The following is a 144179-nucleotide window of genomic DNA, read 5'->3' as shown; positions in this document are numbered from 1 at the left end:
TAACAAGTCAGAAATAGTCACCAAAAGACAGTTGCAGCAGTTTAAGGACAAGAGTCATTCCTCCAGCCCTGCCGTGTCCCTAGCGCCCAGCCTGGAGCCAGCATGGTGTGGATGTCAGTTAAAAATGTGTTGAATGAAGCTGAGCACAGTGGTGCCTACCTGTCATCCCAGGGACTTGGGCAGCTGAGGCAGGAGGATTACAAGTTCAAAGCCAGCCTGAACAACTTAGTGAGACCCTCAGCAATTTAGTAAGACCCCCCGTCTCAAAATAATATAAAAGGGTTCAGGATGTCGCTCAGTGGTAAAGTGCCCCTGGGTTCAATCACCAAAAGGAAAAAAGAAAAATCTGTTGAATGGACAAATGGTTAAAATGGAGAAAGTGATGGGAGAGAAATCCCCAAGAGAAAACTCAGTAGGAGGCTAAGAACGGAGTATGTCTCAATCAGCCTCCAGACCAGGGGTGTCCCAGATGTTGGGATGACCTGGAGAACTAAAGATAACACTTGGAAAAACCAGACCTAAGAGAGGGTCATCCTGTGAGTCACCTGTCCTCCAAAGCCGGGACGTGTCTGAGGAGGGAGCTGGGGAATCCAACAGTGAGTCAGCGGGTTATCTGTGCCACCACCCTCTGAGTCACCTGCCGACCCCCCGTGGGCCTGCCCTGTGAGTGAGGGGGGTGTGTTTACAGCTAACCCACATTCTCAGCAGACGCTGCCAGTCTGACTCAACTCACGTTTTATTCACTGGCACTGCACTGCCCTGTGCAGGCCTCACTTCTCACCTGCCTCCCCCAGAGGAAATGACTCCCCCAGCAGAGGCCGGGCCTGCCACCTGGGGATCAGGAGCCAGGAGACTGCCAGGCCAGGTGCTGTCAGGCATGAACAGCTGTCTTGGCCTCTCACTGAGGGATGGATGAGCTGAGATCAGTGACAATGGGAGCACAGTGCCCACCCCATCCCTGCCAGGACCTCCCTTCCCCAGAAGCCATCCAGCCACCACCACACTCCACGGTTGTGACAACCTCCAGGGACAAGTGCCCGAAAAGGCAGCCCCACCCCCACCCCCGGCTACTGCCATCTATTACTAGAAAATTCTTGAAGGGCCTAAAGGCTTCCCTATTCCCCTCCATCCTCCTAAAGAAACTTCTAGTAAACCATCCTTTGCCCCTAAAATCGTTTCTTATGTTATTACCAGATTAGCTTTCGTCAGATGTAGCTCCCTGCTCTGAATTTCCCATCGCATTCCAAATTCAGTTCCTGTAGCGGTCTTCCGTCCCCCAGAAAACGTCTGGTCTCTCACAGCGTTCAGTTTATTGCCAGCCACACAGAGCATGGGACGGACAAACCCCAGAGGCTTTCTCTGTAAAATGTGGCCCTGGCCACAGCCGAGTGGTCCCCAACCTCACCTGGTCCAGTCTAACTCTCTTTCTGGAAAATTCTGAAGGGAGACAGAAAATTCCAGTCTCAGCTGAAGCTGAAGCCAAAGGCTTCAACAAATCAGATGAAAAAAAAAAAAAAAAAAACAAGGCCTGGTGGGAGCCATTTTCCCCAAAATGTGATCAGGAAGCAGGCTCCACAGTGAGGAAAGAATGAAGCTGACATGAGACACAGAGACCAGGGAAAAATTACCCCCGGTCACTAACTGAACCCAGCTGCGAGGGCCCAGTACCACCCAAAAGTGCTTTCCCTGATTTTGACATAGGGGACCAAACATGTAGGGCAGTAGATGAAATGGTTAAATGTCCACTTGTAATAGAAAACTTAATTGGAAAAACATTTAAAATCATAGAGTATATGAAATGATATTTTAGAATTTTTTTTTTCTGTACTCACAGTTCATAAAAATTTTTTTCCAACCTCCTCCTGTTTATGTTTAATATCAGTGTCTTGGCCCCCCTGGAGCCATCTTTTGAGTTGTTGGACATTGTTTTCCAGAGCATTTCAATCTTTTTCCCCATCTAGGTTATTTGAGATTATTCATAAGCCAGTCACTAGAAATTCTATTGCAAGCCACAGAGAGGAAAGAAGGAAGGAAGGAAGGAAGGAAGGAAGGAAGGAAGGAAGGAAGGAAGGAAGAGAGGGAGGGAGGGAGGGAGGGAGGGAGGGAAGGAACAATTCATAACATCAGAAATGTCATTCTTCTTATAGGTGATTGTGTTAGTCTGCTTTTCATTACTATGACCAAAATATCCAACAAGAACAAGTTGGAGGAGGGAATTTATATGTGGGCTCACAGTATCAGAGGTCCAGTCCATGGTCAGCTGGTCCGTTGCCCTGGGCTGAGGTGAGGCAGAAAGCGTCATGGCAGAAGGGCACCATGGAGGACAGCTGCCCAGCTCACGGCAGCCAGGAAGCAGATAGGGCAAGTGAGGCGTCGAGGATGAAATATAAACTCGGAAGGCATGCCCCTCGGTGGCCTACTTCCTCCAGCTCACAGTTCCCACCCAGCGGTCTGTTCAAATTCCTGCTCCATCAATAACCACTGAGCAGGTTGCAGCTCTCCACCTGATCACCCGCCTCTGAGCATTCCTGCATTCACACCCGAGTTTTGGGGGGACACCTCATATCCAAACCATACCAGTAATTATTTGTGATCTAAAATTAATCCTCAAAGGGCTTATTTACATCTTTTTACTTGCAAATGGAAAACCTTTTTCCAATAATAATTATTACCTCCCTCTACAACTCTCCTATAGATCTCTAAGCCCCTCAAAAGGGGCACTGGTTTAGGGCATTTCAGGCTGGGCCTTAACCAAACATTTCCCTGTTATTCAGAACAAACTAAGAGAGAATTCCCTATAACAAACACAAGAGCTCTTGTATGGGCTCAAATATAAGGCTGCCTTCTTGGAATCATTTGGATAAATCCTCCCTTAAACCAAGGTGTATACGTTACTGTATCTCATTTAAACTTTACAAGAATCATTTGAGGTATGTGGTATTATCTCCATTCTATAGACGGGGTGAGTGAGCTTCTCAGGAGACAAGTCTGCCCCTCTTGGCCCACAGAGCAGCCAGTTTGGGAAGTCAGAGTATTGATTCCACCATGCATACAACGTCTTCATTGGCCACAAGGGAAGGAGAAGCCTCTTTTAGAGAGAGGCCTTTGCTAGACCTCTAAATCACATCACCTGGACAATGGCACAGGAACGTTATAACCGGTACTGAGCACATTTCTTCTTACATGAAGGAAAACAGTTATCTCTCACGAGCAACCAAAGCACACAGATTGCCTTTGAGGCAAGCTGAGTAACTCAACCTAATTTTACTGAGCACCTACAATGGGCCAGGATTTCTGTTTTTTTTTTTTATTATAATCAGTATTTCCAAAATCAGGTAGGCTTGGCCCACATACAAAGAACATGCTTGAAATATCAGAAAACCTGGAAACCTGGGCCTTGGGAAGGAAATGGAGGAAGATGAGGTGAAGAGGAAGGAGAAGGCACCTAGTTGCAAAGGTCTTCGACATGGCTGTGTGGAGGAAAGGTGAGAATTAGTGGGCGAGTTAGCCCACTAATGGGAACCTTAACTGTGGTTTATTAGTTTTTGCTTTAGTTGGAATTCAGTGTTTGCTTTGTTTTTTGTTTTTGTTTTTGTTTTTTAATAATTGCCTTGTCTGTTTTACTATAGACAAGATCCAAGCTGGGAGAATCCATGTTCTAGCTCCTTGTCCTCCTCTCTCACTTTCTCATTTTCTCTTTCTCTCTCACTTTCTCCAGGATGTGGATGTGGAATTCTAAAAATAAACCTAAGAGTCAGGGGAGACCAGAGAAGGAAAACGGGGAAGAGTGAAGAGTATAATAGCAATAAAAATAGCTGGCATTTATTGAGCATCTGCTATTGGCCAGCCTCTGAGTAGTGCTTTACAGATTATCTCACACAGTCCTCACAATCGGTTTTAAAGGTGGGCACTATCATCACATTTCCACAGATGAAGAACCGAGATCCCAGTTCTCACTGCTAGCAAGTGTCCAAAGGCAGCCTGAGCTGAACTCGGGGCTGTCAATCAGGATAGAGGCTCTCAGCTGAGCTCTGATGGCATCAGAGTGGCCTGCACCCTTTAGCCAATCTAAACCTCGGGCCAGTTGCTGGGAGGTGGCAGAAGTTACTGAGATTTGAGAAACCATCAGCCTAGACAAAAAGCCCATGGGGCCGGGCATGGTGGTGCACGCTTGTAATCCCAGCAGCTCAAGAGGCTGAGGCAGGAGGATCATGAGTTCCCAGACAGCCTCAGTAAAAGCGAGGCACTAAGCAACTCAGTGAGACCCTGTCTCTAAATAAAATGCAAAATAGGGCTGGGGATGTGGCCCAGTGGTCAAGTGCCCCTAAGTTCAATCCCTGGTACCAAAAAAAAAAGCCTTTGGGTTCAGACCCAGGCAACCATCTTCAGGCTCACTCTGGTCAGCCTCCTCTGACTAAGAACCTAGAACCTTGAAGCTCTTGGGAAGAACCCAGAGGAAAAGAAACTGTAAACCAGGTGGATGTTCCAAGACTTGGCCCCAATATGTGAATGGTTAAGCTACTCTCAAAAGTCCATAAACCAGGGGCTGGGGTTATAGCTCAGCAGAAGAGTGCATGTGAGGCCTTGGGTTCAATTCTCAGCACCACATAAAAATAAATAAAGGCATTGTGTCCATATACAATGAAAAAACTATACTAAAAAAAAAAAAAAAGTCCAGAAACCAAAGGGACCAGGTTCCCCCTTTCTCCTATTCCCAGAGGCCCTCAAGCATCCCCAGAAAAGCAGAAAGGAGCCAGAGTACTGAAGCATCTTGTTTTGATTGCACTGAAAATACCCCTGTCACAGCTCAGACCCTGTGAAGACTAAAAGGAGCATTCTCCACGCAGTAGGCAGAACACAGAGTGCCGTGCGGAGAGCCCGCTCCCTGCACTCGAGGGTATGACAGCCAAGAATGCTTTCATAGTTGTGCTTTGCTGCCTGATTCTGTCTGGAATGCGCAGCCTCTGTCGCTTTGATCTTTAATATGGCTGCTCCGAGGGGCCAGGATCCCACATTTGCAGCTACTTCTGTCCTCATTCTCCACAGACTGCGCCTCCACCCCAAGTTCCTGGACACAACTTTGAACGCTATGTTCAGATCTGCCCCCACCCCGCCCCTCTCATCTGGCCCCCTCCTCAATGCCAGCTCACCAACAGTGGGCTAGCTTCAGCACCAGGACCTTCCCCAGTCATCCAGGAGAAGAGAACCCTGCCCCTCCTGTACTCAGGGCTGCCTTGCAGTGTTGCCTGCACTCCCCGCCCCCACCAAAAAAAAAAAAAAAACAAGGACCAAACATCTAATGTTTCTAAGCCAGCATCTGGTAAGTTGGCTGGGGTTTTTTCTGTTTGTTTGGTTTTTTGTTTTTGTTTTTCATCCAGATGTTAGTATCATGTAGACCTTGCCTGGAAGTCTCACAATCACAGCTAGAGGTTGTGTTTTCTATTACAATTTGGAATAAGTCACAGCCCAGAAGAAGTGAGAGGCTTCTTATCCTTTACAAGCAAGGCACTTGCCAACACCGTGCCCAAGAACAAGACTGGAAGCTCAGCTTGTGGACATACATGCTACACTCTTTTTAAAAGGGAATCTCTACCAAAAAAAAAAAAAAAGTGACAACAAGATTCTAGAATCTGCTTTTGTGGTGTCTGTGACGGTCCCAAAGACATCAGGTCCTAATTCCTACAATCTATAAATGTTACCTTATTTGGAAAAAAGTCTTTGCAGATGTGACTGAGGTAAAGATCCTAAATGTCATCTCATGTGTCCAGAACCAAAGGGAGAAAGAGGAAAATTTTACACACAGAGAGGAGGAAAAGGCCACGTGAAGACAGAGACAGAGACTGCGGTGAGGTGAACACGAGCCACGTGTGGTTAGCAGCCACCAGAATCTGGAAGAGGCCTGGATCTGCCTGCCACCGTCTCCAGAGGGAGTGCACCCCTGCCAATACCTTGATTTGAGACTTCTGGATTCCAGAACCGTGAGAGAAAAACCCATCAATTGTTATTGTTGTTGTTTGTTTGTTAGTTTTAATAAAATGGTATATTTTATTATTTGATTTTTTCTTTTTCTTCTTTAATTTATATATGACAGCAGAATGCATTACAATTCTTATTACACATATAGAGCACAATTTTTCATATCTCTGGTTGTATACAAAGTATATTCACACCAATTCGTGTCTTCATACATGTACTTTGGATAATGATGACCATCACATTCCACCATCATTTCTAACCCCCTGCCCCCTCCCTTACCCTTCCACCCCTCTGCCCTATCTAGAGTTTGTCTATTCCTCCCTTGTTCCCCCTCCCTACCCCACTATGAATCAGCCTCCTTATATCAGAGAGAACATTCAGCAGTTGGTTTTTGGGGGAATGGCTAACTTCACTTAGCATTATCTTCTCCAACTCCATCCATTTACCTGCAAATGCCATGATTTTATTCTCTTTTTTGTTTTTTAAGCCTCCAAAATTATGGTAATTTGCTGCAGGAGCCACAGTAAACTAATATACTGCGTATTTCTAGGAAATATTGCAGACAAATCTGGAGACAAAGGAAGAAACTGTAAGATCTCAACACATGGAGGTGTTCATTGGTGACTGATGTTTGCATCTCCTCAGTGTCCAGACTGAAGAGCTATTTCAGAGCAGAAGGAGAGTAGGAGAGTAGAACTTCCAACAGAACCATTAGGAACCTGGATGAGGTTGGGGACCCTTAGTTTTGGGGGAGCTCTTGGGTCCTGCTTTGGCTTAGCCGCTCCTTCTCCCTGTGAGTTCTCTGGAGAGATACAAACATGATGAAATCTGGCAGCCAGGAAACCAACATCCTCTACAAAACCCTCTAACTGAGTTTGGGCCTGAGGACTCCACTGCAGAGCCTCACGGGAGGCTGGGCTCACACACATGACCACATCAATAGCCTAAGGGTCTCACCACCTTCTGGCAAGTCATAGAAAACCAAAGAGATGAGCCCCACAGGCTGAGTGTGTTTGCATACACCCCAACTTGTTGTCCTTCAAATCCTGTCCACCGGTAAATGTGGCTCTGTGTCCAGGATTATGCCTAATCTAAGTAACAACTCCTCTTACATGTCAGACATGAGAAGGGAAGTAGGAGCAGAGCTAAGTCCATCCATCTCCTCAAACAGGAACAGTTGGGAACCACAACCTTCCCAAGACTGTTGGCTGAAACCTCTATTCAAGGATATGGGCCATGAGAGGGAATCACACCTTCTACCCATTTCAGCTTCCTGCTCTCACCTCCTCAAAGCAAGAGAGAGAGACTGAGCCCACACTCCCAGGTATCTACTTGATGCCAGGCACTGTTCTGGGCTCTGGGGATAGAGTATTAATAGGGCTGGTCCCTGCAGTTAGCCTCTACCACTTTGAAACACAGTCCAAGGGAGCCCAGCCCATGCTTAGTCCTTGCCACCATCTGAACGTGACAGCCACACTTCCCACCCAATGCCATGCTGGTCTGAAAACTAGGATTCCTGCAAGAACCACGCCTTTCAGAGTCAAAATGAAAATCAGACAAAATTCTTAAAGAGCAAAAAGTACTATAAAAACGCAAAGCATTTTAACGTGATCCATATCCAAATTTTTTTTTTTTTTCTGATCAGAGGATCAGAAAATTGTACTGCTAAGGTCAAAAACCCTGTGGTCTTATTAACCGTATTTGTTGTCGTGCTGCATCCTGGGCTTAAGACCTGAACTGCTGATGAAGACCAATAGAAACCAGCTGACGCCCATCTGGTCTTTGGAGACACTATTTGTACCTCTCCAGGGAACTCACAGGAAGAAGGGGCAGCTAAGGCAAAGCAGGACCCAAAGCAGGAAAGTGACAGAGATATCCTTCAATAGGACTAGTTTCCTTTACAGAGGATGGTATCTTGTGTGTGTGTGTGTGTGTGTGTGTGTGTGTGTGTGTGTGTGTGTGTGTTTGACAGCATAAGGAAAGAAATAGAAAGGGAACCCTTAGCAAGGTCCAGGAAAACCCAAGTCCATGAATAAGCAAGTCATGTGTCTGGAGGTTACGAAGGAAGAGGGGAAGAGGAGAAGGGGAAATATACCCAACCAAGCAAATAGCTCTAAATATGCAAATGTTTCGTATTGTGTAGGGATGGTGCTCTGTCCTCTCTGTTTGACAATGCTATCCATGAGCAAACACTAAAACTACAGCTAATGGAAAGAAAAACAATTATTCCAAAATGACGAAATTTGGGGATTAGGTCTAATTGTTTCATGCTAGTAAAAACAAGTTGATTCTGACTAGCTCCATGGGAAGTGGCCCTGAGCCTTCCTGTCCAGCGTCTGTGGTTACCTAGGTGGCCCACTTCCAGAACCACACGACTTTGTTCTCCTCCTGCTTCAGTGTCCCCGCTCATTGCTGGCACCCAAGGAGCCCTCTGCAGACCACAACCCATCAGGAAAGACATCCTTGTTTGGGAGGAAATGTGGGGGAAAGTGCACCACAGTAAGAGAAACAATAATAGAAAGAAAAACGAGAAAAGAAAGCAGAGAAAGTGACAGAGATCAAAAACAGAGCAAAGGGACATGTAATTTGAAGAAGAAAGTGGAAACAGGCCACTTGAGAGGTTTAGTTGAACTGAATGAACTGAAGACAAAGGCCAAGAAAATGTCCCCATTGCCATTGGCTTCAACCGGGTTAATTACGTCCTTAAGGACAGCCTGTCCGAGAATTCACTTCAGTGACTTCCATTCTTCATTCATTCATGCATTCTCAAACATTCACTTGTCCAGTAAGCACTTGAGAACCACGCAAGGCTCTGGGCTTAGTTCTAAGGTGTTAAAAAGATGAACACCATCCTGAAGGTGGAATCTTGTAGCGATGGGAGGCATAGAAGCGATACCCACAATACCAATGTGAGGCCTGGATGTGGCTCAGTGGTCTAATGCTCACCTGGCATGCAGAGAGCCCTGGGTTCAATTCCAAGTACTGCAAGTAAATACTAGTGCTTTACAGTAGAAGAGCAGAACTTGACAGGGTGTGTCTTTTAAGTAAACTTTTTTTTATTTTATAACATCTTTAGATTATGAAGAGTTCTTATATATCTCACACCTAAGGTCCCCTATTTTTAACATCTTACAGGAGTATGATACATTTTCCATTAATGAATCAGAAGTGATTATTATTGGGAAATTGCATGGAAATGGAAGGCGATCCTCAGGGTTATACAAAATGTCATATAAGAGGAAAGGAGGGGCAAGACAAGATAATACAAATGGAAGAAATGATTTACAGTAGAAGGGGTAGAGAGAGAAAAGGGGAGGGGAGGGGAGGGGAGGGGGGATAGTAGAGAATAGGACAGACAGCAGAATACATCAGACACTAGAAAGGCAATATGTCAATCAATGGAGGGTAACTGATGTGATACAGCAATCTGTATATGGGGTAAAAGCGGGAGTTCATAATCCACGAGAATCAACCGAGTAATATGATGTATTAAGAACTATGTAATGTTATGAACGACCAATAAAAAAAAAAAAAAGAAGTGATTATTATTAACTAGCATTCGTATTTTCTTCAAATTCTTTAGATTTTTTGTCTCATGTCCTAATTTCTGTCCCAAGATCACACCCAAGATACCCCATTGCATTTAGTTAGTTATCATGTCTGCTTAGGCTCCTCTTAGCTCTGATAGGTGAGAATGTGTAATTTTAAGCAATTTTGATTTTTCCTGGACTTCCTTCCCAAATGGACTAGTGAACTGAATGATCTTTGTCGCTGAATGAAATCGTAAGCTGGTCCCCAAACATTTTGAGTTTCCCTCAGATAATATATTATATTCAAATACAAAATCAGTATGTCTGATGAAGGTAGTGTAAGAACTGGCCAAAATGGGGGAACCCGAATTAACAGAGGGACTGAGCAAAGGAACTTGAGCACTGAGGAAAGTATTGTGGAAGCCAAATGGAGAGAATTTTAAGAAAGAAAAGATAATCAAGTGCCGGGAAGAGGCCCAGATAGAGAGGGAGAGAAAAGGCCTTGACAATCAGAAGTTCACTTGTGACCTTTGAGAAAATAATGATGCAGAGTCGGGAGAGTGGAAGCCACCAACGAAGCCGGTTAAAGAGTGACTATGTGGTCAGAAAGCCAAGGTCCCTTGCTTCTGTTCCTCTCTTGAGAAGCTGAGTGTTAATACAAGGAGAAAAGTAGCTCGGCACATTAAATGGGTAACATTTCAAGAAAAGGGTTGGAGCATTTCATGGGGTTGGAGCCTATGGTCGTCAGCCTGCTAAAGGATCCCCAAAACCTGCCTTCTGTATCCACACCCTTTGTAATCCCTCTCTTGTGTGTGAGCTGAACCTTGTGATTTAGTTTTAACAAAGTGTGACAAGAGCAATGAGATCTCTTTCTGAAATCAAGTCATAAAAGAGTATGATTTTCTCTTCCTCACTCTCTCCATGCCCACTCCAAGGGAGCAAGGTGCCATGGTATGAGACCACAGTGACCTCCAACCAAGCACCTCCAAGAAACAAAGTCCCTCCGACTAAGAGACAACAGCCCACAGGGAACCAAGTGCAGCCAAAAGGCTTGTGATTGGGCTTTGAAGCAGACCCTCCCCAGATGAAGCCTTGATACGGACAGCCACCTCTGCCAGTGCTTTTATCACAGGCTGTGAGGAGCCCTGAAGCAGAGGGCTCAGGCCACGTCCTGACACCTGGCCTTCAGCAAACTGAGCATTTGTTACGCAGCAATACCTAGCTAGTACAGGAAGACTGTTTTCGATAAGAAAGGTCTGCACATGATTCTAGGCTCAACATGCTTTGCAGCTAAGATTTCCTTGCAACCTGTCAAAATACGGATTCTGGACACCACATCCAAAGATTTCTATTTAGTCAGTGTGAATACAGCACTAATTGGAAAAGACTGAGGGTCTTCCATTCTGAAGGAGGTTAGAGGATTCTAACACATGGGGAAATGAAGTTCCCACCTTCCGAGAAGAAAATACCAAGAGATGCAGTTCAGAGGTGGGTTCTTGATATACTAGAGATGGCTGAAGGGGCAAGAATCCGGCAACCCTGGGGAGGACGGTCTTGGAATTTTGATTTCTTTCTCTGAAATAGAAGGAGAAAAAAACTAAAATAGAAGGAAAGACACATAGATATTTTGGACTAAAAGGGAAAGCCTCAGTGTTCTCTGAAAGAAAGCTATAAGGCCATCTATAAAGCCTGAAGGGATGGAACGGTTGTTCAAGGTTTGAAGAGAGAGGGAAAGATTTGGAACAAGTCGACTCCTTGAGAAAGCTTTGATGAGTCGGTAATAAATGTTTAAATGATAGGAAAAGCCCTGAAAGGGCTTGAGGAAGACCAATGAGCACCATCTGGAGGAAAATGAAGGAGTCCCTTCTCCTCACCTTCCTCATTCTGTGAGCCACTGGGATTGGGAGAAGGAGAGTTTCTGTTGGAGAATTTTGCAGGACAAACTCCAGAGAAAAAGGTGCTTGAAGAGTCTGAGTGAGGGGCCAGAGATAGGGCTTTACAGAAAGGCTAAGGGAAGTTTGTTTCCAATAGAACATGGGTTCTGCTGGGCTCAGGGGAAAGTGTCACAGAAGGGAAGCAGGGGTCTCCCGGGAGGGGTGTTAAAGGTCTTTAAGATGTTAAAGGTCCTTCATTTGCCCTTTAGAACTTCTTCATGCATCTTGTAGAGCAGTTTGCCTTGTGTCTAAATTGGCGCAGAGGACAGACACCTGGACTAACAGTGAGGAGGCCCAGGGTCTCTTCATCCCGGCTCCAGCCCTGTAGAGCTCTGTGACCTTCAAACAACCTCTCTGTCGCCATCTGTATAGCACGGGATGGAACAAGATGTTCCCTCAAGTCCCTTCAGCTCCAACATTCTAAGAGCCTGTGGACACAAAATGCTAAGCCAGATCTTCAGATCATATGGTTTCGCTCTTGGGAATTTTATTTTTTTTAAAAAAAAGGAGGCAATCATTCCAGCCCTTATCTGTAATCTTCTGGAGACTTCCTATCTCCATGGATAGCATTCCCCATAAGAAATGTTTTGAAATAGTGGACATTACCATGGAATGATATTCTGGGGATGAATCTGCAAAAAGGACTGAAATTTTTGAGTGATTTTTTTTCCCCAAATGTGTGAGAAATCTTTATCCAATTGGGTATGGAGCATAATTCCTTTCTTAAGCATCCTGTTTGCATTCTTTAAGCAGGGTTTGGTAGGAAAAAGAGCCTAGGCCAGATATCTTACCAATTACTCATCAAGTTGTTAGAGAAGATGCACTGACAGCAACCAGTGAATCATGTCTAGGTCATGTCGTGTCTAAGTTTTCAAATTGTCTCCAAGGATTGCCACACACACACACACATCCTACCTCACCACCCTCACCATGAGACTGATTGTGAAAGAACTTCAGTCACATCCTAGTAGTGAAAGTGGGACTTTCTCCCGACCTCAAATCCCTGAGGGACTCTCTCACCACTGTCTCCTTTTCTGATGGGAACTCCTGAGGTCATTTAGTCCCATCTTCGACTTTGTAAAAATCAGGATAACCCAATAAAAAAAAATGTCTCAACCCATTTCTCTTACACAAACTTTGGGTAAGAGAAAGAGGATGAAAAACAAATATGCTGCAATTTTGATTACCCTGGCAAGGTACTTGGAGACTCTTGAATATTCTTATTTTTTTTCACAGTATCATTGCTAATAAAAATAAGAACACATCTCACCATGGTGCACTGGATTGGATGGTTTAAGTATTTTATGTATTTTTTTCAGTAATTCAGCCAAGATATATTTGGTACTACACTGGGTTCCAAGAGGGAATTCAGCATCTAAACTACAAATCAACTTTAAAGCAATGAAATGAATTCTGTAATTATGGTATGTTAAAAGGAGAATGTCATTAATTCGGCCTCAGGGTAAGGAAATTGAGGAAGGTGAGTCTTAAATGATGAGTAAGAGTTTGGAGATGAGTTAGAGCTAACCAGATGATGAATGAAATAAAGAGCTTTGATTCAAGGCAAAAAGAACAAGAGGGAAAGACACAGAAAAATGGGACTACATGAGGAGGATTTGGAGGTCTACCAATATCATCATGTGGCTAAAACTTAGGATTCAAAGGTAGAGGACAGAAGGATGGAGAGGTGGAAAGGTAGATTGTAAAGGCCTTGAAAGACGTACTGAGGTCTGTGACTTTACTTCAGAAAGGGGATTCTGATAGCAATGAAGATGTATACATCAAGAGAGTGGGAGAAGACAGAGAGGGACCAAGGTCTTCTCTAGTAGCTTGAGAGAGACGTGATACATGTAAAACATACCAAATTTTTCTTTGTTTTGCGTCTCTCTCTCTATCCACCCCCACTTGTAAGTTCCTTATGTAAAGGTACCATGTCTCATTCACCTTTGGATCTCAGCACAGGACAGATTGCATGACATCCTGTAGGTATGCAATAAGTGCCATTCATGGGTAACTGAATGCACAGGAGTAGTAGGGATGTCCAAAAAAAAAAAAAAAAAAAAAAAAAAAAGCACAGTCAAGAAATATTTTCTGAAATAGATTTTAAAGAAATTAAGGAAAAGAGAAAAATCCCAAGTTTCCATATCAGATGATTTGGAATATCTTTAAGATTTTTAAAATGTTTTTATTAGTTCATGAGAGTTATACATCCTAGTGGGGTTCACGTTGACATAATCATACATGCATGGAACATCATTGGCCCGACACAAGTCCCCAGTACTGCCTCCTTCCCTTACCTCTTCTGCCCCCCTCTTCCTTTTCCTCTCTTTTTATGGTCTTCCTTCTGTTCCTTTGTTGGTTTGAATTGATTTCTTTTTAAATACAGGAAGATGAGCAGGTTGAGAGAGAAAGGTAATGAGGTGAGCTAGGAACACATGGAGCTACCAGTACCTGTAGTCCAGGGTCCTGAAGTCCAGGGGACAGCTGGTAATAACACGTCATGAGCTCATGAGACTATCTTGGATGATTTTTATTGATGTCTCTCTATAAAGGCAGGTGAACCAAGTGAATCAAACTCCAGGGTTTGAGCATGTGCTGAAGAATTGATTTCTAAAGAAAAGAATAACCACCCCCCAACATAAATAAATCCTGTCTTCAAAGATTCCTGCTTTATCATTCTTGAAACAAAAGCAAAAAATACAAGAGCAGGACTGGACATAATCTTCTGCTCTTTGATCTCTAAAGATGTCACAGTGGATTTCTTAGATCTTCAGAGACCCAGGGGAAAGATCCCCTTGAGCAGCCTTAGTTGTCCAAGCATGACTTAGCTTACTGAAGAGTAACAACAGTGAATATTCTAGCAGAAATCCCAACATTCTGCCCTGTGTTTTCTTCCCACACATTGCCACCAGGAGTTCTCAGGTAGAAGATGCTTTGTTCTCACTCCAGTAAGAATGGCAGCCATTATGAAGTCAAACAATAACAAGTACTGGCGAGGATGCAGGGGAAAAAGGTACATTCGTACATTGTTGGTGGGACTGCAAATTGGTGCAGCCAATTTGGAAAGCAGTATGGAGATTCCTTGTAAAGCTGGGAATGGAACCACCATTTGACCCAGCTATTCCCAAAAGACCTAAAAAGAGCATACTACAGGGACACAGCCACATCAATGTTTATAGCAGCACAATTCACAATAGCTAGAATGTGGAACCAACCTAGATGCCCTTCAATAGAAGAATGGATTAAAAAATGTGGCATTTATACACAATGGAATATCACCCAGCACTAAAAAATAACAAGATCATAGCATTTGCAGGGAAATGGATGGCATTAGAGCGGATTGTGCTAAGTGAAGTTAGCCAATCCCTAAAAAACAAATGCCAAATGTCTTCTCTGATATAAGGGGGGTGACTCAAAATAGGGTAGGGAGAAAGAGCATGATAAGAAGATTACCACTAAATAGGGAAGAGAGGTGGGAGGGAATTGGAGGGAAATGGGGAATTGCACGGAAGATGGAAGGAGACCCTCATCGTTACACAAAATACATGTATGATGATGTGAGGGGGAAGGAAAAAAAGAGAGAGAAATGTATCACATTAGATTGGGTAGAGAAAGGTGATGGGAGGGGAGGGAAGGGGATAGGGGGATAGGAAGGGCAGCAGAATAAATTAGACACTAGTATTGCTGTATGTATATATATGTGGTTGTATAACAAATGTGATTCTGCAACCTGTACAATTGGAAAAATGAGAAATTATACCCCATTTGATTCAAATTTATGATATGTCAAGATCATTGTATTGTCATGAGCAACTAATAAAAAAAAAGAAGACGCTTTGTTGCAGGTGTAGAACATGATGGGCACCTGAATCCACATGGTACCTAGACAGAGCACTGGATAAAGTGTTGAAAGAACTTTAGGGGTTTAGTCCCTTCTCCACTACTTATTGGCCATGGGACTATGGGAAAATCACTTTACCCTTCTGAATCACAGATTTCCTTATCTATAAAATGTGATCAATCTAAGATATAAGCTCTGTGTGTGTGTGTCTTCATTTTCTTATACACTTAGCTCTGACCTAAATCTTTTCACATGTGTTCATTACTAACCCCTCCCAAGCCCCTCCCAAGGCCTCTAGAGCTTTCCAGGTCTGGTTCCCACTAACTCAGGGACTCACAAATGGAGTCAGATGGTCCCTACACTGAAAGAAGCAGCGTGTGCTAAGGCGCTTCTTTATTTCCTGTCTCTTTGATCCACCATTTAAAGACCTAAAAATGTATATCTTCTACTAAATCTACTGATACAAGTTTGGGAGCCTGGAAATAGGGTGCTACCATCATAAAAACCTAAAATACAGGAGTGGAACTGGAATCAAGCATTGGGCAGAAAAATGGAATAGCTGAAGGAGAATATTAATAAATGCCTACACTGCCTGGGATGGGCATTAGTAAAATCAGATTTAGGGGAGGTTGCTGGAAAGGTCTTCACACAAAAAATGAGGAAAATCTTGTGGGAAATTTGAAAAGAGAAGATCTTAGTTATGTCATGGCAGAAAATTTAGCAACACTGTCTCCTGTAGTCATAGGAAAGATGGAAAATGTGCCTTACGTATTGGGTAATTCAGCTAAGAAGATTTGCAGCCAGAGTCTTGAAGGTGCCACCTGGTTTCTTGTTTCAGCCTGTATTAAAATGTGAGAGGAGGAAGATAAGCTAAAGAAAGCATTGTTAAACGCAAAGACAGGGCTTGACTGGTTTTGAAGATGCTGAGGCTCTCCAGATGGCAGACAACACCAAGAGTAAGAAATTGCTTCCAAGCGAAGGTCAAATCCAAGTACCCTCAGGAAACAATAGTCTAAAGGGGGAGCCAAGGGTGTTGCTATGAAATCCTTTTTTAAGACCTCAGAAAGTTAAAACGGGGCTCTTCAGAGTAGGTTCAGTCAGACAAAAGGCCCCATACAGAATTTAAAGCATAGCATCTATAAATAAAATAATAAAAGTTTCCAAAAAGCTTAAGGGCATGGTCCCTCAGCCATCTCAGCAGAAGCCCCACACAGAATTCATCTCAAAGAGATTTGTAGATGTGGATTTTCTGATGTAGCAAAAACCCCAGTGAAATTCACGGGAGGATTAAAAAGGTTTTGAGAGAATTATATCACAAGAATACTGCTACCATGGACCTTAAGTGACAGAGACAGTCTCAAAGGAACAAACAGCATCACACTTCCAAACTCCTACAAGCAGACACAGGTTGAGAAAACCCTTCACCTGCAAACACCTGATACCTTTCATGAAAAAGAGATGATGATCCCGAAGGTGGACCAAAAGGCGTAGAGAACAGAATAAAAACTATAGTCCTTTCCAGGCAGGAGTGGCGCTGAGTCCCGACCAAGGAACTCACAACGTTGATCTGGATAATTTCAGAATTGCTGCGAACCAGTGATTTGCTGTTCCTTGGTTTCCCCATTTTTAAAAAAGAGTGTCTCTACTGTTGTCTTCTTCTTCTGTCCCCCTTGTACCCTGGGTGTGCAGAGGACAGATAACTTGGTTCCTTGCTTCAGTGGTCTTCAAGTTGAGAGAAATGGTACTTTTGGAGCTGTGCTAAAGGAGCTATGCCTACCCCTGGGCCTGATTTTGAAGATGGGATTCTGAGCTCTGAGCTGATGCTGTGTAACGGGATGGAATTTTTGTGGACCGTGGAATGGGATGAGTGTGTTTTGCATGGGTGGAGAATATGGATTATTGGGAGTTAGAGGGCAGTCTGTAACAGCCACACTCCAAGATGTTCCCACAGGATCCCCACTTCCTGGTATTCACTGCCTGTTCAGTCCCTTCCCTACTGTATCGAGATCTGTACGTGTGACCAAAAGCACATAACAGCTTATCACTTCTGAGATTAGGTTACACTGCAACTTCTGTTGTGGGTACACTCTCGGATCATTCACTCAGGGGACATTCTGCTGCCATGTCGTGTTCATGTGTATACTCAGGCATACATAATTAGGAACTGAAGCCTCCTGCCAGCAGCCACATGGATAACCTTGAGAAAAACCTGCTGTAGAACCTGTGAATGACTGCAACTTTGGTTAAGTCATTCCTAGATTTTTTAATATATTTTTTTTAGGTGTAGATGGACACAACACAATGCCTTTATTTTATGTGGTGCTGAGGATCGAACCAGGGTCCCACCCGTGCTAGGCGAGTGCTCTACCCCTGAGCCACAATCCCAGCCCCCATTCCTAGATTTTTGACCCTCAGAAACTGTGAAATTATAAATGCTGCGTCTTTTTGATTTGCAAACTTGGGGTTAATTTTTGGCACAAGGACGGATAACAAATCTATAAATAATGTCAATATATTTAAAAAATCAGTTGTGTTTCTATATCATAGCAATACAAAAGGAAAATGAAATTTTTAAATATAATTTACAATGTCATCAAATCATAACATGTTCAGGGATAAATCTGAGGGCATATGTGAAAGGGCTCCAAATGGAAAACTATTATATATTGTGGAAAGAGAGTAACAAAGATCTAAATAGAGAGATATACCATGTTCATGGTTTGAAAGACTCAATATTTTGTCAACTTTTTCAAATTGATCTACATATATATAATGCCATCTCAATGTGCTCGAGTTATTTGAGAACTTTACAAGCTTCTAAAATCTATATGGAAACATTTTTAGTCAAAGAAATCTTAAACAAGAACAAACATGGAGAACTTATTCTACCTGATTTTAAGAGTTACCATAAAGGTACTATGATCAAGGAAAATCTTTTTAAGATTTCTTTATATTCTTTAGTTTTTAGATACTGGGAGAACTGCCTACTATATCCGCAGGGGAACAAAAAGATAAAAACCTCAACCTGCACATTAAAACTAATTGTAGATGGATTTTATATCTAAATATAAAAGACAAATCTATAAAGTTTTTGGAAGACAACATAGAAAAATATCTTTGCCATCTTGGGTATAAACAGTTTATTAGAACTCAGAAAGCAATAACCACAAAAGATGAAAATTAATAAATTAATTTTAGCAAATTTTAAAATGTCTGCTCATCAAAGATACTGTGAAGAAAACACACAATATCTGGAAGAAAATATTCACAATATCTGACAAAGGACATACAAAGGATATATTTTCAAGCAGGGCATGGTGGCGCATGCCTGTAATCCCAGAGGCTCAGGAGGCTGAGGCAGGAGGATTTTGAGTTCAAAGCCAGCCTCAGCAATTTAGCAAGGTGCTAAGCAACTCAGTGAGACCCTGTCTCTAAATAAAATACAAAATAGGGCTGGAGATGTGGCTCAGTGGTCAAGTGCACATGAGTTCAACCCCTGGTACTCCTCCAAAAAAAGAATATATTTTCAATACACTTACAACTCAATAAAAAAATGATTCACTTTTCTTTAAATGGCAAAAGAGTTGAACACGTACTTGACAAATGATAGCCTATAAATAACCAGTAAATACATAAAGAGGTGCTCAAGATGATTCATCATCAGAGAAACAAAATAAAAACCACAAGAAGACAGCATAAGCCCGCTGGAATGGCTAAAATTAAAAAGAATGACAATACCATTGCCACTGTGAGGATGTGTAACAATTCAAACATCACTGGTATCAAATTGTGTACCCACTTTGGAACTGAGACTGGTAGTTTCTGATAAATATACACCTACCTTATGACCCAGGCATTCCATTTTTAGATATTTCCCCAAGAGAAATGAAAACATATGTCCACACAAAGACTTGTAGCAGAATGTTAAGAGCAGCTTTATTCATAATAGCCCCAAACTAGAAACCACACAAAGTTTCATCAACAAGAAAATGGAAAAACAAATGTGGTATATCCATACAATTAAATATGATTCAGCAATATAAAAGAGAAAACTACTGGTACACACAACAGTACAGGTGAATTCAAAGTGAGTTTAAGCATCCAGACACAACAGAGCCCTGTACTGCATGATTCCATTTAGATGATGTTTTGAGTAGGCAAAACTAGTCTATGGGGAAAGAAATCAGAACTACAAAACAATGATTACCTTGGAGGAGAATTGACCGAGAAAGATAAATGAGGTCTTCTCAGATGTGATGGAAATGTTCTGTATCTTGCATTATACTACGATCAAAATCTACTGAGTGTACATTTAAAGACCTATTCATAAATGTTTATAAATTAAACCTTTAAACTTAAAAAGGGAAGAACCATTTGTAAAGCCACTAACAATATCAGATAGCTAGATATTATTCTAATGAAAAATATACAAGACTTTCAAAGGTAAATCATCTTTGACATAAATTGAAGAAGATCTAAATAAATGGGAGAAGGATATTGAGCATTCCCTTACTCATAATAATTTGGAAAAACAAATGTTGTAAAGCTATCAATTCTCCGCAAGTGATCCATAAATTCAATTCTGTTGCAATAAAAATCTCAGTAGGATTTTTTGATAGAACTTAATAATTACAAAATATGTATGGAAACACAAAAGCCAAGGATAGCAAAAAAACACATGACAAAGCCAAAGAGGCAAATTTTTTTCCAAATACCAAATGTATCAGAAAACCACAAAAATTGAGTGGCCTTCAATGTGCAAGGATAAACAAAGAGACCAGTGGAATCTAGTAGCACTTCCAGAAATCCACGCATTCAGAGGCTCTTGATTTGACACAAAAGTGTGACTGCAGTGGAAAAGTATGTTTTTAATAACTGATACAGAGTTGGTTAGATATCTACATGGAAAAAAAAATAACTTCTCTCACACCATACACAAAGATCAATTCCAAGAAGAATGTAGCTTTAAATCTGCAAAACAAAATAAAAATTCTAGACATTAAGAATATTTTTGTGACTAGGAGGGAAGATATATATTTTTTTAAACAGAAGCCAAAATGCATCACTCATAATGAAAAAGACCAAAGAAACAGAATGCATCCAAATGTAGAACTTCCGATTATCAAAAAACACAAAAGAGTTCAAAGTCAAGTTGTAAAGTGAAAGAAGATGTTGGCGATTTATGCAAGTGACAAAGAGTTTACACAATAAGAAAAATACCAACAGCCCAATAGAAAAGACTGAAAGTGATGTGAACAGGCACTTTATAGAGCACTGTGGTTCGGATATATGTGTCCCCCTACAATTCATATGTTAGAACCTGAGATTCAAGTGACAATATGAAGAGGTAAGACCTAAGAAGGTGATTAAGTCATGAAGGCTCAGCCCTCAGGAATGGGATTAGTACCTTATAAAAGGGCTCAAGGGAAAGATCTAGGCCCTCTTGACTTTCCATCTTTTCTATCTCATGAGGACACAGCATTTTCCCTTCCAAAGAACACAGCAGTAAGGCGCCATCTTGGAAGAAGACAGTGAGCCTTGACAAGACATGGAATCATTCAATACCCTTACCTTAGACTTCCCAACCTCCAGATGTGAGAAATAAATTTCTATTATTCATAAATTACAATCTATAGTATTTCTGTTATAGCAGCAGGAGTAGACTAAGACATAAAAGATAATGCCCAAATGGCCAAATAGGTTTCAAACTACATTGCACCTCATCAATCATCAAGGAAATGCAAAATAAAACTGCAAGTCAGCTAGCTCCACATTTCTACCACCATGGCAAAACTAAAAAAATCTAAAAATATTTAGTATTGGCAAGCATTTAGAGCAATGGGATTTCTCATCTACTGCCGGTGATTGCATAAATTGGAACAACCACTTTGGAAAGTGGCTTGGCATTAAGCATTAAAGATGATGGCATGTGCCTAACAGAAATGCATGCACATGTGCACAAAGGATGCTCATAGCGACTTTGGTTCATATATACATGATGGAATACTATACAGAAATGAAAATATCTGAACTACATTTAACAACATGAATAAGTGAGATAAATAAGGCATAAAAGAAAAAATACCATATAGTTCTAGTTACTTTAAATAAAGTTCAAAACACAGGCTAAACAAAACTATAACATTAGAAGTCAAATAATGGTTGACTCTGAAGAAGTTTCTACTTTGGAATTAGAGGAGTGGACCTAAGAGAGGTTTCCAGAATGATGACTATTCTCATTCTTACCTGGATGGAGGTTACTTGGGCATTTGCTTTGTTTTAATTCATGAAGCACATTTATTTTTGTGATAAATATTTTTTTTCTGTGTGTGTATAATAATTCTTAACAAAAATTGAAATAAGCAAATTAATAAATAACAGTGTCTGGCACGTTGTAAGCACTGAAAGTAAATAAAAGTTCCCACAGTTATTCTCTCAGTACCCTTCTCACCCCTGAGCACGTGGAATAGACGTTATTCTCCCAAAGGGCTCTCCAAGAAAAATTGCAGGCTGTCACAAGCAAATGCTGACCTTCCTCTCCCTCTCCCTCTGGGACCAAGTTCATAGATAAGGAAAGGGACCCGGCACAGTTCTTCATTGCATCATCAGACCCAGACTAAGGAAGAACTCTCGTGGCCATCCTTAACTTTCTCAAGAGCTAGAGACTGGGTGCTGTTGAAGAGCCCAAGCTCCACCATGTGAACTTAAGGAAAATAAATATTGAAATTGTCCAAGCATTGGCAACCTCACCTACAAAATGAGAATAACTGTACTGTCTCACAGTATTCAGCAAGGAAACTACCTGAGATGATTTTATGAATATGCTCAGCCCAGTGTGGCTTCTTAATAAATTTAGCATCCTCTGACCATCTTCGGTGTTCTCCAAGGAAGGTCAACCATCCCAAAATGATTTCCTGGCACTAGAATTCTGGAAAGTTGGAATTTTGAATATTTTGTTTCTTTGTTCCTGACTTCTGGTTTAGAAAATATGGCCTTCTCTAACTCAAAGGTGTGTCTTTCCTAGAGGCTGACCCTTTGGGACATGACCTAGCTATGTCCCCCTAGCTGAGGATTTCCACAAAGGTCCTTTCCTTTTCCTTTCCCTTCCTGGGACCCACAAAGATGTTTTTTGATCTGGGTTTCTTTCCCCAGGGTGGAGGGGAGGTCCTTGCTCCCTCTGACACTTTAAATAAAAGGTTGCATGTACATGCACAGGTACCCATATCTTCAGCACAAATATGTAGTTTTTCAAGACGGCCTATGTAGCACAGGAAACCATGAACCCACGGACAGACACCAAAATGGTGTACTGCTCCAGCCCCTTCTTGATTTTATTCTCTCAGATTCAAAGCACAAGAGAGAGCAGGTCCTTCTGCTCCTATATTTTCCTCCTGACGTTTAGTACACCATTGGCCTGTTCTTCTACACTAGTGGTTCTATAAATACTTACTAGTTCTATCCCGTAGCAGAGCCAACAAGCGGATTCCACAGGTTATAGCCAACAGCCAACTTCCCTCCATCTTTCCTCTTTCACAGATGTTGCCTCTTTTTTTTTTTCTCTCTCTCTCTCTCCTTATCACTTACACAAACTCTCGGCCAGGTTTTCCAACACCCTCCCATCTCTCTTTCGGGAACATGCGCACTCACACCAACACACATATGCATGCAGGCGTGCACTCACACACCAACACACGCATGCACACAGGCATGCACTCACGTAGGCGTGCCCTCCCAAGGTGTCGCCTGCTGGACTTGAGCAGACCTGAGGCATCTCTCCCAGCAAGATTGTTCTCCACCTTCACCCCAACTCTTCACCACCTGGGCTCGCTGCATCCAGCCCTTTGCAGACTTAGGCAACACCCTCATGGACACCCCTTCCCTTCCTGCCCCTCACAGCATCACCAAAAGCAGAAGTCGTTTTGCAAACACCCTGATTTAGTATTTGCAATTTTGTATTTGTTCTTTAAAAGTACTCTCTAAACTGTATAATCTTTAGGCTTTTAACCCTGAATCTTCCTCCATTTAACAGTAAAACAAACTGGAGGGTTTATACACACTGAGAAAATATGCAGAATGTCACACATAACCAGCTGCCGCTGAGATTTTGCCTTTTTTCAGAGCTCAGAGACCATACGGTGGCCTCTCTCACTGTGTTTACTGTTGGCAAGAAGCTATGCAATCCTCACTGATTTTTGCAAAGACTATTTTTATTTAAAAGAGTTCTAAGGATGCTCCATTTACATCAATCACTGCTGCCTCTTGTCCCAGGAACTGGGTCCAGCTCCGCCCTGCCCAGCCCCTTGGCACACACAGTCGGGCTGCCTCGGGCTCTGCCTCAGCTCTGCAGGGAGCCATGTTGGGGAGCAGCCTGTAGCCCCAGACTTAGCATAAACACAGTGATCCAACAGGGAACAAGGATATCACAGCCTGGAAAAGAAAGTAGCTCATTATATGTGAAAAGAAAACAAAACAAAACAAAAAACTTGGAAAGCCCACATCCGGCTGGACCATGGATGGTTTTATTTTTCTAAGGTCAAAGGACCAACCACCTGTCACCCTGCCTAAGTTCCTTCCCCACCCATTAAGCACACACCAGCTGGAGCTGTTCAGCAGTAGGGGTAACATGGGACAGGAATCCTCAGCAGCCTGGTAGCCTCCACTGTAGCTGTCCCAAAGTCTCTAGAAACAATGCATTTGGGGAATTCCATCCTTTGGGACAAACACAAAAAGTACCTCGTGTGCTCCTGCCTTGTAATCCATGACTCTGTAAATTGAAGTGATCAATTTGGAGGATAGCAGCACTACCTGTAAAATAGAAGGTGGACATTCCCTGGGAGCCAGCAGTTCCACTTCTAGATATATATCTCAGAAGTGCTCTTGCACAGTACACAGGCACAAAGGTGCTTAATGCAGTAGTATCCATAGGAGTGGAAAGAGGCAGGAGAGAAAGAGAAGCTGAAAGGAAGGGGAGAAGAGAGAAGGCAAGGGGAGGGGAGGGGAGGGATGTGGAGCAACCTAAATATCCGTCATTATAGGCATGCATAAATAAATTACGGTACAGTCATATGATGAGCCACTGTTACAATGAGCAAACTAGATCTGACTTATTAACATGGAAAAATCTCCATCAAAATACAATTTAGCAAAAAGAAAACCAGATTGGGAAAGGATGTACAACAGGATGCCATTTATATGCATGTAAGCATCGGAGACCATGTGTACTGTTTCTGAATGTGTAACAAAATTATGGAAAGGTAACAGAATACAAAAGAAAACACTCACCTCTGAAAAGGGAGGGTGATGGGATTTACAGGGGATGGCTATGGCTGAGTCCCTAATATTTCGTTTCTTTAAATAACTACCTGAAACAAATCAGATAAAACATTAGCAATTTTTTTAAATCTAGTGGTGGGAACACTGGATGTCTATTAAAGTTGGCAGTTAGGTCGCTCACTGTCTTCAGCAGGTTCCGGTTCCTGACACTGAAACCTCTCTTACCTTCAGCACAGCCCCCACCCCCCCACCCCGGCCATCCTGCCAATCCTGGAAGCTGACCTGTAAGGCTAACAAGCTCGCTGCCTTCCTGCTCCAGGCTGGGATTGGCAAAATGGGAGGCAGAGGCATAGATGGCAGGACAAGAAGAGAAAAAGGACAGGGTATCTGTCCCTGGCTGTCTCCCCTGCTAGCCTGACGGTTGGAATGGCTGCATTTCTCTACTAGAAATGGGTCTCCTAAGTGTGGCCCTCTTGGGTTCTCCTCTGGTCCTTCTGGGTTGTGGTAATCCCTCCTTCCTCTGGCTTCCTTCGATGTGGGGTGTGCATTGACTCCTGGTCATTGCCCGCTGGGTGCATCCACATGCCTTGTGAGTTTCCCCTCTTTCTGATCACATCTTTATGAATGGCACCCCCATTCAAGGTCCTCTAATTTCTCTCACTTCTGCCATCTATTTCCTACTGGTGCCCTGGCTTAGTATGACCCAAAAGAAGTACGGGAAGTCCAGCCAGGGTCCAAGAGTTCAGAAGAGGCTGCAGAGATAAACTTTGTATCTAAGCAAAAATCTGGAAAGATGAGTTGAAGTGTGGCAGTTGGTCCACAGATATGGGGGGTGGCGGGAAGGATGGGAAGATTGTCAAGTCTGAGGGAACAGCTTCAACAGTCTTTTGTACTATGCTGATTCTATGAAATTGCCAACATTAGATCTTTTGATCTACAAAAAAGACCATTGCATATATGTTATAGTTTGGATGTCAGGTGTCCCCCAAAGGCTCACATATGAGACAATGCAAGAAGGTTTAGAGGAGAAATATTGGGTTATGAGAGTCTTAGCCCAATCAGTGAATTAATTACCCAGAGGAATTAACTGGGTGATAACGGAAGGGAGGTAGGGTGTGGCTGGAGGAGGTAGGCATTGGGGACCTGCCTTTGGGGTTGATTTTGTATCTGGTGAGTGGAGTCTCTCCCTCTCTGCTTCCTGATCATCATGTGAGCTGCTTCCCTCTGCCACATTCTTCCGCCGTGATGTTCAATCTCACCTCTAGCCCCAAGGAATGGAACCGGCTGTCTGTGGACTAAGATCTCCGAAATCATGAGCTCCCAAATAAACGTTTCCTCCTCACAATTGTCCTGGTCAGGTCTTTTAGTCACAGCAGTGAAATAGCTGACAAAATCAATGTAATTGGACCTAATAATGGGATTCAGTCCATGAAGGCCTGAATTAGGGAGAAGAAATAATCTAATGACTTTGTCCCACCAGGACAGACATCAGGAAGGATTAGAGATAGCATTTATCTCAGGCTGAGGATAATCCATTTTGCAGAGAGGGAGGAAAACAACTCTTCCACATTTTATTTCTATTCAGAGCCAGAGGTCTCTTTCTGGTCCCCTTATATCTGAATCTGCCATCTAGTTCTTCAAAAGAAAATGCATACAAATTCCCACAACTTGAACCACAGCACTTAGAGCTAGACAGGTCCTTAATATTCTGCCCCCTCATTTCAAAGATTAAACATATAATGAGACACCAAGGTTAAGATTTTTGCTCACTATTGCACAACGGTATGATCTTCCAATTGGCTGTCTTGACCATGGAAAACCGCCAAAGGGAGTGAGACTGGAAGGACATTTCTATGGTGTGAGGGTGAAGTTCAATCCTGATAGAGGTGAACTCCAATAGAGGTGAAGGGAAAAGAAAGTTGCAGAGAGAGAGAGAGGATGCTGAGAGCAAATTAACTTGTCTGGAAGAGCAAAGAATGCATAAGAGGAAGGATTTCCTTTTATTAATCTTGTGCTGGGACCAAAATTAATCTTCCCCTGGACTTGTTAGGATGACCAAATTTATTATCCTCGATGACAATAAGTCTTCCCAGGTTTAGGAATAATTTTAAGATGTATGATTTATTTTTCCTGAGCTGATTCCCAGACCCGTAGTGTTGCTCCTCAAAACTAATATTTTGGCATTTAATAAGCCAGAGAAATTAGGACATGTACTCAACATTAGCCAACTTAAAAAAAAAAAACTTCAAGTAATATTTAAAGTTGAAGTTGCTTTGACCTCATAATTTCTCTTGTGACACTTGAGTTAATGCATATCCTGGAACCAGATTGCCAAAAGCCTGTGTTCAGGGTGAGAACAGCTTCTTTCCATCCCGTAGTTTGGTGACCTTAACGATCTAGATCCCAGGTTTTATCGAATGAGCTAAAATGGTGCATGCCTGGGCCTCTAGAGAAGTCCTGCTCAGAGCATTATAAATAAGGGCTATAGTGGGACTTTGGAATTTGAGAGTAAAGTGACTCTTACAGGAGCAGCAGATGGTGGCTAAGTGGCCCTCCAGGTTGGGGACCTTAATGACACACCCATCCTGGTGACCAGTCATGATCATCAACATCATTCCCAAGAATGGCAGTGCAGATGACAGTCCTGCTGGAGCGTATGAGTCACGCGCTGGTCTGTGGGTACCAAAATAAATAGATAAATAAACAAATAAATAAATTGGCCTATCTATTGGCGTGTGGTGTTTACTATTTCAAGGACTCAGATTTCCAAGCAAGTTACTCAGTTGCTTATTTTCAGAACTAAATCATCAATCATGACTCCAACTTCAGCCCTTGGGCAGAGCTAGCAAATGGGCCAACAGTCAGCAAAATGATTAATCCAATTGTCCCCCAGGAGGAACCCTGGCAGGGTTCTAGTTCTTAATTCTCACCCTACAAATGAGAAACCTCAGGCTCAGCAATAGTGGATGAAACCAAGCTCCCTGAACCAGTGTGTACAGGCTCACACTTGACTAAGTCCATTACTGACCAACAGTGACGCCTGGATCCCCCCTTCAGCACATAGTCCACTATCCCCCATGCCTAGAATGGTTTTCTCCATCTTCTTTGCCTATAAAAATCTTTTTCTTCCCTTTGTTTGGTGATTTCTGTTTTAGGACTTTGTCTTCCTAAAAGAGAGAATATGCATCTTAAAAAGTAGCTGACTTTGGTGTACCTAGAGCATGTATATTGAGAGCCTATAAAGTGAGCATCTACTAAACAGGACTATACACAGAAAGCTATTCTAACTTCAGACCTGGGAGAAGAAGGATCCTGAGGCTGGGGCAATGGGAAATATGGTCCTGGTAGCATGCTAGTTATGATGTAATTGGGTCCCAAAGGAGGATTGTGGTGGTAGTGACAGGAATGAAAATTATGGGAAGAATGTGAAATGCATTTCAAAGTAAAACTGGATGTTGACGGAGGAGAAAAGAGGGAAGGGGTAAGAACATTCTGTTTTGTACATTTCAACTGTACAGTACCAACTGGACCTTCACATGGAGAAGCCCAAACGACTCAGGCAGAGGTGGAGGTCAGAAGAGAGTAGCCAAGCATCGGCGTGAGCTGAGCAGATGGAACTTGCCTTGCCGGAGGTGGGAACCACTCTCCACTAAGACTCACCTACTGCCTTGGAATGACCTCAAGGACTAGAGCAGATAGTGAAAACAGGAAAAAAAAATGCAGAGGATCAAAAACTGCAGCCAGGCACGGTGGTGCAGGCCTGTAATCCAAGCAGCCGAGCAGCTCGGGAGGCTGAGACAGGAAGATCACGAGATCAAAGCCAGCCTCAGCAACTTAGTGAGGCTCTAAGCAACTCACCAAGACCCTGTATCTAAATAAAATATTTAAAAAGGACAGAGCATGTTGCTTAGTGGTTAAGCACCCCTGGGGGTTCAATCCCCAGTACAAAAAAAAAGAAGCTGCAGTTCACAGAGCAGGAAGGTCGGGCACTTGCCCTCTGGCTCAGCCATCATTTTCCCACCACCATTTCAAATGCCTCTCCTCCAGGAAACCCTCAAGTTTTGATGAAACAAGAAACACTAGCTTACCTGCCTCTTGTCCTAGATTTGGGCATTCCAGACATCCCCATGTTTCCATTAGTGGCACGCATGAGCACTTAAGGATAATAATTTGCTCATGATAATGGCGGTTATGACATCATTCCTCTGAATAACCCCCTCCTTTAGCTATTCATTTTCCCACCTCCCCTCCGGTCTCCTTGAGGTTTTCAGATCTACCCAGGCATCTCATGATTCTTTAAACTTGAGTTTTTTAAAAAAAAAAAAAACAATAACAACAACAAAATTCATGTCACAAAGGAGAAACCTGCTTAAAACAGACTTTGACTTTGTAAATATTCTGCATACGTTAGGACTACTCTCTTTAAATGTGGCCAGACATCTCTATTTGATAAAAACCTAACTCAATTTCATTTTTAAAATATCTGCAGAATTTTCCACTGCACCCTACAACAATGATTGGTGGCAATGATGATTAAAATAGAAGCAAGGAAATTGGATAAAAACAGCAGCCCACTAAGGCCACCCAAGTGGGGAAACCAAACCACAGAGAAGCAGGAAACCCCAGGGACAGAGCCCTCTGGTAAGACTTTCAGCTTCCTCTATTCCATAGCAAAAATGTAGTCACAAGGCAGTTTCCCTTATCATCAAAGGGAGGCCCAACCCAAATACTAGAAGGGAAGAGGCTTTGTTAGGCAGTGTCCTGCACCCAAAGAGCGCCATGGTTTACCACAACCAACTCTCGGTATGTGGAACTCATCATACATTGTCTTCTGGATTCCCCAGACCTGCAATAACTTCACCAAAGTCCACATTCGGTTACTGGCGGTAAAAATAGCAAGGACCCTTCTGGAGATGAATTGAAACCCCAAATTCTCACGGCCTATAACTTGAGTAGGTCTCCTCCTGAATTGGCCCGGCATTCCCTGTTGCCTCCATGACATCTTCCATGGAAGACTTAAATGAACAACGTTAAGCCATGTTCTTAACCCCTCCTTGGCTCGGAGTGTACATGAAGATAGGAACCGTCCCCTGCAGAGCATTCCCCACCACCACAGCTAACAATGGCATCTCGTCTTCTAAGGCAGCCCCTCCAGTAAGAGCCCAAGCCAGAACCCCACCACACCCAGTAATGGGAACTCTGCTGACAAATGTTTCTCATCTGAACCCAATCAGTTTATAAGGCATTATACAGAGTTACGAATGTATTCCATATGTGCTCCATCTCTGAAATTGGGAGGCCTCTGCCCCAAACCAAAATCAGATTACTATTATTGTTGTTATTTATCACTTGTCCTTTCTTACAAGTGCAAAGTCTGGCAGAATCATTTCACTAGTCCCTTATCATTTGGAGCCCAGCCCCTGCGTGCTGAAGACACTTTAAAATAGAAAAGATTTTGAAAGAATACGTGGGCATTGTTGTAGCTTCCTAAACCACCCCTTAACCTTCCAAAGGGAGGGAAGCAGCCAGAGATCCATATGAGATTTGGGGGAATAGAACCGGCCTCTTACAAAATGATATCAGTGACTGCGGTAAATGCAGACAGAGCCCTGATCCTTCCCAGTGCTTTGGGAGCGGGTAGTGCTCATACCTTCCAAGCCATGGTGAGAAGTGATGTCAGGAAGAGTCACCAGAGTGCTCTGTTCCCTCTCAGAGAGAGTGTTTGCAATTTAGGGAAAATGATGGTCCGTGAGTCTGTGCCGACTGGAGAACTTTCCAAGAAGAGGATAATCCAGAAGGTGATGTCTGAGAAGGCAGTGGTCCACTTGGGGCATTTTTCCCAATCATTCTTCCAACATTCCAGGCAAACAGCACATTCCCACCTCCCCTCCTACTCTAGCACGCTTGGGCCAAGTTCATAGGCCCCTCAGTATACTTGAACATTTTTCATATCATTTTGATGGTAACCAGAAAGGACCCAGAAAATTATTGTCTACCTGTAAAATGGCATGTGACATCTTTCAGAGCTCAGAAGGAAGATCTGTACTTTGGGACAAGCCTCTCCTACACATACCTGCTTTCCCCACCCCTGCTCCTCATGGTCCAGAATCAATGATTCAGCCAAGGCTGATGCTAAGAAAGCATGCCTGGGGCCACACTGCTCAAATCATATATCAGCAGCTTTAAAAAAAAGAAGAAGAAGAAGAAGAAGAAGAAGAAGAAGAAGAAGAAGAAGAAGAAGAAGAAGAAGAAGAAGAAGAAGAAGAAGAAGAAGAAGAAGAAGGAAAGAAAGAAAAAAGTGATCATATAGATTTTTCTCAGTTGTAAGACTCCATAAATTTTTGTTCCATCCTTGGTGCTTGTTACCACTTGCCTGTTAGCCAGAACCAGCAGAAGACAAAATAAATGAATGAGGAGAAACTATTAATGAGAACATTCAGAAACCAGCATGCGTGCGTCCCTCAACAGCTTGCTTTTCCGTGGTTCGGGCTGCTAGTGTTTGTGGTTTAATAATGCGTACATAGCATACAATCATTTGTTTGCCAGAGGAAATTGTTCCTTGCTCATTTGAGAAAACTCAATAGATCATATTTTATGGCATTCTGGGAAACCCTCAGGACTGTCAAGCCCCCTGCCTGGGTAGACATAGTAAAAGGGCACAGAATTTTGAGGTTAGTCTGGTTCCCATCCCTTGGCAAGATCTGAAACTTAACTCAACTGCTCCTCTCCAAGCCTCAATTTCCACATTTGCAAAAATGGAAATGATAGTAAGTACTCCAAGAGGGACATTGTGAGGACAAGATGTGATCATGCATGTGTTGCGCCTGGTTTAAGTGAAGGGCTCAATAAATGTCGACGATCATCATGATGAAGCCTCAGCTTCCCAAATGGCTGTTCTTCCACTGCTCCTCAGTCCTCAGACCCGCTGACCTCCAAAGAGATGCCTAACATCCCTCTCTAACATCACTTGGCTTCAATGCTACGTATCAGCTCTTGTCCTGAGCCCCCAGCTGCCAAGAGCTGCAAAGAGATTCCGTATGTTCCCAGGAAACTGAGGCTGCAGCCAAAATGAAGCCAGAGAGAAAAGAAGCTGTCTGCACACCAAAGGGGGTTGCTACTGCTGTTCCCTGCGAGAGAGCCCAGAAGCTTCTCCCATGCCATCCACCCAGGCCCCTCTTGCAGTGTTGCCTGGACCAGGCCCAGGAGTTTTTAATCAAATGCAAAAAAAAAAAAAAAAGGAAATAGTCCTCCTTGCACAAAGAACAAGTCATCTCCATCCAGAAAGAGCTAACTAGCCCCTGGAGAGGCACAGCCTAGGTGCTTCATCACAGGGTGTTAATCACCTGGCAGAAGAGCAGGGACCGGAGAAGCTGTGCTGGAAGAGAAAAGAAAAGTGTCTGGGCTGGCCCCCAGCCCCCTCCCCAAGGTGGCTCCAAGTTTGACTTCCTTAATGTGAATTTAATTGTTTCAACAAGATTAAACAAGAATGGAATTTGACAGGGAGAAGGAAGAAACTTTTTTTTTAAGTAAGGGAATTTTGCTTCCCAAAAACCCTAAACAAATCTAAACTGAAAAAAAAAAAAAAAAGTTTAACTTAGTAACTAAAAACATTGTTTTTTAATCGCCCAGGCTTAAAGTGAAGAAAGACTCCCATAGAAAGTAATTTCTTATAGACAATATGATTGGTGTATGTACATTCCATGTATGTATTATATGTCAAAATACATTCTGCTGTCATGTATGACTAAAAAAAATTAAAAAATTAAAAAATAAAAGAAAAGAAAGTAATTTCTTGAGGTCAACATGATATCAAGTAGCAATGAACCCAGAGTCACCATCTTCACTATGCTTTAGAGGAAAAAAGAAAAAAAAAAAAGCACAGAAAGCTTTGGGGTCCTGATGCATTTCTGCTCCAGACACCAGCACCATCTCCATAAAATTAGAAAATCATGCACTCGGAGCTCCAAGGGCCTCACAAGAGTTCCACTCGGAGGGAGGGAGTCTGACTTTTGATTCACCCATTCATCAGTTTAGTCATTCAGCAAACATTTTGTACACACCTATCTATGCCAGGTACCAAGCTAGCACTAAAGCTACAAGCAGGAGGCAGAGAGGAACGAAGCCTTCCTTCAGAGGCTGCAGAATCATGGAGCGTGAGGCTCTAAACCTGCCCTATTGGGTGCTGTGCAAACAGGAAGGAAACATGATCTATTCTACCCAGAGAAGTCATGCAGCTAAGGGACTGCCTCAGATGAGAGGTGACATTACAGACAGAGTGGGAGTTCTTTAGGAAGAGAGTGGAACCAGGAGCTTTTGAGTGAGGCATATAGATGTTCCCAGGCACACCCTGTGCTGAGGATCTAATGGGGGATAAAAGACCATTGTGCCCAGAGTGCTAAAACTTCACTGACTATTTTCCAGAGCCCCACTCTGTCATGTGGATATCAGAGCATCTCAGAAAGCAGAAAGACAAGAGCACTGGATGAAAAGCCAAGGAACCAAGGGATTTGTTGGTCCCTTGCTGTGCAAACTTGGGCAAGGGACCATCCCTCTCTGGACCTCAGTTTCCTTCTCTAATAAGAGAATCTTTAGGAAATGATTTCTTCATGCCACAGGAAGCACAGAAGCTTGGTTAAGAAACAGATTATAAGGATGTCTATTTGGAAGGCTCCCCACACCCTTTCAATTAACCTCATTTGGACCATGCACATCTGTATATGTGCATTCAAACGTACACACTCAACCATACCCCTTCCATCCATCCTCCACTTGCTCAGTTTGGGGCAATAGGATTTAAGGGCTCCAGAAATCCCAGGTCTCTAGAGGTTGAACTTAAAGTTCCTTAGCACGAAAGACAAAGGGCTTCACAACTCTGCCATCTCCTATAGCACAACTCTGCAGCTAGACCTACTTCAGTCTCCAGTCACGTCGCCGACCCCAACTCCCCGGATGCACTGTTCAGCCTCACGTATCTGCTCCTTGGCCCACAGTGCTTCATCTGCCTGAAATGCCCTTTCACTTGGTAAACCCCTACTGACGCTTTTTTAAATGGGCTCTAGACTGGTCTTCTCAGCAAATCTTTTCTCCATCTGTCTTCACTCCATCCTGGGAGTATTTCTATCCACGACGGGGCCCTGAATTGCACTTCTTGGCTCACACAGATCTCCCCCAGATGATGAATGCCTCAAGTCTCTATGCCTCAGTGTTACCTGCATCCCCAGCTCCTGGACTGAACCTGGACTCACAAAGCCCTCAGCAAGCCTTTGTTGAGCCGAACACTTGCATTATTTTATTTAATTGTTCTGACTGTGTGCACAAGGAGACAGGAGGTTGGGGAGGGAGGTGGAGACCAAAGGTCTTCTAGGGCTAAGTTAGCTGCCAGAAAAGAGGCTGGAGGCCCATCATCTCCCCCTGCACTCCCAACTTTTCACAAACTCTACATCTGTCCATAGGAGGGGCAGGTCAGAAGGTAGGCCATTCAAACTTGTCCATCAATTTGTCATTTTAATTATGTCACAGAACCTTAGAAGTGAGGGATCCTGGAAGCCACCACAAACTTCCCGGGACAGACATCTCGACATCCCTGATAGATGCTCACCCAAACCCAGTGGGTCTCACCACATCATAAGGGAGCCCGTCCCCTTCTTGACTGGGTATTAGAAAACATGTCCTCATTTAACCCATACAGTCCCAGAGTCCCTTGTTCTCCTGTCTCAAAGTCTTGTTCTAATAAAAGAGTCTAAGAGCCAAGAATAGGAGAAAATGCAATTCAAAGATGTCCTGGAATTTCTCAAAGATTATTACAAGCCACAGACAACTTCTTAGAATCTTCTTCCCTCAGAGTTTTCCTTTGATCAGTGCAGAGCCCCCCCCCCCAAAGCCCCTCTCATTTGACCAGTGCCAGCCAAGCCTACAAGCAGGCTGTAGCCTCTGTCCTCAGTGCCCCACACCCTGCCTTCAGGGCACAACTACTGCACATGCCACAGGCTCTCTAGTTTTTAAATTTTCTGTTGGTTCCTCTCTCACCCTACTCCCCCAACTACGTCTATATAAGAAGACTCAGGAGCTTCCTCCGTGTTGGAAACGTGTTCTTTCATTCTGTATTACCTATTGGTGGAGACAGAAGCATCTGCATGCCGGGAAGCCATCCTGAAACCCTACATCTTCCCTCTGCAGTCTTCCCAGCCCCTTGCTTCAAGTTACCCGGCCATGCCAGGGCTCCCAGGTCCTCCACCATTTTTTGGTCACCCTCCTTGGATATGATCCTGAGATAATTTCCGCTGTCTTTAAAAAAGAGATGCACAGAACACAGGAATTCCCATGTAGGTTCACGACACAAAGCACCGTGGGATGCCACGAAGGAGAAACTTTATGAATAAAGCTGAAGAATGTATTCCTTTTACAAGTAAAGGTTCTGAAAACTAGTAACATGGTCAATTCAAAAGAGGACACTAGTTTACAAAGGGACCACTACGCTCCGCCCATAGGTGTGCTGTGACTGGTACGCTGTTGGATGTGAGCTCTTACAAGGACAGTCAGGTGGGGCACTCACAGGCAGGGCACTGTGGGTGTGATGTGAGGAGCTCTTGGGGCAACCCCACCCCTTCCACCAAAAAACATAACCACCACCAAAGCACATCCCTGTCCATGTTTACTCAAAGGCATGAAAAGCCAATGTTATGTTGCAACTCTGTCAACAGAAGAATGGAGCCTCCAGAATCACTGACAATTAGCATCTTACAGCAAGTTATTTCAGATTTTGTTGGCTACCACTAAAAGAAGTCAGGAAAGGTCTGAATTCCCCATCGTTGAAAGTGTACACATCCAGGGGAAGCCTGAGGTGAGGGAAGAGTAATGAGAAAAAATGAAGGAGACGTCTGAAGATAAAGACAGGAGCCCGGATAAGGGGACTGACCCGTCAGAGAGCAAGTACCCTTGGGCAGCTGCGCTCACAGGAGTCCCCGGGCTCTGCCAGACACCTGGAGTGCAGCTCAGGAGGAGCAGAGGGCCACCTCAGCAAAGCACACAGCCAGAGTGCCCTCTAGTGGGAGGAACAGGTACTCACCAGCCCAGGGACAGCAGACCAGTGTGGGTTTAAAATTTCCATTAAATTTCCAGTCCCTGGGTTGGCAGACGTTGGTCCAATCCCCACTATGTGCTTCACATGGTGAAGATATGTGACTGTCACATGCACACCACTCTCAAGAGAGTTTCAGCTGGCTAAGGGAGTCAGACAACTCACAGCAGGTGTGTGTATATCAAGGACAGTAGTATGCAAAGGCCCAGGTCGTGAGTCGGGAAGCTTCTTTCCGACAGAGGGGACCCGCAAGCTGTGGGTATGTTGGCCAGATAGAAAGTAGGGGGCAGGCATGACGGGTAGAACAGCACAGTGGGAGAGAGAAGGTGGGAGTCATGGAAGCTGGAGAGAGGAAGATAGGGTGAGCCCGTGGAGGCTGGCCTTCATTCTAAAGCCACAGAGGCAGAAAGGAATTTTACTGAATTATTACAGAATCAATCTGGTAAAGGGAACAGAAGTTGAACCTCAGAGAAACAGAACTGAAGGCGAGCAGAAAACCACAGCCTTAACTTAGGGTCAGAATGAAGAGGTGTGAGGGAGAGCAGGACAACAGGACTTGGTCACCGTCTGGGTGCACGGGGTGAAGGAAAGAGAGCAGTCAGTCTCTAGCAGTTCCCAGCTTCAGGCTCAGGAGGTCCGCCCGATGGTGACATCATCCATCAATCCAGGAATCACAGAGAAGGAGCAGGTGTGGAAGGGAGATAGTGGGCTCCATGTTTGAACCCCCAGATTTGGATGTGACTGAGAGAGAATTCCAGAAGGAAATTGGTAATGGCCACATAGTGTGAAGCTCTGGGAACTGATGTGGAGTTGGACTAATCAATGGCACAGGAAGGGGAGAGCTCTCCCAAGGTAGCAGCCGACTTGAAGAGAGAAAGAACTGAGGACAGATGTTATGGCTTAGATATGAGGTATCCCCCAAAAGCTCGTGTGTGAGAAAATGGGAGAAGGTTTAGAGGTCAAATGCTGAGGTTAGGGGAGCCTGACCCCAGTTAGTGGTTTAATAGCCTGGTAGGGATTAACTGAGTGGTAACCGGAGGCAAGTAGGGTGTGGCTGGAGGAGGTGGGTTACTGCAGGGAGAGGGCATACCTTTGGGGTATATATTTTGTGAGCCAGTTTAGCCTGCCTCTGTTACCTTGTGCCATGTCTTGAGCTGCTGTCCTCCACCACATCTTTCCACCATGATATTCTGCCTCACCTTGGGCCCAGAGCTATGGAGTTGGCCATGTATGCACTGAGACCTCGGAAACTGTGAGCCCCCAAATAAACTTTTCCTCCATAAAATTGTTCTCGTCAGGTCCTTGGGTCACAGCAGTGAAAAAGCTGACTAAAACGATCCTTAGGGAAAGTTCATTTTTAAAAGGCAATCCAAGGAAGAGCAGCTCTGCCTGGAAACCAAGAAGAAAGACTGAGGTGGAAAGAGAGCCAGAAAAGAACTGTAGACGGCAAAGAGAGAGGTTCAAGAAGGGTGTGATCCACCTCCTCACATGGCTACCAGGAAAGTCTCGCAGCGAGTTGAAGCGAGAATGGAGACAGAGTGTGGGCACTCAGCTTTCTGGTTCCTTCACTTTGGATTTTTAAGGAATGGGTCTGGTTTCCTTCTCTCACTCAACATCCAGGACAACCCAGGTAAACAACTTTTTAAGGCTTCATAACCCCTCACAGTACTATGATGAGTAGAATGAGGATTCCGAAAAATCATATAGAGTGTGTAACTTCCCAGCACATAGCAGGCACTCCGAGATAGCAGCCTCCTCCACTATAACAACATAATTCGGAAATAAACAAAGCAGGACACAGACCCACATGAGATCAGCCGTGGTCTCCACTGAGCAGGTCTGTACATAATCACCAAGAGGGCACTGTGGCCTCAGTGGCCCGTGTGTGTGTGTGCTGAGCATCAGCAATTGGATCCCAACATGTAGACATTGCTGACTCCGATTGGTCACAACAATACTCTAAGGTAGGTGTTATTATTATTCTCCATATATGGATAAAGATGCTAGACATAAAAGGATTGTGTAATGTGCCCAATGTTAGGTAATGGGTCCCTTTTTAAATTGTGTTATCTTCAGGGTGTCCCCTTTTGAAGATTGAGGATTAGAGAGGAACAGACACGCACACGCGCACACACACGCACACACACGCACACACACCTACACGCACTAACTGGCCACCCTAAATCAGTTTGCTCTCACCTCTAAAGTAGCTAATTCTCTCCTCCTTACCAAGCTCCTCCCCCTGCTTAAGGCCTCAGTTTCTCCACTTGGAAAATGGGACACAGTGGTCCTGTACCTCTGCCTCTTCCCTCTAGGGAGTCACCCTGGTTAGATCATGTGGGAAGCTCCAGGATCTGTAGAAAGCTAGAAAATGGCAGTGGACCATCCGCTTGGACAGAAGGAAGGCCCAGTCCCTCCTCACTCCAAGCGGATGTGCACATTTGGAAGTACCAACCAATGGGTTTTTGTTTGTTTGTTTTGCTTTGCCACATTTTTATTGGGGCATTCTAGTTGTGCCTGATGATGGGATTCGTTGTTACGTATTCATGCATGCACTCAATGTAACAATGAAATTTGGCCAATATCAATCCCCAGCATTTCCCCCTCCCTCCCTGACTTCCACCCCCTGATCCCTCTCCTCTACCGATCTCCCTTTATTTTCATGAGATCCCCTACGTCCACCTTTCTTTTTTTTTCCCCTCTCTAGCTTCCACATATAAGAGAAAATATATGACCCTTGACCTTCTGAGTTTAGCTTTTTAATTTAATAGGATGGTCTCTAATTTGAAAATAATTTCATTTCTCTTTATGGCTGAATAAAACTCCATTGTGTGTATAGACACCACATTTTCTTTCTCCATTCATCTGTTGATGGACACCTAGGCCACACTTTGCCTATTGTGAATTGTGCTGCTATAAACATGGGAATGCATACATCACTGGAGTATGCTAACTTTCATTCTTTAGGATAAATACTGAGGAGTGGTATAGCTGGGTCCTGTGGTGGTTCTAGGCCTAGTCCGTTGAGGACCCTCCATACAGATTACCATAGACCAACCAATGTTTTGATATCTAATGGCCACATTACTCACTTCGGAAGCCCAGAACAAGTGGGAGCTCAGGAATTTTGACAGTTCTCCGCAATGAGCAGGAAGTACATAAAAGCTCAGTTTCACAGTGATAAACCTTCAAACAAAGAGGTGGTCAAATTTTAGATCCCAAATTATCGTATGGATCTTGGGTCCCCGTTTATCTATTCTGCCCTTGCCCCCTAACCCTTCCTCTGATTTCAACCTAGCCACATTCCAAGTTTCAAATCCAAAGATGCGAGGGACATCTTTATTGACTGCAATGTAAAGAAATGTCTTTACGGGGTTCCTCTGAAACATCTCACCCCCTAAGATTATCCAGCTCATTTTTTTCATCACCTGCACCAAGTATCTACTATATTTCCTTCCACCCTCACCATCTGTCACTTCCCCTCAACCCCCCAACCAGCCCCACCCCCCCTTCTCTCTCCCCCCCTCCGCCCCCCGTCCCCACACACACTGAATCCATTCCAAACTTTCAAGAGAAATAAACCATCCTGAAGGCACCTTGCCACCTCAGCCTGCAGTAGTGACCAACGTTCAGGTGCCTGGAATGTCCTCTGACCCCTTCTTCTCCAAGCCCCATCCCACCCCATAGTCTGCCTGTTCCTACAAGCCTGCTTCCTCCAGAAGGTCTTCCTGGATTCATTACATAAAAGCAGTTTCCCTGCCCATCCTGACTCAACCTGTATCTTCGGGCTATTCCCACAGGCTACTTCCCTTCCTCGATTATTCACTTATGGCTTCTTCTAGCCTCCAAAATGCACTTTTTATGTGTAACTTACTGGAAAGTGGCGTAGCTCTGATGCCGTCCCAAGGTCCTCAGTGCCCCCCCACCCTCCACACCCTCCCACACCCCCACACGCCCTCCCCCCAAAACACACACACACACACGCCTTCTCTGTCAGCAGCAGGAGGGTGAGTCCTCTGGCACAACAGATAGGCATTAAGGAGGAATTTGTGAAGATGAGAATCACGATGATCACATTCAACAATTATTTATCGAGCTCCTCCTATCTGCTCAAAAGTGTGCTTATCTTGTCAGAGTCGGAGCTATGAGACAGTCATAAAAACGAAAAGAACAGTCCTTACAAAAAGAAAATACTGTCGATTCCTCACTTGACCCCACAATGCAGTTAGAAAGCATTCTCAGACATTAACAATTGGTCCCTGTTCCAGGAACCCTATCCCTGGAAGACAGGCCAGTCATAGTTGCTGGTTATCCGATGTCTTACTCCCACGTTACACATGAGGAAATAGAGGCTTGGAGATGTCCGTGACTTACCAAAGGTCACACAGCACAGAGTTTCAGAGGAGGGACTCCTGACTTCCGGGTCCAATGTCCAGGGAAGCAAGACGCTCCCAGACACAAAAGACCTTTAAAGGCTGTAACCAAAATTGTAGGTGGTGGGTGCCAAGAGGCTCTGTACAGATGACACACAGTAGAGGTATTCAAAGAATCACAATGAAGAAGAATCAGCCACAGTGGGGAGGCTCAGGGCAGAGAAAGATAAAGGCTGCCCAGAAATAGCCTTTGAGGGATCACAGAGTTGCTGACCTTGGGCCACCATCTTCTACTCCTGGACAGCATTACACTACCCAAATTAGACACAGAGAGCAGCGTGAGTATTCGCCAATTAATCATTTTTTAGGCACTACTGTCGGGAAGTGACTCTGCATCTACCTCCTAGAGGATGTCTCTTCTGTATTGCAATTGAGTCTGCAAACACATTATTTACATGGAGATACATGGACGTGAGCCTGGGGAGGTTCCATGGACCCTCAGTCTCCAAGCCTCTAAGGGATTATTAGCCTAACAGATATTCTGTTTGCATGAGACAGACGAAGCAATGTGTCCTCTTGTCATGGGGGTTTCAATTTTTTATTTGTTCTTTTTAATTATCTGTGACAGCAAATACATTTTGACATGTTATACATACATGAAGTATAACTTCCCATTCTTGTGGACAGACACTAGTGAGGTACAGACAATAATCAGAAACTATTTTGAAAATTTATACTCTAATAAAATAAAAATCTTGAAGACATCATGGGGGTTTCTTAGAGTATGCCTGGACCCAAGAACCTAGAGAAAGCCAAACAGCCTGGCACTGGGGAATGGACGGCACATAGAGGTGGTTCTGAATCTGCAGCAGACCTTGGGGCCTTGGTAGTGGGAGTCTGTGTGTCCTCCGTCTGACGCTTCACCCTCAATGTGATCTGGCCTCCTTCTGCATCTTTCCCGTATCGCTCACTCCTGGGCGCCCTCCTAGGTCCACTCTGTGGCTTCTCCCCACCTTACTGGATCACTTTCTATGCTGGCGTTTATGGGCCCATGCAGGCCCCCTCCCTCACACACCATCATGACCTGGCAGCTTCCTCTCCCACCGCTACCCTCTTCTCTCTTCTCTCGACTTTTCTGGTTCAGAAACATTAGAGGGAAATCCAACCTACTAGGCTTATCTTTTCTAACAGGCCAAGTCACCAGCTGGCTCATGGGTTAGTTGCACTTAGATCAGATGCCCCGTCTCATCAGGGGGACAGCCTTGTACAAAAATAACCCCTTGGGCTGTTTTCCAGAGCCAGGGGCTGGGAGCAGACTGGGCAGACAGCACAAGGACAGCCCCCTGCTGTGCATGCGGAATCTCCTTTCTTTTTTTCTTTTTTTTTTAAAGAGAGAGAATTTTTTAATATTTGGTTTTTAGTTCTCGGCGGACACAACATCTTTGTTGGTATGTGGTGCTGAGGATCGAACCCTGGCCGCACGCATGCGAGGCGAGCGCGCTACCGCTTGAGCCACATCCCCAGCCCCAAGAATCTCCTTTCTTTTCCACAGATGACCCTAGGCCAGGCCCTTTCCACTCCACACCTGGAATTCCACAATAGCTCCTCAGTGAATCCTGCTATCCCACACTGAGCCAAGATTTAAATCCTATTTTTGCCATGAGTTTCCTTCCTCTCTCTCTCTCTCTCTCTCTCTCTCTCTCTCTCTCTCTCTCTCTCTCTCTCCTCTCTCTCATTCTCCGATGCATCCATTTGTCTACTTCCGTTGTGTACTTGACTCATCAATGAGACCACAAAACCCTCAAGGCCAGGGAGGAGCTCACCTTTCTTATCTGTCACAGAACACGAAGGGTAATGTGCCTCGCAGGCCAGAAGCACAGAAGAAAGAACACGTTCATTAGCTTAGCGAGGAAAGGACGCTCTTTAAAGCAAGGTAGCTCTGCAGTTCCCTGGACACACGCTGCCTGTCCCCATGGCCAGGCTCCTCTGCCCTGCTCTTCCCTCGGGGGTGGAGAAGCCCTAGCAGGACTCAAAATTCTTCCTCCCCAGGGCATCACACATGGGTGGCTCCCCCCAGACACCAAACACCCAGACGTGGAGGCTCCTGAGGAAAAAGCTTTTCCTGTCTTCTACGTCGTGCTACTTATAGCCCATGTGGAAACTTAGCCGTCTAATTTGGTTACTGGAACTCAAGCCAAGTCCAGAAAAGCAGAGTCTCAGGAACACGTTTTGACAGAACGTCTACAAAGGAGTAGGGGTGGGGATGGGGGAGGGGGCAAGAGCGGCCCATTTGGGAAAAAGTTCTCAGGCACAAGCTGCCATGTTCAAGATCTGGTCTTGTCCCCACAGCCAGCTGTGTGTCCCTGGGCAGTTTCTCATCAGCTGTGGCCAATCACCTCACTCGTCCTTCCTACCTCCCCCCAGGTACTGTGAAAGTCACAGGCAAGTGTCATGGTAAAATGGATCTTGCTATCATCACCATCACGATTACAAGGTCAATAATCATACCTGGTGCAGCTCAGAATCCCCCAGAGCTGCCACCTGGGACAGGCACACCCAGACCTCCAGGTTGGGAACACAGCAGGAGGGAATGAAAACAAGCCACAAGCGCTCCTCTGGTGTATATATCACATAGCAAACAAAGCTAAGTGGTTGTTTATTCTAGAACACAGGGTCGTCCCAGTGTGGAGCCCATATCCCGGGTACACAGAGAGATGAAATGAGGAGGAAAGAACAATAGCACGCTCTAGGTATATTGTTTCATTTATTTCTCATGGAAACCCCGAGACAGTGATATTATCATCTTCATTTTTGCAGAGAAGGAAAACAGGTGTGTCAGAGAACTGAGACTTGACCCCAGGGCTGTCAGGCCCCAGAGCTGGTACCTGTCCACTACACAGTCTCAGGTCAGCATCCTCAGAGGTTATTCAGACCAATGCCAATTCAGAGTGGCCACTGGAAAGCCCAGCTGCTTATCTCCAGTGCTGGGCAGCTCTCTGTCTCCTCGGCAGAGCCCAGTGTGCCTGGACACCTGGGACTGTAAGAAAGGCCACGGTTCTCCAGTGCAGAGGAGGGAACACATTCATCCCCAGAAAGAGAGGCTGCTGCCATCTTCCTCTACACCCTCATAGAGAAGGGCACGGGTGAGTGCCTGAGGAAGACAACCTGATTTCACAGTTGTCATTCCAATGCTAAGCTACATGTTCTGGTTTCATGAATGTCCCTGTGTTTAAAGAATGAATGGATTACTGGTCTTACAAATGCTTCCATGAAAAGTACATAGGAAAGTCCACATGACCCAGCGCTGCAGGATCTAACAGTCCCACTAACAGCCAGGGAGGCTGGAGAGTTCTGAATTGGCTCCGTTTCAGAGCCTCCACATGATGCAGCCACCCACATTCATGAACTGGGCTGCTGGGCCTTTTCAAAGATCCTAGAACCAAAAGACATAATAATGAAAGTCAGGCATCTTGGAGCCAGAATACGGGCCTAGTGGCAAAGAAGGTACAAAGTGGGTGTCCAGAGGACGCTGGAACAGGCGGAAAAAAGGGGGCTTCTCAGGGGCAGCACAGGGACAGCTTCTGGCACCTCATGCTAGGGCTGAAGGACTCTCATCCAGACGTGACCTGGGGAGTTGTGTGCTCCTGATGTTTATAATCAACAAATCCACTTGTGTGGAACTGGTTTATTTTTGCCAAGTAGACCCGGATATCATGCTTTTCAAATATGTGGAAAATAAGGAAATGGTTTTAATAACAAGGGTCCCTTTTTCACCTGACCTTCCTCTGAGAAGCAGATGTCTGGAACCCACCAAGAAGGGTCGGGTCCCGGGGAGACCAACCCACAGGACAGCCTACCTCCTTCAAGAACCTTAGCTAGCTTACGTGGGCCCCCCACTTCCTCCCCTCCAGTGACCCAGGCAGAGGAAGTTTCCATCAAGACAGGGCCTGACTCAACCTCTCCCAGGCAAACCAGACACCAGCCACCAAACTGCCTGCACAAGAGTTTCCATAATGAGAAGCTTCCAGGAAAGCCCCATAAAACCTTTACTGTAAATCCAATAAACTGGGTTTCAAACATGGTGGCTGGGCTGGGAAAGCCTGGAGCCATACCGCCACCCTCCGCCCCTCTCCACCATCTCCACACACACACACTCAGAAGTGGGTGGAATCAGCCAAGATGGAAAGGCAGCCTCACCCTCAGCCCAATGCCAAGTCCTTCTTGCTCCCAGATCAGCTCTCCACACTCTCCCCACACCCCCAGCACCACCAGACCTAGTCCAGCCAGACCTGCAGATAGCCATGTTGACAGGACTCAAATGGCACCCTGCCATTCTCAGGGTCCCTAAGCCAAATCCCAGACCCCTCAAGTCCACCCATGGCTCAGGGACTCGGTTCCCATGCTGTTAGTCCTAACAAAGAACACAAGCCAACCAAGACCAGAACCAGGAAACGCACCCCTGAAGGACTCAGTTCAGATCCAGGAACAGAGTTATAGCATTTCTCCCTGCCCTGGTCAAAAAAGCCTCACCTCTACCACCACCCCCAGCCCATTATTTCTAGGTCACTCACCCTGATCCATACTCCAATTGCCTCATCCCTGACCCTGAGACCCTGATTGTTCCATATACAAGACTTCTGTTCCCATGTTTCAGTCTCTTACCAAATCCCAGCCTCCCTCTTTCCTTTTAGGGCACAACCAGCAGAGATCAAACAGCTTGTGAGGTGCTTAGAGTGGGCAACTCAGCCTGGGCTCTGTGGAGAGGCAGAGCAGAGCAGGTCTTGGACATCTAGACCTCAAACTCAGCTCACTAAATCAGAGCAAGGTGGGTATCAGGAAAGGTCACAGCAGATGGTGGAAAATGAGGTTGGATGGACTGGGAAGAAGGGGATGGCTTTTCTGGCAGAGGTTAGGAAACCTGGATTTGATCAGAAAGTACAGACCCTCAAAACTTCGGAATGGGATAGCGTGTAGATGTCAACTGTCACTCAACACTTGTATTGTGCAAATGAGGAAACTGAGGCATGGAGACGTGACTTGTCCAACCAAGGTCATACTCATTCACTCCTTCCTACAATCAATAAGCCAAGCACAGCGCCACCCATGGCCAGGCCTCCAGGCTGTAGACTGGCCTTCACTGCCCAGAACTTCAGATTCTGAGATAACAGCAGCAGGGTCCCATGGATCACTGAAGGCACAGGCTGTGGCCATGTCCTGGTCTAGCAGTAAGGAAACTTAATTCATAGGTGATCCTGGGTAGATGACTTCCCTTCCTGAGCCTTGGTCCCTCCTCTTGTACAATAATACACACCTGTCATACCTCATTGCTACACTTGCTGCAAGTATTAAATGGATCATGTGCAAAACTGTGAATCACTACCTAAAGGTAAGGAAAGAGGGAGAAATAGAGAGAGAGGTCAAAACGAGGAGGCCTGGGTGGCCTCAGCACCCACAAGGAAATGGACGTGTGCCTCAGGTCTCCGTGGAGCACCTGGGGAGCAGGGTCAGGAGTCCTGACTCACCCACTGTTGGAACACTGGCTTGTGAAGTCAGATCCCAGGAGGCTGTGACCCCCCAGCACGCTCGGCAGGCCTGGCCCCTTCCCAGAGTGGGCAGAGAGTGAAACGCACACTTTGCCTTGCTCCTTGGGGTGATAGGGTTTCACATTCCTTCCCTGCCTCTTCGCAGGAGGACTGTGGAATCTTCAGCTGGAGCCCGTCTAGAAGACTTCCCGCCCTACTTGGGTTGCGGATATTTTCCATATTTTTTTTTAAAACTGCTTTTTTAAGAAACTATTTTCCTCCAGCCCTGGATCATGGACAAATCAGTCAGCACTTGCAGTTGGGGAGTCCATAGGGCAGTCAGTCAGGCCTTTGCCTGAAGGCTTGAGGGGCACCAGCCTGCCTGTACTTTTCCATGCCTGGGAGGGAGGGGGTCTGCTTCCCTGGGAACACTGCCTAGTGGCCTGGCATCCTGGGGATTTTCCCAGCCAACTCTGGGGAAGTTATTCCAACCTAAGCAGCCATGGCAGAGGCCCCAGTTGGGTATGTGAGGATTCAGATCTTCAGCTCTGGTCCTATGCTCCAAGGGATCCTGCCTTCCCCAAGCCAGCTTTCTCTCCTTGATGGGTCTGCCCAGTAGCTCCTCAGCATGGGTTTCTGGCATTGGGCAACATGGTCCTCCAAGCACCTACCATTATATGCACATCCTAAATACTCTGAGCTTTGGGACTGGCCAGCCTCACCCATGACCTACATGATCATCCTTCAATCCAGCCCAATCCTAAGGTCAGATTAAAAGAGGTGAAGTTGATGCTTTGAACAAAACAGAATGATGTTAGACAGTTGGGAGGGGACAGAGCTATATGAAGAAGTGGAATTTGGATCCAACAGACTCACATTCGACTGGCTTTGCCATTTGGTAGTGGCTACTTCTCGGAGGTTCAGTTTCCTCACCAGTAAAAGGGACTCTACTACTTATCTCAGAGGATGAAGGAAATAGTAGAGGATTCATCAAAGTGTAAAAGGGACCTGTCACTGAGCCAGATAACAAAGCAATCATGACAGGTGGGATAGGCTAAGGCCTACGATTTACCCACCTCCTCATCCCAGGTTACCTGTGCAGGCAGAAGGAAAGATGGGGATGTGAGAGGCCCTGGAGTAGCACCAAAGGACAATCCCCCCACAGTAGGAATGACATGGGACAGCTGCTTTGGGGGGTAAGGCATGCAAGGGAAGGAGAGGGGTTGGCACTACTTATTCCTTGAAGAGCTCTGGGGAATTGGGATCTTCAGAGAGCTCACATGTGGCTTGAAAGCAGCCTTCCAAGTGACAACCTAAACCCATGCCCCAGACATGACCCACCTTCCTGCCAGGCTGATTCCCCTGGAACAGGAACTTCTTTCCATCCCTCCACCCTGCCAATGTCCGGCTCTTCCTACAAAACCTTGGAACAAAACTGCCACTTGATACTATATTTTTCTTAAGTGTGGTTGATAGAACAATATGTACAGCATGATCATTCCAAATATTCTATAATATGAATATTTATTGATGATGGCAAGATTACATTCCGAGGTTAACATGACTATCTGTTGCCTTGGAGCATCAAATTGGAAGTGATTTTTTTTTCTACTTGGTACTTTTCTGTGTTTTTCAAATGAGCATATGTAAGTTTTATAATCACAAAATATATATATTTTTTAAGTTCGCCACTGACTTTTTAACATGCATGTTGAATTGCACACTCTCCTGATTACTTTATTTATTGCCTCATACAGCACATAGAGTAAGATGAGACTCAAACTCCTTCTCATGGCCCACAGGCTGGACACGACCCGGACCCTCTACTTTTTAGCTCCAGCCTGATCTCCTGTCCTTCTTGTCCTTTCTAGTCCTCACCACCAGCCCAGTCCTGATGGCATCCTGCTGGGTGTGGTGGTCCCCCAGCTCCACCACTTATTGACTGGGTATACCTTGATTTCCAATTCTGAAAGAAAAAAAAAACCTTAATAACCAAACCTACCTCAAAGAACTGTTGTGAGAATTAATTTTTTTTCTTCAATTTTAAGAGTCCCTGGCATAGAGTAAAGTGTCATATGTCTTTGTTATTATCATTTCTCCACCACAGTTTTGCCCACACCCTTCCCTCTGCTGAGAACATGCTTCATTTCGTTCTTCGCCTGGCAAATTTCTTCCCCAAGTTTTGGATTAAGTGTTCTTCCTGAGCACCTGCTCTCAACTCTGCCTTTACCCTTTCACATATTTATGTGTGGCTAACTTGTTGAATGCTGGCCTCTCTCCCAGATTATAGGCTTCATGAGAACGGCATCAAAGCAGGTTTGCCCACCTGAGAACAACCTGGGCTTAGGAAAGCCCAGTAGTTGTTGGAAAGCAAGCAAATGAATGAGTGGTTTCAGGCGTCTCAGATGGATGACACCTATTTGCTTTTCCATTTAGAAACTCATCAGCACTGAGGTATTTGCTTTGAAATCATGTTGAATATGGCAATTAAAGCTATTCTTCAGTCAAGAGTTCTCCTTAACCTCACAACGGCAAATGACAGAAACTGAGCAGAAGCCAGGCTAAGCCAAAAGAGAAAGTTATGGGATCATGTACGAAAGGGAGGACAGGGATGTACCTGGACTCCAAGACCATCAGCTCACCATCGGCTCCCTGCCTCTGCTTTTCTCTGCTGCGTCATTCTCTTTACACTGACCATGGATCTTGGAGGTGACCTGGTGGCTGAGGTTTCAGAGCCTCAATGCTTTTGGCTCCCACTGCCAGAGAAGCAATGAATCTCTTTGTTCAATTCCAGCTTGGAAAATTTTGGAGAAATAACCAACAGACCTGAGTCGGTCAGATAACCGCCCCAGCAGTCAGGGTCTGGGTATTCTGACCAGATCTTGAGACACAGACAGGGGCCTCTGGAACCCACCTCTGCTAACTCCAGGGAGCGAAGAATGGTTGAGTTGATCAGAGCTCTGGTGCTCCATGGTGTGCCACTAACCTCTCTAAAGAGAGCCCTAAAATCTCAAGGCCACTCCAAGAGGTGGTTCTTGGGTCCATCAAAATGCTATTGACTCTCTGACTAAAGCATAGACTTTCTTCTTCTCTACGACATTAATCTAGCTTGGATTAATACCAACTTTATTTCAATAGTATGAAATTTTACTAGAACTTCATTTGCTACCTCCTCCTTTGTGCTATTGTCATACAGCTTACATCTCCATACATCATAAACCGTTCAACACAGTTTCATAATTATTGCTTATATAAATTTTCTTTTAAATCAGATAGAAAATGAAAAGAATTTCAAGGGCTGGGGATATAGCTCAGTTGGTATGCACAAGGCTCTGGGTTTAATCCCTAGCACCACAAAAAAGAAGAAGAAGAAGGAGGAGGAGGAGGAGGAGGAGGAGAAGAATTACAAATAGAAATATAATTATATTGTCTTTTATATTTACCTACGTAGTTACCTGTAACAATGTTCTTTTTTTCTTCATATGGAGTAGAGCTGCTACTGCCAACTGCACTTTTATTTCAGACTGAAAGAATTCCTGGTAGTATATATATAGTATATATATATAGATAGATAGATAGATAGATAGATAGATAGATAGAGAGAGAGAGAGAGAGAGAGAGAGAGGAGAGAGAGAGAGAGAGAATATAGGAATATTCTCCTAGTGAGTTGTTTTTTCATGAACTTTTTTGTTTACTTTAGCAATATTTTAATTCTCCTTCTTTTTTGTTGTATACTTTTGCTTAAGACAAAATTCTTGGTTGACAACTTCATTCTTTCAGCACTTTGAATGTCATTCACTGCCTTCTGGTGTCAATGATTTCCGATGTTAAGTCAGATGTTAACCTCATGTTAATCTTAACTATTATGTATTACAAGTTGTTTTTCTGTTGCTACTTTCAATATTCTGTCTTTATCTTTGACTTCCAGTATCTTGTTTGTGATGTGCTTAGATATCTTTGAATTTATCCTACCAGAAGTTTGTAGAGTTTCTTGAATGAGCAAATTAACATTTTTCATAAACTTTTAGAAGTTTTCATTCATTACTTTTTCAAACATTTTTCTACTCCTTTCTTTCTTCCCATATTCATATGTTGGTACACTTGATGGAGACACACAAATCTCTGATTCTGCTCATTTTTTTCTTTCCTTCTGTTCCTCAGACTGAATAATCTCCATTGACCTATCTTTAAGTTTGCTGATTCTTTCTTTTACCAACTCAAATCTACTTTGAGTCTCTCTAGTGACTTTTCATATTAATTATTATAATTTTCAACTCTAGGATTTATTCCTATTTGGTTCCTTTTTATAATTTCTGTCTCTTATTGATACTCTCTGTTGAGACAATATTGCTATATTTTCTCTTAATTCTTTAGGCATAGTTTTTGTTGGTTTTTTTTTTCAGTTCTTTGAACAGGTCTATAAAAGCTAATTTAAATTTGTTGTTTAATAAATCCAGTAAGTGGGATTTCTTCTAGGATAATTCCTTTATCTGATTTTTCCCATAATATCACATTTCTTTTATTCTTCTTTTTTATTCTTCTTTTTTCCTAATTTTTGGTTGAAAATTGAATATTCTAAACAATATAATGTGTCCGAAAATCATGTTCTTCCATCCACCCTGTTTGTTGATGTTGCTACTGTTATTTGTTTAATGAACAAATGTTTGTTTCCTAGAATAATTCCATAGAGTCTGTAATCTTTGATATATGCAACCATTGAAGTCACTACTTGGTTAGCTTAAGTGACTAGCTAGTATTTGGACAGAGAATTCCTTACATACCTTGAAGCAATTAGTCTCCAATCCGTTACCATGCTCGCACTCTGTGTGTATTAGGATGCATCTTCAATTTGCCAGAAGTGTACAACTCTGCCTTAACTTTTATTTCCTAATGTGCAGAGCTTCAGCACCAATCACAAGTGAGAGATTAGGGCCTTCTCAAAATTTTTCTGGGCATATACATAGGCCCACACACGCGTATGGCCTTCTAGATTCACAGGAATATCGTGAAGCTTTATAAAACCCCCATGAACATCCCATACCTCAGATTTTTCTTTTAAGTTTTTTGGTCTGACCCTTGCCCCCAAGTGGGGTCAGTGTTTCAAGCAACTTGATGTTGAACAATAGCAGTGGATTGTTTTTGAAAAATACCCTAGGAACGGGGCTTTCCTGAGTGAACTCTGAGTCAGGTCGATAAAGATAAGCCCTGTGAATGGAGCTCTACTGGTGCAAGAGGAATGGGAATAGGGCAAATTAAAACATCTCAAATCTTGCTTTTCTTGCCAGTTATTTTTCTTGAATAAACATTCCCCAAATTGTTATGTCTTTGATTAATTTCCACAGTTTTGAAAAAAAATTAATTAGAATACTCCTGCCAGTGTTCCAGTTACTTTCACAGAGGAAGCAATTTTCAGAAGTCCTCTAACTCTGCCATTCCAAAGTGCTTCCTCCCTTGTAAGCATGTGAAGAGCCTGTCTTTCAAGTCCTCTCTTTTAAAAACTAAACTTCTTAAAATATTTAGGTCGTTTTATAACTGGGAGTCCAAGGTGGAGAAGATCATATGTCAAAGATCATTGTGAATATAAATTTTGATTTGTGGAGTGAATTATAAATCGAGACATTAAAAGCCAGCAAAGTTTTTAAACAATTATTCCATTTCAGATTAGAGGAGACCGACAGTACAAAATTAAGAAATCTTCGGGTCCCAAAACCTTAACAAGCAGACAGTAGACTTGGAAAACCACTCAGCTGGAAACATAAGCTGTTGTATATATAAAAAGAAGAGTGACTCAGAAATCAAAATCAAGAGCCCAAGAGCTGAGAGAGGAGAACCCAGAGGCACACAGCAACTTCCAGAGAGAAGCGAAACTAATCATAACTGACTGAGCCCAGAGAGATTTCGGAGTTTCTGTGCACCAGTGTGCCCTATTTTACTCTTTATAAACTGAAGGGTCTGTATGCCTAACCCACCCTTGTACATAGGCTATGTCCTTCGCTTATAGTTTTTCAAATCAAGGAAAAACCTATTTAAGGTTTCCTTGAGGGCCACACCTGAGCAGCCTCATTCACCTGTGGACCTAATTTAAATGACCAGACCTAGACTTCAAGCTGACACCATCATGAGATAAGTCTTGGGAGTCTACGGAGAGGGATGAGTATATTTTGCATTTGGGAGGGATGTGAATTGTAGCTAGAGAGTGGACTGTGGCAGGGTGTATTTTTCAAAAAATAGTCACATTACTCAACCATCATGTTTTTTTCTAATATTTTTCCCATTGAGTGCTGATATCTCTGTTCTCTCCTTTTGAATCTAGTTGAAACATTGTGCCTTCCCTGGCCAACACAGTAAGACAAAAGTGACGCTGTGATTCCCAAAGTTAGATAATAAGTAGTTCGCACACAGCTGCCTTGCTCCTGCGGGTCACGTGCTCTTGGAACTGAGCCACCGTCCTGAAAGAAAGTCCAAACTATCCTATATGGAAAGATCACATGGGCCTGAGTTAGTCAGCTTTTTGTTGCTGTGACAAATACCCAAGAAAAACAACTTAGAAGAGGAAAGATTTATTTTGGCCCAGAGGTTTGGCTCCAGAGGTTTCCATTCATGACCAGCTGTCTCCATTGATTGAGGCCTGAGGCAAGGCGGAACCTCATGGTGGTAGGTAGGAACGTGTGGTGGAGGAGACCACTCACTTAGTAGCAGCCAGGAAGCAGAGAGAGAGGAAGGGGCCAGGGACAAGATTCAGTCCCCAAGGACCTTCCCCCCAGGACCCTCTCCCTCAACCACCTCCTAATAATTTTGCACCTCCCAATAGTCCATTCAATCATGAATCCCTCAATGGATTAATCCATTGATAAGGCCAGAGCCCATGATTCAAGAGTCCCAAGAGCCCCACCTCTGAACTCTGTTTCCGGGTGTTCAGAGGTGGGGCTTCCACACGGGAGTCTTCGGGCAACATTCCAGGTCTAAACCACAGCAAGAAGCCACACTCAGGTACTCTGCCCAGCAGCCCCGTTGAGATCCTAGCCAAAAGGCTGCAGCAACAACCACAAAACATGTGACTGCTGATAGCCCCAGATGATTCTAGATCCCAGCTTTTGAGCCACCTCCAATCTTCAAGTCTTACCATTTAAGTCCCCAAATGGAGAGACTTCCTTCTCTGCCCTGCCCAAATTCCTGATCCAAAGAAACTTTGAAAGATAATAAATGATGGTTGTTTTAAGCCACTATATTTTGGGATTTTTATGCAACAACAGCTAATTAGAGCATGCCCAAACAATATGATTTATGCCTGGACTTTTGAGTTATTTAGTTCTTTTTTGTTATCTATTTATTATGAACATCACTGCTTTAAACGCTCGCATACATTTCCCCTAATACAGTCAAAAAAAGTGTGTTTAGGGTATGTGCTTAAGAATAGAATTGCTGTTCAAATTTATAAGATATTGCCCAATCGTTTTGCAAAAGGGTTATATTATGTTACATTCCCATCAACAAGGGGTAAGAAATCCAGTTGAGCTCTCACCTCAGGGCTCTCGTGCTGGCTGTCCTCTCTGCCTAAAATGTTCTTCCTCCAGGTATTTGGACACCTTGGTGTCCTTCAATTCACTCTCACAGGTTACCTTCTCAATGCGATGTACCTTGACTATTCCATTCAAATTGGAAATTATCCCACCATTGCTCCCAATTGTCCTTATCCTCCTCTGTGTTGTCCTTTCTAGCACACTGTGCCAGTTACTTAATATCCACATTCACTGCATATTATCCATATCCTTCCAGAAGAATGTGAGTCACCACAAGAACCTGCATTTTTTGTCTTCTTTGTTAACCTTGACATTCTGAGTACCTGGAGAGTATCCAATGCAAAGTCAGGCCCGGCAAATTTCCATCAAATAATAAATGAACATCCACATCTTTTTCAACTCCCTATATGAATAGACAAATTAATATTTGCCAATTGAACAAATATATGTGGATTCACTGTTGCTCATTGATTATTCTCCCTTAATAAAATGAGGCTAAATACCCCTCTGTGTTTATTCTCATGTCTTTCCTTTTCTGTGAAGCCTTATTCTTGTCATCTCTTTTTGTCAAATTAGGTGTAAAGATGAACCGATCCTTTGCAAGTCACATGCATCCCAAATATCTTCTCCCAGTACGCAACTTGTCTTTAAGATGTCCAATAAACAGATTTTTTTTTATTTTAATATAATCCGTATAATAGTAAGTTATTTTGTGTCTTGTTTATGAATAAACTATTCTTTTGTCAAAACAGCAATGCATTTAAAAAATCATTTTAAGTGCATTAAAAAAATTATTTAAGTTTAGAGGAGTTTCTAAACTTTCTAAAACTTTCTTTTTAATTAAAAAAATGTTAAAACGTACTTTGTTGACCACAAAAGATTGGTGCTTGAAATTCAAGGGATTACAAAGGACCTCCAGAGAGACAAGCCCACCCAGCCCCAGGCTCAGGCCCCTCTCACTTTCATTCAGCATTTCACTTCCTCCCCCATAGCAATGTCAGGAGAGACTTCGCCATTCATCCCCCCCTAAGAGCGGCCAGGTGGGCCAGGGGTGGGGGAAAGAGGAGAAGAGCCCAGGGCAAGGGCTGAAGTTTAGAAATACCAGCCAGCAGAAGTACCTCTCCGGCTGTCAGGAGAAAGCAGACAAGTCCCAACACAGGATTCCAAGGGGCACTCGGGGGATTTAAAATGTAGCAAAAGGGTGGCCACAACAGGGGTGGGGAGGGGCCAGGTATAAAAGAGCACCCGGGCTCACAGAGAAAAGGCCACACTTTGGCAGAAAGAGATGCCCTTTCCGGAGGGCCCCTTGGAGGAAGGGGGAGCCAGGGTGACCTCTGTGCCTCTAAATGCTCCGCTGTGATCTGCACATTGGCACAGGTTCCCCCAAATGAGAGGAGAGCTAAGGGCAAGGAATAGAGGCAATGGGGGTCCTCTGAATCCTTCAAAGCTTCGGGCTTATGAGTCAATGATCACAGGATTCCAAACTCTCTTGAGCTTTGTGGCCCAAGGATAAAAGTTATTTTTTCTTAATGGCGGAAGAAAAGGGGAAATTTCAAAACATAAATACCAGAAGGTGCCCCTGTCCATCTTCTTGAGATTAGCCAGGCCATCAGCCCATAACCTGCAGGGATTTCTGAGTTCTGAGTTCCCCTCAACAGGATGATTCACTAAATCTTATTTGAAGTGTTCAGACTTTGCCTCCAGTGAATATTTGGCTTTGACACTTTCTGTCATCTCTGCTGAGAACAGAAGCCATAACTCGCTGCTGCTACCAGAGCTCAGAGCTTGGGTAAATCTCCTCCCTGCCTCAGGTCTCCGCCTCTGAGCCCAGAAAGACAGGCTGAGCACTGGACTAAGAGCCAAAAGGTCTACTATGGTCCCTTAATTAGCCTTGTGACTAGTCAAAACCATTCCTTCTTCTATAAAAGAGGAGATGGCCCCTTGTTCTGAGATGAAACACAAGATTAGAAATTGAAAGGCCACCAAGACGAGAGAGAGCAGAGTCCAGGAGCACTCCTTATCCTGCACCACATACTTGCATAAAAGGTAGCAGCAGGTCTGGTCTGGCAAAATGACAGGAAGCACCCAGAAGAAGCCTGCATAGCTCGGGGCAAATCCCCTCCTCCTGTCGCCATCACCAGAACTGTGACCAGAGGGTTTTCTATCCAGGTTCCCTGCCCCTTGTCAGCCCATTGTCATTTCAGGAAGTTTGGCCCCTGGAGCCAGCAGATACCCCAGGACATGCGTGGTTTCAGCCCAATGGGACCCAAACTGTTAGTGCACTGAGCCCCTTGGGCCCTACCTGAGACTCTGCACACGCAGCAGGTCATACCAGAACATCTGCATTATGGCGGTGGGAGGGGACATGGTGCTACCTTCAAGGGGCTCCGAATCCAATGAAATCATTGATTACAATGCTCATACAGGGAAGGGCAAAGTCCCTGCTTTCAGACCAGCAGCCGGCTCCAGAAAGTCCCTGAGCTCAGGCAGGGCCCCTCTGAGGGGTCAGGCCAGATCAAGTTTGCTAGATTTGGTGACTAAAAATATAGGATCCCACTGGGTGCTATAAAATCTGAATTATATTTAATCTGAATTTCAGATTAAAAAAATAAGTTTTTAGGATAGTATGTTTCATGTAATACAACAGATTCCTTGTCTATCTGAAGTTCAAATTTAACTGGACATTTTGCATTTTATCTGGCAACCGTCCAACAAAAGAAAGTCACAAAACCCAAACTTCAATCCACCTACAGGGCAACCTCAGAACAGGTTGAAAAGAAAAGTCACAAACCAAATCATAATGCCGATGGTGACAGAAGATAAAGGGTTGCTTAGAGTCTGTGGGATGCTGTGGGACCCAGGAACGCACAAGTCATCTGGAAAGCCTCAGGCTCTGACCCATCACCATGGCTGCTGCTGGCTGCACCCCTGCCTGGCGGGCAGAGTTTGGGATCCGAGGAGAGTGGCCCAGGGACTCGGCAGCCAGCTGCATCCACTCAAATCTGAACAGAGGTAAGGCACACTGGGGGACAGAGGGTTCTGGGCAGCACCCACGGGGGAAGAAGGGCCAAGATTCATGCAAATACAGAGAGGTGCCCTAGAAACCATGCGTGATTTCAAAATAGAGAGTGGCGGGAGTCTTCTTTGTTGCCAGGAAAGAAAGTTCCATGAGATGAAGGATGCTAGGGTGCTGGTAACAGGAAGTTGAGAGCTAGGGAAACTGGAAAACAGGAAACAGTGGGATCCGGAGCCGAAGCTGCAGGCTCCAAAGGGCTGAGCACCCCACGGAGCTGGTGACTGAGGCCCAGGGCCAGACTGTCTCTTCCTAGGAGGCTGGCACCAAGAAGCCTCCAGACAGCTTTCTACCACCAGCACCCACCTCCGAAGAGCAGCACAGACCAGGCTGAAAAGCATGATTTTGCCAAGTCAGGAACTGTTTTGCATTATCTAGTGCCTGTTGCCCATTAGCCCCATTAATTCAGAGCATCACCATCTAAGAGAGACTTAGAGAGTTCATCTTCTAAGTAGAACAAGATGCAGCTTTTGGAAGCAATCTTCTTCCAGAGACAGTTTCAGTAACTGAAGTAGAAAGACAGCTCAGCTCCCTCGGGCCAGAGGGTTGCCAGCATCCAGTGCTAACCTGTTGACTAACAGGGGACAGAAGCCCTCTCCCAGTGCAGGCCTTCCTCTTCCTGATGCTTTGAGCATCAGGTTCCTGCCCCTGGTGTCCTGCTGCGTGGGGAAAACAGAACATCTGAACACCCGGGAACACCCTAGTCAGGACCAGCTCTCACTGTGACCGAGGGGCATCCAGTGTTGCCTGCTTTGAGGAGCTTGAGGAAGATGGGGAGCAGCTCTTACAACAACAATAACCACTAGCATTCTTGCTTCTTACAGAGCACTCACTATAGGGCAGGCAATGTTAAGCACTTTGCTACTGATTCATTTACAAAAAAAAAAAAAGACTCTGCAGTAGGCACCACTGACTCCACTTTGCAGATGAGGACCTTGCAGCTGCAGGCATCTACAGTCTAGGCAGTCGACATCAAGTACCTGAGATCAGTGAGATGGGATTTCACACCGGCATTTTGGGAAGAACAATGTTAAAGGCAGGCGCCAAGTGCTTGCAATGCTGATCTCTGACAGCAGGGGGCGCCAATGTCTGAGAAAAGCGGTAAACCCAGAAACAATTGGTGCAGGGAAAGGTCAATGCCCAAAGGAAATAGGGGGGCGGGGGCAAATGGTCCTTTAAGCCTGACTGCCCCAGGAAAGGAGCTTTAAACTAAACTGATGCAGGCATCTCAGACTCAGATTTAGTGAGCATTAGTTCCCAGGTTATTGAGGTACTCCCTAGAAGCCCCAGAGCTCTCCAAATGTTGGCTGGGGAAAACCAGCCTTGCCTTTGGGACTCCTCTGGTTCCTTCTCTGTCCCACCAACCAGGCAAGACAGATGCAACCTGTTTCCTCTTCCTCTCAGGGGGGTCTCTGCTTACCAAGGTCAAGCCCACACCCAAGCTCAGAAGAGGCAAACTCACTGGGACAGAAAACGAGATAGAGGTCTGCTGGCTGCATCTCCGGTTCAGCTGTCTGCACTTGTGGCTCACACAGCTCTCCAGCTCTCCTGGTCTTTGGATCTTCCCTTGTTACAACGTATCCAGCATTCTTCTATTATCCCACTATTATCCCAGTAGAATGGAGATGGCCTATTGTTGCTTTCTATATCCTACCAGGAAGCAGAAGTGTAGGTTACCTCCCTAAACTTCCGTTTCCTCATCATCTGTGAAAATAGGATGATTATATAAATGTTAAAGAAAGGGAAGGAAGAAAATTGACCAACACAGTGCCTCGGTCATGGGAGGCACTAAGTAAAAAAGTTTTGGTAGATCACTGAAGGAATGTGCAGGGAAGGAGGCCATGTGGGCCGAGATGAAGATTACTGGCCTTGGAGTCAATGACCTGGATTTGAATCCCAGTCTCCCAACCTGTAGACAGTGTGACCTTGAAGTGATCTTGAATAACCTATAGCTTCAGTTCTCTCAGTCAAAGACATAAGAAAATGCAAACCTTACCTCTGTAAGTACTTAGTGGTAATCAATAATACATCAGATTTTACAGATTTTACTTACAACATGAAATAAGGACAGGTAGATTAAGGTGTTATACTATTTAGAGAATGTCTGTAAATTACAAAATGTATCAAACAGTCATAAAATAATGAGAAATATTTCTTAGATTTCATATCCATGGAGCAATTTTTCCAATTGCTTTGACAGTCATTATCTCTCTGAATCTTTACCACCACCAGGTAATATTTAGTAGAACACACATTATCCCCATTTTAAAGATGAGGAAACTAAGGTTCAAAGAGATTAAATAAGTTAGCTAAAGTCCACCCAGATACTCAGGAGAAGAACCAGAAAAGTAATTACCCTTCATATCCCTAGTCCCAGTCTGCAAGGATATATAATCCTATCCCAAGAGTATACTAATTCAGTAGGAGAATGTTATCAAGTGGTATAAGATAGACATTAGGCAAGATTATGATAGGAGGAGCTGGAGGAGGCAAGTTAGTAAATACCATGACTAACCATCCCATCACTGCCCACCACAAACCAGAACTCTAAAGAGAAGAGTTGACTCTTACAAATAAATCTTCATGAGAAAGAAAATCTGGGAACAATTAGTTACATACATTCAAATACATTTTTAAAATGTATTTATTTCGCCAAAATATTTGTATTCTTACCATACTCCAAGTGCTGTGTAAGATACCAGAATACAGTTGTGGACAAAAACATAGTGCCCACCTTCTGTAACTTTCTTACCTAGTGAGGGAGACAAACAATAATCAAATAATCCATAGATAGATGTACACAGTTATTCATCAATATCCACAAGGGATTAGTTCCAGAATTCCTGCAGATACCCCCAAGTTCCTTCTATAAAATGGCACAATATTTCCATACAACTACACACATCCTCCCATATACTTCAAATCATTTCTCTATGGTCATATCCAACATAATGTAAATGCTAGGTAAATACTTCTTCTACTGCATTGTTTAGGGAATAATGACAAGGAAATAAAGTCTGTACACATTCAGTACAGACAAAATTGTCTTTCAAATATTTTCAATTCAGTTGGTTAAGTCCATGCATGTGGAACCCATGTACACAAACAAAGACCAACTGCAATTACAAACTGAGGTAAGTGTTTTGGTGGGGAAGTATCAGGTGTGTACCAGGAGAGCCCCTAACCTAATAAACATGACCAAGAATTAGGAAGGGCCTGAGAAGGCCCCCTTGAGAAGTCTGCAGGCAGAGGGGAGCATGTGTGAAATCCCCACAGTGAGCACAGAATGCCCAGGGCAGGGGAAGGAGGTGAGTGAGCTTCAAGAGACATGAAGTAGGGAGGTGGGAGCATGGCCTGCAGAGGCTCCAAGGCCGGATCAGTCTGGGGCTTGCAGGCTGTGGCTGGGATTTGAGTCTTCTCAGTCTAATAGAAATGTGAAGCTATTTGCTATGGCCTGAATATTTGTAATCCCCTCAAAATTCATCTGTTGAAACCTAATCACCAGTGTGCTGGCCTTAAGGGTAGAACCCCTGAGAGGTGACTGGGTCCTGAGTGTGGAGCCATCATGAATGGGATTAGTGCTTTATAAAAGAGCCTCCAAAGGGCATTCCTGAGCAACTCAGCCCTCACTCTCAGCCTGCACCCGTGACCCCTGCACTTGCAAGCGCTAGAGAAACTGGACCAAAATTGTGTAACCCTGCCCGGATGCTTCTCCTAGTCCGTTCTAGCAATACTAACACCCACAACAAGTCTCTCCCTCTGAAGACAGCCCGCATTCTCATTGGCAAGTGTATTTCCTACTTTACCCCAAAAGACCTGTCTCCCTTGAGATATCTTACATTCTCCCATGAATGTGCATCTGTTTTCCTAATAAATCTGTGTCTCTGAAAAATAAGATAAAAATAAGCGACCCCAGGAAACTAGCTAGCTCCGTCCACCCGATGAGAACACAGCTAGAAGCTGCCATCCGTGAACCAGCACAAAGGACCCTCGCCAGACACCAAACCTGTCAGCCCCTTATCTTGGACTTCCAGCCTCTACAACTGTGAGAAAGAAGTGTCTGTCATTTATAAATCACCCCATTTAGGGCATTCTGTTACAGCACCCCGCAAGGACGAAGACACATTAAAGAGCCATAAGCAGGTAAGAAGCCTAGAAGAGGATTGAGAAAGGTCGTTAAAGGTGGTCTTTGCAGGGTTCTTGGGTTATAAGCAACAGCAACAGGGTCTGGTTTACTTCAGGAAAAAAAATAATTTACAGGGAGGAAATGTCATAGCATCAACGGAAAGACCTTGAGAAGGACAGGAACAAAGGGAGTGCCCAAGGCCCACGCAGCAGGGTTTGGCTCAGCTCCAGCCAAGCTCCAGCCCTGCCGCCCTCCCCTCCAGATTCAAGTTCCCCAGACAGACCTGACGTGCTCCACTTGGGCACACCTGCTCACTACACACATCCAGACGGACAGCTTCCAAGGGAGAGGGGCATTCCCCAAAGGAAAAACACAAAGAAGTTGAGGGATGTTTCCAAAAAGTGGAAAGAAATTTTGGACAAAAAATAATAATCATCATCCATGAAGGGTTAGGGGTGTCGCTCAGTGGTAGGGCCCTTGCCTTCTATTCCCAAGGCCCTGAATTTGATCCCCCACTGACACAAGAAAAAAAATCATCAGATGTCTACTGCAGATTCTGAAGGAAAGACAAGAGGGTCGTCGGGGGGCAGACCCTATGGAGGTTTGGGAGATGGGAAGTAGAGAAAAAAGTTGTTGGACAGAACTTTAATGAGGTTACATGACATATAACTCTCCCTGAGGCCCCATTCTCTGACTCATCTGTAACATTAAGAGAGAAAACACCACTAAATACACAAGCCACCAAAGGTAATAAGAGGTGGCAGAGGACACTGGACCGGAATTTAATCTTTCTGTCAATAATATGCATAAACCTACTTACTCATCCCAGGATGAAAGCTGACCTAGATGTGTTTCCCTCCTCAGGGAGATGAAGAAAGGAATACATGTTACCTATAGATGAGGTTCTGGGTGTGCAAGAAAAAATGATGGGAAAACAAATCATGGGTTCTGCAGAACTGGAGGCAGGAAATACCAGATATGGGCCAAAGCCTTTTCTCTTACGACCTATCCGTTGGCATGGTGGTTTCCTTCCTGAACTGGCAAGCTTTGACCCAAACATGATAATTCAATGCATGATTTCTCACAGGAAGCATATTTCAAATGTGGGTTGCAGCATCTTAAGAAATCCACAATGCTTCCAAGAAAGCAGACTTGCAAAGGAAGACAAAAATTACACCAGAGTTGGAGGCTGGGGTGGGATGGGGAGGATTTGTTTCATTGGATCAGAGTCCAAGGTTCTTCATGCAGTTCTGAGGCTCGACCTTAACAAGTTCTGAAAGTCTTATTTTATTTTCATGCTTCCACCGTTGCGTTTCGATTAAACTTTTCAGTAAAATAAGAGTGTCATTGATTCTAAGGGGAGGAGATAAAACTGTGATGTGTCACTTGTCAAACCTTCAAAACACTCCTGCCAAAATCAAGAAATGTCTGTTTTGCAGAAAGGCAGTCATTTACCAACATGTCACTTCCACGGGAAGCAAGCAGATGAATTTCCAAAGAGAACGCAAGTGAATGTGAGAATGTGTGAAGGGAAAACTGTACAGGTTCCTCAAAGAGAAAACCCTTGCTGCTAATGCATCCACATAGCTCCCCTTACTGTGCCAGCTCTGGTCTCTACTTTTTCTGATTTAATCCATTTCACACCAGTTCTCCAGCCAATTTTATTTAATTTATTTTATTTTATTTATTTAGATACCAGGGATTGAACCCTGGGGCACTTAACCACTGAGCCACATCCATTTTTATTTTTATTTTGAGACAGGGTCTTGCTAAGTTGTTGAGGCTGCCTTTGAACTTGCCATCCTCCTGCCTCAGCCTCCTGAGCCACTGGAATTACCGACATGCACCAGCACACCCATCTCAGACAAATCTTTCTACTGAAGCACTATCCTTTAATACTAAGGTGCCTACCTTCCTAAATTATCCTAAACTCCTTGGCCCAATTTCCCAAAATCTTTACATATTTGCATATTTCTTTGATGATTCTTGTCATATCTGCACACCATCCATATTATTCTTTCTGAATGTTGATTAAATTGCCTCATTTTATTTCTCTTGCCTCCTAGTAGGCAGTATTATCAATGCACTTAAATATTTTCGGTATAAATTATTGTAAATACCTAGCTTTAAAATGTCCATGATGTACCACCAAATCATCTTCAGCCTGTAAAACATCCTTTGGCCTGTCAATCAAGATCTGCCCTTGGCTCCCACTAAGTCCCTTCCATACATCTTACATTCTGGTCAAAGTAGGCAACACCATTACACACACTCACTGCTTGCTCCAGTGTTTGTCCCACCACTCATCTCTGCCTTCCAAATCACACTAATCACTCAGGACTCTCACCCTGACTGAAAGCGTTCCCCAACCCCTCTCCAGCCTGAAGGAATCTCTCTGAATTCTCACTGCACTTGGAGCATTGGGGACTTCTCATTTGGGACTTAACACTGACCTGGAAAACTAAGGTTTTGATAGACACCTTCTCCTCTTTTAGAACATCTGCAGGCTTCCCGGAATCAGAGGTCATAGCTAGATGCTCTGCATAGGCTCATTGCTTTGGTCAGCTTTTTTTGCTGCTGTGACTTAGAGGATCTCAACAGAACAACTATAGAGGAGGAAAAGATTATTTGAGGCTCAAGGTTTCAGAGGTCTAAGTCCATAGATGGCCAGCTCCATTCCCAGGGCTCAAGGTTTGGCTGAACATCATGGTGGAAGAGGGTGGCGGAGGAAGGCAGCTCACAGACTCCACTCTCCAGATACAAATATATACCTAAAGCTTGGCCCCAATTCCCACCTCCTCCAGCCACACCCACCACAGCCACTTCAGTTACCATTCAGTTAATCCCTATCAGGGGATTAATTCACTGCTTGCTTTAAGACTCTTACAACCCAAGCATTTCTCCTCCGAACCTCCTTGCATTGTCTCACACGTGAGCTTTTGGGGGACACCTCACATCCAAACCACAACAGTCATGCACAATGAAGATTTGTTGGATAAATATGTTTTCCCTACTGTCCCTTGCTTTTATCATAAAACATGAATCTGATCGTGCCATTCCTCTGCTCGCCACAAAATAATTTTCATAATGTAGTAGCTGTAAAGAGACAGGATCCTTCATACTTTGGCCCAAAATGCTGTTGGATACACACACACACCCATCTCCACCTACTCCCCAGTTACCATCACCTCTCCAAATGCACTCTCCCTGTTCTAACCACACCCAACTCCTTGGCATTCCCTGAGTGGAGCAGACTTGCCTGTGGGTCAGTTCCCCTGCAAGCATCTCAATAAATACACTCCCTCTCCATCAAACAGCAACTCAGTGCACAAGTGTTAGCTAAAGTAGCATCACTTCCCTTTAGCCTTTCCCAGCTCCCAAGGGCCTTTCTTATTCCCCTCTTCATTCTATACATTCTTTAACTGAAGCACCTGTCAGTGATGTTGTAACTTTTGTTTCGATGACGGTGACCTCCATGACACCATAAGCTTTCCATGAGCATATGCATTATTCAGAGTCCTCAGTACCTAGTACAGTACCTGGCACATGGTAGGTGCTCAATATTTGGTGAATGACCAGTGGTAGGTTAAAAATGTAGACTATAGCCAGACATCTGAGATGTAAAACAAAACACTATCACTGTCTATCTTGGGCAAGTTACTTAATTCCTCTGTACCTCAATCTTCTCATTTAAAAATGGTATTAACTCATAGGGTTGTTTTAAGGGTTAAATGAGTTAACAACTGAAATGAGCTTAGAACAGAGCTATGCATAGTAAATGCTCAGTAAATTCCATTATTTACATTGTCCCTGTCCAGAAAAATACCCATATCATCTGAACTTTCCTTTTCTTTGGCCTCTAGTGAATGTTGTAACGGTTCAGGCAAAAGATAAGGAGGTAAGACTAAAAGTGTGGTGTTAAGAAGAGAGAGGCGAATCTCAGGACTTGACCACTGAAGGGATGGGAGGGGTGGAAGAGAAAAGCCAAGGACTATCAGATCCTCCTGTGGGAACTGCAGAGTTCACGGCACAGTCTAAGATCATCGCCAGAGCAGGCTCTAAGCCACGTCAGAAATGAGGGAGCTGGTGCAGATGTGTTCAAAATACAGGAAAGGAAATGGAGCTCCAAGGAGAGGCAGAGCAAGAACCCAAGACAAGAAGCCAAACAAGGTCAGATCCAAGGGAGGCTCCAGATCCACCAGGCGAAGAAGGCAATGAACAGGGTCAAAAGCTCAAGTGAGGCTTACGTAGCTGACCAAGACAAGGGGTGCCTCATGAATTTCCCATGTTTGTAAATAATAACAAATTAGAGTGACCGTAAATTAGTTGTTACAAAACTATAAGGTCTTAAAAATTGGATAAGGAGGAAATAGGGTCCATGAAATTCAATGCAAGTAAATGAAAATGTGAATATTTCAATGTAAGTGGCTAAGATAATAAATGTTTATGAGCGGAAAACACCCTAGTGAGAAACCTGCACTTCTGAGACCTGACCCCATGTTTACTACCAACTAGCCACCTGACTTCCTCCGCCCCAGTTTCTCCAGCTAGACAATCAGGAGATTGGAATGATGATTTTCAGTCACTCCCAGCCCTTATAGTCTCCCCAAAAAAGTATTCATTTTTTTTTCTAGTTAGTTCCCCTCACTACGCTACTGGATATCACATCACAAGTCAAGTGCCATTCGCCCCAGAGTGCCTCAGTCTTCCCCTTGATATTATTTTTAAGCTGATGAAGCGTCTATTCCATTGTTAGCGGAGTCACCTGTACTTCCTCTAATTACCAAATCCTAGGGAAATGGCATCTTTCCTCATAACCTGTTGCTCAGCTTCCTATCATGGTTTCTAGTGCAACTCACAGAAAGCCAACCCAAACCAGCTGAAACCATAAAACTGCAAGTTTGGTAGTTAGGAAGATTTCAAGACATGGTCTAATCAAGACTAAGTTCCATTCCATTTTTCTCTCAGCTCTTCAGACCAGGTTCCTCCTTGTAGCAAAACAGTTGCAGCACTTTCTGGCCATTCATGTGCTTAACACTTACATGTTAACCAGCCTTCCACCACTGTGACAAGCCACGATGAACAAGGCCCCCAGAGGCTGGGGCTCAGAAGGCCACACTGACACTCGTCGAAGTCTGAGTCAAACCTGGAGAGTCATTCCCAATATTAAACGGTTTTAAATACTGTGGATACATATAAATCTTGACATCTAATAGTGCAAGTCTTCCCACCTGTCCTACTTCAATGATGTCTTGGCTATTCTTGATCCTTTTCATTTGTATATATATTTTTTAATTATCTTATCACATGCCACCCCCAAAAAATCTAAAGCCAAAAATCTTGGTAGAAAATTTTTATTGGAAGTTCTTTGAATCTATATGTCATATTGGAGAAAGGTGACATTCTTAAAATATTGATTCTGTTAATGTGAACATAATGCATTTCTCCATTCATTTACATCTTCCTTAATATTACTCAGTAAAGATTTTTAAATGTTCCCTGTAAAGGTCTTACATATTATTTCTGGGTACTATATATATTATGTCGCTTTAAATTATGAACTTTAGATTTTAGTTTTTATTCGTTGCTGATAGAAGGAAAAATACATTCTTACATTTATTTTTATTTCTAGAAGATTTAATAAACTCTTATTAATTCTAGTAATTTATAATTGTGTGTGGAAAATCAAAATGAACACACAAGTCATCAGCAAATAGAGGCAATTTTATTTCTTTCATTCTTACACACTTTCTTTTTCTTGACTTATTGGGCTATCTGGCACAATCCTGAATAGAAGTAGAGAAAGCAGGAATCTGTCTTATTGCTCAAATCTTATTTGTCAATTTCATTAAACATTGTGAAGAAACAGCTTTTGACTTCATTGATCCTCTACTTAATGTCCATTTCATCATTTTTTGCTTTTAGCTTTATCATTTCCTCTTTTCCACTTTGCTTTATTTTTCTTTATTTTACTTTGTTTGAATTCATTTCCTTTTTGAGATCAATGTGTATCTGATTAACTTGCAGTCTTTTCTACTAATACAGGCATTTGAGGTTACTCTTTCCACTCCAAGTTCTACTTTAGCTGCATTCTATTCATGTTCAATATAGTATTTTTATTACTACTAAGTACAATTATTTTTTAATATGCACCATGACATATTCTTTGTTATTTAAAAGTATATTTCTTAATTTTCAAATACATTGAGATTTTTCTATTGTCTTTGCACACTTGCATTATTATCAGAATTCATACTCCACGATTTTAATTCTTTGAAATCTGTAGAGATGTGTTTTATAGAGCAGTGCATGATTATTTCTGTAAATGACCCAAGTTGCTTGACAAGGTTGTATATTCTGCAGTTTTAAAGTGCACTGCTATGTCTATTATCTATTGCTGCAAACCAAGTCACCCCAAAACTTAGTGGTTTAAAACAGCAACCATTTTTATTTGCTCACAATTCCATTGTGAGTTGGGCTCACACATACATTTGCTATTATTTAGTTGGCTTGGGGCCTGCTGGTCACAGACGGCCTTACTCACACATCTGGCAGACAACTGGGCAGTCCTGCTTCTCCTATACATGACCTCTCCAACCAGCTAGCTTGGCAGCAGCATTCCAAAAAAACAAGGGTGGGTGTAAGGCTCAGATTATCATACCGTATCATTTTTGTGGCATTCAATGGGTCAAAATAAGTAACCATGTCAACCAAGATTCACAGGGTAAGGAAATAGACTGCTTCTTACTGGGAGAATCTTTTAAAATGCATGGCCATTTTTTAAAATTATTTTTTAGTTGTTGATGGATCTTAATTTTTTATTTATTTATATGCGGTGCCGAGAATCAAACCCAGTGCCTCACACATGCTAGGCAAGCACTCTGTCAACTGAGCCACAACCCCAGCCCCATGGCCATTTTTAATCAACCACAAGTGATATCCATTTGTCCTCTGATTTTAACATCAGTTACATCAGTTTTCATTTATTCACTTATTTGGTCAGTGTGTGTATCTCATTTGCTTTGAACTTTTCTAAGCCCTATTGCTTTAGATGTGGCTCTTATAAACAGCAATTTCTTGAATTTTGTGATTTTTTTGTTTTGTCTGTTTTAATTTTTTTTTCATACTGGAGCATTTGCTCTGTTAATATTTGATACAGTTACCGAGAGGCATGAGTATGAACCTACCATCCCACTGTGTACTTTTAGTTTATCCTACCTGTTCTGTATTTCTTTTGCACCTATGAGAGTTAATCTCAATTTGACTGAATCATGAGGTACACAGATATTTGGCCAAACACCATTCCAGACATGTCTGTGAGAGTGTACCTAGAAGACATTAACATTCGTTTAAATCATGAGATTGAGTAGATTGCCTTTCTTAAAGTGGGTGTGCCTTATCCAATCAGTTGAAGGCCTGAATAGAACCAAATGCTGACCCTCCCATGAGTAAGAGGGAACTTCTGCTGCCAGAGTGCTTACCCTGGAACAAAGATCTTTCCCTGCCTTCAGCCTTGACCTAAAACATTATTCATTCTTTTGGCCTTGAGGCTCCCAGTTTTCAGACTGGAATTTAGACCACACATTCTCCTGGTTCTTGGTCTGTTGGATTTGAACTAAACTGCACCTTTGGCTCTTCTGGGTCTCCAGCTTGCCCACTGCAGATTTTGGGATTGGCCTCTGCAATCTTTATAGAGCCAATTCCTAAATATATAATGACTAACACAGACAATCTTGCATCTTGCTTCAGAATGGAAAGGGACTTAACCTATAGTGTTGCTCTCAGCCTTTGTGTCCTCTGTGGAAGCTTAAAAACTAGAAGAAAAGTCATACAAAAATTATGCCAGATTATTATTATTCTACAATTTTTAAAACATCTTTCCTAATTCAGGTGATTTAAATGTGGATCATTTATGAGGCAGAATAAATACTCCAACTTTAAAAATTCAGACCTGAATGAGTTATGTTCCTCTCCTTCCCCCAGCCCCTGTAAAAGCGAAAAGAAAAATAGGTTAGTTGTTTCTGTAGGGTCCTATGGAAACCATCTGTTATTCTTGGAGTCTGCTCTCTCCTCCCATTGGTCCCTTGCCTTGTGTCACACGTGTCTCCACAAGCAGGTACACAGTCCTTTCTCTTACAAACAAATACCCAAAACTGAGAAGTGATAAAAGAAAGCTCTTGCTGCCTGAGTGCTGCTGGGAAAACAGAGGGGAGCCCAGCAACCTGTGGCCATGGAGATGGTTGGTAATCAGCAAGCCGAGGCCCTCGCTTTCCTTCCTTCTCTGGGCATCCAAGAAATGGTTGGTTTAGAAACTCTGAGCCCACAGACTATTTTCCAGCCACAACTGCATAGCAACCAGGATTCATACACTGCAAACCCGGCAGTCAGAAACTGCTCGTGTCCTGCTTATCAAAACCAGAATGATGACAGCAAACACATCAGGCTTCCTTTCTTTGCAGAAGGGCAGACCTGATATCCTGAACTGTCTTCTCAATTGAAACTAAAGCACTGGATAAAATACAGAAGCATTTAAAACACACACACACATACAGACACAAAAGGAAGAGAATCTACCAAAGCCAAAACGAAGTGAAAACAAGAACCTTGGGAAGTGAGCAGGCGACAAACCACCTTTAGCCCCCAAGTTTCTGTTTCCACAGCAGCAATGGCCTGAGGTTTGTTAAGAAAAGACTGAAGTGCCACCAACATGGAGTCTATCTGAAGACACCACCTAAACCTTGCACCACCTCCCAGGAGCTACACTCTAAAGGTAAAAGTAGACAAGAAATAAACCCCCTGTGCCAAAGAGGAACTGCACGTGTTTTGACTTTGGTGTTGGAGTCGGGGAAGATCTCCCCTGAGAGCTCGTGACCACAAGCCAGCCCTAAGCTGCTCTGCGGGCTGAGTTAACACCCCGTGGCACCCTTCAGATCCTGTGCAGAAGGCTGAGCAAATCCTTTTTGGAGAAACAAAACTTCAACTGAGGACTCCCACAATCCCCACAATTTTCCAAGGAAAATGAACAGCTTTAAAAAAAAAAATTCACACAATCAACAAGGAACAAGATGCTAAAAGCAACAGGCAGAAAATTCCACAGGCAGCAAAATCAGATCACGGAGAGCTCAGATGCTGGGATTATGAGATTTAGAACACAGAATGTTTCTGCAGCTCCGACCTTGCCCATTTCTCCTGATCCAAGTGTAAACCGCATGTGATCTGGCTCCCCTGTCCCCCTGTACTTCTTCAGAGATGCTGTTCTTGCTTTTCTTCTTTTCCAACCACACTCTGCCTCTCTTCCCCAAGGCCTATGAGCACATCTCCATCTTCCCATAAAGACATGTAAGAAAGGAAAACAGGGGAAAGCCCTTTCACCCACCTTGGTCCATCTTACAGCTAAACTTCTGGGAAAAGCAATGATGAGGACTCCCCACCCCACTCCCTCCCTGGCCCACCCCACCCTTATGAAGTGGACTACCCAGGTTGTCAGTGTCCTAAGGCACCAGGCCACCAAACTTTCATACTATTATCTTACCTGCTACGGCTGGGGCATTCACACAGTGACTGTTCTCTCCTTCCAGAATCTCATTCATTCCTCAGCCTCTGTGACACCATTTTCTGGGTTTTTCTTTTCTCTCTCTGATCGTTTCTTCCGGTCTCCTTGGCATGTCTGCTATGGTTGGATCTAGAATGTCCTCTCAAGGCTCATGTGTTACATTCTTGGTTCCCAGCTTGAAACTATTGGGAAGTGGTGAAATCTTTAAAGGCTGGGGCTAGGGCTGGGGAGATGGCTCAGTTGGTAGAATGTTTGCCTAGCACGCACAAGGCCCTCAGTTCAATTCCTAGGACCCCCTCCAAAAAACGATGAGGCTAAGAGAGAGGCTTTCAAGTGATTGAGGAAGGACATTTTTACTTCACTATGCACTTCCACCATGGTGTGCTCCCTCACCATAAGCCCAGAGCAAAGGCCAATATCATGGACCTCCAAACTGTGAGCCAAAACAAAATTTTTATCTTTAAAAGCTAATTTTCAACAGAATAAATAAATAAATAAAAATAAAAAACAAAAGCTAATTTATCTCAGGTATTTTGTTATAATGACATAAAACTGATTAACAGAGTGTTATAGCTCCTCTGACCAACTAGGATTTTTGTTCTAAAGACTCTGCATATTCTCCATGGGCACATCAACCATTTTCTTGGCTTCAATCTGTCTCTAGAGCATGTGTATCTGAGGATGTAGGAAATCTTTCCAGAGGATGTAAGAAATCTTTCCAAAATGAATCGTTTTAAGAGATTGATTTCCCAGTCCTCAATTTCTGTATTCCTTCCTAAAATCAATCTGCCTGAGAATACGCCTGTGAAGAAGATATCTTCCTTCACCAGCTACCCATTACCAGCCCTGAGCCTACTCACGGTACATTTCCCCAGGGTGTAAAAAGCCCTGAGCCATCAGCTTGCAAATGATGTAGATGCTGAGAAAGTAGATAACTATAATATGGGTAATAAATTCTCTTGTATGTTAGAAGGGTTCCAATCCTATTCTCTGAATAACATTGAAGAAAGATAAATGCAATTGTCAGGCAAATGGATTGATCATTAAAAATAATTTTTTTATGTTAGGCCATTATGTGAATGGGGCATTTAATTCAGAAGGGGTTTAAAGAATTGGTTGGCATTGCTGTAACAACATCATCCATCCTCATCTCCCTGTTTGTATAAACAAAATTTCTCAGCATAAATATCAAAACAAAGGACAATATTAAGAGAATGTAAGCTGAGCTCTGTGTTGTTCTAGCAATAAGTAATTTCCATTCATGGATGTATGAACTAGTAGAAAAAATACCAACCCCACCAGTCCTATTAAGAGAGACATTCTCAGTAATATTTTCATGGTCACACTTAATGATTATTCATTTAAAACTATATTTATTATTTTAATCAATTGTGTACTACTAATCATTTTAGCAATAACTCAATCTAGAAGAAGTTAATTAACACTTATGGTTCTCAAGGGAAATTTTTTCAATTTGTTTTAATCATCATGTAGTAATTATCCAAAGGACATTGAATAAAAATCTTTCAAGCATAAAAAAGCCTTACTTTAGGATTACATACATGGAATAAAAATATAAGTTCAAGGATTAAAAAGAAAAGGTGTAAAATCTCCACCCTGTTAAAGAACAACTTGTTGGTGTGTTTTGAAATGGATGATAGTAGGTAGCAGATCACACTGATGTTTAGTTTCTATTGGATGCTTGAAATGAGTGATGTGACAATTTTTCTTTCAAAATGTCAATATTTAAGATACATCATAAATGATATATTTTGAGCCAGGCACGGTGGTGCATGCTTATAATCCCAGTGGCTCAGGAGGCAGAGGCTGGAGGATTATGAGTTAAAAGCCAGTGAGGCCCTAAACAACTCAGAGAGACCCTGTCTCTAAATAAAATACAAAATAATGCTGGGGATATGGCTCATGGTTGAGTGCCCATGAGTTCAATCCCTTGTATCCCCTCTTAAAAAAAAAAATGTCTATTGTAGAATCTAGGTGGTGAGCATGTGGTGTTCATTGTCCATTATTTCAACTTTTCTATATGCTGGAAAATTTTCATAGTAAAATATCAGGGGGAAAGTTCTAGAGGGACTATTTATTTCATAATTATTTTAGGGCATGGGGGAAAGTTTGAAGACCACTGGCTTCAACTTACCACCATTTGCTAATGAATCCTTACCTTAAAATTATAGTTGCCCAGAATTTCAAATTTCCATTCCATCTGGATTTCCCACCAAATCTAAAACAGCAGATCCAAAAATGAACATAACATCTTCCCTTTATCAGTTAGGAATATCTTCAACTATAAGTAACAGAACCCAAAGTCAAACACATTAAGGGATACACACACACACACACACACACACACACACACACACATATATCTGGAAATAGATGAAAGCTGATGTTGTTACATGTTGGTTACATGGTTCAACAGCATCCTGGCTGGCAGGTCTGCAATTTTCTTGTATTTTCCTCTAGTCACAATATTGTCTTAGAGTTTCAGGCACCATGACTGAGTTCAACACAGGAGAAAAAAGAGGAGAAAGGAGGAGCGATGCTAATGACAATTAATCACAGGCTAACTTCTTTATTATGTCATTATTTAGGATGCCTCTCCCCCACAATTCACACATACATATATATGCACAAACAGACAAAACTCAAACTACACTTGGCTTCAGAATGGGATGATTTCAATGATCCAGGTTTTTTCAACTTTCTGCTTTGTTATCCTCAGTGTTGTTGGGTCTGTCTTGAGGATGGTACCAAGTTGGAAACAGCTATTTCAAGTATAACATCCGGATTCAATAACTTTGAAAAGAAGAGAGACCATCTGGGCCCCATTAGATACCAATCTATCCCATTTGCCGAAACATCTGTCAGTTTGCTTTCTGAACTAAGTACAAGGAAAAGAGAATTATTTTAGCCTAGTCCTGCCAAGGGTCAGACTCCCCTAAAAGGAGAGGCTTCATCTTTGTGAATGGGGGGATTGGGAGAGTCTATTTTTTTTTTCAGTATTTAGAACATAAGATTTTATTTATTTTTTCTTTTTTTATTGGTTGTTCACAACATTACAAAGCTCTTGACATATCATATTTCATACATTAGATTCAAGTGGGTTGTGAACTCCCATTTTTACCCCAAATACAGATTGCAGAATCACATCGGTTACACATCCACATTTTTACATAATGCCATATTAGTGACTGTTGCATTCTGCTACCTTTCCTATCCCCTACTATCCCCCCTCCCCTCCCCTCCCCTCCCATCTTCTCTCTCTACCCCATCTACTGTAATTCATTTCTCTCCTTGTTTATTTTCCCATTCTTCTCACAACCTCTTATATGTAATTTTGTATAACAATGAGGGTCTCCCTCCATTTCCATGCAATTTCCCTTTTCTCTCCCTTTCCCTCCCACCTCATGTCTCTGTTTAATGTTAATCTTTTCTTCCTGCTCTTCCTCCCTGCTCTGTTCTTAGTTGCTCTCATTATATCAAAGAAGACATTTGGTATTTGTTTTTTAGGGATTGGCTAGCTTCACTAAGCATAATCTGCTCTAGTGCCATCCATTTCCCTGCAAATTCCATGATTTTGTCATTTTTTAGTGCTGCGTAATTCTCCATGGTGTATAAATGCCACATTTTTTTTTATCCATTCATCTATTGAAGGGCATCTGGGTTGTTTCCACAGTCTTGCTATTGTGAATTGTGCTGCTATGAACATCAATGTGGCAGTATCCCTGTAGTACGCTCTTTTAAGGTCTTCAGGGAATAGTCGGAGAAGGGCAATAGCTGGGTCAAATAGTGGTTCCATTCCCAGCTTTCCCAGGAATCTCCATACTGCTTTCTAAATTGGCCGCACCAGTTTGCAGTCCCACCAGCAATGTGCAAGAGTACCCTTTTCCCCACATCCTCGCCAGCACTTGTTGTTGTTTGACTTCATAATGGCTGCCAATCTTACTGGAGTGAGATGGTATCTTAGGGTGGTTTTGATTTGCATTTCTCTGACTGCTAGAGATGGTGAGCATTTTTTCATGTACTTGTTGATTGATTGTATGTCCTCCTCTGAGAAGTGTCTGTTCAGGTCTTTGGCCCATTTGTTGATTGGGTTATTTGTTGTCTTACTGTCTAATTTTTTGAGTTCTTTGTATACTCTGGATATTAGGGCTCTATCTGAAGTGTGAGGAGTAAAAATTTGTTCCCATGATGTAGGCTCCCTATTTACCTCTCTTATTGTTTCTCTTGCTGAGAAAAAACTTTTCAGTTTAAGAAAGTCCCATTTGTTGATTCTTGTTATTAACTCTTGTGCTATGGGTGTCCTATTAAGGATTTTGAAGCCCGACCCCACAATATGTAGATCGGAGCCAACTTTTTCTTCTATCAGATGCAGAGTCTCTGATTTGATATCTAGCTCCTTGATCCACTTTGAGTTAACTTTTGTGCATGGCGAGAGGAGGGGATTCAGTTTCATTTTGTTGCATATGGATTTCCAGTTTTCCCAACACCATTTGTTGAAGATGCTATCCTTCCTCCATTTCATGCTTTTAGCTCCTTTATCAAATATAAGATAGTTGTAGCTTTGTGAATTAGTCTCTGTGTCCTCTATTCTGTACCATTGGTCCACCCGCCTGTTTTGGTACCAGTACCATGCTGTTTTTGTTACTATTGCTCTGTAATATAGTTTGAAATCTGGTATCGCTATACCGCCTGATTCACACTTCCTGCTTAGAATTGCTTTTGCTATTCTGGGTCTTTTATTTTTCCATATGAATTTCATGATTTCTTTATCTATTTCTACAAGAAATGCCGTTGGGATTTTGATTGGCATTGCATTAAACCTATAGAGAGCTTTTGGTAATATCGCCATTTTGATGATGTTAGTTCTGCCTATCCATGAACAGGGTATATTTTTCCATCTTCTAAAATCTTCTACTTCTCTTTTTAGGGTTCTGTAGTTTTAATTGTATAAATCTTTCACCTCTTTTGTTAGGTTGATTCCCAAGTTTTGTTTTGTTTTGTTTTGTTTTTTGAGGATATTGTGAATGGAGTTTTTTCCTCATTTCTGTTTCAGAAGTTTTGTCGCTGATATACAGAAATGCCTTTGATTTATGTGTGTTGATTTTATATTCTGCCACTTTGCTGAATTCATTTATTAGTTCTAGTAGTTTTTTTGTAGACCCTTTTGAGTCTTCTAGGTATAGAATCATGTCAACCACAAATAGTGATAATTTAAGTTCTTCTTTTCCTATTTTTAATGCCTTTAATTTCTTTTGTCTGTCTAATTGCTCTGGCCAGTGTTTCGAGAACTATATTGAATAGAAGTGGTGATAGAGGGCATCCCTGTCTTGTTCCAGATTTTAGAGGGAATGCCTTCAATTTTTCTCCATTCAGAATGATGCTAGCCTGAGGCTTAGCATAGATAGCTTTTACAATGTCGAGGAAAGTTCCTGTTATCCCTAGTTTTTCTAATGTTTTGAACATAAAGGGATGCTGTACTTTGTCGAATGCTTGAGAATCTAGACTCAAAATCTAAAACTGTTACATTAAGCAGGCAATCATTTGTCTATTACACATGGGCTAAAATCAAAGTGTGAAAGAACAACAGCTTTGCATGTCATAATAAGGGTTCTGTTCCCAGAATATTGAATATAATGTCTAAATAAATATATTTTTGTCTTAGAGATGTGAAATTCAACAATATATATAAATTATAATATCATTGTTGTTCATTTAGTTGATTGATTGCATGCCTGCTGGGTAGTAGACACTACTCTTTAGTTTTTTTCCTTTATAGTAAAACAGAGGTGTCAGATATAGAACTGTGTTTGAAATCAAAGCTTTGCATCTGCATACCTATTAACTTCTATCTTTGTCTCTAGTTCACTGTGTGAGACTTATGCTTACTTACTACAGAATCAGCACTTTCATTTTTCTTTCTTCTTCTCGTTTTTGTTAATAAAATTCACTAGATTTTTCAAACATTGTGTCCAAAGATGCAGAATAGGCCAAGACGGCAATATGGTGGAGACTGGATGGTTGGCTGATTGAGTTCTATATTGAAACAGCTAACCCTTATATTGTACTTACAGTACTTATACTGTACTTACAGTGCAGGCATTGTTCTGGGCACTTTGCAAACATTAACTCATTAATCTTTCCAACAATTCTTTAAGACAAGTACTATCCCCATGTTGCAGGTGAGGAGATGGGAAACTGAGGCCCTGGGTTTGTGTTCCACTTTGAACAGCTACCTGCAAGCTGTGATTTGGCTCCAGCACTCTCCTGACTCACCTCCCCACTGCCTTCACATGGGCTCCTGCTCCACCTGGCTAGCAAAGATTCTCATCCTTTTCCCAGGAAGCTTTGGTCCCTTGCAAACTTTTGCACATGCTTCCTGGACTGCTCTTCCTCTCCTCTGAGACTCATTCTTCAAGAAGGGATCAGTCTCACTCTCCTTAGCAAAATCTCTCCTGGCCAATGCAGTGAGGCCAGGGATGCTTGTCCAGCACTTAACTTGTCCTGACACCTGGCTACAATTCATTGCATACAGATATGCCATAGGAGAGCTGACTAACTCCCTCCTTGTTGAGTCCCCAGGGCTTGCTACTATGCCTGGTCTATAATTGGCACTTAGAATGTTGCTAAATTAATGCATCAGCTCCCTGAATTTTACACTTCCCTGTCTCCCCCACACTGTCTGACACCACACATTGTAGACTCTTTAGTCAACGGGAGTGGGGAGCCTGAGTTCCCGCCAGCAGCCAAACTTAATAAAAACAAAGCAAAACCCAAACCGCCCCCTTTTCTCCAATCTCCACAACATAATCAAGATCCCGGGAATTTGGATTCATTTCAAGCCCTCTCCTCGGTCGTATCTAGCAGGATACGGGGGTGGGAGGAGGGTGGGGAGCCGGGCTCCGGGTGGCCGCCCCGCGCGCCTGCCCCCAGTTCTTGCCTATTAAGGTAAGAACCGTCGGAGAGGCGCGGGGCGGGGGCAGGGGGCGGGGGCAGGAGGGAGGGTCCCCTGCCAGCCGCCTCGGCGGCCTGGGAGCTTACAGGGCGCCGCGGGACCACAGCCCGGGAAACTCCGCCGGGTGCTCCACCACGGTCCTGCCACCTCTTCTACCTGAAGCCACCTTCCCGGGTTTCCAGAGCCACCGAGGCCGCGACCTACGTGTCATCCATCAAGAAGGGCCTCTGAGGAGTCTAGGCACCGGGCGCTGATTAGCTGGGGCCCGCTCCCCTGGCGGACGTTCTCTCGTCGCAGATGCCGGGACCGCCGCCGGGAGCAGGGACCCCAGGGAGGGCAGGAGGGGAGTCTCCGCGGCAGAATGCAAGGAGGGAGTCCCTGGGAGGAGGGGTGCGCACCCTCCCGGCGTCCCTGCCCGCCGGCCCTCCCACTCGCCAGCTGGTGGCTCCGGGTCCCCGCAGGCCCCGCCCCCCGGCCCCGCCCGCGGCCCGCCCCCCGCCCCTCCCTGCCGGCGCCCGCCGCTCCCCGGGCTCGCGGCGCGGGCCTGGGGACTCGGGAGCCCGCCGCCTGGGCCACAGCATGGGGCGCTTCCGCGGGGGCCTGCGGTGCATCAAGTACCTGCTGCTCGGCTTCAACCTGCTGTTCTGGGTGAGACCCGAGCCGACAGGCCCAGCCGGGCAGGGGGACCGGCGGCGGGCGCGGGGCCGGGGTCTCGGGGGAGCTGACCGCCGCGCGTCCGAGCCGGCTCCGGGAGAGGGCAGGGTGTTCCACCGGCGGAGGCGAGAAGGCAGACAAAGAAGAGGGGGACGGACGGAGGGGGAGGGAACGGGAAAAAGAGAAGGTTGAGCCCTGGGAACCGGTAAGAAGGGAGACACCGAGCGGCTCTCACCGGGAGGAGCCCCTCTGCCCAGGTTTTCATCTCCGGGCGGGTGACGCCAGGTGCGGGGACCCAGCCACTCCTCCCCTCCCGAGGGCTCCCGGCCCGGCGGTCCGCGCTGCCCTCCAGCTTCCCAGGCACACACACACCCCCTTCTCGCTCTGCCTTTCCGCGGGAGCCCGGTGGCCTGGCCAAAGGGTTGGGAGGGAAACCCCTGCCCTCGGGGGCTGCCTGTGGGGTGCCACCCCATCCAGAGTGTGTGGACACACCACCTGCCTCGGAGGATTTCTTTAGGAAATTGGGGGTGGGAATGAAAATTGTGGGGGTGGGGAAGGATCATCCTTTTTCTAGGCGTTATGACAGGGTCCTAGTGAATGAGGAGGTGGGAGTGCTCTTTAGGGAAGGATGCTGGGGGGCACTAAGGGACTTCCAAGAGGCAGCAGCATCTCCCCACAGTTTCCTGTCCGCAGCTAAATACTAATGCTAATGGAGATGATCTCATTCAACTTTGCAGGGTTTTATGGAGCTGACAACAATCCGGAATTAGTAGTTCACAGAGAAATAAGACTGTGACCCTTGTCTTCTAGATTGTTAGAGAATGGTTAGGGCTCCACCATCCTTAGCCCCCTGGATACTCAGCTCCAGGTCCTGGAGAATTCTGAGAAAGGTCTGAAAATTGTCTTCTGCACAGTCCCTCTTGGGCTTTCTTAATGGCCACCCATAGTAACTGCTCAGATAGACCCTGAGTGAAAATATAGGTCCTGCTTTGGGTGAAGAGGTTTTTAGAGGGCGGAGGGAGCACGAGGGGCTTAGGTGCTTTGAAACCATTTGCTCTGTGGAGGTTGCTTCCCATGGCTGCAAGTAATTAATTATTGAATAATGGGCCCAGTTTGTGTCTGCCAACCCATTAGCCCTGACGTCTGGGTGACTCCAACAACTCCAAGCTCTTCCAAGTAGCCATCTTCAGCATCTTTCAGCAATGGAATGTGTGGAGGAGGTACCCAGGAACAGCCCCTGCATTTTAAAGATACATGTGACTTTTGTACACCTGGACATTGATATTCAGCATACTATAAGGAGGAACATTTCTCAAGGCCCTTATTTTGTATGTTTTATTAGTAGGCTGGCTTAATTTCCAACGTCGTTAATTAATTATAGATGTCATTGCTGCAGTGACACCTTTCACTCTCACTGCTTACAAATTCAAAAGAAGTTTATAGCAGCCTGAATAGAAGTTCTTAAACTGGGCTCAGTTCTTATTAAATGCTTGAAGCTGTGCCAGCCTTTCCAGGGATAATTGGAAGCATTTATTGAGTGTTTTCCATGTGTCAAGGACAGGGCTAAGCACATTACATTCATTATCACACTTCATCTTCATGGCAATACTGATGTGCATCGGATTATCCCCGTTTTTACAAATGAGGAAACTGAGATTCAAACAGGTTAATTTGCCCAAGATCACACAGCTAGCAAGAGGCAAAGATTGGGTCTCAAACTCTGCCTACTTGCTTTTAAAAAGTGTGGTAATTCAGTTAACCAGTGGTTTTCAAAAGTGTGGCTCCTGAACCAGCAACTTCAGCATCCCTTGGAAATTGGTCATAAATGCACATTCTCTGCCCATCCTGAACCTGCTGAATCAGAAACTCTGGAAGAGGGACCCAGCAATCTATTTTAATAGACCACCCAGGTAATTCTGACCCATGTGCAAGTTTGAGAGCCACTATTGAATAATGACTAAACAAATAATAAATAAGCACTAGTAACTGCAAACACTGTTTCCTAAGTAGCTAATCTACTTGAGGAAACAAGACCAATGCATATAGAACAACAACTGCCCCCCCCCCCGGAAAAAAAGAAAAGTTCAGTATATAATCAAGTGACAAATTTCACACCATTGACCATTAACACAGTAAGGAAGGGAAGTAGCAGCAAAGCAAAGTTTGAGTCCCTCCCTGTGTTAGCCACTGAGGTCATATATGGCCTTTGGTATATATGTTCTGACTAAGGTGTTCAGAGAAGGGATCACAGTAACATTAAGGAGGCTGCAAAGTCTTCTGAAGAAGAAGACATTAAGGCAAAGGTGAGAAACCAGCATCACCAGCTGAGATGCAGAGCAAGGGGCATGTGAGCCACCATCTATACGAAGAAGTCATCAGGCTTAAGGGCAGAGATCCAAGCAGAGTATGCTTGAGCAAGTTATTTTTACTTCTCAGGTTGATTTATCATTTGTATGAGTGGAGAAATAGAGTTGTTGAGAGCATTAAAATCAAATATGTTAAGTATCCAGCCTCACCTTTTAGGAGCCTTATACATAGTTAGTGCTCAAAAAGGTTAATTAGTAAGGTTTTATTAGTAAGTGCCTGGCACATATGAAGCATTCAACATAAAGCTCTTTCCCCTGATTCCCTTAATATTGGCAAACAGTATACATGTGTGCCAAATGACTTCCAACTTGTCTTCCTTTGGGAATAACTATACATTATCTTCTTAATGTGTACTTGTGGATTTTCCCTACTAGAACTTAACAGCACTGAGAGCAGGAATTTCCTTTTCTTCTGTTTTGTTCACAGATGTATCCCCAGCATTTAGAATAGTGTCTAACATATAGGAGGCACTTAATAAATATCTGTAGAGTGAATTAATGAAGCTGCATTAATCTCAGGTTAGAAAACTGAGTATGGATTTCTGATTTACATAATCAGTTGTCCACTGGACCTATCTCTGCCTGCCCATCATTACCTGGCTGCTCTTCGGACTGAGCCCAGTACGGAAGTATGTGGACCTTTCTCTCTTTCAATTCCACAGGGCTGCAGGGGGCAGGGGACAGGGTTGTGCAACAGCAGCAAGTAGAGGCCATCTTCCCGTGTTTGTGCCGCACAACCAACACAAAAGGGACAAACTGAAACCAGGGCCTTATGCCCGACAGGGAAGAACTGAATGGATTAAGTTATTTAGATATCTACCTCCATTGTCACTGAAGGAACCTGATTCTAGAAAAGCCCCACCCTAGTTTCTGAAGTTGTTTTTTCCTGGTTGGAGGGCTTTTCCTGGAAGGTCAGGCTTCAGCTGTGACTTAAGAGTGTAACATTTACACACACACCCTTAGATGTCTGCCCTTCTGAGGTATAAGGTCGCCTAGATGACAGCATTTTGGATCCTGTCAGAAATTGGCCGGAGGGCAGGCATAGAGGTTTTCTGAGCTGCAATTTGACAGCTAGATTTGTAACCTCCTTCAGGGCAGCTGGGTTTAAGCTCCCCTCGGCTGTGCTCCTGGTTTTCTAAACATTCAGCTAGATCTTGCCAGAGCCTGCAGTGCCTGGCCCAGGGCCACCGCCTGGATTCTTTTTAAAGTAAAAGTAAAGCCTACCCATTAACTCTACTCAATTAATTTCTGATATCATGGTTGATGTCTACCATGAAACCCCTCCCAACATCTGTCAGGTCTAAATTCAGGCACTGCAGTCAGATAGCTCAGTATTTTCCTGTGCCTTTCATTGAAATCACCTTCGGGTTTGTTTGTTGTTTTTTTTTCCTCCGTTGCATAGCAATATAAATAAAACACCACAACCCACCCAGCCACACATGTTGGTTTAAAGAAAAACCTGGGCGCTGTTTACTCCTTGGTTTATTGTTGTCTGCTCAGCGTTTTCCTATCATTGTGCTGTAATGAGTGGCTCACTGTCCCTGTCCAACAGGAAGCCAGGCAGTTCTTTGTTGAAAGCCAGATGCTCTATATGGCAAGTTTGAAGTTTCTCTCCTTTCCTTCTCACCATTACTAATGCAGCTTTGGGTTTGCACTTGGTGATACCTAACAGGTGCTTGTAGGAAAGATAGTGTTTCTTTGGCTTGGGAGTAAAAGAAGCTCGGATCAAATGAATCTTACAGAGGTGGCCTCCTCCACTTTCCCAAATATGTCAAATAGTACTTTAGAGAAATCACCTGTTGGAGAAACTGGTTTAAAAAAAAAAAAAGAAAGAAAAGAAAGAATGTACCCTTTGGAGTCCACAGAAATGCTAGACCACCCCAGAAAGCAACTCAGCCTCACTGTAGGATAGTCTTCGTTCCTGATTTCTGTCAAGGTGAGAAGACAGCAGCAGAGAGTCAGCCCCTACCAGAGTGGATCAGAGGGACCTAGTGCTGCTAGGAGGTCAAGGAGTCTACAGTAGGGTCAGTCTGGGAAATCCAGAGGTGTAGTTACAGTGTCCTGGTAGACCTCGGGCAGGTCTGCACAGCATGGCTATTCAGATCTAGGAATTCAAAGCTTGGAAGGTGTAGATTGGCACCGCACTGCCTGACTATTTTCCTGGCTCTGTTGTTTAACCTCTTTGAACCTCAGTTTTTCTCCTCTGTGAAACAGGCATGATGAAGTACTCACTTCAGTCTGATCTTTGTGCAAATAAAATGAGTTAATACATGTAAGGTCCTCAAGTATGGCACATCCCCACACACATAGTAAATACTCCATAATATAAGATATGAGTGACAGTTGAATACTAGAGATACAAGTGAGAAAGTAGAATCCAGACTCCATGAGACCCAGACAGGTAAGGAGAAGCAAGAAGGTGTCCCATGTCCAACCAATCAAAGTGCCAAGAGTCTTACCAAAGGTGTGGAGTCAAAAGGAGAGGGTCCCTCCTCTATAATCCATTCAGTCAGCAAGCCTGTGCTGAGCTCCTGCTGTGTACCTGACACCCTGCCAAGTGCTGGCAGCTCAGAGATATCCTGGATCAGGAGGTACTTGTGCCTTTCTGTAGCCTCCATTTTGTCCTTGATGGTCACTTGTTCTCTCTCAGGTCTCAGCACCTAGTAGAGGTTCATCATGGCTTCAGCTGACAGGGCTGTGCACGCTGACCTTAGAGCAGAGCTGTGTGTTGTCTGCCTGGCCTCTGTGCCATTAGAGTCCAAGAGGAGGCATGGGAAAGCTTTTGGGGTCAAGAGCCTCTTAAACATGGATGTGCATAGACCAACCCAGACCTTGTTCAGTTACATATTCTGGTTCAGTAGGTCTGCAACTCTTAACAAGTCCCAAGCTCTAGGACCACATTGTGAGAACCTCTGTTTCAGATGTGACCTAAAGAGGTCAGAGACCCACCAGATGCCCTCACTTCTGGTTGGGGCAGGGAGCTCCTCCTTCTTGGCTTGCTCTTGGCAGTGCTTTTCATTCCAGTTACCACTTTACCACTGCTGTTTTCAGATTCTTTTTTTTCTACACTGATCCTTGACGGTTTCTAGAATTACCATCATCCATTGCCTTTTACTGTGCTATTCTAGAACGTCATCCGTGAAGTCTCTTGGTGCTCCAACCGTGTGCCACAAAAGAGAACATTACCTCCATCCGCCCAGTGTTAATATTGACAATGTCACAACCAACAGTGTGCCTTTTTTCTAAAGCAAGTGATATTATACATGTTTCTAAAGCAAGTGATGTTAGACTGATCATTGAAACAAATTGTGTCATGGTCACCAAGCAGTGAAAGGAATCAAGAGAATGAGGCCAGTGAGACGGGGGTATCCAATGGACTAAGAGCACATCGTACAGATGAGTGGGGTTTACCTTGGCCTCCATTTTCATCCTCTTTGGCTTTGATTAGGAACAAAGGAACAATACTAATGAACATTTATATGATGTTTAGTTTACAAAATGCTTTCACATCCATTATCCCATATGATTGTGAATCACAACAATCCCATGGAACGGTATAACTGGCACCATCTTACAGATATAGAAACTGAGTCAGGCAGAATAGGTTGTATGTCCCACGTCTTCTTATTTTAAATCCCATTTTCTTCCCACTGTAGTAAATTTGAGGACAAGTGTAATACACAGCATAAGAAATGATACTGGCCTGGAAAGTGTAAAGTCTGTGAGCGGGATCATTAAATCCAATGCCAGATTTAGTTTTGATGTATTCCAGAAATGCAGGTGTGAAAAGATGGATAAAATACCCTGACATAGGGCAGAAGCAAGAGAAACTTTGAGACCACGAACCAATCATTTTAAAACAGAAGAAAAGTAAGATGGAAATTGAGAGTGTGTATCAAGAGACAATTTCATAAATTAATTTGAGCAGAAAAAACTTGAAGGATAGGAAGCACTATATAAATGTAGGCTACGTACTAAATGTTCTCTTAAGCACATTTCTATATGAGCATTTTTAATCCTCACAATAATCTTATGAGATAAAAGCTATTATCATGCCCAGGTTCTATATGAGGAAACAAAAGTACAGAGAGTGTCAGAGACTTATGCAGGATACACAGCTGGCCAGTGGCAGAGCCAGGTTTTGATGTGTGGCTCCAGAGTTCATGCTCTTAACCACTCCAAGTCTAAAGGCTAAAACTTGGACACTAACGTGACTTCTAGACACTCAATTCAGTGGCTGTGCTACTGAGCATGTGCAGCTACTTAAACTTAAATCAATTCAAGTTAAGTAAAATGTAATGTTCATTTCCTCAGTCCCACTGACCACATTTCAAGTGTTCAATAACCATTGGTGGGTGGTGGCTACCATATTGGATGGCACAAATAGAGAACATTTCCATCATTGGAGAAATTTCTGTTGGACAGCTCTAGCCTCAATAAAATTATTTTCCTCTCACAAAGACATATTTTTCCCTTATTGGGTTTTAATTAAAACTAGAGAAAAGAGGAAACAGGGTCTGTAAAGGGCTACTGGTGTTCTGGTATAGATAGTTCAGAAAACTCAAGGGAACTTCAGCTGTCATGGAGAGTGGGAGCATAGTGCCAACCAACATCAAAAGATGGCAGACAACTAAGTTACTGGTACCATGGGACTAAGATCAAGTTTGGGGTCTGAATGTAACATTAGTGAGTCTATCAAGGTAATAAGACTAAGTGCTGGGCCCTCATTGTTCCAGTGTGTAACATGAACTCAGTTAAACTCTTAAGAAGCTACTATGACTCTTTCTGCTCTGCAAATGAGGAAGCTGGGGGTAACAGAGGATAAGAGGTTTGCCCAAGGGTCACAGGACTCGGGAGTGCAGAGCCTGATTCAATCTAGTTGGCTAGAACCCCCGTTTTGACCACAGTAATTCCCCTGTGCCACAGCGCTGTCTGTACATGTGACATATTTGTTACCCATGTTCCAGCATCAGTTATTCAGCATGAACACTCAGAAGAAGTGAAATTAGATGAGCAGGTGGTAGATTTTCCAAAACATAGGCCAAGCTCCACCCTCTCCATTGTGATGGCGATTGGAAATGAACCATCTTGTAAACAGGGGACAAGGGAATTGAGCAGAGATGACAAGCCCCCCAACAGTGTGGGCAGTGTGGGGTTGGGGATGCATAGGAAGCTGCTGTCACTCAGACCCAAAGCCAGTTTGTTCTCCTTCCATGTGCCAGAATCTGCCTGTAACTCCGTGAATGGGCCCTGCTATACCTTCCTGACCTCAAATAGGCTCTGGGAAAATCAATGTTAAGAAAATTATCTATAGAACACCAACCTGGGCTTCCATGATTTCTACTCGCTTCCATCCAAGCTAACATTTTCCTAAATGAAGTGTTTTGACACTCATTTTGCTGTATAGAGAATACTGTAATCATATGCAGTGTTCATATGCCCCTCCTCTCACCATATTCCTGAGTTCTGCCTGAAATATTTTTTTTCTGCCATTATTTCTCTGTAACAATTAAAACTGGATAAATATTATTCCTATTGATCAATATTTAAGAAATCTTTCAATCTGCTCAGAAGTAGTCCTTTCAAACACCTGGAAGAATTTTACACTGAAACATAAATATTAATTAATGTCTTTGCTTATATAAAGCATCATATAGATGAGATGACGTGTCTATATAGGGGAGTGGTCATTTTGGCCCCCAAGATAAAATGTGTAATAGAAGGGTGAGCCTAGAATAAGTCCCAGATGGATGGGTCTTATCTATTAGAAGGCAATGCAGAGAGCTTAGAAAAGAGCATTTTTGTCTATTCTACCCATAGTTACTCCTCCCGATGAGGTAAGGCCGACACTTAGTTTAATTCACTTCTGTGACCTGGTGGATTGGATTTTAGACTTGTGTATATTTGACCTTCACTTGATAAAACCATCTGCTCACCGGATCATTAGCTGGTAGTCTGTGACATTCATTTTTGCTGTCTAGAGAAAATTAAGCAGCCATCCACATCAACATTCTCATAATTCTTGCTGTTTCATCCTCTCCTACTCCTTTCCCCTGCATTTCTTTGAAGATAAAAGGTGTTGTGTGTAACTACCACATAAACACATTTTCCACCATCCAGAAGTGAATTATCTGCTTTATGGTTCACAGAAAACTTTCCACCCCGGGCTTATTTTGCTTCCCCGCAGCACTTTTAAACTGCTTCCTCGAAAAACAGTTGATCCAGGCAAGTTAACTTTATAAAAACCTCAACAAACGGAAGAACATGTGTTTGGCACCAATAGATAGCCCAGAGGTGAACAGAACACTCCTGATTCTATGGGGCTTCTACCAGCCCAGAGAACGAATTAAGCATTGATTGATCAGGAAATGTACTCTTACCTGAAAGAAGTCTTTCTTGGCATGCGCCTGTTCTTACCGAAATTCTATGAAGAAAATAGTAGGGGAAATCTGGCACACGGATACCTTAAGGAGCTGCTGTGTATTTCCGGACCATCAGAGGCTCCTCACCATCGCCTGCCGTCCTGGTCCTGCCTCCAGTTCCCCCTCACCTGGTCCTGATGTTGAGGTCAGGGTAGCAAGTTCCCTCAGGGGCATTTGGTGTAAATGTCATATGACATTCAGCTCTCGTATTTTTTTTTTTTCTGATAAAATCCTTGATTTTTGAGAAAGTGCCATCTAAATCCTGGTCCTGCTTTCAGGGCATAATAGGATGAAAGTCTTGGGAGCCAGTTTTCCACTTTGAGAAAATTAGCATCATCTTCTAAAGCAAATGTGCTTCTGACATCTGCCTGCTAAAAGGCGGAGGCTGCATTACCCTCATGGCATCCTAATGGGGTTTCAATCAGATCAAATATCGTGAGTGAGTGCTCATTATAGTTCCATCTAGGATGATAATTGCCACCGAGAGCAAGTAGTAGCTTGAAAGCATTTAATGAAAACCCTAGGATGAAAGTGTCATTTCCAACTTTTGTGTGACTTCAGCCCGAAGAAGAGAGTAACAAACAAACTGGGTTGCATGGGCCCATGGCTTCATCCCGGAGAAGCAAGAGTACAGGATTGGCTTTGTTAATTCTCTCATTCTCATGCACTGTGTGATGTGTGTGTGTTGCTAGAATCGTATGCAGTGTTCATATGTCCCTCTTCTTGCCACTAACAGAGATGCATAGATCGACTCTAACTGTCACCGCAGGCTCAGGGAAACGGAACTGAGGCTACATACTCCAATTTGGTTTTCTTTGTCCACGGGCGACTGTTTTGCTGCGTATATTCAACCTTGTGTTCACTCAGTGCCTTCCAAGGTATCTGCAGTGTTTCCCCGGTGCAGATGAATTTGAAAAGAGGCCTTTGTGAAGTCTCCCCTTGGAGAGCTGTGAGGGAGGTGGTTCACAATGGCTCCTGTCAGCCTGTCTTAGTCAACTTGGGATGACATTAAAAAAAAAGAAAACAAAGAAAGAAATACCTGGCCCTGTGTTCAATCTATAGCACCAAACGGAGGGAAAGGTGGGGAGAAAGACTTGGTGTCTTAAATAACGGAAACGCATGCCTTACAGCTCTGGAGGTTGAAGTCTGAGGGCAGGGTGGCAGCATGGTCGGGTCTCATGAGGACCCTCTCCTGGTGTTCTGGTGGTGCCTTGTCACTGCATCTTTGATGGCAGAGGGAAAGAAAGCAGCCTTTCTGGTGTCTCTTCTCATAAGGGCACTAGTCCTACCCTCATGACCTCATCTGATTCTCTTCCAAAGGCCTCATCTCCAAATATCACCGCCCTGGGAGGCAGGGCTGCAGTGTGTGAATCGTGGGGTGAGGGGTCGCAGTTCCATCCACAGCATAGCCTAAGTGGTATCTTTTGTAGGTCTTCTGCTTCTTCATTGACATATGTCATATGTCTGTTGACAGAATGGGAGCCCATTCTGCAAGACAAGAGGAAGGGGTTTGTACCACAGCAACACAGCTCCCATCCCTGCCCTTCACAGAAATCAGGCCTTTTTGAAAAAATTACAGAAATGTTTAAATAGAAATGGTTGTATGTGCTATGAAAAAAAGACAAATAACTAGGCTAGGGTAGTCTTCCCCAAGTGACAGGAAAGCTAAGCTCCGAGTGGGTGTCAGTCTGGTGGGGGGGGGGGGAGAGCATTCTGTCTCAGGAAACGGCAAGAGCAGTGGCTTCCAGTGGAAGAAGGAACTGAGACTGTGGCTTAGGGCCTCTCAGGATCATTCTTTGGTCTGGTACCTAGATATAAGCATAGGCACTATCTAGAACTGTCTCTGGGGGTGCTTTTGACCCAGAAAGGAGGTTTACTGCTCACCAGCAGTACCACGCATTTGCTGTTTGTGATCCACGTTGGCCTGTGTCCAGGAGGGGAAGGCTGGGCAGACAGGAGGAGCCAGGTCCAGGGAGTGGTCTCTGCGTTTTTGCATCCCAGCACTACCCGTCTCCAGCTGGACTACCACAGGGGACCGTGTTTGTGATTCATAAAATCTTGTTTGTCTTTAAGTGAAAAAACTATGTCCTCACGATAGGCCCTTTTATCAGCAAGCCCAGGAAAGTGAAAATAAATGCACTTAAAATAAAGGTGAAATCCATAAACAAGTTTTGCTTTATGCTAAATGGCTTAGTTTTTTCAGATAGCCATGACTTACAGGAAACTCTGCCCATCCAGTTTGCCTTAAAATTCTTTAAATCCGTCTTCAGTCCTCTCTTCTGCTTCTTTAGTTTTAGAATACAAACATGTCTCCTCTAAAGACATGTGCTTACAATTTGCAATTTTGTGTCCCGCAAACACTCTGGAATATGGTTAGCTACTGGAAAATCTGGCGAGCCCCTCTTTAATGGCTTAGGTTTGTACACCACTGTTCCTTTCACCGCATTCTTCTTGCCTTTTTTGGTTTTTGTTTTTTCTATTTTATGTTTTTAAGTAGTGGGCCCACTTTTGCCCTCAGACCTCATTTCATCACATTTTTTAGTGCCTTGTGCACAACTGGTCCTCAGAAAAGGAGAGATGACTGAAGAGGTGATGTTATCTGGCGTCTTCTTGTGTGCATTCTAGTAGGCTGGGCCTGTGATTGGATCCTCACCTCAGGCAGGACTAGGTTTTTACCTAGGCCACCAAATAGCTTTCCATGAGTCCCTGAGAACCCCAGGAGAAGGACTGGTTCTTTTTCAACTCTGAGTCCTAGGCTCCTGGCTCACAGTCATGCTCAATAAGTGATTTTTTTTTTTTTAATGATTAACATGAAGGTCTAACTCATTCTGCGGTATGAAAAAGCCCGTTCCTACAAAACAATATTTCTGGTTGTCATTCTCTCAAAGGCCCTAGGCGTGGTACTGGCCCTAGAAGGAGGCCTCAGCAAAGTTCTTCAAATGGTATGGTGAACTCTTTCTGGTCCTCTCAGCTGTTCGCTTCACTCCCTAGTATTCTCTCTCTCTGGTCCACAGTCACTCAGGCCTTTATCTTTGGCTCCCTGCTGTATCAGGCACCCAAGCAAAATTCATGCTCCTGGCTGTTTCCATCAAAAGAAGGGTCTCCATCCCTTCTTCACTCAAGGCTCTGGGGCTTCCCAAGATGATACAAAGGGAGGCAGAAGCCCTGCGTCCCAGCTGCCCCAGCTTCCTGCTAAAGCCCAGACGCTGGCCTCCCCCAGACTCGTCTCTTTCCCCAGCCCAGCATCAGGGTAAGGAAATGAAGCCCTTCCCTGTGCTCCTCGGCTGGGAGCTCTCACCTCCCTCCAGTTCTCGTGCTCTTCAGGGAATACATCAAAGGTGGACAACTGCTGCACACTGGTGGTTGTGCTTTGCACCATCCCTGGGCCGCGTGCACGCTCTCCCTCTCCAGCTCGTTCCCTGCCTCATGTTGCGTTTATGACTTCATGTTGATTATCTTCCATGTTGGATTGCGATCCCCACCTTTTTCGTTGTTTCCCTGATGCCCAGCACAATAGCTAGCCTAGATCAGAGCTGGTTCCCCCTGAATAAACACTCAAGGAAGAAAGAGAGGAAGTGAAAGCAGACGAGGGTAGGGGCAAGAGAAGAAAAGAAGAAAGCCCCACTCTGAGCCATGGATGTCCTCTCGTTCCTTAGTTGTTTTTAACCTTGACCGAGGTGCAGATATGTCTGAATGGAAAAAAAAAAAGGACTGGGATTAAAAGAAGAGAGAATTAGGGCATAGGAGAGTGTTGGCCTAATCGTTTAGGATTACAGGGGCTTGCAGGCTTCCCTCAGGGGAGACCATCTCTTCTGGCTGTATGGAACAGAGAGTAATGAGAACTTGGGGACACCAGATTCACTTACCTTCATGCTGACTGAATGGCAATTGGTGTGAACTTTTGGGGGGCAATTTCTAGTGTGTGGTAGACCAGGCTAATAAGTCCAGTGAACACAGAGCATTGCATGAGCCTTACAGAATGGGTGAGTTCAAAAGGACCTGCTGTGCCTCTTCCCAAAGCAGTGCTCACTCTGTTTCTCATCACAATATCAGCCCTGGCTAGCTCCCTGGCAGCACACGGGGAGGATTCCCCTCCACACAGTGATGACATTCAGCTAAGCCACAATTCCTTGAACCAGGAGGAAACCCGTGTGGTTTGGGGGTTGGGGCGGGGATGAGCAAGCGCAGATTTTTTCCCCTTTGCCCGATGGCTTTAAATTGCAACCTCTCTTTTAATTTTCCATTATGCATCAAACACATCCGTGCCAGAACTGGACAAATGTATTCCGTCTGGAAGGATGATCCCAGACAGCTATAAATTAGAGTTTGTGTACAGAGATTCCAAAAATGTGGCCTCATGGTAGGGTGTCCCTGGGACCAGTCACCTCCTCCACAGTCTGCTTGGTGGCTTCTGGCTTTGGCCTGGAGCCTCTGTCAATAGATTTTTGCTTTGTATTTGGAAACTCTCTTTCCATCAGGCACTGCAGAGGGTGGTAAGGTTGCCCGTCAGGCTTTGCTGGACAACTTGTCCCAGGCAGCCCCCTGACGAGTAGGGACAGCAGGGACAGCAATTGACTGAGGGCAGCACCCTCTTTCCTGCACAGCAACAGTGAGGTCCCCAAACTGGTTTCCTTCTAAGTTAAAGCACAACAAAAGCATAGTCTCCTCACTTTTTTTCTGATAGGAAAAAAAACAAAACAAAACAAAAAAAACCTACCACGTCACGCTGTTTTAAAACTATATTTTTAAGGTTAAAAGAAAGTCACCTGTAATCTCTCCCTTGGATGATAAATATCATGACTATTTTAACATTTTTAACATGACTTCTTTCCAGGTTTTCAGGCCATGCTGCTGATTTTTAAAATTCAGCAGTTTTTTCAAAAGCTGGTTGTGCCCAGTTCCTTTAGCTGCCCCTCACACTATTCAATTAGCGCTTTCCTCTGAGGCTGGAAACTGTTAGTTATTCCCCATGGGGAGAGTCCAGCTGGTAAAACTCTGCCCTCGGACTCCTCCTCACTGAAGTGCTGCAGCGTTTCTGAAGAAACCCGGGGAGGAGGGAATTGGCCCTGGGGGACAGAAGGTGAAGGGGGATAAAGTCCTGGTAGAAACCCAGCCAGACAGCACCAGGTCCTTTACAAGCTGCCCACAAGACAGAAGGAACCCGTATGCAAAGGTCTCTGGGCTAACCCTGACTTTGATTTTTCCTTGTTAAACCTCTGCCTCTGTGATTTTCATCCTGTTTTCATGTCATCAGCCCCCGGCGTGCTTTTCTCTGTTCCTGCAGGGGCAGACTCTGAATTGCTTGTCTGGGGAAAGACTGGGGCAGCCCAACAGAGACTGGACAGGGTGGCAGCAGCAGGAGGCTATTTTTACATTTCTGCTTATTTTCCCATCATGCCTTGTGCCCAGAAGGTGCCCAGTAAATACGCGTTGATTGATTGATACAGTGAAATCTGAGAACACCACGGCAGGAGCCTGCTGGCCTGCAGCAGTGACAGTCCTGCAGAGGCAGAAAGGGCTTCTGGCTTTAATGCTGAGCCCCACGGCAACCTTCAGAGGGGAGGGAGGGAGCCCGGGTGATGACTCTACCAGCTGCCAGCCTGCCCGGCCACCGCCCGTGCCAGCCGCCCAGCCTCTCCCTCAGCCGCACAGCACAGACCACGTTGTTTCAGAAAATTATTTTTTCTTCTCTCACTTTCCATGGAAACTCAAAATAGTAACCAAAAAAAAAAAAAAGCCAGGTTCCCTACTTCATCCCCAGGAAGGGGCAGGACAGTGACCACCACACAGGACCGGGGGCGAGAGGGTTACAGAAACTTCTGGAATGACATTCTAATTGGAGTGTGCGCATCATGAGGTGTGGGTGGGTTTGAAGGTTGGTGCATTTTCCTCTGAGAAAGGCAAGTTCCCCCAGGTCTTGGAGTTCATCTTGCTCTTGGTGACCTGGCATCTGAGACCCAGTCACCTCTCACTGTGACGAGTTTCAATGAACCAGCAAAGGACAATAAGGCAAGGAGAAGATGCTGCCAGGGGGACGTTGTTAGAATCGTGTTTCTGAGATGCCCTCAGCATAGCAGGTGTGCCACATAACCACCAGGTAGCTAGCGGGTAGTGTGGACCTAGTGCCATCATCACACCAGGCCGAGGGGCTTGAGTACATGCTTCCACCTCCCCCATAAGAGATGAAGGGTGGACTAGGTAATGTCCAAGGGTGAGCCCTTGTCTGTGCCTGCACCCACTAGCGGGTCTGCACACCCCCTCTTCACTTCCATAGTAAATACGGTGTTGTTTGCCCCGCAGCTGGCCGGGTCAGCCGTCATTGCTTTTGGACTATGGTTTCGATTCGGAGGCACCATAAAGGATTTGTCATCGGAGGACAAGTCCCCAGAGTATTTCTACATGGGTGAGTGACTTCAGCTTCCCTACGCTTTAGCTCAGGTAGGACAGCTGGGAGGCATGGAGCAGAAGCTGCACTTGAGCTTTGGTGGGAGGGGGAGGCGTGGAGGGGCAGGGAAGAGGCAGAAGGAGCCAACACCGGAGCCCCTGTGCTCCACCTGGCCCTCAGTGCTGCGCTTAGCGAGGCAGGTGGACAGGACCTTGCTTCTCCTGCTCCCTCACGTGACCCATTCCTCCACTCTCCAAAGTACAGGAAGGCCGGCCGGCGCAGCCAGAAAAGAAGTCTCAAGGAAATGTAATGAAAATTCATTTTAAAGAATTAGAAGACCTCCTGTGTCCCTGGAGGATAATACAAGTCTGTTATTCACTAGTCCATCCAGGGAGACAGGGTGCCCTTACAGAGTCAGGGTTTGATTTTGTGATTTTGTATTTCAACTTGCACCGGAGGAGAATGTAACTCAAATGAAGAGAGATATTCAAGGTTTGGAGGTGCTGATCCCAGTCCTTCCATGACTAGGGACTGCAGAGAGGAGAGGCGGGGACAAGAAGGCTAGCCCTGGAGAAGAGGCATCAGCTCTGCTTCCTGTCAGGAGTAGGAAAGGGGTGAGGAGCACGGGGTGGGGTGCAGCCTCCCACCCAGAGTGAGATGAGCAGGGGTACAAATGGTCACCATGCATTTAGCTCCCTCTGTTTCCAGCCCTCTGCTGGAGCCTTTTCTCATTCTCCAGCTAAGTGGACATGCACTCTAGATTTCAAAAATTCCAAGCCCATTGTCAATGCAAGCGACCCCCGTAACTGACTGGCTGTTTTAAGAACACCACCGGCCATAGAGTAAACTTGGATTGCTTGTTGTGACATCTGTGCCTGGGGAGAAGGAGGAACCCATATAGGTCATTGGCTCCAGAGCCTAATAAGAGCAGAATCTCTTTCCCTGAATCTCTTTCTGAAAAGAAAGAGTCCAGGCCCCACTCAGATCCATGGATGTCCTCATGAAGGACCAAATCACAGCGGCTGGGCCACCTCCTCCCCCAAACACCTTCCACGCCCAGAATCATCCTGTGAGGAAAATCGCCATACTGATTACAATACTTACAAAGGAAAGTAGCAGAAAATCTACTAAAGGAATATTACTCAGCAATAAAAGAGAATAAAGTCATGGCATTTGCAGGTAAATGGATGGAGTTGGAGAAGAGAATGCTCAGTGAAGTTAGCCAATCCCAAAAAACCAAATGCAGAATGTTTTCTCTGATATAAGGAGGCTGATTCATAGTGGGGTAGGGAGGAGGAGATTGGGAGGAATAGATGAACTCTAGATAGGACAGAGGGGTTGGAGGGAAAGAGAGAGGGCAGGGAGTTAGAAATGATGGTGGAATGTGATGGACATCATTATCCAAATTACATGTATGAAGACACGAATGGTGTGAATATACTTTGTATACAACCAGAGATATGAAAAATTGTCCTCTATATGTGTAATAAGAATTGTAATGCATTCTGCTGTCATATATAAATTTAAAAAATTAATTTTAAAAAGATGAATATAATAAGAACATTTATGTTTTATGAAATCTTACATATAGATTTTTTTAAAAAACACCCAATTATTTTAGGTTACATTAAGGGAAAAAAATGCTGTCAATTTAATTAGAACATATTATAAAAGATAAATCCTAATCTCAGAATTGTTAAAATGCTTTTTAAAAAAAACTCAAAAATTGATGAAATGTGGTTAAAGAAGTCTGGAGGTGGGGAATTTCCAGAATTAGTTCGGGGCCCAACAAAGTCATCAAGGACCCCGGTTCTTCTCTCTACTCTGCCATCCTCTGCATGTCCTAAGATGTCCCCTTCTGATTCCAACATAGCTTCAGTGGCTCCAACATTGTGTCCTCAGACAACAACATCCCAACAAGAAAAAAGGCAGTTTCACTTCATATGGTCCTTTTGAGGGATAAATGATATCTTTCTCAGGAGTCTCCTGAAAAGCACATTTCCCCTTGCAGCTTATTGGCCAGATTTGCATTATATTCAATCATGGCCAAGAAGAGAATAACTATGACTGGCTCTCATTAATTGATAATCATGCCTGGGTCTGGAGCAAGGCCCAAGTTCCCCAGAGGACTTATAACAGTTGGACAAGATTGGCATTTTGTGGCAAGGAAAAAGCAGAGGAATCTGCTAAAGACTTAACCCTGAAAGGCTCTTTTCTATCCACATGGCTCCCAGGTGGTACGCACACTTCCATCAAAGCTAGCAAACAGACACTTCAAATATTCCTCCTTGAGAGACTCCTGGCTCTGAAAACTTCTCAAGAAGCATTTTTCTATTCCAGAGAAGCCTTCAAGTGTTCCAAGGACAAGCCTAACCCACCCTTGTTCTGTCACCTTCAACCCACACCAGGGACACCAGGCTCAGGCAGAGGGAAGAGTGGAGAAAGAATGCATCTTCCCTTGCTGTTTTAATCAGCTCGGTGCTACTATGACCAATATATCTGACAAGAACAACTTAGAGGAGGAAAAATTTATTTTGACTCACAGTTTCCTAAGTTCAGTTTATGGTCAGCTGACTCTATGGCTAGAGGAAAGCAGCTCAGGGCATGACAGCCAGGAAGCAGAGAGACCTCTGCTCACCGGGGACAAAATGTAAATCCCAAAGGCATACCCCCCAGTGATCCACACCCTACCTACCTTCAGGTACCACACAGTTAATCCATCCATGTGGATTAATCTACTGGTTAGATTATGCCTCTCCTAATAATTTCACCTATGAACATTCTTGCATTGTCTCACACAAGAGATCTTGGGGGACAACTCATATCTAAATGATAACGCTCATGTTGCTGATATTCCAGAAGCTACCGATCACATAGCATTCCCCACAATTTTGAATTCAGTTTTAACAAAATCCCACTTAATCCCATGTTAAATAGGCTTCATGCCTCTCCAGACAAATGGAGAAGGAACTCTTCACTAATCAAGAGCAGATAATAGTCACAAGCACATGGTAGGCACTACATGAATGGTATATAAATACTGAATTAGAGAGAGAGAGAGAGAGAGAGAGAGAGCACAGGCTGCTCCCATAGAGCTTCGAAGGACAGGCAGTTTGGGATAGATTGAGTTAGGGAAAGCTTTATTCATGACTCTGAATTAGGATTGACAAATAAATATAGGGCAGGCAGCCACGATTTTTACCTTATCTATGGAGACTGTGGCTAATTGTTCAGGGCAATGGAGAAAAGTTTACCCTTAGTTAGAAGGGAAATGCTTGGGAAGACACCAACCAGTTCAGTTCCATTCATAGTCTCCTTCAAGTTGTTTGGCAATAATCAAATGTGCCTAAACTCAGCCACCTACTCACCCTCACTGCCAAGTTTGCAGGTGAAGGATTTCAAGCTCTAAATTGTACTTTGAGATAGAACGAGACATTTTTTTTTTTTTAGGAACAATAAAGAAAGTACTTTTTCTGAGATAGAGGTGGACATTTTTTAGCAGTAGTCAAGAAAACCCCTTTTCAAAGACCATGAAAAAAAAACATCTAGAGGAGCTGTATCCCTCTCAATGTTATTAAATATCTACTTATTTTAAAGATCTCTCCATGATTATTTTAATTCTTTGGATTTTGCTAAATATTTGCTAAAACATAGTTTTCAAGTAATTTCTCTTTCCATTTTTTTGTAGATTCCTTCATTTGAGGGAAAAAATATAACCTATCAATATCATTCTCCAGTCAACTTATAGGCCCAGGAACTGGGGGTCACACACAAAAAATATAAGAATGCTGTAATGGCCTCCACATAACTTGCAGTATATTTGAAAAGACTCATTGTCTTAACGACTTAAATTTACAATAAAAGCTAGTGTGTAACTAGGTGCTAGTGTATTTGCAGTGGGTGCATCAAAGGTCATTCAAAACCGGTAAGGCAGGAAAGATTTGAGTTATATTTTGAATACCAGACTGGAAAAGAAGAAGATGAGGATTGCAAAGACTGAGAGTCAAGAATGCACAAGGCGTGTGCACAGGCCAGCCATGAGCAAACCTAGATGGCACAGAGGCGCTTTCAGGGGTGAGGAGTGGGGCATGGTGGGAAGTTAAGATCACTTACTTATAAGAGAGGGAAGGACAACAGATATAAAGGGCCTTGAATGTCACCATTAATTTGATAAGCAATATATAATTTGGAGCTTGTGGCCAGTGGGATCTGTGCTGCGTTCTAAAGAAATTATTCTGGCAACAGAGGAATAAGAGGGCAGGCACAAGACTTAAAAAAAAAAAAAAAGGTATAGATTATTGATATAGCCAGGTGTGAAGAAATAAGGCCATAACCCATAGTTGTTGCAAGGAGAATTATAAAGAAAGCAAGGTAAGAAATATTGTTAACTCCAACTAAGCCTAACTAATCCGACTCAGGAACAGAAGGAATCAAAATGGCACAAGATGCCAGTGATAGAAAAGCCACGTCTGGCAGTAATAATTCATGATTCTCAGGTGAGTTACTGAAGGCAGTTACATGGATCTAGGGATGGAAGCCAGTCCCCAAGTGGCCTGTCTCTGTTGCTCCAGAAACAAAGTGCTAGAGCAATTTCACAGATACAGATTTGGATTCAATATAAGAAAATATTTTTAATGATTGAATAACTCAAAAAAAAAGTTGAACAGACTCCCACAGAAGAAAATGAACTGTCCTTTTTGTTGGTATTTCACCACTACTGTGACCAAAAAAAAAAAAAAAAAATCAGGATCAAGTGTTTTGTTAATTGAGGAGATTATTGTGTTGAGCAGAAGGGTGAACTAGCACTTCACGGACATTCCCGAGTCTGCTTTCTAACCTCAACCAGAGCAGTTTGCATTCTGCCTGAGAAATGAGAGAGCTGTCCCATCATATCATATCTTCATGGACTTATCTGACTAGACTCTTCTATGTCAAGTCACAGAGACCTCCTCCAATTGACATGAGTAAAATAGAAATTTATTGACTCACATAACTGAAGAGTCCAGGATTAGTACTGGTCCCAGGGACTCAGATGATGTACAGAATCCAGCCTGTAGCCATCTGTTGGCTCTGTTTCCCTTTGGCAACCCTCTTAGGCAAGTTTCCTCTCCACGTGATAAAATGGCTGCCAGTGGCTCTAGGCTCCAACTCCAGAGAAACCCCAGTAAAAGAACACGCTTCTTTCATTCCAGCCAGATCCACCTGAAATCCCCAGCCTAACCTGCAGTGGCCATATTGGGTAGAGTGCCCATCCCCAAACCAGTCCTTATGGCCAGCTGTTGGTTGGTGTAAGCCTGGGCTTCATGCCCACCTTGGAGCTTGAGGTAAGTTGGCACTCTCTAGCCTCATGGATTGAGAATCAAGGAGATTCATTTATCTAAGTAGAGAAAAGGAGCTGGATTCTTGGCAAGGAAGACAGTACAAAAGCAGAGTCTGAATCCTTCTTGCTTGCCCTTGGCAGTACAGGCCATGGATGTGGGTTTACCTACCCTGAGTTCTCCTCTAGGTCATCCAGAGCAGCTGGTGTTGAGGATGCTCATGGTCAGTGCTTAGAGGTTAGGGAGGTAGGTCATCAGAGAAACTCAGCACTAGGTGGAATAAGGAAACTAGGGACCAGAGGGCTAAGCAGCAGGGGCTGGCAGTCAGTCATGGTTTCCTAGCTCTTCCTGCAGGGCTCAGCAAAAACCCAGGTCTGCGGACACCCAATCCTGTGCTTGCTCATTTTCTACCTCCCTGGATAATGTCAACAAAAAACACTTGTGAAGTTGGGACCCTTTCTCTACACCAGATATTTCTTATAAGAAGAGCAATGTACATGTTGGTAGAAATTGATATTTTCTCTCAATAGTTAACTTTCCAAATAAGAAAGATACCTTCTCTCTAGCAACAAAACATGAAGAAAAATAAACCAGGGTACCATTTGTGCTACACCATCGTATACAGTATGAGGTAACAAGAGTTTAAAAAAGAAACAGGTCCAGTTTGGGGGTTCTGTCTACTGTTCTCACACTCCTTTTTTTTGCAAGAATAAATTCCAAAGCCATCATTAAACTCTTGTGACCCCTTTGCTAAAGAGTGGTCTAAACAAACATGGCACATTCGAGTGGTTCTTCAAGAAACAAGGTTTTAGCTGGGCTCAGTGGCACACTCCTATAGCCCCAGCTACTTGTGAGGCTGAGGCAGGAGGATTGCAAGTTCAAGGCCAGCCTCTGCAATCTTACAAGACCTCATCTCAGGAAAAGGAAAAGATAACTGCACTCCCAGCCTCAAGTCCCACTCTGCAAGAGACCCCAGGGAAGGTGTGTTGTTTAGCTCCCTGCTTCTGGGCCGACGACTGTTAAGCACTGTTAGAGGAACTCCCCATCTTTGGGAGATTCTTTTCTTTCTGGCATCCTCGGTTCTCGCTCCTTGGTAATGGAGTTTCCCTTCCTGGGGTAAAGATCCAGATGCCACTGCCAAGCTTGGGAGAGTGACAGATCCTAGGCCAAGACAAGAGGACCCAGCTGTGGAAATGAGGACAGCAGGAGAGGGTAGTCAGACTGACTGCCGCCTGCTGCAATCTCTCGAGGCCCTTTGGGGCCAGGCTGAGGCCTGGAGTCTGATCCGTGGTGTCCCTGGGTTGCTGAGATGGGGGAGGGAGATCCTGGCAGTCAGAGGACTTGGATTACTGGGGCTTCCAAGACCTTCTCCCTTCTAGCCTCTTTCAATGAACTCTTAGGAGAAGTCCCACCTCTTCCAAATATCCAGCAACCTGCCCATGCTATGTCCTGTGGCAGTCCCTCTCTGGCCTGCCTTTTGGATGGGCAGACACCCCAGGGTCTTCCTTCTAGGAGCTCAGAGTGGGGAGTGATCCCCTCAGCCCTCGGGCGGCCGGAGGGCCCATGTTCTGGAACGCATGAGGTCATGTCTGCAAGCAGAGGATGTGAGCAGCTTTCTCCATGGAAGGGTTGCCCACACAAACAGGAGCCACTTGGCTCTCCAAGGTCACAGCCTGGCTGCAGCTGTCTCTCCCTGGATTCAGAGTCCTGGAGCCTGGCTTTGATTGTGGCTGGAGGTTATGTGTAAGGAAAGTGTTCCTGTGCTGAACATTAAGGGGCTGGCTTGCCTTTTTAAAAACTCTGACTCATTCTGGGAATATTTTTTAACTTCTTGGTCTTCAGTTGTACCTGACAGTCTTGCTAGCCGGATAACAGAAAGGTGCTGTAGTTTATAGCCTTGAGATCATTTCTCCAAAGTACTTTTACAACAAGCTGATAATCATTCTCATGTTGAAGATAACAAAACCAAAGAATAAGAGGACTTACTTAGAGGCAAGGTGGGCAGGCCTAGATTTTTGGGTGCCAGGCCTCTGTTCTTTCAGAGGAAAATCCAGGAATCTTCATTTCTAGACACCTCAAGTACTTTTCTCAAGAAAATGCTCCTTCCATTTTTAAATGAGCAGATTTCTAGCTAAGAGAGTCACTGTTCTTCTGAGTTCCTATTGAGTGTGTGGCCTGGCGGTTAAGGGTTTGCACTTTGGCTCATTTCCACCTTAACCCCTCACTAGCTATGCAATCTTAGGAAAAATACTTACTTCTCTATGTCTCAGAGTCCTCATCTGTGAAATCTGAACATGCTTAAGCGCCGTACTTGTTTCTGAGTGAGCCCTCGGTACATGTTACCTATTGGTATTACTTGTCAAGAGGGCATGGAGGGAGGGTTTGTCTGCAATGCACAATGACTCGAGAGAATAGGAAGAAGAGATAAAGGAGAGAGTAGTTTATAAGACTGAACTGTGCAGCCAGCAGGTTCTTGAGATAATGTCTGTTAGGTGCACAGTACAGATGCCACTCAGAGCAGGCTGGCCACCAGGACACGGTGCTTACTACCAATAGTGATGAGTGACTGCATGACTGAGACATGTTAAGCACCGAGAATGAGACACAGTAACTGATAGCTATTGGTGTTATTCAGAGAGCACCAAGTCCTCCCTTTCCCCTAGATACTTATTTAAAATCAGCCTTCCAAAGCCGTGGGTTCTACAGATTCAACCAACTACGGATCAAAAAGACTCTGAAAAAAAGCTTGTTTATACTGAATATGTAGATACTTTTCTCTTCATTATTCCCTAAACAATACAGTATAACAACTATTTATATAGCTTTTATGCTGTATCAGATACTATAAGTAATCTAGAGATGATTTAAAGTATATGGGAGGGTGTGTTTAGGTTATATGCAACTATTACACTATTTTATATAAGAGACTTGAGCACCCACTGACTTTGGTATCCAAGGAGGTCCTAGAACCAATCCCCCAGGGATACTGAGGGACAAGTGGAATTATATGCATTCAGGAAAAGCTGAGAAGGAGAGTTTTTATGCAGAAGCATAAAAAAACATTATTTTTAGGTGAAAAATGGTCATTTGCAAGTTATATGAAACTGTCTGCTGCTAAAAGCCAATGTTTATGACCACACCAATATCCAGTCCCTACAAAGGGGGAGCCATTTTACAATGAATTTATGCCAACAGGCCTTAAAAAGCCATCCCCTTTGTGTGTTAACTGTATTGATGCTACTTGCTTTAAAAGACGCATCCAAAATCTGAGAGAGAAGCAGTAATTGTCGGGAAGTAAGATGTTCAGAAAAAGCTCTTGTTGGTAGCATGTCACTAGAGATCACTGGCATTGTAACACCCAGCTATTAAAGATAAAAATGAAATTTCAAAGTGTTTTCTCTCTTTAAATCAAGAGAAGCAGGGCTTGGAAAGCATGAGGGATTTGGGAAATAGGCCATGCATCTATCACACGTGCCATGGGAAGAAGAGGGCTCTGTAGAAACCATCTTGGAATTAAAATGTGCTGCGAATTAACTTATTCATCCAGCAGCTGGTTTTTTTTTGTTTTTGTTTTTTTTTTAGGAGGAGCATATAAAGGATAAGGTATCCTTGGAAGTCATAGGTGGTCTTATGTTGTGTAGAATATTACAACCAGATTTGGAACAGGGTTCAGGAGGCCCAAGGAATTTTGCCACGGGCTGGGGCTATGGCTCAGCCATAGAGTGCTCGCCTAGCACACATGGGGCCCAGGCTCAGCACCACATAAAAATAAAATGAATGGAATAAAGGTATTGTGTCCAACTAAAAAAAAGAAATATATATATAAAATATATACAATATATATATATATATATATAAAAGGAATTTTGCCACTTGCACAGTTTCTTCTGATTTCTCTCCAGCTCTATAAGCAGGGCTCACTGGCAATGGGGGAGTGGGGGAATCACAACAACACACTCCTACATGAGCGGAGACTGGATGGAAAGAGGCCTCAGGACAGAGAGATGCTAGTGCAGTTACAGGTTGGTTTAGCCATGAGCTCTGGGATTCTCAGCTTTTTTTGGCGGGGGGGCGGGGACTAGAGATTGAACCCAGGGGCACTTGACCACTGAGCCACATCCCCAGCCCTTTTTATTTTTTATTTTGAGGCAAGGTCTCGCTAAGTTGCTTAGGGCTCATTTAGTTGTTGAGACTGGCCTCGAACTTATGATCCTCCTGCCTCAACCTCCCCGCTGCAGGAATTACCGGTATGCACCACCACACTTGGCCAGCATATGTTCTTGAAGAGCTCATTATTTCAGAAACATAAGGATCTCTGCCAGAGAGATCAAGCTGCTGTGCACAGTGCAGATCAACTCTGTCCTCCCCAGACCCTGGGCCTCTGCCCACTGAGCCCGAGCCTCTGCAGGAGCACCTTTTTTCCCCTATATTCCAGACTTTCTCACAGTGTGTTGGGACTCCATTCTCATTTGCCTGACCTTGGACAGTCCAGCCCTCTGATGGCTTCATGGATGTTTGCTGAGATGGGTTCCCAGCATGTATCTCTAAGCAAAGATGGGTGATGAGGTATCTCAGTCTAGCACTTCCAAATTGATTTACTCTTGATCCACTTGAAATATCCAGCATATTCTCTCTAGATAGAATGAGTAAGGTTTGTGGGTTTCAAAATCTACAGAGGGATAAATATGGGAATCTGCAAAGGCACAAATCAGCAAAGAGCAGGGAGGGTCAGACCACAGTGATCTCCAGATGGCCGGAGTGAGGGATGGATGAGGGTTTAGGGTGTGCTGGTCCTCAGGCTGTGACTCCACACAGATGATCATGTTGCAGTTGTAGCAGTCACAATGGGGAGGCCATGAACAACTTAAGCAGGAAATCAATAGAGTAAGATGGGCCACCTGTTGAGAAGGCGTTGAATATGGTGTCCCTCCTGCTGCCCTTCATTCAGCCTGCTTGGGTGAGAAGAGCCTGGTGGAAAGTCAGGGGTCCAGGCCCACAGCATTTTGCCTTGCTGATCCCCATTTGTAAAACAAACGCTTGTCTTACCTAACCAGGTTGTTTTGAGGAAGTAATGAGACGACAGTGGAAGTGAAATTGCTTTGAAAAATGAAAACATTATTAAAAACGATAAGGTTTTTCGTCAGCGCCGCCAACAATATTATTGTTTTTAATATGCTATTATTTCTCTAGTTACCACATTCATTCCCCTACTGAATTAGCCTTTAGAGAAAATGGAACAGGAGGAAGTGGCAGAGCTGGAACAGCAGGAAGCTTGAACCTCCCTCAGGACTGCAGAGCAGCCAACCCAGGGAAGGACCCTGAGCCAGGCCGGGCAATGCAGGAAACCAAGCAGCCTCGCTTGGTCCCTGAACAGACAGGCCTGCCCACAAACCACTTTCAGCAACCCAGTGGAGCCCCAGGAAGCGCCTGAACGGCAGGCTCAGGGCTTCCCCAAAGAGGCCTGACACCAGCCCCCACCTCCGGCAAATGGGAGTGGTTTCCAGGTGACTCATCTGAGTAAAATGCAGAAAAGAAAATAGAGGCTATGAGAGTTATTGCAAGAAAGCCAAGTACCAGGTCTCATTGTGTTCCCCCTTATCTCGGGATCAGAGAAGGAAACCAGGGAAGGCTGGGCTGAAGTTCTCTCAGAGCCCGAGCATGTCTGCCCTTTTCTTTCCCTGTGGGAACAACTGTTCTTGAGTTTGATTTAGGTAGGAAGTAAAAGTCACCACCCAAACTAAAGTCGCTGCTGTTGCTGGAGAGGCAGGATGGCGTTCTGCCAAGGATCTGGCTTTCAGGGCCTGCACTGCCCATGAAGCAGCTCTGTGAGTTTGGGCAAATGGCTTACTCTTTGGAGGCCCAGTTCCTCTGACTAAAGAATGGAGTTAATAAGAGGGCCTACCTCACAGGCCTGTCCTGAATTAAATTTTACATTAAAAAGTCAACACTAGGTGTTCAGATCAGTACCAAAAAAAATGAGCCCCTCGTAGGTGTGGCTGATATTGTATTAAGAATATTAATATTAATATTAATATTAATATTGATATTGTATTAAGACCTTCTCTCTCGCCCCTCTTAATTATTAATATTAGCCTCTTTTGCCTAGGGTCTACAGTATTGCCCTCTAAAGGAGAAAAATCATGCAAAACCCATATTTCATTGCTGTTTCCTCTGCTCCTGTCCTTAACCAAAAGCCCCCTCTGTGTCTGAGCAGCTCCCCTCAGTGCCTGGGCAGCTGTTTTTTCCTCCCAAACACTGGGCCTCAGGCCTCTCAGATAGAGACAGCCATGAAGTCCCAAGTGCAGAGGCTCAGGAGAAAGGCCTGGGTTTGTGTCCCAGCTCTCTCACCAGCTCCTGACCACCCCTAAACTCAGTGTCATGAATCTCCTGTGGATCATAGAACTCTCCTTGTTGCCAAAATCTCCATCCTTGTCCCCAGTCCCAATCCAATCACGAGGACACGGTTTTGAGAGAAAGGAATTATTGCTTTGCTAGCAAGAGAGAAACACAGGAGACTGTGATTCTATCCATCAGCAGAAACAGAGCCTTTTAAAGAGGTGATTCAAAGGCTCCATTCCACGTGTTCTCTGTTGGAGTTGTAATTCACTTGTTAATTTGGGAGGTGGTCATTTCTGAGATCTTCTGGTGCCATCACCAAAGTCTGGATTATTTCGTTCCTATGGTGGATATGTACTCAGGGACAGATCTCTATGCGTAGGTTGGGGAAGAAAGATAATCCTGTTTCCCCTGAGATTAAAGATGGGAGAGATTAGGGAAGAACAGGGAGAGAGGAAAAGAAAGAAACATGTCCATTTTAAAAATAAGCTGCAGTGGCAGAGCAGCAAGGGTTATATGCAAAGCATAAAGGGGACACTGTTACATCCTGTGCAAAGGTATAGGAATCTGCGCTGCAGAACCTGGCCTGAGGAGGCATGTTGTGGTCATCCAGGTGTGAGCTCTGGGAGGTGGGCAGCTCTGGCTTCCACCTCTTGCTGGCTGTGAGCCCTTGGGCAGCTTCTTTTATCTCCTTAACTTGGCTTTCTTCTCTGAACTGGGGATTACAGTTGGAAAATGACAACCCCCAAGACAGGATGCCCTGGGAGGAGGAGAGGAAGAGGTGGGGAGGAAGAAGGCAAAACATTCATCCCTTCCTAGTGAAAATGGGTCCTGAAGCAAGGAGGCAGATGCTCAGCGCTGGGCCCTGGACTTTCACCCTTTCCCTTTGCCCGTGAGTCCTGGAAGGAGAAAAGCAAATAGTGAAGCTCTGGGTAACACTGGGTCCATGAGGAAGAAGAGAAGCAATGGGCACAGAGCTCTGAGCTTCCATCCCTTCCCAGTGACACTAAGTTTCAGACTTTTTACAACTTTTTTCCTGGCTGCCCAAACTGACACATTCTGCTTCAGTCCCCAGGGATTAAGCCACCCTCAATTGTAAACTATAAAACACAGATCCCTTAGGGAACCAGGGCCATTTTCTACCCGGAAAGTGAGCCCCTCCCATGCCCGACTCTGATCCTGAGTAAAAGGCACAGCTGATCCATGAAGCCTCTCCTGTCCTGGTTATGTGTGCTTTCATCATGGTGCCGAAACTGTGTTGGTTATTTTTGCTTCCAATAGTAGCCCCTACCTCAAGAGGATCACGGCACACTGCCCAGGCATACGGTGTGCCCAGGAAGCATTCAACAGGTGTTACTCATTACAGTGTGGACAGTCGAATGCTTCGGGGGTGCCTAGAATTTGGAGCCCAGTTTGTGGTAGTGAAGTCCCTCTGTTTGCTCTGGCCCTCAGGGGCTGGAGAGCCAGGCACTTCACTCAGTCTCCCTGGACCTCTTTCCCACAGGGCTCTACGTGCTGGTTGGAGCTGGGGCCCTGATGATGGCCGTGGGGTTCTTTGGGTGCTGTGGAGCCATGCGGGAGTCACAGTGTGTGCTCGGATCAGTAAGTGGGGCATGGAGGGATGAGGTCGGGGCCGCTGGTCTGAAGGAAGTCAGGATGCCTGGCCTGCAGCCCAGGGTCCCCCAGGACTCACTGAGCCCTGGACTCTCCCTGATCTTCCTAAGTCTGGGGTTTCTCTGTCTCTTGCCTAAGAATAATATTATTTTGGTTCCTGCCTCATATGGAAAGTGTGGAAAAAAATGAGGTCATTAGTGTAAAGATGTTTAGGAAGGAAAAGAGCCTAGTAACTGGAAGGGGCAATTATGATTATTTTTTTTAAAAAAAATAATATTTCACTGTGGATGAGGCAGCTAAAAGATCCCTATAGGCAAGGGAAGTGCTGTTATGTATAAGAAAAGCGTTTCTGGTTAAGACCAATAACTTAACCAAACATCCCTCTAGTGGCTTATTTTAACCACCAGACTCTGGTTAAAAAAAAAAAAAAAAATCAGTTAACTGCTATAAAGCCAATGCCAATGTATAAGTGAAACAAGAAGAAAGAAGGGGCAGGGAGAGTTTTTTGTTTCTCCATTGGGAGTGTGAAGCATCACGTTTATTAGGCAGTCTCTCATTTTAGTCACTCATGGCAACCTTTGGATTTTTTAACTCTGCTGCTTCTGACCTCTTGCTGTATAAAAATGCCTGACTTGTTTCCCCACCCACCCATTCTTTCTCTCTCTCCCCTGCTGTTGGGCATCTCTCCCTTGTTTATCAATGACAAATCAATGAACTTGGTTTGATCAAAGCAAACCCAAGACCTGAATGGAAATTTGTCCAAGAGGACACCCACTTCCCCACAATACACACCCCCTGAGAGAAGCCTTTCCACACTCTTCTCCAAGCCCAGACCCCATGATACCTATCTCCTGACCCCGCTTTATATCTTGATAGAGTCTTTTTTGCTCTTCAAGTATTTATTGAGCACATAGGTGGCCAGGCACTGACCTGGGATGGTGGCATTTCTGTGTCACTCTATAAAATTCTCTTATTCAAATTTTAAATCCTTTATTCATTAGTATCTTCCTCTATCCAATGTGAAGTTCATGATTGCAGAGACATTGAGACCTTGTTCTCTATAGTATACTAAGCACCAGGGACAGTAACTGGTGCAGAGCAGATGCTCAATAAACAATTGCTGAATGAATGAATAGATGAATGAAAAAAAACAACGGTTGCATAAAGGAAACTAAAGGGGCAGATGCTTACTGCTGGATCAACTCAAACTAATAACCTTGCCTAATACCTTTTCAATATAACTAAAGTCAAAGGGACTGAATACATTGAAAAGGTATTAAATTAATGAAATTAGTGTTTTCTCTCCTCTACAGTTTTTTACCTGCCTACTGGTGATATTTGCTGCTGAAGTAACCACTGGAGTATTTGCTTTTATAGGCAAGGGTGTAGTAAGTAAAAATTACTTTTTTATGGCAAAAGTTATGAGATACATAGAGTGTTATTTAAAAAACCAAATAGTGCCCAAAGTTATAGTATGAGCAGAACTTCTTAATCTAAAGAAGTAGTGCATAGGACTGAGCGTGTGTATGTACTAGTATGCATATGAACACATCTATGTGTTTTTCTAGGGAGATTGTTCATAGCATTTATTAAATTTATAATGCAGTGTATGATTTTTGAAATAAGCTCACTAGTTTAAGATTATCCCTAGTTCACAATGAGGCAAAAGTAAAAAGGGGACTGAGAAGAACATGCATCCCTAGTTTATCCTTAAGGCTTGGCCTGTACAGAGGCTGTGACATCCTCAGAGACTAAAACTTGACCTACTGTGTGCTCCCAAAGTCAGTTTAGATTGCTGCCCAACTCCAGGTGTCCAGAACAGTATCAGGAGAACCCACAAGTGAAATAGGCTTTGGGGAAAATAAACACTTGGAGAGAGAGAGAGGCAGGCTCTCTCAATGGAAGAATGACACTGTCCATGTACTATATTTCAGATTAATTCATGTGCCGTCAATAATGTGTTAATGAACTTATTTTAGACCAAAAAAAATGACAAACCTATACAATAAGAAATGTCACCTCTTTTGGAATTTTTCCAAAGTAGCTGGTTATATTCATAGGTTACTTTAAACTCAGCTCCATACAGAAGTGAAACTAGATCGTAGGACCTTTTGAGATTTCTGTGGATTAGGGGGTCACATGCTTTTATATCAGAGAAGCATTCTCCAAACTTTATATGGTGTTTGAATGCAAAAAGTCTTCTTTGGTGGTGAATATCTGTTAAACAATGCCACGAGAAGACTTCAGTCCTTTTAACCAGTGAGGTACCATGATTGCGTAGTTCCCAGCCCTGGTTGCGCATCAGAATCTCCTGGGTGGAGCCCAGGAAACTCGGTTCCCAGTGATGCTGAAGCCCTATCAGGTTTTGGAAACCTCCACTCTAAGAAATCTTTCTGGTCTCTGAAAACTCTTCTTGGGTTAGTCTGTCCTTTCATCCTCAAAAGCATCTTAGAAACTCTAGAATCAACTGGGGATGTGCTCAGCAGTAGTGCACTTACCTAGCATGCACAAGGCCCTGGGTTTAATCCCGAGCACGACAAAAAGAAAAGAAACTCTAGAATCTATTCTGTGTCATAGATACAGAATCATTTTAAATACATGGAAAGGCAGTGTTTTTAAGGGGTATAGAACAAGGGATTTTCTTTGATGAAAAGAGATTGTTCGAAACTTCCCACTCAGCATACCCTCAGTTTTCCTGGTATTTTTTCAGGCTATACGACACGTACAGACCATGTATGAAGAGGCTTACAATGATTACCTTAAAGACAGGGGAAAGGGAAATGGGACTCTTGTTACCTTCCACTCAGCAGTAAGTAACTTGACTTGTTCCTTAACCTCATGTCTTCTAAAGATCATGTATGAACCAGGTTCTCTCCCCAGCACCTGGATTCAAAATAAAAATTAAATTCAGTAAAGGCAAGCAGCAGCAGCTTATTTTAGCCCTTGTGAGAGCCCTAGTTTGCATTCTGTATAGAACCCCAGAAGAGAAAGAGGCCTACCACCGGGTTCACAAGAGGAAGTCAGAGTGTGTGCCCAAAAGAGACAAAGGAGGGCGAACGAGAACACAGAGAAAGCAGCCCACATAAATATCAGCATCTTTCAGACAGCAGCATGGTGGTGTGGCAGAAGCAAGTGTGGCATGTCAGTCAGGAAAGCTAGTTTCCAGCTGCAACTTTGCTACTTCACAGCTCTGTGACCCTGAGCAAGTTTTTTGGTCTCCCTGATACACAGTCATCTCCTCATTTGTAAAATGAAGGGTCGCAGGAGAGGCTGTCCCTCTGGAGCCTTCTGTGGGCCCATGCTGTCAGTGGAGGGCTCAGAGCTACCGACAGTGAGTCAAAGAAGATTGACAGAGGAAATGGGCCAAGCCAGAGTCGTTCTGATTTCTTAAACACTGATTCGGGAGAAACGCTATGAACTCTTGGGCCAAGCGTTTTCAGGTACTTGGATCTTCTCTGTCACAAAAAAAAAAAAATGCTGGCAAGTACCCCAGAGCCATCGAGCAGCACACAGGTCCCTCTGTTTCACAGGGCAAGCCCTAAAGCAAGTCACCTGTTTGCTAGCCTGTCTTAAAGTCAGTCTTTGAACCCCTGGGGTTTACTGTGACCACTTCTATCCTTCAGACAGCCCCTAGTTAATGAGCCCTTCTCAAAGCTCATAAAACTTTAGTTTTCCTCAAAAGGTTATATGAATCCCCTTCTGAAGGAAGGACTCTGAAGGCCCAGCTCCTGTGTAAAAAGCAGCAATTTTCACAGATGCTGTCTATTAGCTTCTTGCCTTGTTTCAGTTGCCTTGAGTCACTTCCTATGGTGAAACTCAGGCAGCTTTAAGGAAGTCATTTTCTGAGTTTGCTAGCATGACAATGCGATTCTTTGCTCCCTTTCTAGAAATAGCAGTTTGGGTTGTGGAGAAGGACCTTATAGCTGCTTTGCTGCCTCGGCACCACCTGCTCTCAGCAGGGATGCCCAGGCTCATAATTCTCACTTTCCCGGCTCCTGTCCTAACATCTCTTTCTGACTTTCTAGTTTCAGTGCTGTGGAAAAGAAAGCCCTGAACAGGTCCAACCCACGTGCCCAAAGGAACTTCTAGGCCACAAGGTGAGCTTCTACCGGGGACCCCCACCTTCCCTGTAGTGTGAAATGGTTTTTGCCCTCAGGATGGAGGCAAGGAGGCTCAGGTTCTACCTTCCAGGGACCCTAGGAGACCCTCTCCCAGTGGCCTCTGGGCCTCACCTTTTCCCCATGCAAAATAAGCAAAGCAGTGCTGAGTTGTGGCCTCCTAGTACCCTGGAGAATGATGGTATATATTTGCCAGTTATTTTTTTAATATCTTATTTTTTAGTTATAGGTAGATGCAATATCTTTATTTTATTTTTATGTGGTGCTGAGGATCGAACCCAGTGCCTCACGCATGCCAGGCGAGCACTCTACCTCTGAGCCACCACCCCAGCCCCTCACTTGCCAGTTATGAGCCCCTCATGCTTATGGTATTAATTATGCTCACCAGGTCCAGAGGTGTGTGCCCCCAAAATGTTGCCCCACATTTCTCCAGGAGAGTCACAGTGCTGATAAATGCCTCATCTGTAAATTGCTGCATCAGGCATGTTGCCACTCTAAGATGAAAAGGACATGGTCCCTGTCCTCAGCGGCCTTGCCAAGTAGTCTAGGGCTCTGATATGCAAGAGTCTATACAGGATGTCAGGAAACACAACAGAAGTAGGGAAGCTCCGAGTAGAAGGGGATCCTGGAATTCAATTTTGACAAAGGAAGGTCATTCCCGGCCCAGCAAGCCACAAGAACAGAGGCATGCTGGTGAGAAGCTCCAGGACTGCAGAAGGACAGGGACCCTGAGGGAATGGCAATAGTCACATTGGGAGAGGCAGAAAAAGGCAAGATGTTGCCCCTGGAGGTTTGAAAACTCCATCGCTTTTAGCAGAGAAGGAAACATAAACCATTTTGCATTGTAGAAAGAGTACTCAGGCTGCCCTACATGAAGGGTAGAATGGAAGGTTGGAGACAATAGGGGGAGACCAGTTAGGTGACACCTCTGGTCATTCTTTCTTACAAGGAAAGGAGCCAGAGCAAGTCACAAACAGTAGTGAAGGAGAAGGGTCGAGATATTCCAGAAATGTTTGGGAGGTAGAATCAACAATTCTGGATGACTTACTGGGTATAAGTTATGAGTGGAAAGAAGGAGGCGAAGATTTTCATAATTCTGCTTGGGAGACTGTATGGATAGGGGCTCTCCTCACTGATAGAGGTGAAGGGAGCAGATCCTGGAGGCAAAGGATAACTTCAGTTTTGATCAAGTTTGTCGTGGGTACCTGTGGGACTTCTAGGTAGCCTGAGAGGATGACTTAGGTGTAGGAATCTCAGCATGTTGGCAGTAGCTGAAGCCCTCGGGGTGAATCAGAACACCCTGAGAGAAGGAAAGAGTGAGGAGACTGTTGTTTTTACAGGGTAAGATGAGGACGAGAAACCAGAATAAGAGGCTGGGAAGGAAAAGTCCGAGAGAGTCCATACTACAGTATTTGTTGCTTAGAGGATCATTAGTGATCTTTGCCACATAGTCTCACTGAAGTAATTGGGGAAAGCGTAGGTACAACATGGGAAAGAAAAAAGGAAATATGAGACAGTAGACACGGTAATATTGATGCTTTTAGGCATTTAGCTGTGAAGGGACAATGAGCTGTAAGTTCCGGCTGTGTCATTAATCACCCTTGAACATTTATTGGGTCCTTCTGAGTTGAATGAAATGAACAAGGCACAGCTCCACCCATGAAGTACTGACATCCAGCTGGGGAGACACACGGTGGAGCCATTAGCACCCCACAGGCTGAGTCAAGGCTACGTGAGAGGGAGCACAGCAGACTCACTTGGGCCCTTGGAAGGTTCCCTGATATGATTATCAGGATGCAATTTGAAGGTTGAGTAGGAGTTCAGTAAGCAAATGAAAGAGAGAGGGATATTCCAGGCAAACGGGATAGGGCACAGGCATGGGGGCAGAGAAAGGTGGTTACATTCAGGAAAGTGCAGCATCGAAGAGCCTAAAATCTCAGCGTGTATGTGGGAGATGAGTTCTTCAAAGAGGATGGACCCATTCTTGAAGGTCCTCGGATACTCTCGTGAAGCCAGAAGTCTATCCTTCATACTGCTGGCTTAGGGAACCACAAAAGGTAGAGTCTGGGATAGGACGTGTGTGTGTGTGTGTGTGTGTATGTTTATTCCTTACATGCATGACAATAGTGGAGTGCATTACATTCATAATTATCCATTCACAGCACAATTTTTTGTAACTCTGTATATAAAATATGTTCACGCCAAATTATGCCATTATACATGAGCTCTCTTTTTTTGCATACAATTCTGAATACACCTTTATACTACAATATCATATCTCTTTTTGTATATAAGGTATATTGATACCAAATTCACATCTTCATACATGTATGTTGTGTAATGATGACCGTCTCCTTCCACCATCCTAGCTATTCCCCTTCTAGGATGTGTGTTTTACTGAGTTTGCTCTAGTAGCAGTATGGAGGATTCGTGGAAAATAAGTAGCCAGACATGAGAACAAGAAGACTTTTCTTGTTCTCAGGCATGAAATATTAACTGAGACAACTGGACTGAGCAATAGGAAGGGCAAGAAGAAGGTAAAGTCTTCAGGACTGATGACCAGTCAGCCATCAGAGGAGGGGGGACTGTCTTCTGGGTTTCTGGCTCCTCCACCTGTATAGATATGGTATCATTTATTGAGTTGAGGAATAGAGGAGAAGGAGCCAGTTATGGAGGAAAGAAAACGAGTCCAGGGTTTAGCACGATGATTTCTTAAGGAGTCATAGGAACTTATGTGGAAATATCCAATGGGCAGTTGGAAAATCTGGTTTGTGACTTTGGTGAGAAGTTGGAGTATCAGTGACTTATGGAATCTTAAGTTATAGATATGGATTAGACCCATGAGATCTAGAAGAAAAGAACAGCAAGGGTAGAACCCTGCGGAATAGCAGCAGTTAAGCCTAGCAACGGGCATCTCTGTCATTTATCATCTTCCTACATGGAAAGTGTGATTGAGAGTTTTTATATGTGTCTGTAAATTTTTAAAGTAAATTCTACATATTTCCTTATTAAGACATATACACATGTTTTTAAAAAGAGAGAGAGAATATATGTAGCAGAGGCACATACTATAGTCTTGGAATAAATATATAAAGCCGAAATAAAATGTAAACTTTTTATGCAAACATAAAAAAAGACTAGCCAAATACAAGGAGTGCTCAAGTGAGGAAACTAAGAGAAGTAGCCAGGCACAAGTGAGAAGACACCATAGAAGGAGAAGGGAATGGTCGGTCACCAGGGCCAGGTGCTATGGTGGAGGTCAGTTCAGTGTTATTGACTACTTACCTCCCACCAGCACTGTGGATACAAAGATGTATAAGAAAAGATCCCTATGGACAAGGAGTTTGCGGTCTGATAGGAGAAGTAAACACAGAAATAAGTACAGTACAAAAATGTAGTTGGGCACAGAGTGGTGATGTGTTGAATTTTTGTGGTGCTATAGAAGTACAAAGGGGAGTTACTTCGGAAAGCCAGAGGATGGGGGACCAGGTGAAGGCTGAGTAGAGGTAATGATGCCTCCCAGCTAAATCTTGGAAAGTGAGAAGTAATTAAGCAATTAATGAGGGAGAAGGGATAGTCTGCCTACAGAGGGAACAGTCTTAGCAATGACACAAAAAGCAGAAAATGCAGTGTTTGGGAGGAAACTAAAAGCCCAAGAAGGTCCACTAAGGCAACTGCAGAAAAACCAACAGGATTTAGCATTTAAGAAGGTAAATGGTGAACCTAGACTGCAGGATGTGAAAAAAGAGGGCATCCTTTCCAGTAGTTTGGCTTTGGGCCAAGGATATGGAAAAGACCTCATAAAAAATAAAACCCAAATCCAAATTACCACTAAACACATAAAAGCATAGGCAATTAAAAGTAATCTTGAAAATTAATTACAAATTTAAATGAAGAAATGCCATTGGTTAACCTTTGAAATTTGGCCAAGTTATTTTTCCTGCCTTAATAATAACATACAGTTTTGGCAATAGTGATGTGAAATGAATATTTTTTTTAAAATTGGTACAATAGTCTTAAGAGGTTAGTACATTTATGTAAGACGAGAATGTTATGTTCATGCCCCTCAATCCAGAAATTCCACTCTCAGAATTTATTCTAAGGAAAAGGAATGGTAAGTGTGGATAGAAATTTTTGTACAGCGGTATTCACTATAGTGTTGTTCATAAGAATTAAATATTGGATAGTGGCTTACCATCTGACAATAGGGGGTTGTTTAAATAAATTATAATACCTTTGTCTGATGAAGGTTTCATCATCTTACAGCCAATAAGAATCACAGTTTTAAGAAATGTTACTTAAACAAGACATTTTTGAAATTGTAATATTAAGTTTAAAAAGCATACAATTGAATATAAGGAATGAACTACATATGTGGGCACATTTGTTTGTGTAAGAATCACCAAACAATATTTGTTATCTTGGTGGGAGTACAGATGTTTCTTATTTTCTTTTTTCTAACATGTATTTTCCAGATTTCTTCCTTTGTGACTATTAAAGTCAATACATGTTTTGTTAGTTTGCTTTTTACCAACAAAAACTGGCTATGAAGGAAAGGAGGGACTATGGGCAATCACAGGACAGTATTATGAGTATTATTATTTCTTTAGATTGCAGAACTTGAACCTGGTGTTATTTGATAAGTGGAAATGTCAATAAAGGAGAGGCCTAATGTATAGGGAAGTAGGAAGGTAACTGGCTTCATGGGCATCCTCAAGAGAAGAGAGGGAATGAGACCCAGAGCAGAGAAGAAAGAGGTTAACTTTCAACAGAGAAGTGCACCTCTTTGGCACTAAGGAGAAGAAGTCAGGGATGATACTGCTATGTCCCCTTTATTTGCTTGCTACCTGTGACAGTCCTGGAACTGAAGGAAGGGAGCATGTTTTTAAACTTCTTTCTTTCTAACATGAATTGACTCATTTAGCCGTGTGGAAAAGTGTGGCTAAGTAGATTTGAGACAACTGAATGACTACATATTTCATAAGAATAACTCTATATTGAAAAACATATTGAATATATTTTAACTTAAGCTGTGCATAATTTCTTTTTGTAAGTTTTGTGCTCGAATGATTTCTTCCTTAAATGAATAGTGGAGATTTCTAGTCATCAAGAAATGCAAACTTGACAGGTGTTCAGGAAAGAATGTGGAACTCTTTGTTTCAGGTTAAATACTGAAAAATTAGAAAAAAATAGACATTTTTGTTGCAGATTTTATTTTTTCCCTTTATTTTCCTTTTCTTGTTGGGATAATACTGTGAACCTTGGCTTGATGAAGTACCATTTAATTATTTTTTTTTTTTTAAAAAAAGAGCTGAGGTGAAGAAGAGGAAGATTGAAAGAAGTGCTTCAGGTTGACTCCCATTTTCTGAAGTATATAAGGAAGCCACAGTCTATAGGAGTGTTTCTGAAACTTTTACCCAGATGTAATATAAGCAGAAGAAACGGTGTCTTAGTCTTCACTTCCACCAACCCATTTTAGGGGTTGATGCGAAGTGGTTGTTCCAGGAATGTTTGTTGACTCACTGAAGTATGAAAAGAGACGTGAGGAAGTGGTGAGGGTTTTGTGTAGCTTATATGGGTATCAGAGGAAGCCCACCAGTGACAAGAAAAGGATCTGAGTAGTCGGAGGATGCAGTTGGGTTGAGAGCATACCTCTACTTAAAAGGACTCCAAATTTTGAAACCAGGGAAACAAATAATGGTTACAGGTGATCTATTTTGTTCTCTGTCCAGTTTTTCCCATGTCCATGATGGTCCTTTGAATCCAGGCTTCACAGTCTCTTATGGGCGTAATGATAAAAACCCACAGCCCACTTGGCCACCAAAAGAGAGAATGGTCCTCTAACTCCCCAGACCTGGCCCGCATAGACAGTTTTTGTTTAAGTTGAACCTATACAGACTTTTTAGTTTCTTAATAAGTAATGCCTACCTTGCATAGTTAATTGGATAGAGTATGTAGAAAATCTTTTAAACTGTAAGTGACAGTATGAAAATAAAGGGTTCTTATTTTAGGAATATTTATTTTTCCTCACTTAAAGTAAGAAGAGGCCTCAAATTTTCATATGCCTCAGGTCTCAGAGAAACAACTTCCTCCAGCCAGATTTTAGGGCTCTGAGCAGCTACTGGCCTAAATAGGGAAACCAAAAGAAGAGAACTGTATTTTTCCCAAAATTACATTTTTGCTTGAAGGTTACCAGGATGATGTTACCCAAGAGGAATGGTTTAAATATGGGCAGAAGCTGACATAGATTAGCTCTCACAGAAGAATGATCTGTAGAGAAGGAAAGGATTGGATGAGGGGGATGATTCTCACATACAAGCAGTTTTCATTCCTTCTTCTTCTTCTTCTTCTTCTTTTTTTTCAAAACAGAATTGCATTGATGAAATTGAGACCATAATCAGTGTTAAGCTCCAGCTCATCGGAATTGTCGGTATTGGAATTGCAGGTCTCACGGTGAGAAAGTTCCAGAACTTACCTTTTTTGCCCTCTAAGGAGCCTCAAACTTTTGCATATGATTTTTCTTGAAGTGTGAGATGGCAGTATCTTTTTTTATTTTGAGGCATCACATCATTTTATTCATTAAATAACCACATCATCATAACCATCACTACAATAATTAATAATTGCTTAATATAATCCAATCCATACACAGTGTTCAAATTCCTAATTGTCCCAAAAATGTATTTAGGTATAACATTTATGTCAGGATCTCAAAAAGTCTTACTTTTTGTGATGTTAATTTTTTATTTTGAAATAACTCCAAACCTACAGAATAGTTGCAAGAAAAGCACACACACAAACACACACAAAAAAAACCCCTTCTATTAGTCATCTATAAATCCCCATTCAAGTTTGTTAACTGTTCTAATATCTTTTAATAGCAAAAGGATTCTTACAATGTTCTTTTCAATCCTTTCAAGAACCTTGACTGCATTTCATCCTTTCTTTACTTTTATGACTTGAACATTTTTTAAAATTATAGGATAGGTATTTTGTAGCATATTCCTCAATTTGAGTTTTTCTGCTGTTTCCATATGCTAAGTATGAGGTTATGAATTTGGGGTAGATATGTCACAGAAATGACTCTGCTTTTCTCACTACACCTCTCAGGTGCCACAAGATGTCATTTTGCCCCATGGTTAGGAATGTTAAGTGTCCTCTCATCAACAAAGTAGTATCTTCCAAGATCTGCCCATTTTAAGTTGTTCTTTCTTCCTTCATAGTTAATGTTTTATGGAAAGATGCTTTGAGACTGTGTAAATATCCCGTTCCACACCCACTTTGATGCAGTAATTTTAGCACCCATTATGTTTCTTAGATAGCAGTATTTTAAAAGAGAATTCTCATAAAGGACAAAGACATTTATTCATGGTACATTTTCTAAGAACAAAGTTAATTAAATACATCGATAATTAGTCCTCTAAGATATGATATAAATTTCAACATTGACCTAATTGTGACCTTGAGCATATCAGCACAATAACATCTATTTTAAGGCCACCAATATTAAGTTAGGTAAGTGATTTTCAATTCAAAATGGCATAATATCACCCTGATCTTTCTTACCTATGATTTGAAGCAGCAGCACAGCACAGTGACTAATAGGACAAGCTCTGGCATCACATGATTTGGATTCAACTCCTCACTCCACTATTTACAAGCCCTGGAATTGTATCTTAATTTCTCTACGCCTCAGTTTCCTCTTTTGTAAAATGGGTTTTTTGGTGGTACTGAGGATTGAACCCAGGGCCTCATACATGGGAGGCAAGTGCTTAGTACAGTACAGTGCTTAGTACAGTGTATCACTAAATTTCCCAGGATGAGCTTGAACTTGTGATCCTCCTGCCTCAGCCTCCTAAGTAGCTATGATTACAGGTGTACACCATCACCCCCAGCTAAAAATTGGGATTTTACTATACCAAATTATAAGATTGTTGTGAAGATTAAATGGGATATTACATATAAACTATTATTACAAATTAATTCATATAAAGCCTGTGGCACATATGGCACTCAATAAATGCCAGCTGTTCTGAGTGTTCCCAAACCTAGAAACTAGGCGAAGGAAGGGTCAGCATATGAGAGAGTGTGAGGCATAATGCTTCCAGGTGGTTTGGGACTCCTGAAGTACAAAAGAAGAGTATAATAGAGGAGTTGATAGCCATGGACAGGTATGTAGGAATGACCAGAGATGACACTGGAGGGGTATGAGGTCCACATGATTGAGGTTTTTTTAATGTGCCCTTCTGAGAAATTTGGCTTCATTTCTAAGGAGAGGGGAGTCTTTGAGGTTTAGAAAGATGTGATGGAGCCATCAGGGAAAGATTGGAGTAATGTGAGACTGGAGTCCAGGAGGCCAGTGAGGAGGTGATTTCCATTGTCCAGAGATTAGATGATAATAACTAATGCCAAGCCAGTACATACTCTCCAGACATCTATAAAGATTGGCTCTCAGCCCTCACTAAAGTATGAAAACAGTGAGGAAATCCATGAACTGGTAGTTCTCAGGGGACACACAAGCACTTTTCCCCTTTTCTGAATTTAGTGCACAGAGAGGCAGGACAGTGATTGAAAACACTATGCTGAGAACCCCTAAACTCAGCAACACCTGTCAGGCCCTCCCCATCTGATCCAGGGCTAGCTTGGTTGCAATTTCTGCAGCTCCTCAAAGACAATCTTGAGGCAGGTGGGTTGAAAACATTCTATAATGGAGGTATAAATAGAGTCTCCAAACTATTCTACAGTCTCAACAATAAACAGCCAAAAGAAGTCACCCATGACTCTTGACAGCAGCAGGCTGAGACTGAAGAAGTTTCTTTCTGAGGGCATCTCTTCAGAGTACTACCAACCTTATGACCATGGTGTGTTAGCTAATTTTTCCATCACGGTGACAGAATACCTCAGATAAACCACTTAAAAAGAGGAAAGTTTACAGTTTCAGAGTTTTAGTCCATGGTCATTTGGCCCCAGAGCTCTTTGGGCCCGTGCAGAGAATCATGGTGGGGAACATAAGGTGGAACAAGGCTGCTTACTTCATGGCACCTGGGAAGCAAAAGAGAGAAAGGAGGGACTGGGATCCTAATATCCTTCCTTATGTTAGGCTCTACCTTGTAAAGATTCTACCACTTCCTAATAGCTGGGGACCAGCCTTCAATACAATTATCCTTTGGGGGATATTTAATTATTTTGTTGTTTGTTCTAATAAGGGGAGAGTCGCCTAGTGTAATCAGTTAACCAAATGTCCATTAGGTGTCTCCCTGCCACACGCTAGTAGTGAGTTCTGACAGCCATAAGCATGAAATCCTGTTCCTGGCTATGCCCTTACTAAAGTCTACAGGGCTCTTCCAGAACAACTGGTTATTCGTGCCTTGTTGTGTTTAGCATTTACAGATCTTAGTCTGATTTATGATGGAATGAATTAATGAGAGTTATGGTGCCCATTTTTAAAAACTAAAACTTGACAGTCATTTACAAAAGGGCACCCACAGACAGAGTTCCACAGGCTCTGCACAAACATCGAGGAAATGATTGAAGACAGGAAGAATCTTCTGGAATTCTTCTGTTCAAACCATGGAAGTGGATATTGAGTTGGCCCAAGTATTTTGCTTCTCAGAGAACTATTCAAGAGGTAGAAGAAGTTAGGAATATCATAGTTCAAATACTTCCATTTGTACTTTGGTAAAAATATTGAGTTAAATAGTGAAGAATTATTTGAACATCAAAATGGGCAAGGAATGAAGACATGACCCACATTTTGGTATGAATTTAAAGCTTTTCTAGCAATAGAAAACTATTTGGACCATAAGTATCTTTAAACAACAAGAAGTTATGAACACATTTTTTCAAATGAATACATAAATGATCTAGGATTAACCCTAAAATATACAACTCCAAAACCAGTTAGTATATCAATCTTTTACAACTATTAAGACCTGTTTTATAAGCCAGAAACACTCCTTTTCTTAAAACAGAGACTTGTTATTTGTTAACAATAATAATATAATGCATTTTAAGCAGCGAATAAAGAACTATTGCTCCATAGCCATCTTCAAGGAACACATAAACATATAAACCAGTAATTATTGATTGTAATTATTACTTATTAACTTGAGTTGGACACCTAAGCAGTTTTGCTGACCTTTTAATCAAATAATACACATTTGAAAGTCACTAACAAGTGTTCCTTCTGTTTCAGATCTTTGGCATGATATTCAGTATGGTCCTTTGCTGTGCAATACGAAACTCACGAGATGTGATTTGAAGCTACTTCATCATGAAAATTGCAATCTAGAGTTTTCATACTAAATGTCACAGGAGCTGTCTCTCAGCTCATTTTTAATGTTCAGAGGACATTAGAATCTAAAATAATTTACTGTCGATTGTACATTTGCACATGTATGTACGTCTGGCTCATTACTGGTTTGCCCCTTGAGTGAATGGTATGTTGACTGGGAACATAGTCACATGTGAGCCGTGTGTTTCTGGTATATACATTATAGAAATCTGTTGGCTGGGAGTTCCTGATTCTTGTTCTGTAAGAGGAACGACCTATTTAACTACCAGAAAAAGATCAAATAGCTTTGAGAAACTTTTAAAACCTGGATTTCAGAAAATGTGATAATGGTTCAGTTTCTCAGACATCAGCCAGGAAAATTAGATGCACACAGAGAATTTGGGGATTTCTACTTAATGGAAGCAATAAGCTACAGAATTGAGAGATCATGGTGCAGTGTTGAAATTGACTCTGTCTGAATATAGGGTTTCCTAGGATTTTTTAATATATATTCTCTCCCCCAAAATACAGTAAACCACAGTTTTAAAACTAACACATCTGTAAAACTAAATATAGCATGGAAAATCTAATTTGAATAAGTCATGCTTTCCTAGTATTTAAAAAAAAAAAGCAAAAACAAAACCTCCCTCTGGAAAGAGTAGTCACACAGACAATCATGTGCCCTATAAAAGTGTTTATAGAACTGAAAAAAAAAACTTTTAAGGCAATATTTTTGTTCTTATACAAATACATGTAAGTATTGCTTTATCCCTTTCTTTTTCTGACTCTGCTCTGAACTACTGCAACCCTCATATCCTCAAAAGGGCTTTTATCTTGAACTCTTCTATGTTTCTCCAAACATGAGAATAGAACAACTAAAGCAAGAAATCTGGCAGTTGCAAATTGTAGGAAAGAAATTTTTTATTGGCACTGTACCTTTGAAATACCTCATAACTTGAGTTTACATATTTTCCTAATTTTTTGTACTTTTCTTATTTATTCACCTAGAGAGAATTCTTCATATATTAATAACTATGGTTTTGACCACTTAAATTTAAAAAACTCCTGCACAATTCAGATATTATTTTATGAGCATCAGTGGCCAAATAAAAACATCTCTGAGTTGTATACCCACAATAAAGACAAGTTCAGGAAACAAAAATACTTATAAACAAACATACGCAATACAAATATATTCCTTTCTATGCAAGTCCCCTATGAAAATAAAATCTTCAGGTTTGTTATTTTTTGGTCTTAATTCTTGATTTTAAGTAAAGAAATCCACATATAGGACCTAAATTGGTCTATTTGTCAGAAATTTTTAGCAATTTGTTACATTTAGTAAATCATGGATTTTTTTTAAAAAAATTGCATTTCAAAAAGTCACACAAAAGTGAAAATATGGAGGACTTTGGAAATTCCCAAGTGAACTTCTTATACATGTTAGAACACAAAACTTTGGCTGTGCACTAAGAGGAAGTGCCAGGTTCCCAAGAACCTTAACAAACATTTTGCTGGAAAGATATAACTGTTCAAAGTAGTGGTTATGAAGCACCACACTTCTTTCAGCCATACTTGCTATTGCTACTAACTTTGGAGGACAACTTTTCTAGGAAAAAACAAAGTCAGATTAGAAGCAAGCTAAAAACTAAATTGTGCATGGTTACTTTGCTGTGTCTATGGCTAAAAAAAAAAGAGACTTAAGAAAATTACTTCATGAAATAAATATTTGCATTCTAATAGTTGAAAAATGTAACCTTTTAAGCAAAGTTTAGTAACTAGTTCATCTGTTCCCCTAAATGACAGGAGATAGGTCCAAGTGTATACTCAGGTTCCTCCAGCTCAGAATTATCTTTTATTCCACAAAAATAAATTTCATTCCATATCTGAATTAACAATCTTAAAGAAGACTACAGTAATTAAAAGTGAAAGAGTAGAAATAGATTAATTTTTAAATGTTTAAAAAATTTTGTTAAAGTACAAGACTAGAAATCTGTTTCATGTATGATTAATGTGCCCCTTTAGGGGGTTAAGCTTTCCAAAATAAGTGCCATAAGTAAAATTAGAAAATTCCACTGCTAAGTGAGGGTAGATTTTATATGTGTGTATATACACATACATGCATACAGAGACATAGTTTCATATAGATAGAAAATCCCTATATACCTTGAATCTATATCTATATCTATATATATATCTTGAAAACATTTGAGTATATATACATCTATAATTTGAATACATGTACACATATATGTATGTGCACATATATGTATGTCTATATATCTATACATATGCACACACTTGTATACATAATATTTCAGTTATTTGTTTACCTGAACTAATTGGAGATCAGACACAAACATTTTCTTAAACCCCTGGTGCCAAGGCACTGAATTAAAACTTCTTAATGATGAAATATTTTAAGTTATTTTAAATTAAATTTTCTATGTATTGGAACTGCTTGTCTGAGTTATCTTAAAATCCTTGTATATCTTTTGACACATCTTCACACAACTTATTTAAATGTTTGTTACTATCAATAACCAAACAATATGGTATATGAAACAACTGGTCATCTTCCTATAATGTTATTAAGAGCTGAATATTTTCAAAAGCAACACCCTAATGACTTTCATTGCATATAGTTGTATTTCAACTACTATTTTTTAATCCAAGTTGAACTTCTCTTCTCCAGAATAGCTTCTTTGTTATCTGTGACTTAATCTGTAAGATTGTACAATGACCCAGGGTCCAGTGTGGTCCTTCATGCAGTCAATGACAATGTTGCTCTCCTTTTTCTGTGAGCAATGCCTAAAAGGAGTAGCTGGGTGAGAATGAGGCTGGTGGGAAGATGGGTGAAGAGGGAAGCAACTTTTCTAAAGTTTATCAAAGATTAAAAAGAAGAGCCACTCTTCTGTCACAGGCAAAAGGTGGCTTCCATTGCTCTGGGAGCAGCCTTTGGGGCTTCAATAGGTGCACATTATATCCTTCCTGGTTCCTGGACTCCTTGCCATCCTCTTTGACCACCAGCCTCTCATCTCAGAAACCCAGTTTTCCCCAAACCTATGGGAGAACACTCAAGGGCCCTTGAAGTTAGCTGTATTTTAGTTTGGGATCATCAAAATCAAATTTGTGCTAATATGTATTTTAAGAGAGACAAAAGTTTTTTACTTTCTTTCAACATGATTCTTCATTTTTTTTTTGCTTTAAATATATAGGTACATAGTATCTGTATCTATAAGTATTCCTTTAAAGGTGAAACACCTACACCAATACAGAGTGTTATTAATTTGGGGTGTCCTTATTATAACAAGAAAAGCAAAATATATTCCAGGAACCATGTTCAGATGGCTATCCCTTGGAAACAGAAAAAGCATGAAGGATAGAAGTAACATGTCCTATACTTTGCAAAGTGTCATTGATGTTGATTTCATGAAGTGTTTAGCTAATGTGCCAAAAACACTTCCAAAACGTTCATATTTGTTTTGGGGGTTTTCCCTCTGTGTAACTTATGATGGCTTTTATTTATATTAAATAATATAAATTAGCCAGGCACAGTGGCACACACCTATAATCCCAGCAATTTGGGAAGTTGTAGTAGGAGAATCCCAAGTTTGAGACCAACCTGGGCAATTTAATGAGACCTTATCACAAAATAAAACTTAAAAGAAAAAAACATAATAATAAAGGTTGGGATGTAGCTTGGTGGCAGTGCACCCTGTATTCAATCCCCAGTATCACAATAAATAGAAATTTAAATCAAAGTAAAACAACCAATATAAAGTGTTTAGTACACCTGGCAACTAGTGAATATTAGCTATTGCTATAATTATTATGTTAATTCTCCTGAGTTTTGTTAACTATAAATAATTTTCTAAAAATCATATAGAATTGAAGATACTTCTGTATGATTCCAGTTATCTATAGGAACATATTCATTTGTTGAATTATTGAAGAGCATTTGATATATTTCCCAATCCTATTTTAATTCAAAAACTTGATATCAATAGCCAATGTCCTCATGCTCTTCTCTGGGCCTGCTCCACATTGTAAGATGCAGCCCACATTAATATTGGAATTGCTTTTGTAACTTTGCTTGGGATTACTCTTTTGTGCATTGTGGAACATTTTATAGGACTACTAATGTGGTATGATGGGCAAGGCAAGTCTGCTTGCTGTCACAAGCTTAGAGTGCAGAAAAGCTGGTGGGTATATTGAGACAAGTACTATGATAATCATTAATCCAGAGAAGACCCACTCAAAGTTGGGAAGAAGATCAGGGGAGAGACATCTCCTGAATGCTAGGGTCTCTAAACTGACTGCTAAAAATCCCTTACAAATTAGCCAAGTCAAAAGTGGTAGGGGAAGAGGAAGAAAGAAGAGGGTTTGTGGGGAAAGCGTGCTGAAGACCCTGAAATACACAGAGCATGAAAACACTGAACATGTCGACAGCTAATGTTTGTCCTGTGGTCATGGGTGAATTTTTAAACAGTGGCAGGAAACCAAACTTGAATCTTTTTTGTTGTTGTTGTTGCCTTAACTATTATACTATCATATATGCATGGAATATAATTTGCTCCATTTCAATCCCCAGTATTTCCTCTTTCCCTTCACTCCTCCCTCCCTTTTCCCTTCCTCTACTCTACTGGTCTTCCTCCTATTTATTGTTTTTCTAAATTAGTGCCTTATATATGTACCTAAAGGTAAAGATCACTCAGCTTAAATATAAGGAGTGATTGGATGGCAAAGACCTGACTTATAAGAATTTCTAACTAATGTACTAGAAACCCTCATAGGAAGTAGACTTAAGAGAAATTAGATTTGAGGAATCAGAAAGGAGAGGAACCTAGATTTCTGACTCAGTAGCTGGAAAATAGTGCTGCACAGGAAGAAAAGTAGATTGAATCAGAGATGTAGGAGATGACTTCCTCTACCAGTAGAGTATAATAGTAATATTATATATAATATTATATATATAATACCAATAGAGTATAATAGTAAAAGCAACAACAACAAAAAAAAAAAGATTCAAGTTTGGTTTTCTGCCACTGTTTAAAAATTCACCGTTCACCGCAGGACATCCAAAAGAAAATACACACAGCCAGTGGATACACAGCCCTGAAGTTCAGAAAAGTTTGCACTAAAACTGCAGTTCAGGAATCATCCACATAAAAGTGATAGTACTGACATTTGAACAAGACGAGCCACTGCTCATGATTAAATCCCCAGAGAAAAATCAAGCTGAAAAAATTAGAATCAAATACTCTTATTAAAAGTGTGCAACAATTCTTTACTTTCCACCCATTTCTTAATCTCAGGCCAGAGTCTCTCTCTTAGCTTCCCATGTTTCATTAGTAGCTGCCATATAACATCTTAATGCAACTCTAACTAGTTCAGCAATAAAGTATTGGTTTAAGCATGAAGCCAACTTCAGATTATGAAATGGATGTAATTCCTTAGGACATCCAAGGACAAATTCATACAAAGCCAAGTTTCTTATATGCTCTACACTTAACAGTGTTCAAACGGTTAATAGAACATATAAGATTATTATAGCTCTAGCCCTTCTTTCATGAAGTTTAGAATTTTCACCCTATGGCATCAAGCAAAATTACTAAGAAAAATACAGTCCAGACTTACATTACCATTGCTTGCTAAAGACCATAGTATAGATTTTGAGTCATTATGGAGAAGGGTAGAAAGAAAAGGCATGAAAAAAATTAGAGAAGGTTGATTTCATCCTAATTAAGACGAATTATAAATGCCATGGCTATGTTATATTGTGAACAGAGATATGTGACTTCCACTGGGAAACAGAGAGGTCAGGGAAGATCAAAACTAAAAGGTATCCTGTGTATTGAACCATTAGTTACTCACTATTGCCCTTACTAAAATAGTTTCAAATTGTAGAAGTCAAATTTTGTAGTGGACTGAGAAGAGAATGCAAAGTGAAGAAGTATATGGTTAATATAGCAGGCTCTTTTATTTAAAAAGAAAACAAAACAAAAACTTGGCATAAGAATTCAAGATGTGAGAGGACAAATAATTAGAAAATTACATAAGGCCAAGAAAAGTTTGTTTTCTTTTTCCTTTTTTTTTTTTTTAGGATGGGAAGAGATCTATGGATGCTTCACACTGAAGATGTGTCAAAAAAGAGGAAGTAGGAAAAGATACAGGAGGAAACAGCAAGGTGCTGGAGAAGATGGGGGATGGGCTCAGGAACATCTTCTGAAACTAGTGGGAAAGATGCTGGATCAGTAAGGCCTTTTCAGGTGAGGTGTCAGAAACCCAAGTCTAGTTACAGAAAAGGAAAGAGAAGGTTTAATAGTGAAGTTTTAGAGTGAAAATAAAGGTTTAAGGATGAAAAAGAAAGTAAAGACTTAAGAGATGAACTATGGTTCAATCCATTTGAATTGAAAGTTCGAACAACTTGAACTGAAAGTACGCATAAGAAGAACTCGCAGAGAAAAAGGTGCAACTCTGTGAAGCAGGGACATGGATGCTAAGATGACAGAGGCAGCAGGTAGAAAGGAGATAGCAGAAGTAGAGAATGTGAGACAGAATTGTCTTTAAAAATAAAAACCAGGACTGCTGAGAGGGTAGAGGAAAACCCAACATTGAAAAAAAGTGTTAGCGCGGAAGTGACCTTGATAAAATAATTTTAATTGCACTTAAAGACTCAGACTTGCTGCTCTTAAGTTAAAAAAAGAGGAAATTTCTATATAAAAGAGCTTCAGTTACCAGAATTTCCTGCCAATAAATTCATCCTGGTACATTCACTTATTCCTAAAGAGTTTGGTCTTTAAAAAACCAGAGATGCTGCTACACTGATCCCAAATCCATCTAAGTTATGAAAGAATTCTTTATATTTCAGAGTCAAATGAGGAATAAGAGATTTTTTTCCCCTGAAAGAACTGAGTTTCAAACTTCTTCTGCCAAGAACTGACTCCTCTAAACTTTAGTTTGAATCACTTCAGAAATATTCCATGTTCCATCTTTCCCCTGTTGTGCAAGCAATGATTCTCTAGCTTTCCCTTTCTAAACTTTATCCATTCTCCTTTTCTTAAACCAAGAGATGCCAAGCCCCTCCAAAACAGCACATCATATTCCCAAGTTTCTGGATCCAACTGAAGCAAATAACTGGTCATCCCAATCCTTAAGCTCCACGCTAAGGCTTTTTCTGTCTTGGATAACTCCACTTTCAAGAATAGTTTAATATAATTCATGTGTGCCTCTATCTAAATAGATTGTCTTCAGTGGAAGGAAACAACTTGTCTCTCCTGCACCCACTCTAGAGTTCTATGGCTCAGGATGGTACAGGCCCATACACATGTCCAGGTCTGGCTGTCTCACTGCAAGTTGAGGAAACCTACTTAAGTTATTAAAATCTCCATCTGGACTATTTATGAGTGGCCTCCCTAAAACTCTTGGTCTTTCCAGGGTTCGAGTCCTTGGAAAAAAAATGTTTTTCAGAATCCGTGAAAGTCATTTGTGGCTAGTACCAATTAGATTGGAACGTTAGACTTTTTACTCATTAATTAAAAATCTGTATTTGATAAACAGTTTTAAGTGATAGGTAGATTTAAGCATCCATGTTATCCACAGATAGGAGAACCCAAAGCCCCAGATTAATATTTGGAGATAATAAAAATATTAACTTCAGATATTAAGGCAAAAATAACGTAGGTTCTTAACTCTTTTGTATATAAATGCACATCTGTTTCCTCCCAGGGGCAAAGCATGGGTTTGGTACTAATTTATCTGCACCGCATCATCCTCCCCAAGGGCACTATCAGCAGGCAGACATTTACAAGATACCCAGTGGAATTTAACCAGTGATCGGGATACAGCAAAGCCAAATGGCCCTAATGACAATTAGTTTTCACTTTGATGATGGCAGTGAGCATGGAAAGTAATGGACAAATACAGGATAGTCTTTTTGAGGTCAAGTCTGCAAGCCACTAGACCTCTCTCAATTCAATTGTCTGTTGAAACCAAACTCTCAAAGAGTATCTAATGGAGGAAAAGAAAATAAAGAGCCATTTACTAAGCATATTCACCAAAAAAAAACAATGTTTCAATATTAATGAAGGTTTAGATTAAAATTTAGGATGGTTCTACTCCCTTAAATCCCTTAGCACTCACACCCTGTCCCTAAAACCTTTCATAATTATACTAGTTTTTCATGATATAGAAAGTGAATGTGATATCAAAAGTCAAAACAGTACAAGTAGCTTTTTGTATAAATGCTGGAAAGTATCTCCTGTTACTTCAAGGACTAGGAAGGATTTAGACTTCCACATGTAAAATGATCGTGGCCTCTTTTCTAGGCTTTGTAAATTGACCTTTTGGGGTATAACTTTCATAGGTCAGTTGGCCCACCAGAGTAATTAAATTAAAGAGGTCCATACTCTGCTGAGTTTTGGTGGAGTTTTATCCTGTGCATTTGAATGAGTAGGATTAAAGCTTTATATTACATATTTCACATATTCCTTACTACCCACCTCCATTCCAGCCTGGCTTCTAGCCTTTGGAAGAAAATGTCTCTAGTACCCTGATGCCATGTGTTCCTTCAGCTTCTGATCACATTGCTTTCTCTTCATTGCTGCAGTGGACCCACATTTACCTTCTCTGTCAAGACAAACTCCTGGTCCTCTGTTAGGAGGACCTGCTCAAGTCTGGCTTTCATTAGCACTGCATGTCTCTGTTCTGTTTTACCTCCATTCTCCTCTTTCATGTGAAAACTACAAAAGGCTTTTTCACTCACCTTTTCTTAAGCTCCTTAAGCTCTCTAATGCCTGTGTAAGTATGCACATGGATGGAATAATACTCAAGATATATACAAGGTATTGTCAAACATAATGACATTTTATTAGGCTTTTTTTTTCCCAAGTAAACACATTTAACCAAATCGCAAATTATATTGCTCTTAAAGCTACACAGAAAATCCCAGCAGATAGGACTTCTGAGGTTTGGTGCAGTAGTTTGTCTTGATGGCCTCATGTACACAGTCACTATAATCAGTGTTACATTTGCCGCATTTGCAGCTTATAGCGACAGGGTAGGAGAAATATGGAGCAACATGATGTGGGCATCCTGGTATTTCTACAGTCCTGTAGATGAAGTCTCTATATGTACACACATCTTGGGAGAGGGCATATTTGGGAAGAAACAGCTTGCCGTTGATATCCTGAGAATGAATACATAAGAGAGCATAATATGATAGGACTTTAGAAAACATACAGATAATGGAAACAGATGAATGCCGATTCATTGTATTTCTTTTTCTTTTTTGTTTTTTTAATTCTAATTTGTTATATATGACAGAAGAATGCATTACAATTCATATTGCACATATAGAGCATAATTTTTCATATCTCTGTATACAAAGTATATTCACACCATTTGTGTCTTCATACGTGTACTAAGGGTAATGATGTCTAACTCACTCCACTATCTTTTTCACCCCCATACTCCCTCCGTTCCCCTCCCACCCCCTTTTCCCTATCTAGAGTTTGTCTAATCCTCCCCATGCTCCCCCCTCCAAACCCCACTATGAATCAACCTCCTTATATCAGAGAAAACATTTGGTATTTGGTTTTTCGGGATTGGCTAACTTCACTTAGCATTATACTCTCCAACTCCATCCATTTACCTACAAATGCCATGATTTTATTGCTGAGTAATATTCCATTGTGTATATATACCACATTTTCTTTATCCATTCATCTACTGAAGGGCATCTAGGTTGGTTCCATAGTTTAGCTATTGTGAATTGTGCTGCTATAAACATTGATGTGGCTGTGTCCCTGAAGTATGCTGGGTTTTTTTGTTTGTTTGTTTAAAAAAAATATGGGCAGGGGATGTGGCTCAAGCGGTAGCGCGCTCGCCTGGCAGCACCACATACCAACAAAGATGTTGTGTCCGCCGAGAACTAGAAAATAAATATTAAAAATTCTCTCTCTCTCCTCTCTCACTCTCTCTTTAAAAAAAAAATATTTATTTTTTAGTTGTAATTGGACACAATATCTTTATTTCATTTATGTGGTGCTAAGGATCAAACCCAGGGCCTCGCACATGCTAGTCGAGTGCTCTACCGCTGAGCCACAACCCAGCCCCAAGTATGCTGTTTTTAAATCCTTTGGGTATAGACTGAGGAGTGGGATAGCTAGGTCAAATGGTGGTTCCATTCTTTGTCACAAATAACAACTAAGAGAGGATTCCTCTACCCTGTTCCCCAATAACACATCTACACTGAATCCTACAGAGACAAAACTGATACCTTCCTTTCTTTTATCCCTGATTATGGGAATAAGATAGGCTTAAACAAATATGGATAGCAAAACTATTATAAATTTATCTGTACCCATTTTGCTGAGTAAATCCACATAATATTATAAACTGTGTGCTCTACTTTTAAGGAGCCAATAATCATTGGATTTGGAAAATGAGGTTGTGATTTACCTCATTTCCTTTACAGATAGGAATGAACTGCTTCTATGTTTATATAATTTATGTCCAAAAGTGAGATGAACTACATACCCGTGTCATACAATATCCAGCACAGATGGTGGTGTTGATGGTTAGGCAATAAGCACACTCTTTCCTATCGACATGCATTGTATACTCGGTTGGAATACAAAAAGTCATTGCTTGCCCACATGCAAGACCAAAAAGCATGGACATCAGGAAGATAGCAGTCATGCTAAAATAAAAGATAAAATTTAAAAACCTATTACATGTATTCTTTCAGAACATTTGGAAGACACATTTTGGAAAAGTTTAGATGTTTTTATATACTTAATACTCTCAAACCTTAAAATATACATTTTGATGTGGCTATGATTCACATACTCATAGTAGAGGAGCTCTCATTGTAGAGGTCCCGCTTTCAAGTGCCACAAAGCTTGCTAGAGCAAAATGGCAAGCCTGAAGTTAACACAACACAGAGATGCATATGGGAATCAAATGGGAAATAATTCATTCAGTAGAAATATAATCCAAATAACTACCTTTATATAAGAAGTCAATTAATAGTTATCCTTCAGGAAGAGCTTTCCCAGAATGGTAGTTTTCTAAAAACTCTGGCCCAATAACTTAAAAGGCCAACAAATCTTTTGTTCATAATCAGAAAGGACAAAGAAAACAAGAAAAGGCATAACCAAATTTTAGTACCATTCCAGTGCAAATAATATTGCATATAATTCCACCATTTCCAGTCAAGGAAGATATCATGAAGCTAGAGAAAGTCCAGAAAAGCGAAACTAAAATTACACTAGTGTTAATAGGCTAACTTAGAAATCTAGGACCTACCTTCTGAACCCATAGAATATTCCTTTAAGATTGAAAGAAGCAGAGTTGGACCAAATAAAAGATAATTTTACACAGAAGATATATGAAACTCATTATCTTGAATAGAATATAGAGGCAAAATATATAGTTTGACACATTGAAAATAATACAATCAATGATGATGATCTATTGTAAGAAAGAAATACTAAATATTTTTTTGCTGCATGGGAAACAACAGAGGATCCCCTTGCAGAAGTAGAACAAGCATCTCAATAGAGCCTGTCTAATGGAAAACTTGTTCACTACCAATTGGGCATTGTAATGATCTGGATAATGTTATGACATAATTATTTTTGTTTTGCTACTAAGAGAGGGTAATCAAATTTCAGACTTTGGGATGTAGGTTGATCAGTTCAAAGATAAAGAAGATTTTTTCATTTTACTAATATTGTACAGCTAGATAGGGGTGTGTGTGTGTGTGTGTGTGTGTGTGTGTGTGTGTGTGTGTGTTTGGGTTCTTTTTCTTCTCAAGTATCATTGTCAGTAAAGAAAATACACCCTGTAGTGGAGTAGTATTATCTATGAACACAAGACGTTTTCTCGTAATATTAAATGATTATTCACTAAACATCTTTATTTAATCATCAAAAAATTATCAATATTTTCTCAAAACTTTCAATTATATACAAACAGTATCTTTAAGCTAATACCCCTACTTATTGAAATTCATACACACAAGCCTCAGTTAACTAGAATTTGTCTTCAATAAACTTGTAAGAAAAAAAAATGAAGAGCATATTTTTCAGAGGTAATCAGGGATTTATCTTACATGTCAACTTCTAAAGACTAGTAGTCATTCAACCAACTTCTTATTCCTAGAATGAGAAATGAAGATAAACTGGAAAAATATATAGTGAGCATCAGAGTCAGACACTGAGACACAAAATGAGTAAGATATGGTTTTTGATCTAAGGGATTGACAGTCCAGTGGAGGAGCTAAGTATGAACTCAAATAATACCATTGTTCTAGGTTCTCTGAAAGAGTCCAACTTATAACTCACAATTATCAAGGATCTCCTTAGGTTTACTATACTTGTGAATAGAAAAGGAAGTGAACTAAATCATTTTAGGAGGAAGGACTAGTGAACTCTTAAGTAAAATATTGCCCATTCAAGCATTCCTTGTAGGGGTTTTGTTTGTTTATTTTTGTTTTGTATTTGATTTAGGAAGCAAAAATATAAGAATTTATGGGCTAGGGTTGTAGCTCAGTGGCAGAGCATTCACCTAGCATGTGTGAGACACTGGGTTTCATCCTCAGCACCACATATAAACAAATAAAATAAACATATTGTGTACATCTACAACTGAAAAAAAGAAAAAATATATGAAATCCCATGGCCTTATTTTTTGCAGTGTTGGGAATCAAACTGGGGCCTCATGCGTGCCTGGTAATCTGCTCTCCTGGCAACCTGCTCTACCACTGAACTGCAATCCTAGCCCCCCAACAGGAATTCCTTACTTGTGGAATTAGGTTTTCTTAAGTGTTTCACTTAAGAATTCCCACTATGATATAGAGTTGGTTTCATTATTTAAGAACTACAGACCTGAGTATCATCTGCAGGATTTTAAAATTATGAACCAGGTAAATTATGTAAAACACTCATCCACCATGATCATACAGTTCTTGTCTATCTGGGCAGCTACCTACTGATTTTTTACCACAGGAAATAATTAACTTCACTTATTTTAACCTCTAGCTCTACAATTTTATATAAAATAGATGTGTGGTGACCAAGTGATAAAAAGATTGATTTAGAAATTAAGCAACAGAATTCTCCATGGATCTAAGAAAAATTGACTAAAATATTTAATCTGTCTGAATTTTGTTTCCCCATTTGCAAAATAGAAACAGACAAATACACTTGACCCCTTTTAAAATTCTAGGATCAAAAAATTGTGTTATAACTTTTCCCCATTGATGCCCTATTCATTGCACATATTTTTTGAAGTTCTTCTTATAAATGCAGAACTTTAAACTAACAAAAGTAAAATATTAAAAGTGTTGAATTACCAGCCATAACAGTGATACAACTTTTGTTTACATACAGAAAGAAAGAACTATTTCTTTCTCCTTTACTTCTTTATTGGAATTAAAACTTCATCTTCATAATCTTTCTGAACCTCAATTTCCTCATCTATGAAAGAAAGGCTTAAAAACAGAAGATGATCTGGCAGCACAAATAGTCTGTGATTCTATGAGATTTCAGAAAGGAAGTAAAGAATCAATTGCTGCCAGGTCCAGTGGTGGTGCAACCTGTAATCCCAGCAATTTGGGAGGCTGAGGCAGGAGGATCACAAGTTCAAGGCCAAGCTTGGCAACTAAGCAAAACTCTTGTCTCAAAATTTTAAAAAAAAGGGGGAAGGGGACAGGGAGCGACCATCTCGGGATACAACTCAGTGACAGAGCACCCTGCGTTCAATCCCTAGTATAACAACAACAAAAAAAAAAAAAAAAAAAAAAAAAAAAAAAAAAAAGAAAAGAAAAGAAAAAGAAAAAAAGAAAAAAAGAAAAAAGGAAGAAGAATCTATTGCCCATCTTATGAACAATACCAGAATTTCCCTAAAGCAGTACATTTTTCTAGAGAGCAAAATGTACTATAGGCAAATGTTTGTGTTGGATATCATCCAAGGAGGTTTTACTATTAAATAACTAAAGAAAATTTTAATAAAGAGTATATTGCCCCTGCAGGTACTGAAAACTGAATTTACTCTAAGACTTCCCAGAATTATATTTTGATCAAAAATGACCATTAGTAATTGAGAAGATTTAATACACATTCAATTGATAAAAACATTTGAATCAAATGTAAACAGGAGAATGTCATGCACATCAAACATTCTTCCTTAGGAAATCAACCAGTTGTTTCTTTTCCTTTAAGTTAATGGAATTTTTTCTTAACTTATGTATGTAGTTCACCTACCTTCACCAACTACTGAACAATTTAGAGCAATAATTAAAAATTTTAGAGCCTATTAAAGCAAATTATCTCTTACACTTGCAATTTTTAAATAAATACAGTTTTGAAAATAAAAGAAACTTGGAATAAGAACATTTTATTTCACAGAGCTTTCTCATTATAGAAACCTACCTTACTTTGCATTGGTGAGCTGCTTCTGTGATGACCCAGACTCTTGGTTCATTTTATACCCTTCACGATAATTCCCCTCTGATCTTCTTGTTTATATAATTGCATTTGAATTACTGCTTTCTTATCTGAAAGACATCTATTGAAAATTCATACTGAACCCCAAATAAAATATGTTTAGACAAACAAGTTCACAATATCTTCCACTGGAAACTCTGACATTATTGTAGCACGCATTTTCCTCTCTCCTATTTCAAAATAAAATTGCTCTTTTAAATACATCCTTTATTAATGTTTGTTAATATTAATAAAGTACAGACACAGAATGGGAAAAAAGAAGCAAAAAATAACACTTTAACATCATCTAGTAAGTCTTAGGAATGAAAATTTATTTGGGGGTTTGAATACTCCAAATTTTACCTAACTGCTCATGTAGATATATATAAAATTATTCCTTATTTACAAGACAAAGGAAAATTCTTTGTGGAAATCTAGGGCAGTGTGCCCATATGTTGCTGATTAAATTTTCTGGATTAGTTCAAAATGTTTTATTGTTCTTTTCTTTGGATTTTAAAAATATTAAGTACAGTTAACACGTGAAATGTGTTCACTTGAGTAACATGGTAAAATCTTGCAAGATACTAACTGATGTGAGATCAAATTTTGACTGTCATTTACTAGTTATATGTCATTGGAATACTTGAACTCTGTTTACTTCAGTTTCCTCACCTGTTAAAAGGTGTTATCAACATTTCTGTAAGACACCTAACACAGTGCCTAGCACAAAATAAGGGCTCAATAAATGACAGCTAATTTACAATAATTCAACATATATTTATTTAACCAATATTTAATCACAGTGTGTAATATGTAGTAGGCAATCAATATATTTGTTGAATGCATAAATAGCTAAGGAATGCATAAATATTGAATTTTGGAACAAATGTACATATTCCTCCATCTCCATAGCTATAACTCAATTTTACTACTTTAAATGACTTTTCCCTGCATTAAACATTTCCAAATTGCCTTCAAGAAAAAAAATCAGAATTCCTTAGTTTCATTTGCAAAGCCCTCATAATCTGCTCTAGATCTACAGTTGCATGTTTTCTCATCTCCCACCAATCCATCTTCAAGTTGCATCCTTTCTCCACTTCATTTTTCAGCCAAAGTGAACTGAGTTTCTCAAATTAGTCACATTCTTTCTTGCCTTCAAGCCTTTTCATATGTTATTCCATCTGTTGAAACACCTGCCTGATCTCCCACTGCATGCCTCATTTCACCTAATTTCTACTTATTTTTCATGATTTACCTGAGGAAACACCCCTTGTGTAAGTCTTCTTTTGATTCCTCAAGGCCCTCCTCATGGCTAGTTAGTGGTTTTAAGAGAATCAGAGAACATACATAGAACCCCTAGCATATGGTGGATGCTTAATAAATCATAGATATTCTTATAGGTCACTCACAATTCTATTTGTCTTCACTTACCCTCTTCTTTGTTTTCATTAAAGTTAAAGAAAAAATGATGTCTGGCATAGGTAAGTCTCCTCAGAGGATAATAGCAATGTCAAGGCAGAGTCTGGGATATGTTAAATAAAAACTTAAAGAAAAAGTACATTTTATAGAGTTTAATTGCCCCCCAAAAATGATTTACAAGTCAGACAGCCCTCAGAATCAGAAGCAGCTTAGAAAATGCAGCTCTACAACATCAGTAGGCAGCATTTGTGGATAGAAAGCAGAAATGAGGTACAGAAACAACTTGATTGGTTACAACTTACAGTATGCCTCGTCAGCTGGCCACCTGTAATTGAAACTTGGCTACAGCAGCTAAGACTCAACTATTTGTTATAGAAGTATATTCCTGGGCTGGGGTTGTGGCTCAGTGGTAGAGCACATGGCGCATGCGAGGCCTTGGGTTCGATCCTCAGCACCACATAAAAATAAATAAATAAAAATAACTAAAAGAAATATTTATTTTAGTTACAACTAAAAGAAATAAATATTAAAAAAGAAGTATACTTCTAAATTATGCTTTCAATTAGATTATAGTTCATTAAGTAGGGACTCACAGAACAGAAACATCCTTAGATAAAATTTAGTTTACTCTAGTAAACTAAACCAGAGAGAACCAGTTCAGGGGCCCCTAATTTCTTGGGAATATGAACTACTGTGCAGTGAGAGAATTCTAAATCTAGGAAAATTACAATTGGGGTGCCAAATTTTAACCTTGCTTTAAGTGATTCTAGGCAAGTTAACAAGAGCATGGTAACTGGGGAATGTTAGATGTTCCTTTCTAATGAAATCCATGACTCTGTTGTTTAAAGCTTTGATCCAGGAACTCACTTTCTAGTGGATTTATATGCATATCCCTGGTGTGTGTGTGTATCAATATATAGTAATATATACTAACTGATATGCACTTGGCCTGTTACTAGAAAAATATAAAATACATAAATTTGGGTAGGATTCTCTTTTTAAAGGCACACTCATGTGTATGATCTCATGCTATTAAAAGAACCTACACAAATTGAATTTGCACTTCTGATCCAGATTTACTTTCCCACCTAAAATAAATTTAAAGCAAGACAAGATATGTGAAATAATAGTTCTATTGGAAGAAGCCTTTAGCCAGTTTGGTCTATTGAAAGGGCTGTTGTGGATGATTTCAGTAGATCTATAGGGAAAGGCATTGTTGAATTTGCTTCTAAATCAGCAGCAAGAAAAGCATTTGAACGAAGCAATGAAGGTGTTTTCCTACTGACAACAACTCCTCGTCCAGTCATTGTGGAACCACTTGAACAATTAGATGATAAAGATGGTCTTCCTGAAAAACTTGCACAGAAGAATCCAATGTATCAAAAGGAGAAATACCACCTCGTTTTGCTCAGCATCGCACATTTGAGCATGAATATTCTCAGAGGTGGAAGTCCTTGGATGACATGGAAAAACAGCAAAGGGAATAAGTTGAAAAAAACATGAAGGATGCAAAAGGCAAGTTGGAAAGTGAAATGGAAGATGCCTATTCATGAGCATCAGGCAAATCTTTTACTCCAAGATCTGATGAGATGTCAGGAAGAATTAAGACATATGGAAGGGCTGGGGATGTGGCTCAAGCGGTAGCGCGCTCGCCTGGCATGCGTGCGGCCCGGGTTCGATCCTCAGCACCACATACAAACAAAGATGTTGTGTCCACCGAGAACTAAAAAAATAAATATTAAAAATTCTCTCTCTCTCTCTCTCTCCTCTCTCACTCTCTCTTTAAAAAAAAAAAGACACATGGAAGATCAAGAAATGCAGAAACGTAAAGAAATGCAATTGAGGCAGCAGGAGGAAAAACGTAGAAGGGAGGAAGAGATGATGATTCGCCAACGTGAGAAACTTATAGCCGGATGGGCTACATGGATCCAAGAGAAAGAGACATGAGAATGGGTGGTGGAGGAACAATAAACATGGGAGAAATTTCCACCTCTAGGTGGTGGTGGTGGCATAAGTTATGAAGCTAATCCTGGAGTTCCACCAGCAACTATGAGTGGTTCCATGATGGGAAACGACACGAATATTGAGTGCTTTGGGCAGGGAGGTGCGGGACCTGTGGGTATACAGGGTCCTAGATGAATGGGCCCTGGAACTCCAGCAGGCTATGGTAGAGGGAGAGAAGAGTATGAAGACCCAAACAAGAAACCCCGATTTTAGATGTGATATCTAGCTTTTCATTCCAGTTTGTTTTTGTCTTTTCTTGTTTAGATACCACTTTTAAATTCTTGCATTTTAGTAAGAAAGCTACCTTTTTATGGATGTTAGCAGTTTATTGACCTATTATTTGTATAAATGGTCTGTTTGGGCAGGTAAAATTATGTAATGCAGTGTTTGAAACAGGAGAAAAGTTTTTTCTTTTTAGTTTTTTTTTTTTCTCTCTCTCTCTTTTTTTTTTTTTTTTTTTTTTTTTACTGTGTAATGTCCCTCAAGTTAATGGCAGTGTACCTTATGCCACCGAATTTCCAAAGTGTACAGATTTTTTTTTACTGTGCTTCAAATAAATAGAAAAATAGTTATAATACTGATCTTCAACTTTGCCATTCATGCTTCTATGCACATTAGGCTAGGTATTCCACTTTGAAAGCATGAGAGTGTCAAGGCCTTTGAATGGCAGGCATATGACATTTCTGGGAAATGTATGGGGAGACTAAGTATTGCTTTCTACAAGTTACTGCCCTCTTGTTTTAAAAAGAAGAAATGCAGATTTGAAGTAGTTCACAACTGTTTGGCATTATAGGAAGCAAGCTGGTGCTAAGCATTTTTAAATGGTTATGTAATCAAAGATGAACTGTAAATCTTCATTCAGGAATATATTTTAAGATTATGGAATGGGTGTAATACTTGGTAGGGGGAGAAAGTGGGTTTGGTTAATAGATCTTTTATGGCCCTATGATCTATCCTTGAAAGTTTTTGAAAAAAGGTGGAAAGATCATTTTGTCACATTTCCTCTATTCTTGTTTTTAAAAGAACAACAAATCCCAAGCTCTACAAATGGCTTGTATTGAACTTTTACATTTGAATTAAAGATTGTTAAACATAAAAAAAAGAAAAGAAATAATAGTTCTACACACTGAACATCAGCTTAAAAAAGACTGAGATCCCAGACAGATAAGAAACTTCAACTTACTACCTAGAGAAAGTTTCTTGGCCTTTGTGCAGGGAGATACTTAGGCAGAGGCCAAAAATGTTGCCAGATTGAGGAGATGGACCTAAGACTCTATAAACACAAAAGCAGTTAGACTTCACAAAGAACTGGAGAGAACAGAGCTGCACAGAGAGAAAATGTTGAAGATTTGCAGAGAAACTCTGAGTATTCAGCTGAAAATTGATAAACTTATGCATGTGAGGAAACTAGCTGAGGCTAGGGAAAGAAACACCTAAAAAAGATTAAGGAAACAGCCTTAGGTCACACAAAATGAGGTTTAATGCTTGTCCAACCAACAACAGTGGGAAAATCTCCTAATTCAGGAAATGAGGTAGGTATACTGAGAAGGGGTTTTCCATCAACTTTGAGGAAAAATTGGGCTTTGACCAAATGTTGTCCTGCCATTTTCTAACAAAGCTTAAATGTAATACCTAAAAAGATGAACTGTTTCCAAGTAACATTAAATTAGTCATATAATAAAGCTGAAGAATATTTATAGGAATACAAAAATATTCAGCACTAAACAAAGTATAATCTATAATATGTGGCATTCAATTAAAAAAATCTTAAGGCACACAAATAAACAGGAAAATGCAACACAAAATGAGGATAGAATTAACCAATTGAAAGTAACCCAGAACTGGTACAGATAAGAGAAATAATAGATTAAAAACAACAAAACAGGTACTATGACTAATGTCCATATTTTCAAGTAGCTAGGAAAAAGATTAATAAGCATATAAATAAATGGAGATATGGGCAAATTTAACTTTGAAAGATGAAAACAAAAATGAATTTGATGAAAGATGTGCTAAAATAGTTGAACAGATTAGAAACTGCAAAAGTTTAGTGAAGTTGAAGACAAAGCAATAGAAACAATTCTAAATTAAATACACAAAGAAAAAAATTAACCAAGCATCAGTGATTTTGGAACAACTTGAAGATACCAAATATATATGAAATTCAAGTCCTCAAAGGGAAAGGATGCAGAAAAAAGTTTTCAAGATGTAATGTTGAAAAGTTAACATTATGAAAGCTATAAATCATATCCAAAAAGCCCAATGAAACTCATGAATTAAAATAAAAAAGAAAACCAAACTAAGACACACATAATCAACTGCTTGACACCAGTAATAGAGAGAAAAACTTAAAAGCAGACAGAGAGAAATATACATAATGAAGAGAATAGCAAAGCTGACAGCATATTTCTAGTAGGAACTATCAATGCAAGCTAAAAGACAGTAGACCACCATCGTTAAAGTACTTAAACTATTAGTCCAGAGTTCTTTTTTTTTTTAATATTTATTTTTTAGTTCTCGGCGGACCCAACATCTTTGTTTTTTTGTATGTGGTGCTGAGGATCGAACCCAGGCAGCACGCATGCCAGGCGAGTGCGCTACTGCTTGAGCCACATCCCCAGCCCCCAGTCCAGAGTTCTTGACTCAGCAAACTATCTTTCAAAAATGAAGAAAAAAATGTACACTTATGCTGATATGCACAATCTGAGAATTTATTACCAATATACATGCACTCTAAGCAGAAAGAAATGATACCAGATGGAAAATCCAGCTCTACAATAAGGAATGAAGAAATACAAATTTTTCAATCCTTATTTAAATTTCTTTAAAAGATAATTGGATATTTAAAGGAAAAACAACAATATATTATGGTGGTTATAATATGTGAAGAAATAAATTATACAACAATTACACACGGATAAGAGAGCAGGTATGCAAGTATATTGTTATAAACTTTTTATATTCTGTGCAAAGTAATATAATATTACCTAAGAGTAGACTATTATTAATTTAAAGATGTATATGTATATAATTATTAAAGCAACTACTAAAATAGACAACAGAGAATTATATCTAATAAGCCAAAAAGTAAATTAAATAGAATTATAAAAACATGTGTAATCCAAAAAACATCTGAAAAGGGGGAAAAAAATAAACAAAAAATAGAAAGGACAAATCTAAAAGACTCCAAGATGGTAGATTTCAACCCAACCATATCAATAATCATATTAAAGTACATAGATTGTGAGAGGCAGAATTCTAAGAGAGCTCTCCCAAACTTCTCACCTCTGGTGTACTCACCCCATTTAAAAAGCCCCTTAATTCTGAGTGAGCACTTTTAAAAGAGGGTCCAGAAGTCAGAGACAGAAAAAGCCATAGCAGATGCTCTCTTAATGATCCTGAAAGAGCAAACTACCACATTGAGGGTAGGGCCAGGTAGCAAAGATTTGAATGTGGCATTTAGGAATTTAAGAGGTGGCCCTGACCAACATCAAGAAAAAGAATCCAGTCATATTACCACAAGGAACTGAATTTTGTTAACAACTTGAGGGAGTCTGGAAGTAGATCTTTCCATAGTTAAGCTTCCAGAGAAGGATGCAGCCACTGGCTCCTTGATTTCAGTCTTATGAGACCTGAGCAGAAAACCCAGTTAGACTCCCCCAAACCATAAGCCTGTGAAAACTGTGAGAAATTAATATATCAGTTATCACTATATCAGTTAAAAGTCAGAGACTGTCAGAGTGGGACTTAATTACATGCTACCTATTAAAACATTTTTTAACATGAAGGCATAAACAGATTAAAGGTAAAAAGGATATAAAATGACATAGCATACTAACACTAATCAAAAGAAAGCTATATCTAAGCACAGTGGTACATGCCTGTAATCCCAGTTACTTAGAAAGCTGAGATAGGAGAATGGCAAGTTTGAGGTCAGACTCAGCAACTTAGCCAGACCCTGTCTCAAAATAAAAAATAAAAAGGCCTGTGGATGTAGCTCAATTGCAGAGTGCCCCTGGGTATTAAAAAAAAAAAACTGGAGTGGCTATATTAATATAAAATAAAGTTGTCTTCTCAAAATAAAGAATTTTTTTTTAATTTTTTAAAATTTTGTTATGACAGCAGAATGCATTACAATTCATATTACACATATAGAGCATAATTTTTCATATCTCTGGTTGTATATTCACTATTTCTGTCTTCATAAATGTACTTTGGATAATGATGTCCATCTCATTGCACCATCATTTCTAACCCCATGCCCCCTCTCTTCCCTCCCATCCATTTGCCCTATCTAGAGTTCATCTAATCCTCCTCATGTTCCCCCTTCCTACTCCACTATGAATTAGACTTCTTATATCAGAGAAAACATTCGGCATTTGGTTTTTTGGGATTGGCTAACTTCACTTAGCATTATCTTCTCGAACTTTATCCATTTACTTGCAAATGCCATAATTTTATTCTCTTTTATTGAGTAATATTTATATGAGTAATATTTCATTGTTTACATACACCACATTTTCTTTATCCATTCATCTACTGAAGGACGTCTAAGTTGGTTCCACAATTTAGCTATTGTGAATTGTGCTGCTATAAACATTGATGTGGCTGTGTTCCTGTAGTGTGCTGTTTTGAAGTCCTTTGGGTATAGCCCGAGGAGAGGGATAGCTGGCTCAAATGGTGGTTCCATTCCCAGTTTTCCAAGGAATCTCCATACTGATTTCCATATTGGCTGCACCAATTTGCAGTTCCACCAGCAATGTATGAGTGTGCATTTTTACCCACATCCTCACCAATATTTATTGTTGTTTATATTCTTATTAGCTGCGATTCTAACTGGAGTGAGATGATATCTTAGAGTGGTTTTGATTTGCATTTCTCTAATTGCTAGAGATGATGAACATTTTTTTCCTATATTTGTTGATTGATTGTATATCATCTTTTGAGAAGTGTCTGTTCGGGTCCTTGGCCCATTTATTGATTAGATTACTTGGTTTTTTGGTATTACTGCTTTTTGAGTTCTTTATATACCCTAGAGATTAGTGCTCTATCTGATGGGTGAGGGGTAAAAATTTACTCACAAGCTGTAGCTCTCAATTCACCTCTCTGATTGTTTCTTTTGCTGAGAAAAAAACTTTTTACTTTGAAACCATCCCACTTACTGATTCTTTTTTTTTTATTGTTGGTCGTTCAAAACATTACTTAGTTCTTAATATATCATATGTCATAGTTTGATTCAAGTGGGTTATGAACTCCCAATTTTACCCCGTATACAGATTGCTGTATCACATCAGTTACACTTCCATTGATTTACATATTGCCATTCTAGTGTCTGATGTATTCTGCTTTCTATCCTATTCTCTACTATCTCCCCTCCCCTCCCCTCCCATCCCCTCCCCTTTTCTCTCTCTACCCCCTCTACTGTAAATCATTTCTTCCACTTGTATTATTCTTCTCTTACCCCTCCTTTCCTCTTATATGTAATTTTGTATAACCCTGAGGATCAACTTCCATTTCCATGCGATTTCCCTACTCACTCCCTTTCCCTTCCACCTCTCATCCCTGTTTAATGTTAATCTTCTTCTCAAGCTCTTCGTTCCTACCCTGTCCTTGGTTACTCCCCTTATATCAAAGGAGTCATTTGGCATTTGTTTTTTAAGGATTGGCTAGCTTCACTTAGCATAATCTGCTCTAATGCCATCCATTTCCCTCCAAATTCTATGATTTTCTCATTTTTTAATGCAGAGTAATACTCCATTGTGTATAAATGCCACATTTTTTTTATCCATTCATCTATTGAAGGGCATCTAGGTTGGTTCCACAATCTTGCTATAGTGAATTGTGCTGCTATGAACATCGATGTAGCAGTGTCCCTGTAGCATGCTCCTATTAGGTCTTTAGGGAATAGACCAAGAAGGGGAATAGCTGGGTCAAATGGTGGTTCCATTCCCAGCTTTCCAAGAAATCTCCATACTGCTTTCCAAATTGGCTGCATCAATTTGCA

General features: G+C 42.2%; 2 protein-coding genes and 1 pseudogene across 2 annotated transcripts; 2 read left to right on the top strand and 1 right to left on the bottom strand.

The window, feature by feature from the left end:
• The first annotated feature begins 77293 nt into the window (after positions 1-77293).
• Tspan2 (tetraspanin 2) lies at positions 77294-122666 on the top strand. Its single transcript, XM_026394136.2, has 8 exons — positions 77294-77419; positions 92514-92616; positions 105757-105854; positions 107180-107254; positions 108577-108675; positions 109892-109963; positions 116354-116437; positions 120180-122666. Exons 1-8 carry the CDS (start codon positions 77351-77353, stop codon positions 120243-120245), a joined length of 666 nt encoding a protein of 221 aa, XP_026249921.1. The 5' UTR covers positions 77294-77350; the 3' UTR covers positions 120246-122666.
• A 6496-nt stretch (positions 122667-129162) lies between these two features.
• Positions 129163-130961, bottom strand: Tshb (thyroid stimulating hormone subunit beta). Its single transcript, XM_026394173.2, has 2 exons — positions 130800-130961; positions 129163-129447 (listed from the first exon to the last, which is right to left on the bottom strand). Exons 1-2 carry the CDS (start codon positions 130959-130961, stop codon positions 129193-129195), a joined length of 417 nt encoding a protein of 138 aa, XP_026249958.2. The 3' UTR covers positions 129163-129192.
• A 5475-nt stretch (positions 130962-136436) lies between these two features.
• On the top strand, positions 136437-138144 carry LOC144249361 (splicing factor, proline- and glutamine-rich pseudogene; annotated as a pseudogene).
• Positions 138145-144179: the final 6035 nt, after the last annotated feature.

The sequence above is a fragment of the Urocitellus parryii genome, chromosome 11 (assembly GCF_045843805.1).
Source record: "Urocitellus parryii isolate mUroPar1 chromosome 11, mUroPar1.hap1, whole genome shotgun sequence".
NCBI lineage: Eukaryota > Metazoa > Chordata > Mammalia > Rodentia > Sciuridae > Urocitellus > Urocitellus parryii.
Note: the sequence above shows the minus strand (reverse complement) of the source record. Positions and strands in the feature narration are given on the sequence as shown.

Excerpts from the sequence above, each read along its gene's own strand:
- Tspan2 (XM_026394136.2), top strand. The coding sequence starts at position 77,351 with ATGGGGCGCTTCCGCGGGGGCCTGCGGTGCATCAAGTACCTGCTGCTC. Across the intron at positions 109,964-116,353 it reads AGGAACTTCTAGGCCACAAG|AATTGCATTGATGAAATTGA; the intron begins GTGAGCTTCTAC and ends TTTTCAAAACAG. Across the intron at positions 116,438-120,179 it reads TTGGAATTGCAGGTCTCACG|ATCTTTGGCATGATATTCAG; the intron begins GTGAGAAAGTTC and ends CTTCTGTTTCAG.
- Tshb (XM_026394173.2), bottom strand. The coding sequence starts at position 130,961 with ATGACTGCTATCTTCCTGATGTCCATGCTTTTTGGTCTTGCATGTGGG. Across the intron at positions 129,448-130,799 it reads CTGGATATTGTATGACACGG|GATATCAACGGCAAGCTGTT; the intron begins GTATGTAGTTCA and ends ATTCATTCTCAG.